Below are 127,753 nucleotides of genomic sequence, written 5' to 3'. Positions count from 1 at the left end.
AACACAATTACTAAAATAACAAATGGAGAACAGAGAGACTAATGCAATTAGAGCAGCCCAAAGGATGCATCTTGGAGACATAGTCACACAATGCGGAAATGAAGATTAATCAGTTGATTTACCAAAAGGAGAGAGAAATTATTTCTATGCAGGGCCCTGAGCTGTATTTTACTTTCTGGCTTCGTGAGCTTGTTCCATCACAAAAATCAACTTTGCTTCCTCCCTTCTGCACAGAGGGAAGACTCCAGTCATTGTTTTGGAAGACTTTTCTTCTGCTTTGCAGCATTTGGAAAGAAATAGAGGGTTTATTTCATTTTGTGGCCATTGCTGCTTAACTTTTTAACTTCCTGGAGTTAAGAAGACAGTACACCTGGTCCTCTTTTCCTTCTTTTAGGGCTCTCCAAGGCAGGAGTTTTCTTCGCCTGAGACACCTTGCTTTCCAGGGATGCCTTCAGGTTAGTATGTTAGGTGCACTCTTCTGTGCTTTCCAGCCAACGCACCAACAGCTGAAATCCTATACGTGCTTACTTGGGAGTCAGCTCCATGGAGCATAAGGGGGGGGGGCTGCTTATGTATAAATGTACGTAGGATCAGAGAGCTCACATCGCTCAGCATTGTTTTATACCCTGCTCTGTCATAGGGACATGTCGGAGTTTCAGGAAAGCAAAGAGAGAAAGTAAAGAGGAGACCACAGGAGATGCCAAACACTACAGGAAAAGGGGTGGCCGTCTCTTTAAGAAAAAGCTTTCTACACTGAATTTCTTTTCTGGACATTCAAGGAATGGCATGTAAGTGTTTGTCGAACTAATCCTTTATTCCTAACAAAAGCTAAGGATAGCATGAATTGGATCAAAATGAGATGTCAAATTATTTTGAATAAAACTGAAAGGCCAGAAAAGGCTAACTGGCAAAATTAAAACATTTGGGACAAGCATCTGGATCTAAGGGCTTCTCTAATGGAAGGGTAAATCTGGTCACTTGGATACATTTTCTAAAGGAAGTTTTTTTCCAATAGGAGGGAAAAGGAAGGGCTGCCAGCTCCTGGGCCTTAGAATGGCAATTTTGCTTTACAGACATTAGCACAGCCTTTCTTGACCTGTTGTCCTCCAGATGTGTTTGACTACATCTCCCATAATCCCCAGCCAGCATGTTCGGAAAAGCTGCATTAGAAAGTAATACTGTTTCTATGCAGTTAAAATTTACTCGGGAAGGCTTAAAAGTGTAAGATGATTTGATATAGCCCCAGATGTATTACCAAAATAAACATATTCCCTCTTCATAACCTATAAATGACTTTAGACATCTCCCATTTAGACTGTTCTTGTTTATAATATTTGCATACTCAGAAATTTGCATAACTCAGGAAGGGAGAACAATGTTCCAGAAATGTTGCTTTTGTTTGGAAGAGTTTGAGACGTGCACGTGAGAACTGTTATCCTGCTATATTCCATCATTATATGCCCATTATGTAATTGTAGGAGCTTGAGCATTTTCCCAGTATTTGCCTATACTAACAAACAAATTACAAGATCTTTGTAAGTATAAAGTTCTTCACTGCATGGTAGTTGAAATGATGATCATGCCTTGCAATTTTCTATGCTTCACTTCTTTTTGCCAAAATTCTTGTACATACTTTTGATTCTGACCACTTATGCTTAAGCTCAGCCTTTGTACAACCTTCTCCCCAACAAGCCTTACTACCTTCTGAATCTGCACAGGTGTTAATTCCATTTCCAAATCTTCTTCTCAATTTAACATATTTATTTTCTTTTTTTACTGTTTCCAGACTATACTAAAAGATAGTAAAGTCACTTTATTTTGCAATACTGTCAAGTGTGTGTATGTGTGTGTGTGTGTGTGTATTCATTCCCATTTATAAATACTGGAAGAAGTTGGTTAAGCCTTACACAATGACTTTTCATACGTGATGACAGCTCTGCTCAATAACCCCTTGAAATGTGTCCAAACTGGAACAGACACAGATCTTCTATGTACTTCTCTCAACTAATGTGAACTGCCCAGAGAGTTCAGCTATGGGGCGGTATATAAATGCAATAAATAAATAAATAAATAAATAATCAACTCAGCATAAAAAAGTAGATGTAGTAACATAACTTGACACCAGACAATTCCGGTCAACAACCTAGACTTCTATTTCCTCCATATTTTGAATATATTAAAACCTTTTAATATATAGGAGCCAAGACTCCCTCCCTTGGGGCTTCCCTGTGCTGCTGCCTGTTGTTGTTGATATTAAAAGGACTTTAAATAACAACACAGCTTTCAAGGAGGGAGTCCTGGCTAAGTCCTCAAGGGGGCTTTCCAAGCAGCTGGAGAGGCTGGGAAGACAGAATGGTGGGGGTGGGGGAGGAGGTAGGAAGAACACCGCTCCTCAGCCCCCTCCTTACAGGAAGGTAAGCACTGAAGCCCTCCACCAAGAGAAATTTATCCAAAATTCTCACCCCTTCCCACAATTTTTGGGTGCGGGTTCTTCTCATCCCGCCCTCTCCCCAACGAATGGTCGAAAAGAAATAGGACGAAAAATTCATGCTGCCCATGCTTCTGAGCCTATTCTGGCTTCCAAGGTGAGATTCTCCCCTCCCTTTGGTGACTGGATGACAAGTAGAGCGAGGAGGGAATAGAGTTGTGGTTAAACTACAGAATTCTCTACCAAGATGTAGTGATGACCACCAATGTGGATAGCTTTAAAAGGGCACATTCATGAAGAGAAAGGCTGTCAATGGGTATTAGTCCTGATTAGTGATGCTGCCAAATTCCATAACTAGTGTGCTTACTGGTCGAACCTCACCCATTGACCATGCTCAGCTTTTTAATGAGTCTGGACTAGTGGTTTATGAATTTGATATTAAGTTTGGAATGGATCGCAAGTTTCTGAGCATGGGAAGTCTGGAATTAAACAATGCCATTTCTGTGCATGTGCTGTGTTGGTTGGATTAACCCTTTCCTTGCCAAATCTGGCATTTCTGCATGGGCACTGCATTGATTTGATTAATCAGATCAAAGGTGCTAGATGGACCCTTGGTCTACTCCAGCATGGCTATTCTTGTGTTGGTCATTCAAGCATTTGAACAGAATACTCAAAGGGCCTGATTCCCCTTCTGGGGTGAGCACAAGACTGTTCACCCATCTCTAAGGTGCTGACTCTCTCCCTGGTGCAGTTTCTCACTTGATGTTGCAATTATCAAGTGATGCAACACTAGTTCATCTAGACCAGCCTGTACTGAGCTTCCTGTGACAGTGGCTATTCAAGGTCTTGGGGAGAATGCTTTCTTTCCCCCATTACCCAAGTCATTTTAACTGGTGATGCCAGGATTTCAACCTCATCGTATAAATGCAATGAAAACAAGTGACACTATATGCCATACACTATATTGTATATAGACATTTGCCATTTATTTATTTATTTATTTATTACACTTATATACCGACCCCATAGCCAGGGCTCTCGGGGCAGGTTACAGAAATTCAAAAATTAAGATAAAAACGAGTATACAAAATTTTAAATTCTAAAACACAGAACATGCACACATAAAGCATTAAAAGCCATTGACTCTTTGGATGACTGTCTTTGTCTTCTGAACTTTCAGCCCCCAAGGAAGGAACTTGCTCTTTGAGGACAAGAAAAAAGGGTTGCCAAGAAAAGAGTCCAAGAAGCTGAAGGCACCAAGGGAAATGGCAGCAGTGTGTTCCTTGGAGAAAGCTCACTCTGGGAAAATGTGCCCCATGTGCGAAATCGTTGTCTGCAGAGCGTGCAACATGCTGCACACTGAGAGCAGCTTCATTGCTCACAGTTTGCTGGACCACTATGACAGGGGAAGGCACGCCTCTTGCTGTTCAGATTCTGGGTTTCCCCAAGACCACCATGTCTGTAAGCATAGTCCAGGGCTGCCTAGAAGTCGGATGTCGGGTCTTGTAATCGCACAACAACATTAGGAAATAAATCTGCACAGCAGCTTTCTCTACCCCAGGGGAGGGGAACGTGTGGCCCTTGAGATGTTGTTGGACTGCAGCTCCTCTAATCCCCCACCATTGGCTAGGAGTGATGGGAGTTGCAGCCCAGCAACATCTGGAGGGCCACATGTTCCCCACCCCTGCTCTCCCTGAAGTGTGCAGAGGCAAAGGCAGGAGTGGAAGATTTGCATGTAGTATATATATGTTTGCCCTATGGCGTAGCTCCTTCATAGCCATATCCTATGCTTCCAGGGGGCTCTGTGACCAGCGGTAGTACGTGGGATTGCCAACAAAGCATAGGGCAGTATATTTCCCCATGCTGCACTTAAATATAACTGATGTTATTTTTCAGCTGAGAAAAGAATAGGGTCATGCAGCACATGCCTTGGCAAGTCAGGCTAGTATATTTATCAATAATCTATGACTTGTTGCTAGAATCGTTTTTGTTGCTAATCTGGGATATTAAAGTTTTATTAAAGTTTTAAACAACCAATAAGCAATGTTTGTCTGTGTGTTGTATGGAAAGGGAAGACTGGAAAACCCAAAGATCTGTCTGACTGGGGCTCATTCTGTATGAGTCATGTATGTACTAGTTCTGCCTTGGATTGGACAGGCCTTCAAATAGAGCAGGCTTCGCCATCCTGGTGCCTCCCAGTTGAGTTGTGCTTCAACTCCCATCAGGCAGCATGACCAAGGGCCAGGGACAGTGGGAGTTGGAGTCCAAAAATGTTGCAAGTCACCAGGTTGGTGAAGCCTGCTCTATTTGAAGGGCTGTCCAATCCAAGTCCACTTCAAAGATAAAGGACCATAATGACAAAGAGTGGGCCTTGAAGCTGCCCATCAGCAGTGCCTGGACAGCAGGCTGAGCAAGACACGCAGGTCATCTGATCACAGGCTTCCCCACTATGTTGAAATGTATTATATTTCTGCTTCAATGATAGCGATCATTTGCCTGAGTTACAGCGTCTCCTGGCTGGAGTTGCTTTTTAAAGAACCTGTTGCCTCCCCTGCTTATTTCTCCATGGCATTCAGATTTTCAGTTGAAAGTTTGAGGTTTCTAATCCAAGTGGTGTTGGTATATTTTGATGGATGTAAATATTAGCAGTTTTTGAGAGGTCCTTAAAAATGCAATAATTATACCTCAAACTTTCTTCACTGCAGACTAAGAAAGGTGGCTCCTCATTCCTGGAAAACACTAGGCAGAAGTAACTCAGGACAAGTCTATAGCTGCAACCCTATGTCCAGTTATGTGGGAGCTAGCCCCATTGGACCCACTGACCGGATTTTCATGATCATATTGTTCACACTTTGGCCTAATCTACACCAAGCAGGATATTGTACTATGAAAATGGTAATTAAAAGGCAAGAGCCACACTACTGCTTTATAGCAGTATTGAAGTATACTGAAAACTGTTGAGTCCCGTTGACACATACTATATACCACTTTCATAGTGCTATATCCTGCTTGGTGCGGCTCCTGCCTTTTATATACCACTTTCATAGTGCTATATCCTGCTTGGTGTAGATTAGGTCTGTGTTTAAGCCATGGTGCACTGTGGTGGATGCTGGGTGATTTTTGAATATTCAAGCAATAGCTTCTTGTGTCTCTGAATCCATGCAGCAGAGCTTGTGCAAAGGTTAAACAACACAGGCTAATGCAAAGGTTGTTTAACCCTCACATAACCCCTCTGCCTGGATTTGGACAACACTGACAAGCTGTGGCTGTGATTTGCAGATTCAAAATGGCTGCCTGCATACACTGGCACCGTAGTTTAAGCCACATGGCTAATTTGATCATGTGAACCAGCCCAGTGAAAGTTACTTCTGAATAGACATGTAAAGGTTGTACTGTAAAGGGGGAGTTTTGCTTTAGCCCATAAGATGTTCTAAATTTAACCTCATGATGGTCAGATTAGTGTGTGTGTGTTGGTATTATCTCAGAATTTAGTTTTCTCTGTGTTGGGTAATGACTCTGTGTGTGTGTGTGTGTGTGTGTGTGTGTGTGTGTGTGTGTGTGTGTGTATGTGAATAAACTTGATTTTAAAGTGTGAAATTCCACACAATAGCTTTACAGGCTTAAAAGTAACAGTCTTTTTTCTAACACCCCTCCACCTCCACCCCACACCCGTCGCCCTAATGAAAGTACTGAGGAAAAATAAATGCAAGGAGAGGGAAAAGTTTTACTGAATTCTTTGAAAAACCATTATTAATATGAAGAAACTTTTAAGACTATGTAGACATATTACTATTACCCCCCAACACTGAATGGAGAAATAAGTCTTCACTGAATATCATCAGAATGAGTCAGCAATGAGGAGAGGAATAATACCAACCACCATCTACTACAAAGTCAACCAGGGTTACTTGTACTGGTGCACTTTACACATTTTAATGCACCTTTAAAAAATGGAGAAAATTTCCCTAAATTTAACAAGTGGTAAGTCACTCTTTATTTAGCCATAGTCTCTGAACTTGGGAGCTTCATTTGGAGGTGGTTGTGGGCCAATCCTAGGATTTATTCCATTATCTATAGGCCCAGTAGTGCTATGAGGAATAGCTACTGAGGTAGCACTTCTACATGAATATAGTACAACTATTAAATGGCTGGAACCCATTCACTTCACCACATATTCTCAGGGCAGCAGGAGCAGCAGTTTTGAATGCCTTCCAAATAATGTTGCTGGGTGCTTTTTGACACAATGACCTCTTGAAGGGAATGTGCATGATATACAGTAGTATGAAAAAGAAAGTACACCCTCTTGGAATTGTATGATTTTACATATCAGGACATAATAACAATCATGTGTTCCTTAGCAGGTCTAAAAATTAGGGAAATACAACCTCAGATGAACAACAACACATGACATATTACACCGTGTCATGATTTATTTAACAGAAATAAAGCCAAAATGGAGAAGCCATGTGTGAAAAAGTAAGTACACCCTTACTGCTTCCATAGGAATTAAGATGCTAAGTAGCAGACAGGTGCTGCTAATCAAATGCCTGTGATTAATTGAACATCAGCAAGTATGACCACCTCTATAAAAGCCAAAGTTTTTTCAGTTTGCTGGTCTGGAGCATTCAGGTGTGTGTTAACACAATGTCAAGGAGGAAAGACATCAGCAATTGCTGCTGCCCATCAATCTGGGAAGGGTTATAAGGCCATTTCCAAACAATCTAAAGTCCACCATTCTACAGTGAGAAAGATGATTCAAAAGTGGAAAACATTCAAGACTGTTGCCAATCTTCCCAGGAGAGGACGTCCCAGCAAAATCACCCCCAAGTTCAGACCGTGCAATGCTCAGAGAAATTGCAAAAAAAAACCAAGGGTTACATTTCAGACTCTACAGGCCTCAGTGAGCATGTTAAATGTTAAAGTTCATGACAGTACAATTAGAAAAAGACTGAAAAAGTATGGTTTGTTTGGAAGGGTTGCCAGGAGAAAGCCTCTTTTCTCTAAAAAGAATGTGGCAGCATGGCTTAGGTTTGCAAAGTTGCATCTGAACAAACCACAAGACTTCTGGAACAATGTCCTTTGGACAGACGAGACCAAAGTGGAGATGTTTGGCCATAATGCACAGCGCCACGTTTGGCGAAAACCAAACACAGCATATCAGCACAAACACCTCATACCAACTGTCAAGCACGGTGGTGGAGGGATGATGATTTGGGCTTTTTTTGCAGCCACAGGACCTGGGAACCCTGCAGTCATTGAGTCGACCATGAACTCCTCTGTATACCAAAGTATTCTAGAGTCAAATGTGAGGGCATCTGTCCGACAGCTAAAGCTTGGCCGAAATTGGGTCATGCAACAGGATAATGTAGATTTGCACACCAGCAAATCTACAACAGAATGGCTGAAAAAGAAAAGAATCAAAGTGTTGCAATGGCCTAGTCAAAGTCCAGACCTCAACCCGATTGAAATGCTGTGGCAGGAACTTAAGAGAGCCATGCATAAACAAATGCCCTCAAACCTCAATGAACTGAAGCAACGTTGTAAAGAGGAGTGGGCCAAAATTCCTCCACAACGATGTGAGAGACTGATAAAGTCATACAGAAAACGATTACTTCAAGTTATTGCTTTTAAAGGTGGTTCTACAAGCTATTGAATCATAAGGTGTACTTACTTTTTCAAACATGGCTTCTCCATTTTGGCTTTATTTCTGTTAAATAAATCATGACACGGTGTAATATGTCATGTGTTGTTGTTCATCTGAGGTTGTATTTACCTAATTTTTAGACCTGCTAAGGAACGGATGATTGTTATTATGTCCTGATATGTAAAATCATACAATTCCAAGAGGGTGTACTTTCTTTTTCACACGACTGTAGAGTCTGCTTTTTTATATTGATGTATTGCATTGCCTAGGTCAAGCTCCTAAAATATGCCAAGAACTCTACATATCCTACAGTAACGAAAGTTTGACAGCGTGGTGCGGTGGTTAGAGTGATGGACTGGGTTCTTAGGAGTTCAGGGTTCTATTCCTCACTCAGCCATGAAGCTCATTGGGTGACTTTGGGTCAATCACTGACTCTCAGCTTAACTACCTCACAGGGTTGTTGTGAGAATAAAAAGAGGGCTACATAAGCTATCTCAGTGGAAAAAGCACGATAGAAATGCAATACACAAATGAAAAGTGAAAAGCACAGAGGTGTTGGTTGGCTTGAAAATCAAGTTGCTGCCTGAATCCTGCATTCATTTACTAGCTCAGGTAAGTAAAGCTCCTGCTTTACAGATTGACCTAGAAGTAGACTCTTGTAAGCAACAGAGCACAAATAGCTGCTTTCTTTCTACCCGCAGATCTTTGGATCCAATGCAATTTTATTTATTTATTGCATTTTATACCGCCCAATAGCCGAAGCTCCCTGTATAGCAGATGTCAGCTAAAAGATCAGTTGACTTTCAAAAGGAATGGACTTCAGGAGAAACCTGTTGTCACAAGCATATTGTGAAAATAGGGGTGTACATTTATTTTAATAACTGAAATAAAAAAAATGAATGAGCCCTATTGGTTGGAAATGGAAATTCAAATGAATCGGATTCCAAATGAAAAGTCCAGATTATTCATTTGGTTGATTTGTATTGCATTAGCTTCTGGTGTAATTAAAAACACACACAGACACAGTGGAACAGCCTGTACAAGTATGTGTGAAATTGGCAGGTATAAAATGCGACTCTTTGGCCTATCTGAAATTTGGTAGGTTGGTTCTTTGGCAGGTATAGTTCTTGAAAATGTCATGCCAATAGAATATAACACAGAGAAATTACAAACAAGAGAAGAGCAGCTGGTTCTGTTATTGATATCAATGGTCAGAGTGTAGGTTGTGTGCACCTTTTAAAAAATTACATATCAAATGGTGACTTTGTCCAATGTGCCTGAAATTTGGCAGGCATGATGCCCAGGGATTTACTTGAGGTGGGGAAATAGAATACCAAAAATGTCCTGCCATTTGGGTATAAAGCTCCAAAGTTAGATAGCAGAAGACTGGCTGGGTCTCCTGTGTAAATGAGTGAGAAAGCAAACAGAAATCAGAGTAATTAAGCAAATTAGTAATGAAAATGAATAAAAAAGCAAATTACTAAAAGCAATTAAATTTTAACTATGAAATTGAATCAACTGAACAAATATTTTTCATCTTCACGCTGAAAGCTTCTCCCTACTACTGTGCATATGAGTGAGGATGTGAGAGAGAATTGAAACTTAGCTTCACATTTATAACCCATCAAGCTTTGACCCTTAACATTTTCACAAATTTTGGATCCCCAACATGATAGTAGTTTAACATTGAGCCAAGACCTACATCCAACCGTTTACAGTATTTATTTTTCGAAAACACACACACACAATCCCTCCTTTTGGCAAAGTAAAATAGTCTTTAATGCAATTACTATTTTAAAAATCATTGTTTTGATCCAAGGTAACTTTATATATAATTAATTTTATTCAATCATCATCAAAATTAAGAGCTACAAGTGTTCTTTGGCGAGCAAGCAGTAGTTAAAAGTTCATCTCGCCAGTGTTTCAAAAAATCTTTAAAACTATTGCACTTTTAATTTGAATTGCTCCTCTATTAAGCACCTTGAAGTATGGTACCTCACTTGATAAATTAAAATAAATCCAGTTTCTCCATCAATCATCTTAGGCTGAACATAAACATCGTGGACAAGACAAGTAGCATCACTGCAGGCTTTAAGAAACACAGTAAAATATAAATTTGACTCCACTTCGAGTTCCTTTTAAAAATGCTGCATTTCAGATTATTTTTTTTAGAAAAACCCCCAAACCATAAATCTCTTGGTGCCGACATACAATTTTCTTATTTTTGGATTTATCTATCTTATAAGCAGGTTTTATTTTATGTTTAAGTATAGCTTTTCCATTTATATATTACACATTGCGTGTGGACAATACAATTGGTACGGATGTTACTGGAAAATTGGGAGGCCAATGATTAATTGAAGCTTCTGTAAAAGCTCAGATACTGCAGGATTTCAAAAGCAAATGTTCAATAAAGTTCAACAGCAGTCAACTCTGAAGTGGAATTTCCCCAGAGCTCATAGTTGCCACAAACATATGCTCTTTACATAAATTCAAACATGTTTACACCAGCTCAGAGCAAAGGAATTCAACTTTTTAAATATTCTTTCCCATTATTAAGTGTAGAAATCGGTCTTCTGGCAGCAGTTCAAGACAATAAGCAGTTTCCTGCTATATAATGATCTGGCAGTTGTTATTTACAGTAGCATGAAAGTTTTTATGCCAGTAAAAAAATATGTATATATACAGAAATGTTCACTTGAAGCAAAATTAAAAGACATCTAATCACCTCTGATATCGTTTAGCAATCAGTTCAAGAAATCTCTAATGATTAGAGCACATTGCCCAACATAAAAACATCCCAAATATTTACAGCTTCTCAATGTATCAAAATAATAATAATAATATAAAAGCTTAGTAGTAGCTTTCAGCGTGCAAAGTCAGCAGAAGTGATTACTGAGGACATCTGCTAAATTGTACAAAATCTTCTTGAAGCATTCCAAAGCCGAGTGCAAAATAATCAGGAATCATTCAGGCAATTTCCTTGGATCTGTTTTACGAAAGGGTCTGCTGTCTCCCTTTTAACACTTTATTGTCAGGGTTATGTTAAGCTTAGTGCAAATTCCTAAACCACCTAGGATCGATAATCCTTCCGAACAGTGTGCGCCATCCAGTTAACTTTAGTAGTCCAGCTTTCTCTGAGCGCTTCATCGAATTTCTGCTTAAACTGCTTTAGTGCATCTTCATCAGTCTTTCCTAAGGCAAGGGAGTCCTAAGAATAAAAAGCAGTGTTGAAAAAAATGGTTATTTCCCTTGCATACACAACATTAACAGACTTTCTTATTTATCTACAACCATCATTGTTTTTCCACAGCTATTTGCCACTGTTTTGCACCAAAACATTGAGAAAGTGGGATAAGGAAAAAAGCTTGTTACTATGGGAAGCACTACCTGCTATAACAAATAGTACAAAGGAAGACTGTGACATTAATCTCCACTTTGTTAGTTGCTATCACTAAGAAAGTATGCTGGAACTTGGGAAGTGTTCCTTAAAAAAGGCAGAAACCAACTGGCTAACAAAATAATTCCTTATGACTTCACTAATTCAAGGTTCTCCTGGTAGGCTCATGTTTGAGAATGAAGGCAAGGGAATTAAGTATTCTACTAACCAGTTTTTGGGTTAAGCACCTTATGCTTGGAGAGGTAGGAGGGCCCTTTATGAAATCCACACGCTCCAATACCTGACTTCCCCAATTTTACCTAAATCATGATCCCCCATTCCTTTATAAAGACAGTAGCTAAAAAGGCTGGCCACCCTCCCCACTGTATCATCAGAAGAGTTCTGAAGATTGAAGCAAAGGACTTGGAAGAAATTTTCAGAACCAAAGATTTTGAAACGTAAACCACTTCATATAAAGCAAAGGCCTGATGGAGCTCTTACACACACACACACCCTCTGATCATCTGTTTAACAAACAGTTCCAAAGACGAGATCCATTGCTTGTAAGAGTTTTATCAAGCCTTCAAACATATACTGTATTCCTCTCTGAAACATGTATTCCAATTTACAAAATTTTCCGACTTTACCAAAATTAGACTTATCCAACGTTCAGATGAAAGACAACAACAAGCAACTTAGTGTACAGCACTACCAACCAACACAAGATCAAACTATCTATGAGCATGGATGCCTGAAAGAGACCATAGAATCTCAGTTAAGGATATTGGAGGAGGGGCATAGCTACATAATGGAGTACATACTTTACATGCAGAAGGTCCCAGTTAAAGGATCTCCAGTTAGAAGATAAAATGGTAGGTCGGGGGAAATCTCTGCTAAAGATCTTGGGAAGCTGCTGCCAGTGGGAACAGGCAATACAGGGCTAGTCAACCCATGGTCTCAATTGGTATAAGGCAGATTCCTGTGCTCATATCATATGAGGAATACTGCAACAACTACATCAGAAACATCTCAGTGGGCAATTAATTAAGAAGGAAAAAAAGCAAAAGCAATCTTGAGATGCTCATCAGAGTTTTACCTTTAGATACTGGATGTCTTTAACAGAGGTTAGCTCTGGAAGCCCAGCTGTTAGCATCAGTGCAAAGAGAGTGATAAACAGGTTCCCATGTTTTCGCAGGATCAAGTATGCTTCTTCACAATATTGACGAAACCTTAACACCCACAAAACACACACACTGTAAGGCAGGGCAACGAAAGGTTGGACCAAAGAACCCAGGTGGCCTGAGTTGGTTCAAGACATATTTGTTTGAACAGAACTGACTCACAACTAGTGTTGTCTCAGATAACTGAACTCTTTAATTTTATTTATTTTTATTTTTTAATTTTATTTATTACATTTTTATACCGCCCAATAGCCGAAGCTCTCTGGGCGGTTCACAAAAATTAAAACCACAGTAAAACACCCAACAGTTTAAAAGACAATTACGAAATACAGTATAAAAAGCGCAACCAGGATAAAACCACACAGCAAAGTTGATATAGGATTAAAATACAGAGTTAAAACAGTAAAATTTAAATTTAAGTTAAAATTAAATGTTAAAATACTGAGTGAATAAAAAGTTCTTCAGCTGGCGACGAAAGCAGTACAGTGTAGGCGCCAAGCGGACCTCTCTGGGGAGCTCGTTCCACAACCGGGGTGCCACAACGGAGAAAGCCCTCCTCCTAGTAGCCACCTGCCTCACTTCCTTTGGCAGGGGCTCATGGAGAAGGCCCCCTGTAGATGATCTTAAGGTCCGGGTAGGTACATATGGGAGGAGGCGTTCCTTCAGATAACCTGGCCCCAAACCGTTTAGGGCTTTAAATGTTAATACCAGCACTTTGAATTGGGCCCGGACCTGGACTGGCAGCCAATGAAGTTGTAAAAGGACTGGCGTAATGTGATCTCGCCGGCCAGTCCCTGTTAATAACCTTGCTGCCCTGTTTTGCACCAGTTGAAGTTTCCGGACCGTTTTCAAAGGCAGCCCCACGTATAACGCATTGCAGTAATCCAAACGAGAGGTTATCAGAGCATGGATAACTGTAGCTAAGCTATCTCTGTCCAGATAAGGGCGCAGCTGGTATATCAGCCTGAGCTGATAAAAGGTGCTCTTTGCCACTGAGTTCACCTGTGCCTCAAGTGACAGTTCTGGATCGAAGAGCAACCCAAACTACGGACCCGATCCTTTAGGGGGAGTGCAATCCTGTCCAGGACAGGGCAAACATCACCTCGCCAGACCATCATTTGCTTCCATTTTACATCTTTTTGCAAATAGACCCGGACAAACCAAAGGTTACAGGCTGTTTATTTTGAAAAAGGACTCAGTTGCAATTTGTTTGTCATTCATTCTACATAGCAACAGATGACACAAGGCATTACAGCTGAAGGCAGTAGAAGGAAGTAAAATATGGTAATCCAAATTAGTACACCAATGATTTCCTGGACAACCTTCTATGCCAAGCAAGTGGATGAAGAATGGTCTCATACATTGCTCCCACCCATGTGAAAGCACAAGACTAGTTATGTAGATTGGGAGATGGTGGTACAGTGCATCAGCACTTGGGTTAGAAGGTAAAGGCTATTCAAGATCATAAATGTGATATAGCAGAAATGTACTTCGCTTAGAGAAAGTCATGACAGGGGTGATTTCATGCAAGGGATCACAGGATTGGACATGGTTGTGTGTACACTGTTATTGGAAACATAAATACCTCAGCTACCTACCCCGCTAATGACAGGATTACGTTACAGAAAAAAAGAGAAATTAAAAACACACAAATTACAATTCAACTAAATGAGTTTATATGTATAAACCACAGTGATAGGTGTGTCATTCAAAACATAGCTCACCAATATGTCTATTACATTTGGTCCCAGTAATAGGTAGGAAAATGTTTATTATTTACCTTAACTATCTTTGGTTGACCTTTCACAATGGAAAGCTGTCTTTTTAAGAAGAAGTGTGTGGAAGTCTTGTCACATATACAAAATATATTTCTAAGATTCTACAAAATTTGGCTGGGACCAATAGTCAACCATTGCTTCTAGTAGTCAGTGAGGTTTAACGTTCTCACCTTCTGCTTCCCAGAGGCAAAAAAAGCATATCACTTTGCACTGAAATGCACACACACACACACACACACACACACACACGTGTATGTGTGTGTGGGGGGGCATGTCTGTGTAAGTGCCAAACATAGGTTAAAGCACGCATAGGAAAGCTATGCATGCTACCTTTCTTTACTCTCTACTGTAAACACTTGTAGTCCCAATTCAAATTGGGACTGTAAAATTCTAGGAGAGGATAATTTAAGCTTCCCCACTCATTTTTCCCCATGAAATCCCAATGGGAGGTGTTTTTTCTTGTTCTCCTTTCATTCCAATGGAGACTATTTTTCCTTTCTTAACCCCTCCTCTGCCCCCATGAGGTGGCTGTAGAATTTCATGAAATAAATGAGGTGGGGGATTAAATCCTCCTCTCTGGAAGTGCCACAGTGTGAATCCAAACTGGGGCTGTGTGGACTTCCAGGAGAGTAGAGAAAGCTTTAACTAATGTTTAGTTTAGCAGAGAGAGAGAGAGAGAGAGAGAGAGAGAGAGAGAGAGAGAGAGAGAGAGAGAGAGAGAGAGAGAGTCTAAAAGCAAGGGGAACTTCCTTTGTTACAGCTCATAGCTGGTGCAAGACCTTCCCACTATTAGGAGCTGTGCACTCTCTCTATGGATCACAGGATGACTCTCTCCTGCCAACGACTGTTGTTCTGTCAGTGCAAGAGGCAAGGGTAGCTCCCATTGCCTCAGCAAAGGGACAGAGTCTTCTTGTGCTGGTGCTAAGATCCTGAAGCTCAGATCTATTCTCTGTGCACTGCTTTAACAAAAGATCAGTACAAAATTGTTTTGGCACTGAGATAACGCTGCAGCAGAGTGATTCTGTTCACAATTATGGCTTTGTTTTATTTTTACCGCATGCAGAATTCCTTTAAAGACTGTGGACCAGAACTAATGGAATTATTTTGACAAGTTTTATACTTACCGGCCAAATTTTTCAGTGTTTCCAGTTTTTCCCTGCTGAATGACATGAATGAAATCATAGGTAAGAATGAAAGGCACTCGCTCCCTTTTAATTCCAAATTTGGATTTGAAGTTTCCAAGAATATGGCCAAAATCTATATGAAAGAGCTGGAAAAAGAATTACAAGAATAAAAGTCAGTGTCACTGAAAAAGTAAATAATTGTTCAATAATTCCATTTGGTGTCAAATCTTCAACATTACTGAACATATTTACCCCAAAATTTGACATGGAGAAGTTTTCTTCCAGCTCCCCCTTTATAACAGCTGCAAGTGTCCATAAAATTAATTGTGACTTTTAAATTTTTGTTATCTTTTATTAGAAGATCAATAAACATAATACCAGGCAGATGGTCAAAGACAGAAGCTACCATTATATATCAGTGATGTGCAAGACAAATCAGTTTTCATACTTCCAAAATACAAGCAAGTTCTTTTGCAAGTTCAAAAGCCTTAAAACAACACAATGAGGCAGTTTAAGGTGTATTATATTTTTCCCCTATATGGAAGGGTTACATTTGTAGGAAAATGTGTTTAGTATTTTAGAATGGTACATGATTTACAGGGGGTGGTATACTATGAATTATATTGACATTATCATAGGCTGAAAAGCTGCATAACAATTAATGTTAGCTGTGGCAATCATTATGCTGATGCTCAAAGGAGTCAATACCACTGCTGCAAGATACCCACCAAAACTGTTCCCCATGAAGATAACATGTGCTTTGCCTACGGTGACCCTTACCTGACCATTCTTCCTAACCATGATATTGTCACTATGTCTGTCTCCTATGCCCAGGACGTAAGTAGCTACACAGTAGCCAGCACAAGATAAAGTGAACTCCTCAATGGCTCGATCCAAGTCATCTCTAAATTAGAAAGAAAAATTAAATTTTGAGAATCACTTAAAAAAGCATTAATGCATTTTATACCAAATATTTCAAAATGTTGCTTGAATTACAGACCAGGCACAGCATCGTGGAAGCATCTGGCTAGATGGAATGGCAAACATAGAAGCTGCGTTAGTGACACATTGGGGGTTTATTATGTGTGTGTACAGGAACTGCCTAGCATGGTGTTCTTCACTGCAAGCCCTCTGGGCCACTAGCGGTTCCTTAACACCCTATTGGTGGCTCCCACACACATTTCCATCCTCTTCCTCTTCTCATTTCCCTCTCAGTGGCCCCAAACAATGCCACAGAAACGGTGAGCAAGGCAGAAGCTAAATGGTGCATTTGCAGCCACCTTTAACTTCAAGGAACAACAGTAGCAACAAGCTCTACCTTTCTAGTCATGCAGCCAATGAGGAACTCTCACAACTTCCATAACTGATATAGTGCTCTCATTGGCTGTGTGACCTGAAAGGTGGGGTCTGACTGGCTAGGTAAGCTGTTACTCTCCCTCTGAGGAAAAGGTTCAAAATTAAAATGGTTTACAGCTGCAATGTTGGAATTGGTGCTGTTTTTTGCTCTCTAGTATGTCACAGCCAACTTTCATCAGAGAGGGGAGCCCAACCTAGCCCAGCCCACGGAAGAGCCGAGCTGAGCCAAGCCCCTCCAAGGCTTAAAAAAAGGGAAGGAAACAGAAAAGCAGGGAACACGAGTATCCACAAGAATTTTTCTGACCACTCAATGTGGCTGTGAGGGCGTGGGGGAGCTGAACAGTGATGAGTGATTGTAATTCACATGCATAGCATGCACTGCTACAACACACCTGCACATTTTCCTTGAATGTCTGCACATGCTTTGTTCCGTAGAGTCATATTTCTACACAGAGTGGCAGAAAATCCTGGGAATTTGACAGCACTAATGCAGAAGAGTATTCTAGTTAGGTGTCATACAAGAGTCATACATCAACATGAGAGTTGGAGTGCCTAGTTTTAAAGGAGAATCTAGATATTAGTACGTAATGGAAACCTGATTGAATGGAGAGAACTAGTGGGACACTGTCATTTTTGGGTATAAACTCTATAGGGAAGACAGGGAAGGGTGTACTGGAGGTAGCATCACTCTTTATGTTAAAGAGGGCAATAGTGTCAAGCAAACTAGAAATCCTAAAAAAGGCAGACTCATCCTCAGAAGTGCTGCAGGTGACAATGCCAGGTTCCAAAAGTAATTTAGTAATTTGTATCAAAACCACAATAATGGAAGCATAGCTAGAATGTCTACTGCAGGTCAGGAAGGATAGGACCAAGTCCAAAAGGTCAGAAGCATAATTAACAAGCAGCGTCAAGGAAGCCATTTGAGAAAAGACAACTTCCTTCAAAAAATGAAAGTCCTGATCAAATGAGGAGAACAAAAAGGAACACAAACTTCAGAAGACATGCAAGCAGACAATAAGAGAAGCAAAAAAAGCATTTTAAGGCGCACATCGTTAATAACATCAAGGCAAACATAAGGAATTCTTTAAAAGAATCAGAAGCAGGAAGCCATCTAGGGAGGCAGTTGGACTGTTGGATGACAACAGAGTTAAAGGAATATTAGAAGAGAAGAGACTGCAGAGGAGATGAATGATTTCTTTTCATCTGTCTTCACAGCAGAAGGCATAGGGCAGATAACAATGCCTGAATGATGTTTTCAGGAAGGAAGTCTGAGGAACTGAGACAAATAGTGATGACAAGAGAAGAAGTTCTTGACCTTATTGACAAATTGAAAGTTAACTAATCCCTGGACCCAGATGGTAGCCATCCTAAAATTCTTAAAGTACTAAAATGGGAAATTTGCTGATCTTCTAACAAAAATATGTAACATATCCCTAAAATCAGCATCTTGTACTAGATGCCTAAAGAATGGCCAATGTAATGCTAATTTTAAAAAGGAATCCTGGCAGGTTCTGGGAAATTACAGGCTGAGTAAATGAGTGGAAAGCATGATTAAAATAAGTAAGCATGGAGAAGAACAAGCCCTGCTGAATCAACATGGCTTTCAACTAGGCAGCACCAATATTATACTGCCCATATAAAAATCTATTCAGTAACCACGCTTGGAACTGCTTGGTGCAGTTCTCATTGCTGCACCTAAAAGGGAATATTGTAGAGTTGGCTGGGACAGATGGAAGTTGTAGGACAAAACATCTGGAAGACTACAAGTTGCCCACTCCTGACATATACCATATCCAAATCTGTGAATTCTCCTGTTTTGGTGTGCCACATGTGGCATCTAAGTCACACAGTAAGCCATGATTGAAAGAGATGCTGAAGGAGACACAAAGACTCAGTGATTGTTGCTGCTATTCTTGGTTCTTGGGAGTAAATCCCAGCAACAAGAAAACATACCACCCAATTAATAAAAGGATTGGGGGCAGGAGAGGTTTCTCATGGGAAGTATTTGCAATGTAACAGACCCTTATACTAGGCCCATCACATTTACCCTTCTCAGGCCAAGCACCACCACTTGAAAACCTGAGGGAGGGTTAATTAAAACCTTTCCCCTAGCTATGAGGGAAACAGGTTTAATACAGGATCTGCTTTAAATATATTGTGGGTATAATATGGTATGGGTGTTTAATAACTATAAGATAGGTAAATAATGCCAAGCTGACATGTGGTATTTGGTAGCTAACAAAATAATAATAAGTTTATTGTTATTTAAAAGCTTTAAATAAAAATATAATACTTTCGATCCTGCCTAATCTAAACTTTTCACACACCAACCACCTCTCTCTCTTTACACCAATCTTAAATCCCTAGAATCCAAACTCTTCTTACTCTACAAATAAACATCTCTCCCACACGCACTCATACTACTTCACAAACTCCCAACCCTCTCCTTATGATACTCCTTCCCCCCACCTATTACATCATAAACCACACCCACAGTTCTAACATTCCATACTTACCAGACATACTAAGTTAGACATATACAATATAATCAATTGTGGGGTAACGCCACAGTAGGGTAATCATTACATTACTCGGAAGGATATCTGTCTCCCCACCCCTACCATTTCAATGTTATGAATGAGCAGAGAAGACTTTATTTCTGGCAGATAGGCTGGATTCTAACAAGTAATTTTGGCTGTGTCAAAGAGTTCCACAAGGACAGTAAGTCAGGAATCCAGCACAGCCTGACACAATGTGAATCTTTTTGTGATATATTTTCTGAAGTGATCGTGGGATGAGGAGTTTCTTCTTAGTAACCAGAAGAGAAGGATAAGAACAGCATAAAGAGGGAGTCTGATTGTACTAGGATTGAGCCAGCAAGCCCATTTGTAAGAGCAATGTAGAATGTCAATGGTTTGCACAAAATCTAAGTTAACAGTACAATAATGACAGAAATCACAGCTTACCCTGAATTGTATTCTTTGAGCCAATTTAAGAGCGCATCTTTGTTGAAGGCAGCAGCAGCAGCAACATTACTACTATTTAGTTGAATGTCGGCAATGGTCTCCGATGTAGAAACAACCTCAATTAAGCCAGAATGATCTCCTGTTGCTAAGCAACCGTAGGGCAACACCCTGGGAAAATAGAGAAATTATAAGTCAGAAACATATGCCGAAAGAGTTTTAGGGGCAAACATATAGGCTAACTTGAAAGATGGGTTTCCAAGAGTTAATAAATCATCCTTTCATAAACAAAGGTTAAAACATTAATGGTCTTGAATTTTGAGTAATCCAACGACAGATGGCGCTATTTCCTTTATTTAGTTCAAGCTGCTATAACCAGCTACACATTAACTAAAGATTTTAAATAGAAAGGATGCACAACATTATTAAAGAGATTTCCTATGATATATGCCTGATCCTTATCCAGTTGCCACCTCTGAATGTTTTGTGGGGGAAATCAGCATTTACATGCATGTCCACCAGTCACAATTGACTTCACCCCTATGGATCTTGTAATTTAAACTCAGGTACTCTTTGTCCTTAAAGCATGAAGCAGCTTCAAGTGTGCTGGCTGTTTGGAGGCCAATTGGGGTGTCAGTGGCTGCTATTCAATAGTTAGGCTGCTAGTTTAGCAAGGAAGAAATTGAGTGACACCGTGGATGGATCAGACATTTGGGTCGGGAAAAAGGAGAGGGAGACTGGGTGAGTTGAAGGAAGATGCTCTCTAGCTTTGGGATCGGGTGTTTTCCATGATATCAGAAAAGGTATTTGTTTGGGACTTTGGGGCATGCATTTTATATGTACTGTACTGTATTTTTATTTGTACTGTACAGTATCCTATTCCTAAAGGAGGACTAGAGAGGGAGGGAATAAAAGATGGCAGGATTGCCTGAAGTTGGAGAAAGTTTTTCAAACTTTCAGCATAAAGAATAAGGTATATGTTGAAATAGATTAAACCAGCTTTTGTGGAGGTTCAAAACACATAAAAGAAAGGAACAGAAAAACAACGCAAAACAAAAATGCCCACATCAGCCTGAAATTCATGAAAACAACCATCTCTTATAGATGTTAAAACACTCATCAAAGTATCCCCTACCCTCACTCCTATACAAGGCCAGTTTCAGTTTAGCTTGTTTGAAAACAATGGTCACTGCAAAGTTAACCACCCAAGAATCTAAGAATCTATGAAGAGCCACACTGGATCAGACTAAGTATCCATCTAGTCCAGTATTCTGTTCGCACACTAGCCAAGCAACTGCCTGTACAAAACCCGCAAGTAAGACAATGAATGGTATACAATGACTCACTGCCTCTGATACTGGAGACAACAGAAAACCATCAGGACTAGTAGCAATTGATAGCCTTATCCTCTATGAATTTATCTAATCCTCTTTTAAAGCTATCCAAATTGGTGGCCATCGCTACATCTTGTGGTAGTAGATTCCATAGTTTTAACTATGTGCTGCATGAAGAAGTGCTTCCTTTTTTCTATCCTGAATCTCCTGGCAATCAGCTTCATGGGGGGATTCCAGGTTCTAGTATTATGAGAGGGGAAGAAAAATATCTCCCTATGCACTTTCTGAATGTAGGTTGGCCAAGCCAGTTTTCATCTGCCAGTTTAGTTTTCAAACAAGCGCAGTACAGATGCCGGTATATCTCTTGTCTATCTTGGGTCTACCTTTCTAAGCTTTCTATACTGCTCAATCCAACATTTTCCTATCCAATTAAAAATGCCAAATCCCACTCCTGAGTCTAGCAGCTACACTTCTGAAATTCCTGCTGTCATGATATTAGGAAGCACTTTCAAGCCCTAATCATGACATGAGGATTTTTGGGCATGTTAGAATCATAGAATAGCAGAGTTGGAAGGGGCCTACAAGGCCATCGAGTCCAACCCCCTGCTCAATGCAGGAATCCACCCTAAAGCATCCCTGACAGATGCTTGTCCAGCTGCCTCTTGAATGCCTCTAGTGTGGGAGAGCCCACAACCTCCCTAGGTAACTGATTCCATTGTCGTACTGCTCTAACAGTCAGGAAGTTTTTCCTGATGTCCAGCTGGAATCTGGTTTCCTTTAACTTGAGCCCGTTATTCCGTGTCCTGCACTCTGGGAGGATCGAGAAGAGATCCTGGCCCTCCTCTGTGTGACAACCTTTTAAGTATTTGAAGAGTGCTATCATGTCTCCCCTCAATCTTCTCTTCTCCAGGCTGAACATGCCCAGTTCTTTCAGTCTCTCTTCATAGGGCTTTGTTGCCAGATCTCTGACCATCCTGGTTGCCCTCCTCTGAACACGCTCCAGCTTGTCTGCATCCTTCTTGAATTGTGGAGCCCAGAAGTGGACGCAATACTCTAGATGAGGCCTAAACAGGGCCGAATAGAAAGGAACCAGTACCTCACGTGATTTGGAAGCTATACTTCTATTAATGCAGCTGCCTTTCTTACAGCCACATCACACTGTTGGCTCATATTCAGCTTGCGATCTACGACAATTCCAAGGACTTTCTTGTTTGTAGTATTGCTGAGCCAAGTATCCCCCATCTTGTAACTGTGCATTTGGTTTCTATTTCCTAAATGTAGAACTTGGCATTTATCCCTATTAAATTTCATTCTGTTGTTTTCAGCCCAGCACTCCAGCCTATCAAGATCACTTTGAAGTTTGTTTCTGTCTTCCAGGGTATTAGCTATCCCATCCAATTTGGTATCATCTGCAAATTTGATCAGCATTCCCTGCACCTCCTCGTCCAAATCATTAATAAAAATGTTTTAGAGCACTGGGCCCAGGACTCAGCCCTGCGGTACCCCACTCGTTGCCTCTCCCCAGTTTGAGAAGGTTCCATTGATAAGTACTCTTTGAGTCCGATTCTGTAGCCAACTGTGAATCCACCTAATAGTTGTTCCATCTAGCCCATTTTTAGCTAGTTTGTTAATCAGAATGTCATGTGGTACTTTGTCAAAAGCTTTGCTGAAGTCAAGATATATGATGTCCACAGCATTCCCACGGTCCACAAGGGAGGTTACCTTATCAAAAAATGAGATCAAATTTGTCTGACAAGACTTGTTCCTGACAAATCCATGTTGGCTTCTAGTGATTACCGCATTGATTTCAAGGTGTTTACAGATTGACTTCTTTATAATCTGCTCCAGAATTTTCCCAGGGATGGATGTCAGACTGACTGGTCTGTAGTTCCCAGGTTCCTCCTTTTTGCCCTTTTTGAAGATAGGGACAACGTTAGCCCTCCTCCAGTCGTCCGGCACCTCACCCGTCTTCCATGATTTTGCAAAGATAATAGACAAAGGTTCTGAGAGTTCTTCCGCTAGCTCCTTCATTACTCTAGGATGCAGTTCATCGGGCCCTGGAGATCTGAACTCATTCAAGGAAATTAGGTGTTCTTTGACCATTTGTTTATCAATCTCAAACTGCAATCCTGCCCCCTCAACTTCTGCTTCACTTTTTCCAGGGGGGTCATAGACCCGCTTTTGGGAGAAGACCGAGGCAAAGTAGGAATTGAGCACTTCAGCCTTTTCTTTGTCGTCTGTTATCAATTTGCCATCCTCATTAAGCAGCTGAACCACCATTTCTTTCCTCTGCCTTTTACTACTCACGTATCTGAAGAAAGCCTTTTTATTGCTTTTAGCATCCCTCGCTAATCTCAGCTCATTCTGAGCTTTAGCCTTCCTGACGCCATTTCGGCACTTCTGCGCCACTTGTCTGTACTCTTCTTTTGTAGCCTGGCCTTCCTTCTACTTCCTATATGTATCCCTTTTTGTTTTCAGGTCATCTCTAAGCTTTTTGTGGAGCCACATTGGTTTCCTCTGTTGTCTTCTATCTTTTCTCCTTGTTGGAATTGTTTGTAACTGTGCCTTTAAAATTTCCTTTTTTAAATACTCCCACCCATCCTGCACTCCTTGTTTAGTTAGGTTTAGTTGCATGTTTAGTTAGGTTGAACTGTGATGCTGCTGCCTGCTGTACTTCCATGACATTTCAACCCACCCTTACTTGCAGTTTTCAGTCGGCACGCTTCCAACAACTTCCCCTTCAAAAGTAGGCAATGATGAAAGCGGTTCAGCCCCCTGAGGACGGGATGCTCACAACTGGAGGAAAAAACATCCCCATCAGAGAGACAGTTTGACAGGAGTCAAGCAAGGGACAAATCCTGAGGGCCCTGTCCACCTCATCCTTGCCTTCAACATCTGTCAGCGGGATTCTTTTGTCCCTATCAAAGAACTATATAAAGACTACTACTGACAGATCTATAAGCCATTCTGAGAAATGCTATTTCCCTGCTGCAATATATTACTGCTGTGATGTCCCTCTAAGCCCACGAAGTTTTCACCTATCAGTTCAAGCTGTGCCTCTTTCAAATAAATGCAATGTGGTCTGGTGCTTTTATGTCAGAATCAATGTCTGGGTGTATAACTCTCCTTTACATATCTCCACAGGCTTAAAATAAACTCAATTGTTTTCATGGCCACAGCTTTTGTTTATTAGTTTCCATAATGCATATATTCATTCTGGCCTTCACAGGAGAAAGAGGCCATTCAGAAGTATACTGCTAATGTCACACAGAACTTAATAACTTTATTATTTGTTTCTCCAAAGAGCCCAGCTCTGATAGCACCAAAGTCCCATTCAAGTCGATGGTATCTGTAACTATTTGTATTGTTTCCACCTGATCCTGTGCCCATGAATTTTGAGTAACTACAGCTCTTTAAAATATATTTGTGTGTTTCCTTACCGTAGTCATGCCCCTTAGAAATAAATGGAAATTCTTGTTCAGTATTATAGTGAATGGTGTAGCTCAATTTGCCACAACGATCATGCGCTTTTTCATAAGCATACCAAATTTATGCCAGTATTGAAATAATACATGGTGATTGTTTTCAGATATGGAGGCATTTGGCTGTGCGTGTGCAATGCCACACACCTTCATATCTGAAAATAATCACTATGTGTTAGTCTACAACCAGTGTAAATGCGGTGCTTTTCTGAAAATGTGCCTGACTGGTCAATATACTGCTGCACTAAGTATTGCTCTCTTTTTCTTTAAAGAGGATCTGGCTTTTTAACGGCTAAAAAGACATGCACAAATTCAATAGGTGATGCTTTACACAGCACCTTCTCCATGCTAAAAGAAGAACACTGCCAGGCAATTGTTGAAGGCAGGGAGCCCATATATAAAAAGAAACAAAGAAATGGCAAATCACTTTATTAGAGCTACTCAGGCCTTAGCTAGACCTAAGGTTTATCCCGGGATCGTCCCGGGGTCATCCCTGTTCATGTAAATGACACACAGGGGATCCCGAGAGCAGGCAGGGACGACCATGGGATGATCCCGGGATAAACCTTAGGTGTAGCTAAGGCCTCAGTTGCCACAAGTCTGGAGTCATTTTATAGCCAATACTATCAAAATTGACTCAAAGAAGACATGGCAATGAAACACCAGTGGACTGAAGGCATGGATTGCCAAGTAGACCATCTTCTGCTCCATTCACCAGATACTGTGCATGGCCTCCTTTACGATCTTCAAATTACTTGTGATATTTAGCTCAAGGCCTCAAGGCTTTGGAGGTATTAGCCAAGTGAGCCTACAATATCAGGAGACTGAGTCACAACAACCAGCAACCTTGTTCCTCATGGGGGTGGGTTATTTTGGGAAGTGCAGCAGGTTACCAATGTTCCTCAGGATGCTAAATGAGACTGAGTGGGTACATTGAGGTGGACATATTTCAGCAGTCTCCTTAGCTTCAATATTTGTCTTTGTTTCAGAAGAATACCCATGCAGCAGATATTCCTCAGAGATTAATCCCTAGGCAGAGAATGCCACTTCCTCAGTAGATTATGAAAATGTTGTTGTTATTTGTATCCCGCCTTTTCCGCAATGCTGGGCCTCAAAATACAAAGTTCCAATCATCGCAGGCTGGTTCACACGTTTTGTTCTCCTTCTCTCCCTGTGGAGAATGAGGGTTCGGATGCAGGCATTGTATTAGACCCACCTTCTTCAATCTGATGCCTTCTAGTTGTGTTGGATTACAATACCCCTCACTCCCCTAACCAGCATGGCCAACGGCTGGGATAAGAGTTGTAGTCCAACACATCTGGAGGGTATCAGGTTGGAGAATACTGTCTTAGACCAAGGGTAGTTTCAATAACACGCAGCCACCCTCATTTTAAGAAAAGCTTGGATAATTATCTTTTCGGGTGGTTAAATGATGAGGAATCCCCTATAGCAAGAGCTAAACTTGAGGCCTTTGGATTCTCTCCTGGCTCTATGGATCAGTAACATCAGCAGGAATAAATCGGAGACGACATTGTTTTCAGCAACCTGGCTAAAAGCCCATCTCGTCACTCCTGCAGGTTTTGGCCAACTTAAATCTTCCTTGTAGATCCTAGCATTGCACTCAAAAGTATGTAAAAAAAAAAAAACATGCACAAAGGTCCCTTCTGGAGTTTTCAGCCCATTTCTTCACTGTGGTCCACTATTTCCTGTGAGATTTTGAAAGTAACCTTTGCACATCCTCATCCTCTTCCATTTCCTAAAGGCAACCTCAGATAAGAGTGACTCAGAGAAAGCATTTCTAAGAAGTATCCCAAACCCACTGCTGATAGCCAAACGAGGTGTGTGGGCTGGGCTGGATTTTTAGGTTCCACCTTTCATAAGGGAGGCAGCAAATCCCAAACTCCTGGATCAACTTTTTTTGACAGCTGCCAGAGTACAAGACCCTGCCCTAGCTCTTGGCATGAGTCAAATAGCTTATTTGTAAAATCAAAAATTGATCTCCAAATATTATTCCTGTTTCCAAAGAGATGGTAAATCAAAATTTGACTTCAGAGCAAATAAGCACACATTTGTTTACTCTGAAGAAATTAATATACTTCCTGAACGAATCTATCTTCTTTAAATTCTTCTGATATCAGAGACATCATTAAAAGAGAACCTTCTCATGCATAGCATATTTGCCTGATAGGTCACTTGTTTTAAAATGTCTCTCTTATCTGTGTGGGCTTTGCTGTGTGCCTGAAATTCATTCTGTTTGTTAACCTCCCACAAAAAATATTTAAGAGATGAGCTCAGGTTTACCATCTGGTGTGTCCGGAATACAATTTCTATCTTTATAAAACAATGTGCACAGTAGCAACCAACATTTCAAGTCTTGTACAATTACCGAGATTAAACAATGACTAAGTAAACAGATTAAAAATAAGAAAAGAATTAAAATTAGAATCCTATTAAGTTATGCCCAACATAAGAACTGTAGGCAAGGAGGCAAAGCACGTGATGCGGAATTTAATAGGATCGGAAGTCATAGTGAATAACAAAATGAACATGAGTCAATGTTGCGAGGCTGAAGACTAACCAATGCCATTTTAGGATTATTACTAAAGGCAACTATAGTAGGCCTTGTATTCTTCCTCTTTCATTTCATTCATATTTCTTTCTTTTCTTTTCTTATTTTTACCATCTTGTGAACTGAGGTGGACAAGCACAAGAGAGCACCAATTATTCCATTGCCCTTTTGGGTGTCCTGTTTGGTGTGAAGCACAAAGCAGTTTCTTCTAAACCATTTTATGCAAGAAAGGTTGCAGGGGGGACATGGGACTGATAGCTACATCTGCAACCTCCAGTACTACTAGGATTACACAATTCTTACTACAATATAATGGGAATATAAGGATCATCTCTTCACATATATTCTTATCTGAACCCTAAGATTGTCTTCAGCAGCCCTTCTCTGGGAGCCCCTGCCAAACGAAGTGAGGCGGGTGGCTGCTAAGAATAGGGCCTTTTCTGTTGTGGCACCCTGGTTGTGGAATAAGCTTCCCAGAAAGGCTCATCTGGCACCTACATTGTGCTCTTTTCAGCACCTTTGTATTTCCCAGGTATTTTAGTCTTTCAGTTTCAGTTGTTTTAAATCTATTAAATGTATTTTAAATATTTGCATAGCTACTTTTATTTTTTATTGTTTTATAAAATGGCTTTAAACTTTTATATTATATCTTATGTTGTATGTTCTGGTTCTCATTGTTGTGAATCACATAGAGAGCTTCAGTTATTGGGTGGTATAGAAATGTAATAAATAAATAAATAAATACATAAAATACAGAGCTCAATAAAAATTCTTCATGCAGATGCACACTATAGCATTTTGGGTGGGTTTTTTAGGTTACAGTGTTTATTGTTCATTATTCTTATCTTTTTTAATTTTTTATATTTTATATGTTTTAATTTTTGTTGTAAGATACCTTGAGTCTTTTTCCTGAGAAAGGCATCTAAACAACAACACAAACTAGAACAAGGGATACCCATCACTATACTATAGTATAGAAAACTCAGTCAGCTTATTTGTTTAAAATTAAAAGATCATCACCAAGACCAAATAGTGGAAGAAATACAGCTGGCAATCCAATCAATCTGGAGATCACATCCTGACAGAAGTTCAGCAATGGAATAAGCAGCTTAAGGCACAATCTATGCATGTTTACACAGGAAAAAATCCTCCAACTCCCAGTATTTCTCACCCAGACATGCTGGCAGGTGAATGCTGGGAATTATCGGAGTCTTTTCAGTGCATAGGATTGCAGCCTTAAGGAGGCAATTCAGAGAGGATTTATACCTACACTTTATGTCTGGCACTCCCCACCGTGCAAGTATTTTCAAAAGTAAAATAGAACGGTTTGGAAGAGGAATGACTTTGTGTGTAGAAAACCAATGAAACAACCCAACTTTAGGAACTGGTAGATGCAGGAATGCATTTTGTTCAAACTTTTTACATAACCTGACATAGCACAGTAAGTACCAAAAAGACTCCATGAAAAGGAATCCAGGGTGGGGTCTTGAGAATCAAGCTGACTTGTATTTGTAATGGCTGGAGATTTATTGGGTGTAGTTCCTGCCTCAATGGTGTCACCGAGTGCTTCCTGTTGTTTACTGCCATATGAATTGTTACCATTCAAGGCCTCCAGCTACTCTCCAACTCTGGCCTAGCCCTCACTTGCAAGCATCCCAGAGAGGATTCCAATATGCACACTCTCCCCAATCAGTTATTGAAAGCACAAATAATGGTGTCACACAAGAACACCTACAAGACATGGTGGGCTAAGGGAGGAGGGAAGGACATGGATAACCCTGTTATATAACAATCAAGCAGCAGTAACCCAGTCAAAGTTTAGTTATTGTTAAAAATGGCATATCTAGCTGTTCATTTTAACAAAATAACATTTAAAAGTCTCTATATACCTTTATAAACACAGGTGTAGGCTAATATACAATGATATGCCAGGAACATATGGCCTGTAAACAAATCAGGGACAGACTATGGACCAGGTATCTATCTGCTTACACCTGTCTTCTGCCATGGACAACAGTACATTGCCATGAGTCGCGTGTGCTCATTGGTAAACCTCAAGATTCAAGTCATCAGTGGACCAGAGCAATGACATTACAGTGGCCACCCTAGAGTTTACACACATTGCATTTGAGGAAGTTTTGTAAAGAGAAAAGATTAACACTTTGAATGTTTCAATAAACACAGTTAGTTAAGTTAAACCTTTCGTAAATTTGATTTTTCTCTGCAAACTGTGTTCGTGGGTAATCAATTGTTTATATATATCTGAAAAGCAACTATATAAATAATAATAATAATAATAATAATAACACTCAGAAAAACTAGCAACTGTAGGCACTCCTACCGAAGATCAAGACCAGCCTCTTTCCAAAGTAAATCCATGAGGCGTAACATCTGGAGTGTCAACATGTCTTGCCGTAGATCTGTAAGAAAGACAGGAAGACATGATTTTATCAAAGAATTGGAACTAAATAATTTGGGTTACAGGGATTTAAAAACAAAGCAGTGTTATATTAACTGTAATAACACAAGGAAAGTTTTTCAAACATCTACTACATTGGAAATGTACATCAGAGATGGAGTGATCAACACCCTGTATTTCCTCCCAGATTGTATTTTGGTACAAACTGGACTGAAATAATGAGAATGCTCCAGTATACTTTTGCTCCTCCAAACTGGGGTATAGTAGGTTATATTGAAATGTTATCAGTAGAAAATAAGATTATTTTTTTTACTTACCATCTCCATTTTTAAAGATTATCCCCACCAGATCTCCACCAAACACCTTGTTATTGTATACTATCCATAAAGGCTTCATTTTGGAGTCCATATATTTACATTTCTCAACACTAGAAAAAAAGGGTATAATAAATAATTTTGGTGAGTTAAATAGGGAGATTAACAAGCCACAAAAATGTAGCAGGATAGAATAACTCTGAAGGTAATTCCATAATAGAATTCTACAACTTGGACCAGTGCCTTTCAAAACTTTCATTTTGCTGCTACAGTATCAGTTACTCTGGCAAATTGGCAAGTTACTCATATAGAACTTGGATCTATATCTGGCAACTACCAATTCCAACACCTGAAATAAAGATCCATATTTATTTAGAAAATATATTTCATTCTTTACATATACACATCACAGCCAAATCTGACTTTGTTTTGTGTTTAAGAGGTTAACCAGACCATGGCATACAGCAAAAGAAAAATGCTGCCACATAGGCTGCTACATATAAGTATCTATATTTTGACAAGACATTCAGACACCGATTGTTAATTTACAGGTGGCTCATTGTTCGTGGAGATATTATGAGAACACATTTAAGTTTTAAAAGTTAATCACAAAAATCTTCAGTCCAAACTTAAAGTGACATTTTAACCTTAGGAAGGCCGAGATTTGCTTACACAGCTACGTTGAACCAAGAGGGAGTGTCAGCCACATGCTGTCTTGTGTGCCAACAGGTCTACTGAGCAATACAGCCAACAGAAGTCAAAGAGCAAGAGCCGTCTGCCTGTCTGTTTCCACATAAGAGCTATAGCATACATGAAAGCAGGAGACCACAGCACTTACTACAGTTCTGAAAGTAAAACAGAAGGATTCAGAGGGGACTGGAGATCGGAAAGGGCTTCTTTGTACGCTCTTTGCTTTAAACAGGTGTGCATTGTGTCTTTTCCTTTAGCTCTGCTTTGCTTCACGGCATTCAGTTTTATTAGATTATTCAAAGTCTTCATCTTATTCAGCGCTTCAACCTGAAATAGTTATTTAAGATATTAATTTCTAAGTCTTTGACTTCTAAGACAAAGTCAATATTAATCAAATGGTAGGTATTCATTTTTTAAATTAAGTTAATTAATATTAATACATGACAAAAAACCAAACATCCCCTAGTAATGGTTCCTGGCCTCTGACAATACTAAAAGATCTTGTAGAAAAAGGATCATTACTGATTTTATTGTGTTTATTGGGGCTTAGTGCTTCCCCCAATATGTTCCTCAGCACCTAAGGGATATGGCCACATACATGTGCAGAAAACCAGGACACATGTTGAACAAAAATACGTTCCTCTTACGCCCAGTAATTTAATTTCCCCAGCAACACAAACATGTATCCTAGACGCCTTCTTGAATTCATAATGTGCAGACTGTCTTTTCAAGTTTAACCACTTAAGCCACCAGAGGAATTGATTCCTTTACTTTTAGTTCAGTCACTATCTGAAACATTAAAATGTCAAGTAAAGGAGTAGTTTCTGAGAGTGCTATAGTGGTGGTTGTCCCAAACATTATAATGCCTTATTTAAGTCTTAAGTTTTGTTTCTCTCCATTTCCTTGTGTATTCCCTTTGTTTTACAATTCAAGTAATTTGCAAGCAGTTCTTTATGTCAAAAAGTAAAAAAGCTTTAGTTAGTCTCCAAGAGGTTAAACAGTATTCATATAGTAAGGTAAGAATGTAGGAGTTATGCTGAATCAGACCAAGGGTCCATCTAATCCAGCATTCTGTCCACACAGTGGCCAATCAGTGGCCTATGGAAAAATCCACAAGCAGGACATGAGTGCTCCATAGCCCATGGACCCTAGCAACTGGGATAAAGAGGCATACAGCCTCTGATACTAGAGGTAGCATATAGCAATCAGAACTAATAGCCATTGATAAGCTTCTCCTCCATGAATTTGTCTAATCCCCTTTTAAAGCCATCCAAATTGATGGCCATCACTTCATCTCTTGGTAGTGAATTTCATCGTTAAACTATGCACTGTGTGAGGAAGTATTTTCTTTTGTATGTCTTGAATCTCCCGCCAATCAGCTTCATGGGATTACCCCATTAGGTTTAGTTCTGTGTCATTCATATCTACAGTGCCCTTTAGATATTATAGCAGCTTTTCCACAGTACTGCTGCAACACTAAAAGGTCTAGTGGCTGAGGCACAACATATTGCGTCTTACTACACAATTGTCAACCTTGATCCTAAACTGGGGAAGAATGACATGATAAGTACTTCCATGAGTGGCACCACCCAGAGAACCGCCCAGAGAGCTTCAGCTATTAGGAGGTATAAAAATGTAATAAATAAATAAATAAATAAATACTTCTGTTCCAGGCCGTTATAATGATGACACTAGCACCACAGGATAAAGCTTCCACATGGGTGTTATTTATTTATTTATTTATTTATTTATTTATTTATTTATTTATTTAATTACTATGCCACCCATTGGCCAAAGCTCCCTGGGTGGGTTTCAACAATTCATAAGATAATAAAATACAGCATAAAAACAAAAATATACAAAATTTAAAACAATTGACACAGCTAAAAACAGTTTCAAAAGAATATCAGACCTGCTTAGATGGCTGACATAAATGTCCCATAATATGCCATTAAATGCCTGAGAGTAGAGGACACTCTTAACCTGGCACCAAAAAAATGATAGCGTTGGTGTTCATTCCACAGTAGGGGGCCACCACTGAAAAGGCCCTCTCCCTTGTAACCACCCCCAGAGCCTCCTTTGGATGTGGCAATCAGAGAGGGGGGGCAGATGTTGATCGTAGTGTCTGGATATGTTCAGGTTGGGAGAGGCGTTCCATCAGGTATTGCAGTCCCAAGCTGTGTAAGGCTTTATAGGTTAAAACCGGCACCTTGATTCCTGCATTGAGCAGGGGGTTGGACTCGCTGGCCTCATAGGTCCCTTCCAACTCTACTATTCTATGATTCTATGAATCGGGCTCAGAAACATGCAGGCAACCAATGCAAGCAGGCCACAATTGGACTTATGTGCTCATAACGTCTAAAAGGCACCTACCAGCTTATCTAGACTGGGTTTTAAAAAGTGCCTGAAGCTAAGAGCTTCTGGTGTTGTATCTGTCATTACTGGCAGATACATACTTTGCTCATTTTAATTTGTTAGACTCATGTCTGGGTGTTTTAATGTGATAAATATTTGCATCTTCAGCTATTCTCCTTGCATCCTTAAAGCTCTGGTGAAGATGACACACTAAATCCAAACAAGAGCAGAATCTTTATTTTGACAAATGTTTGCAACTAAGATGGATCCCAATACAACATTTGCTTTGTTGTTTCTCCCAATTTTGTTACACTGCCATCACTTTATTGTTTGATCTCTAGGAGGAAGAATGCTGAAGCAGCTGGAATGCCCTTACAATCATTTAAGTGTGTTTGCTGCAAAACTACTATTTATCTGTCTTCAGCTCCAATGGTATGTTGATTCTCTTACTATTAAACAAACTAATGATGCCATACTAAGCATGTTTAGACAGAAAAAAAACCCTCTTGTCTAAAAATGCAGGGGATTGTTCCTTAAATTTGCGACTCGGGGCTATCTATATGCCTGGAATATAAAGATTTTAGCCACCAGGATTAATAAACTTGAAGTCTAATTGTGGTTAAATAATGAGAATCCACTTCCATGCTTACAGCCATTTCTGTTTCGTAAAAATTACCGTAATGTAATAAACATGGTTTAAAAGCTCAAATTTTCTTACAGATGAGCTGACTCATGCCAGGCAGGATGCTGTGGAAACTGTATGGACTTTGATTATGGAAAAGAGGCCAGAGGGACTTGTCAGGTCAGCCATCTGTCAAAACCAAAAGCTCCTTGCATTTCCACAATTCCAGGAGCTGTGCAAACATCAGTAACAAGGGAACAAAATGCAACCTGTGCTGGACAAACAGGAACTTTTTGAAGTATTTCTACTTTGAATTTCTTCCGTGTTTGCACAGTTGGGAATTTTTCCACCCTTCTTTGATTGCATTGACATGCACTTCCTTTAAAGTGCACAGAAAATGTCACAGCCCTGAAAAGCCTTTTGCTGAAATACATTTAAGATACCCATTTCTTTATAGGAGTTCAGGCAAGTATTTTAAAAACACATTTGTAAAATAGTTCATCTTTTCATTATCCTAAAGCCAAATAATTATCTTTTACAGTGCAGATTCCATTAGGGCTATTGAATTAAATTAACTGTGATTGAACAGGAAAACAAAAACAATGGCTATGTGATTGCCAGCTTTCAAACCAACTATAAAAGAGCATTTCACAACTGATTTCTGCATATTTGTACTGCAGGCATGCAGACTATCATTGTAATGCTAGGTGCTGCCTAAGCATCACACAAAAGGGTAGTGTCAGTGTGTGGTCTAAAAGTGGCTGAACTCATTCGCCTGGTTGACTGCAGGCATTATGTTGGATATCAACTGCTAGCTGCCATCAGGTTTTAAATTACGATCATCTTAGTTGATCTGTTTCACCAATTCATAAAGATTTGCACAAGTTACCAACTTGTTCCAAGGCACAAATCCAAATCCTAGTTGTTGTTGTTGTTGTGTGTGTGTTTTTAAAAAGTCACCCACTCCCATATCAACCTGCCTGGTTGCTGAGATAAGCCCTACTCTGATTAGCACTACCATCTGAGGCGAGGTGCATATTTACCCAAGAGAAGACATTTTCAGTAGTGGTACCTTGGCTATGGTGCTCCCTTACCATTTCTGTTTAGTTGGCCTCAATCTTTTAGGTGCTAAGTTAAGGCTATTTTAGGTGCCTGGTTATTTAATGATTTTAAGGCAGTTTTAGTGCTGTGTGTTTAACTTCTTTGTCATTGTATTTTTTTCTTCATAATTTTCCCAAACAGAAAGGGTAAACCAAAATCACAGCATTTTTAACAAAGTGAAGAGGATCCACCTGATAAATTTGCATCCCATTCCAAGCTCATTAAGGACTGGATATAAATATTCCCATTTTAAGTGATCAAAAGCCTTTTTTGCATCAAGAAATAATAATCCATATTTTTAATATTCTGATAGAATGAATTATATTGAATATTTTCCTAACATTTATTGATAATTTACAGTCCTTTATGAATCCTGCTTGATCCTCAGCTACATAATTCCTTATAATTTAATTTAATTTCTTTGCCAGAATATTCGTCCATATTTTAAACTCTTGATTTAAGAGGACTATTGGTGTATATGATCCTGGTTTAAGTAAGTCCTTATCTTCTATTATTATTATTATTATTATTATTATTATTATTATTATTATTTCTTCCTACATTACAAGAAACATTTGTTTTCCAATTTTCTCATTTAGCATGTCTAACAATAGTTTAATAAAGTCATAATAATACTCTGGTAAATCTGTCTCTACCTAATATGTTTGGAGCCACATTGGAAGTTTTTAAAACGAAGGCAGGATACAAATATTTTATACAAAACATATGAATAATATCAAGCTACATGTTTGTACAGATGATTCACATTTAAATTACTGCAAATCTGCAATGTTGTGCTAAAGCAGTTATGGTATTTCAGCAGCTTAATAAAGCATTTTGAATTCTCTCTAGTGAAGATACAAAATGTACAGAATAAACTTTTAGGATGAATATAGTATAGGTCAGTCTTTTCTCTCAAGAGAAGTGCACTTTGTTGGAGAATTAAGTGGCTGCCATACATGAACATTTTATGTCATTCACACAAACGCTTGCTTGTGAGCTCTAAACATAGGCCTTTAGAATGCTTCCACAGATTATGCACATGTGCAACACTTTACATATGGACCATGTGCTTGTTTTCCCTATGCGGGTATTATCTGTCTTCCCATCACATGCACTCTGAGCCCTTTCTGCATGGTATTCTTCTTCTACACTCCTGGAGTGCAGGTATGATTAATACAACCATATGACTCAAACCAATGCCACATTAGTCACATATGTGCTTCAGGAATGTGGAGCACATCACGCAGAACTAACCGTTATGCTGTTAGCCATGTTCAAGGAAGGGTCTTGCCTGTGGGAAAAGTGTCATGCATCAAGTGGCCTTCAATAAGCAACTGAATTACAGGAGTAATCGAAATGTAGGGTTTTAAAATAAGAAATACCTGTTTGTAAAGTACTTTCATGTGAGCAATGCTTCCACGGCAGTAAGCTTCAAGTATCACACCAAACTGCATTGAAATGGCAGGTATGTGTACTTCTGATCTACAAGAAAAGATATTCACACATGGGGGAAATTTTATATCTCTTGGAGCCATTCTATATTCAAGGAATTATATGACGGATGCAACTAACTGCTGCATTTATCAAAGACGTCACATCATCAATGCTTTACAAATAAACAAATGCAAAGCCAAATGTGCATGTACCCTTTCATACGGGATGGCACGATACAATTGTGTCCTCAACTCCTTTGCAAAACAGCTGTTGATCCCAGTCCCCAAGTTAAGCACCCTGTCTCTCAAATCATCCACCCTCTAAAAAGGAACAAAATGTGTACACATGAATCTTGTGATCTCTTCATCCAAAAATAGTGGAAACAATGGGCCTGATCATATGACACTTCAGGCTCTGTGGTTAGTGAAATTGTGATTCTCTGGGGTTAGCACTAACCACAAGCCGTGCTGTCCCAAACTACGCTTTAAGCCATGGTTAGAGCCACTAACCCTGCTGCAGACAGTCTGACTGTGATTAGTGAGTGAGCAGGGTTTAGCAAAACCCATTGCACAAGGCACCTTAAACCCTGTGGCTTAGCCAAAAGCCTTCACCAGCAGAGGTTAAGGTGCTTTCAGACCAGGCCCAATGAGAGAAAAGGTAATTCTATTTTATCTGTGAGTTTCTCTTGAAGGCAGCACAAAAAAGTCAGCTTGAGGAGAGTTCCACCAAGGCAAACAGACAAGCTTTAAAAGAAGGCTCCTACTCCCCACCACCATGACTAATTAACTACATAATGAGCAGCAGAAACAGGAGACAAGATGTCTAAACCTATTGACCAGCGTGTCGAAGAAACTAGAAATATGGCCCTTGGAGCTCCGGCCCTTGGAACTGCAGCTGTGAGAATCAAAAAGTGAAGGGAATGATGGCAGGACTGTCCTCCAAATTTTGAGAGGCTCCAATTCACTGCAACTTATATGCCTGCTCTCCGCTGTTTTTGCAGGGAAACAAGGGAAACTATTCTCTTGAAAACATATCCAAGGAGTAGGCAGAAGGTAAATCTCCAGGCGTTTTCGACTTCAACTCTCAGAAACCCTTGCCAGCATGGCCAATTGTCAGGAATGCTAGGAGTTGAAATCCAAAACATCTTGAGATCTACTTTCTGCCTACCCTGATGTATCTACTGCCCACACTAGAGGCATTCAAGAGGCAGCTGGATGGCCATCTGTCAGGTATGCTTTAAGGTAGATTCCTGCAATGAGCAGGGGGTTGGACTCGATGGCCTTTTAGGCCCCTTCCAACTCTACTATTCTATGATTCTAATATGAGGGCTCCTATTCTCCCTCTTCTCTGGATCTATCTTTCCTGGAGACACCCAATTCAGTAGGAAAGGTCAAATCAGACCTAGAAGGATAGTAGAAGAGTTCCCATAGGGCAAAAGGTAACACACAAGCTATCTTCATGGGAGAGCTGTGGTCCCCTTCCTTCCTTCCTTCTTGTGACTGGGGAAGAAGAGAAGCAGACTAGGGAGCACCCGATGGTATGCCCTCTCAGGAACCTATGGGACAGGAACAGACTCAAGAGTCTTGGTTGGTTGCTTTCTGCCTCTGCAGGATGTGATAAGGCTGGTTTGGCAAAAGGGGAAACAAAAATGGTCTACCTGTACTGCCCACTGGTACTGATCTGGAGTTGCTGTGCAGAAGGACCTGGGCCACAAGTTTGAACACCAGTTGGGATTATGGCACAAAGAGCACTTGGTCTGTGGGATGGGGGCCTACTGAATAATAATAACAACAACAACAATAATAATAATACCACCTAGTCTCATAGCTAGGTTTTGTGAACCGCCCAGAGAGCTCCGGCTATTGGGCGGTATAGAAATGTAATAAATAAATAAATGAATAGCTGCTTCATGAGAAGGACCTTGAGGAATGCTACCTGAGTTTGTGAGAAACTGATTGTGGGAGGACTCTGGGTTCAAGGAATTGATGCCCACCTTGTATCTTGGATATAAGGGCTGGGTGGGCAACCCATAGGTATTATTATTATTCACTTCTTTGATCCTGGCCTTCTTGCGGAAATTATCTTTTTCTTTACAACACATACTGCTGCCACTGAATTTGCCTGCAGCCCAGAGCCAGTCTGTGCAGAAGTCCAATCTTTTGGCAGGCATCTGGCCACATGGGAGGGGAAAATTTCCTTCTTCCTACATTGGCTATCTCACCCGTAGTAGCAGGGACAATTCCTGGAATCCAGCCAGAGAGGGCAGAGAGGTGAGTTCCTGATGAGCTACACTGCAAGAGGCCCAATGAGAAATCTTCCAACCTGCCTGAACAGCTTTTCTAAGCCCTTCCTTGCTGCAGATCATAGTGGGAGCAAGGCCCAATGGGGAGAGACATATTTGAAAGGGGAGTTCTGAAATCCTCTTCCTCTAAACTCATCACCCTTCCTCCTTTCCCCATACTGTCTTTTATTTACTGTAGACTGGGAGTGCTTCTCCTTTGAAGGTGATCAAAGGAGACAAGCAGAAACATCATCCAAAGCCAGGATATGATGGAGCTTTCCCCAAGCTGCTTTGCTGCCTTTGAGAGCAGAACTGGGGGATTTAATAAGGCAAGAGACAAAATCAGGGTGGGGGAACTTAAAGAAATGCTTGATAAACAATAGAGAAAGGGCTACAGAGAGTAGACTTCCCCAACCTGGCACCTTCCAGACATTTTGGACTACAGCTCCCAGCATTCCTGACTATGGACCATGCTGGCTAGGGCTGATGTGAGTTGAAGTCCAAAACATCTGGAGGTTGGAGAGGGCTGTCTTAAAGTACCTATTGAGGTTCCACTTCCACAAGTACACTTGAGGGAAATAAAACCATGGAAAAGCCATATCAGCAGAAATTGCAGGTGGCTGAGTTATCCCTATCAACAAATAAGACAGACCACATTCTGTCTGCTCATGCAAGCAGCCCAGCTGGAAGTGGGTTGCAAAGGTGGTTTTTTTTTACCTATGAACACTTTCTGCATGGATTGCAGCCAATGGATACAAGTCTGGATTGAATAATTCTGCAATTTCACCAAGTAATGGGAAAAAATCAGACACGTCATCAGAATGTCATTTGCATTTTTAAAATGATGACTGCTGGACTTTCAGAAAATAATCTTTTAAATAACTGGAGATCATGGAGGCAAGGTTCTCCAGTGTCTACTGCTTATAGACGAGCAGTAACTGGGTAGGGTAGATGGGATAGGAGAAGGCAGGGAGCAGAAGCAAACCCTCAATAGATTCCCTTTGGTATCAGAGCTATTAGAGTTTCTGATCAGGTTTATTAGGGATAGGAAACCTGTTCCTAAAACAAGAGGATTCCTCATGTTACTGGCTTTTTGATATAATGCATAATATAGGAGTAGACAACCGGTTCCCCTCCAGATGATTTGGACTACAACTTTCAGAATCGCTGCCCCAGCTGGGGCTGATGAAAGCAGTAGTTCAAAACATTTGGCAGTCACCAGCCTATTCCTAATATAATAAACTGAGTATTGAACCAGTTGAGCTTTCCCCAACCTGGTACCTCCCAGACATGTAGGACTGCAACTCCCATAATTCCTAGCCAGCATGGTCACTGGGCAGTAGAGGTGTTTCAGTAGGGCACCAGGTTGGCACCAGGCTGAGCAGGTTTGACGGGAACCAAACTCATGGTATCAGTTCTTTGCTACAGGAGTTTTGTGAAACACATAAAGTTTCTAGAGTGGTGGTGGATTAAAATTAGCAAGTGTTACCTCAAATGCCAAAACAGCATCTGTCCTATTCTCCTATTTGCCAGTGCTTTCTCTAGCAGGAACCTGGAAAGGGCACAGTCGAGAAAAGGTTCATATTTCAGTACTTGCACAAGCTGCAGAAGATACTGAGCAAGCTCTTCGTCGCTGAAAGAAGATAAAGAGAACCTGGGTAAACTAGCTTAATTGTGGGAAAATGCATTAAATGAAAGGGAAGAAAACATGCAACATGAAACACATCCAATTAGAAAAGCTCTTGATTTATGAGGCAATGGAAGTCGTACAATTAGTAGAGTATGAGTATGTTCCAAAATCCTTATTAGTGAAATATGTTTACAAAGCCAACTTAATAGGCCACCAACAATGTGCAAGGTTTCAAGATCTCCAAATCTCTTCATCAGGTAAGATACTACAAAAAGCAGGCTGTTACATTTTGCCTGATGAAGAATTCTGGAGATCTTCAAAGCTGGCACAGTTTTTGAGACTTCTGAGGTCTACTAAAAATGTACACTAATACAGACTTTAATTTTTTTCTTATGACTTCTTTTACTTTTAATATGAATAAGAACAAACCTCCTACCAAACACTGGAAGATTTACAAGAAACCACTGCAACGTTCATTGTCATCCAGAGCTGCTATTTCTGATGAAAGCTCAGAAAATATTTGATATCTATCACATGAATTGGCTTAAAGAGAGGAAAGCAACCTCAGTAACTCTGCCTTCCAACTTTCCTGTCTTTAATCACATCTATAAAACAATGTTAGCTTGCAGCTGTTAGGGTTCAAATGGAAGTTACAAATACTGATTATTTCTGAAGAGAAAACTTTGCATGGTGTGGAGAAAGTGACATTTTCTCCATGGAGAAAGAGACATTTTTCTCCCTCTCTCATAATACTAGAACCTGGGGTCATCCCATGAAGCTGGGAGATTCAGGACAAATAAAAGAAAGTACTTCTTCACAAAGTTAAACTACGGAATTCACTACCACAAGATATAGTGATGGCCACCATTTTGGATGGCTTTAAAATAGATTGGACAAATTCACGACGAGAAGGTTATCAATGGCTACTAGTCCTGATGGCTATATGCTACCTCCAGTATCAGAGGCAGTATGCCTGTGTACTGGGGAACATGGGGAACATGGACAGGAGGGTGCTATTGCACTCATGTTCTGTTGGGGGTTTCCTACAGGCAGCTGGTCGGTCACTATGTGAACAGAATGCTAGACTAGATGGACTCTTGGTCTGATCCAGCTTGGCGCTTCTTGCAGGTTGTTAACTTCCTTTGTCTTTAAAAATGAAAAATTATTACAGGTGATAAAGCAAGCCTTGCTGAACTACTATGTAGTCACCATTATTTAAGGCAAGGTGGGCAACACACACAGCCCACAACCCTTTAGTATGTACCCCTACCATTGCTGAAATTCAGAAATTAAAAAACTCAAACCCAGAGAGTTTGCTGCCACAGATGGCAAACTGTGATGGAGCTTAAAAGGAACAAATTTAGCTTAAAAACAAGCTTGAAGTTTAAAGGAACAGTGGGTTATGGAAGGATTGGGGCTTTTTAACTCCCCCGCAGCATCCTCAAAGTTGCCCACCTCTGATTCAAGAATTTTTTCAGTTCTATATACAACTGAGCAAAGAGGATCACAAAAATTAACATGTGGCATGCAAACTAAAAATTGCACTCCTGAAAAGGTGTGTCAAAACAAAGAGATCCAATAACATTATTTAGGCTTTAAGCTACTTTGTCACACATATGCCTAGAATTCATTAATAGAAACAACTCTAACAGAAGAACTAGTTCAGTATTACAAGGCTAGCTCGGGCCTAGCAAAGCAAACCATCTTGTTTACATTTTGAGGAAGTCAAAATATTTTGTTAAGAATCTAGCCTTGAAAATTACAACAAAACAAAACAAAAAACAGTACTCTTGAGAAGTCAAGGACATAAGGAACATAGCAGTGTTATAACTGATAATAACCAAATGGCATTAAACTCATAAATGGATGGTCAAAGAACCAGCAAATTGAAAAAGAGAAGCTTCTTGAAAGCACTCAGAATTCAACACCCCTTATCAAATGGGATATATCCAGTGCAACGTTTACTCAGAACTAAGTCCTACTGTGTTCAATGGGGCTTATTCCCAGGTAAGTTTGCATAGGATCGCAAACTCAGTAGCACATACCATATTCTAGGCAGCTGCTTTGAAACATGAGAGCTTTCTAAGGTTTCCTACACTTATCCTCCACAACACCAAGGCATTTGTCCCACATAGCAAAGGAAGACATCTTCTGTCTTGATTAGATACCACTTTCCAAAGGAGGACCACCCGCTCTGAACCCCTCCCCCTCAATACCAACAGTAAACTGGGATTGTAGCCTGGCCCACAGCTGGACATTGGAGAGGCAGGCCTTTTCCTGATTTCGAGGATTTCACTTAGGGTAAAAGTCATAGGGTCTTGTTGTTGTTGCGTTTTAACTTTTGAGCCAATGACTGGAATGAAGTTACCACAAAACTCACCTCATTTGCCTTAAACAGCTCACTGCATATTCTCTTACATACTGATCAGGATAATTGAAATCCAGTAACTCTAATGCTTCTCTGGGAGGCAGTTTGGACCATATCTGAAGTAGAGCCTGAAGCTGTTTAAAACAAACACATACACAAACTCAGTGACTAAACATTTTAAGTAGAGAATATTCAGAGAATATTCATGGGCACTTTAATCTTTTCCACAGAGAAGCCTGCCACAAGTAGATCCATTTTCTGCCTCCAATATCACTGAAATTTGGAAAAAGAAAAATAGCACAAACTATTCTACGTCTCTTCTAGTATTTCTGTTTCCAGCTAATTGGAGATGACATCATTGTTTTTCCTCTGCTTCTGCTGGTGAAGAAATAGACTTTTGAGAAAACCCTTTATTACTCCTCTAGCTGCAGAAACACAACAACCCACGAGAGGGCAGAGCAAAGCAAGCACACAGGCTTGAATCATGACTGAGGTACCCGATGAGAAATAGGTGAGGGAATGAGAGGTGTTTGGGGCAAGTCAAGCCAGAAGCGGTTTCAGAGACGGCACCTGGGATTACCTGGAGTTCCTTCTAAGAAAGAGGTGATGACACTTGAAGGCCAGAATTAACTTAATATAGCTGCCTGAACTACTTGTATGACATCTGGACACAGACCATTTAGTTCAGCCCTGCAGAATTATAAATTCTAGAACCTTCGGCAATGAGTATCTTGGCAATTAATTTAGCAACAGACTAGCTAGTGTTGTATGGGAATCTCTCTCACACATCTATCTGTTGTCTATCGAAACACTTATGGAAACTGGGGTCAGGTTAGCTACTTCAGGATAATTTACTGTAGCTCCTCCACTCCTGGACATCTGGTCTGAAGCATGTGTACCTTCCTACATATCTTGGGATTTCAATATAAAAAGAAAGGAACTTCATAACACATTTAGCAGACCAAAGGCTGGAGGGCTAGTGGAACAAAACAGATTCAATTTCCCCATGGCTGGACTAACTGCTGACATCATTGACCCCCTTCATGAGATTGCTCCAGTTAGCAGTAGTACAGAGCTATGGAAGGGCAGCAATCGCACTGCTCCTGAAACATATGAACCAGTACCCAGATGAAACTGATGGACTGAAATCCAGACTCTTGATAGACCATGTATACACGTAACATTATTTGAGCAGTAGGGCTGCTCTGGATCCACACCCATCATTTTTTGTTCAAAGTAAATGTTTCTCCAGCTGGGTCAAGCTCGGGGGGGGGGGGGGAGAGATTCCATTTTATCAAAAGGTGAGTGATTGAGTGATGCCTGCGACTATGAACTAAGGATGTACATATTTTGTTAAATTTGTTCCGTCTGTGTTCCGCAGATTGTCAAGTATCTTTTATTCTTCATTGTGAACCACTGAGGGATTTTATTATATTTAGTGGTATATACGTGTTATAAATAAATAAATATAAAATCTGGTCCATTCATTGACAGAACTGGATTTTTTTGTACAATAATTTTGTTCACTTTGGAAATATGTATTTGCACTAATGTGTATTTGCACACATGCGCAGTTGTGCAATTTCCCCCAAAGTTAAAAAAAAAAGTGTGAGAGTCCACAGAAACCATCCAACTTGGGAAAAGACGATCCGCTGCATAATCCACAGGTCAGATTCTGATTTACAGAAATCCAATCTCACTTCAACGCATTGCAGATTTCTCTGACATTTTTACTATAAACCTATCTCACTGGCATTCTTAGTTCATTATTTTTAAGTTGATTCTGCTTTTTAAGAAGAAGTAAGTTGGAAAACAAATTGTTCATGAATACAGTTTAAATGGATACTGTTTTATACTGTTGTTTATATATATTTTTGATGGTTTTAAATTTTGTATACTTTTCAATGTTCACTGTTTTTAACTTTTGTAAACCACCCAGAGAGCTTTGGCTATGGGGCGGTATATAAATTTAATAAATAAATAAATAAATAAATAAATGTACAGCACTTAATTTTTCTTTAAAAAGCAGAGAGAAGGAGGAAAATGCCTAATGCCTAAATCAACATTCACTTTGTTGGTATATATGGCTGTCATTTACACTATGAATGCATGAGTAAATTGGGCTTACTCCATGGGAGTAATCTGCTGCAACTCCTGTTTTAATATTATGTCTTTATGCAATTCAATTTATTGCACCCTAGATTGGGTTTAGACTTTGTGTTTCAGACCATTCTCTGGCTTCAACTGCCTAACGGCTCTGCTGAAAATGGCCCTCTGAAGGAAACACTATGCCTAGCCCTGTAAGAAGCATAGTAAACAACTGTACATATCTCAGATTCCTACGATACCTGGTCATAAAGAACTGTTCTGCTAGTAACAGCAATATGCAGGTCCAAACACTAAGGTGACCACCTGGGGGATCTTTGTCACTTGGATCTGTCACAGGGTTCTGCCTGTAAGAACCCCTGGCATATAGACTTAAGCAGAAATAATGTGACTGCTGCAGCCATAGCACATTGCTGAAGTAACACTTAAATAAGCCACCCTAGGTGCTGAGCACTGGAAAGACCAGCTGCGTGCTGTTCTTGCAGGAAAGCTTGGATATTTGACAGAGTATTTATGGCTTCATCTCATTGCCCAATAGTTGAGAATGAAAATGCTAGTTAAGTATCCAATTGTGTGCTACATATAAAATATTGTCCTGTTGCCACTAGGACTACACCCACTTCAAAAATCTTAAAATTAGAGGCAGAGGTTATTCAGCTAGAAAATGTTAAGTGATATGACCCTTAGAGGAAACCAGAGCTCAATGACCTGAGAAGGAGCCAAGAAGATTCCAAAAATACAGCCAATTCTTGTTTACATTCCTCCTCTGAGCCTGAATTAGGAGGGAAATGCTGACCAGCTAGATCAACATCCCAGGTGGGTACCGACTGATCTAAATGTGATGGTCAGAGGCCAATGAGGGGACTTGTCACATCTGGGCAGAAAGCTTTCCTTTGTTATACCGAAACAACAATACTAAGTCTGCAGAACAATCCAATACAGAGCTTCTCTGCGATTTTAAATCCAGGGAAAACACACAAAGATACTTAATTAAAATTGTGAGAGTAATGTAAATAAATTAATGAATTAACTACCATTCAGCTACCTGAACACACGATGCTGAAAGTTCTTGTGTATCAATGTGCTTTTTTATCATCTTCCAGCCACAACAAAAAAGTGGGAGGGATTTCAAGAGAACTTCCCTGCTCCGGTCATTGACTCATGGAAAAGTTTGTATCGCAAGCAATTGTACATATATAAGGTGGTATCAGATAATGAATGTGGGTTTTTTTTTCTGTATGGGATTCTCTTGGACGACTAGGAAGAAAAGACTCCATAGCCACTACACTTTCAGCAAAGTACATTTCGCAAACTATAGGGCCTTAGAGTTTTAATAAGGATTGTTGATATTGGTGATGAGTATTGCTTATTCTGCATAATTTTTCCATAGAGGTTTTATGATGGGAAAGCCTCCAAGATAATGAGGGACTTTACATTAGAACTAGGCTACAACTAAGTCCTGTTAAACTCACTGGGATTTACTTCTAAGAAAATATGGATAGCATTGGGCTTTACGTCAGAAAATGTTTTGGCAATGTGCCAAATTTTGGTATGTTTTTTTCTTTTCAATTTTCACTGTAGAAGTTGTTGTTCTGAAGGACAAGAAAATGAAGCTAATAGTGAATCCAATTTGCTACATGATAATGTATGTGCATGTTGATTCACATTCAAATGTGCATGTGAATAATATTCTATTGAAAGTAATATAATACAGTGTGGATGAATTGGATCTGGACTGGATACACATCTAGTTGTGGATATCATTCATGTGCACTGTTATTTCTTTCAATAGGGTGTGTATTCAAATGTGCATCTGATTATTCATCCTCACCCACGTTCTGTCACAACTTGTCACAAATGGATCAGGGAGAGGCAGCATTATCTTGATGGACCCAGCAATAAATATACATCACCCACTTACCCACACTACCCTTTTTGCAATGGAGTGCAAAAACTGCTGAAGATGGAGCTGGCACACTTCGTAGGGGAAAACTTATTAATAAAATATTCAACCCCACTTAAAACCAAATAAAAGGAATTTAAATTAGAACTCGGTTTGTAAAGCTACAGTTCTAAACAAGACTTCCCAGTTTCAGCTGAAGTCTAAAGAGTCAGTGATCATAATTAATTAGCTCTTTAGAAAATAGGCAAGATCCCCAATCAGTCATCTTGTTTGGTGTCAGAAAGATGCTGGTTCTCCTGGATTTCAGAAGCGGAGCTAGAAAGAGCAGTTTGCATATGCTCTGATGTGTGCAGCACTATTATATAGGAATGCTAAACATGTGCTACTGACCCATACAATGCTTTTTTGTTTGGAAATATGAGCACGAGTAATCTTTTCATAACAGGCAAAATACAAACATTATTAGCTAGAGGCTTGTTCAGATTGGGTTGACTCCTATCTTAAACAGTTGCACCATGTGAAGAGACCAAACAAAGCTGAACAGAGCTCTCGTCCTGTTCATATCGAAGAGTGCTGAAAAACAGGACCCAGAGGGTCCTGTTAGTTTGTTAAAGCAAAATTAAGAGTTTTTATGGCACCTTAAAGACTATGCACATCCTTGGCATCCTTGGTCTGTTGCTGAAGGGGATTTCACTGGGTTGGGTTCTGCTTGTTTCTTTTATTTTTGTGTTTTTAATTGTGCTTTACATTTATTTGTTTTTATGATTTCTTTAATCAATTTTTTGTTTTAATTTTGGTTTTATTATTGTTAGCCGCTTTGAGCATCCTTCCATCTTGGTGAAAAGGCAGGATATAAATCAAATAAGCAACAACAACAAACAGGATGTTCTCAGGGGCAGTTTGTTTCACAGATAACGAGTGACGTCCATTTAAATCACAACGTCACACATTCTTAGGCAAACAAAACTGGTCACATTTTACCCCTGGTATTAGCATTGAGCTCACCTGAGCAACATCTTCAAGTTTGTTCCATTTCACCGAGAGCAACAATTTTGGCAGGGATTGTGGGAAGTTTTCACGACAGTCATACCGTAACGTCCATATGAGATCCATCTCATTTTCACACAGCTGAGATAAGGGATCCCTTTCCATGATCTCCTTTAGCTCAATGTAGAATTTTTTGCCACCACGGCCCTAAAAAGACATCAGTTGATAAAGGGTCAAGAATCACCATTTGCAAATTTCACAGATGCATGGAGACAATTTTGTCCTGTTCCTATACTGCAATCCCCAAATGCTGTGAGGCTAGAACTGGGTGAACGCCTTGATACATATTTCAAATGGCTAGCGAATGATGTGTATTTTACTAGCTATATACACCTTACATACTAAACTTTAAGGAATATACACTTCAGACTAAATACCACTAGGGGGCAATATTGTTGTTTTCCCATTTAATCAGGGTAATATTTCTGCTGAGAGAGACATGATGAAGGCTTGTATTTGCTTCACAGGGATCCATTTAAACCCACAGCACTGGTGGAAACTAATCTGTGTATAATTTAAAGGCTAAATGTACAGATTATGAAAAGGAACAGCAGCATGTGAAGTCAAAACCTAACAGAATTTTGATTGCTGGAGAGCAATTTAGAAATACAAATGTAAAACTAAAACTAAACATCACAGGTGATGTTTACACTTTTTTGTATGTCCAGGCTCTGTAATCCAAATGCAACCCTCTACTCCCAAACACACCACTGATCATGTTTGGATGTCACACTAAACTATGGTTTAGTGAGACATCAAAAAGCCTATCCCTTCCCCTCCATTCTCCTCTTCCCATGCAAACCAAAAGAGGAATTTAGAAGCTTTGGGTTCTGCATTTTCTGTGTGATTTGGAGTGGCAAACTGTGGTTAGCATGGCCAGCATTAGACAACCCAACATTAAACCATGATTTCAGAAGCTGGCTTGTTGAAATCAACCATAGCTAATGTTAATCATCCCAGTCTGGATGATGTGTGAAGCTATGGTTAACAAAAAGCAGAAGCAGAAGCTTACAAACCTTCCTCTCAGCCTTGATAGGTGGCGGAGGGGGAGGGGAAATGTAAGCCCTTGAGGAGGCTAAGCTTATTTATATCTAACTCAATTATATTTTAATATGACGTTCAACACAGCCATTGTCTATCATGTATATTCAACTTAAAATAGTTTACCTTCTGGTTTACTATCCCACATTAAAACATGTACAGAACACGTTTCAGTGAGACTCAAAAAGAACTTCATATATCCTGAGTGGCAATATCCTTTGTTGATAAAGTCTCTTCACCCAAAAGTATGTAAATTTACTATTTTATTTATTTATTTATTACATTTCTATACCACCCAATAGCCGGAGCTCTCTGGGCGGTTCACAAGAATTAAAACCATTCAAAGTATAAAACAACAGTATAAAACCATAATATAAAATACAATATAAAAGCTCAACCAGATAAAAACAGCAGCAATGCAAAATTACAAATTTAAAACACCATGTTAAAATGTATTTATAGATTGTTAAAATGTTGGGAGAATAAAAAGGTCTTCACCTGGCGTCTAAAAGCATATAATGTAGGTGCCAAGCGAACCTCCTTAGGGAGCTCATTCCACATATCCATATACAAGTTTAATATAATAGAAATAACTGCTTCTAAAACAGCGAGTATTGAGGTCAAACACTCTATTGACATGCTGGTTATCTTACACTTCTGTATGGAATCATTTGTCCACTATGCTGAAGGATACATGATTTGACTTTTCAACAGAGCAATTCCACCATGTGATGTGGAGAGCTCCAATGTCAGGGCCTCCAAAGAATCCAAAGCCCAGGAAGAGAAGGAGGAGTGTTTTTTGTTTTAATCTTTAAGCTTTGGCTTTTTATTAACCATAGCTTCACACATTATCCAAACTGGGAGTTATGGTTAACGTTAACTGGGAATCATGGTTAACATTAACATTAATATCCCCCACTCCTCTTTCTTAAATTGTTTCCCTCCCATTGAGATCAAAGGAAGGAAAATTAAAATAAAAAAGGTCTCCACTGGCACCAATGTTCAAAGGATGTCATGGGCATGGAAGGGCAGTAAATCCCAGCACACCTAGAAATATGCCTCCCATGGGCTGTTTCTTCTTTTGCCTTTCTCAATGTTGGAGATCTGATTTTGAAGATGTAAGTTCTGCAGAGGCTTCTGTGGGGGCTGGGAAGGAGTATCCAAGGTCAGGTTTCCCCCTCTGAGAATGGACCTCTCTCTCTACCCTTAGAGGGGGATTTCCCCCCCTCCAAAAAAAAATATTCCCTCCCTGGTCCAACAGAATTGTAGCCTTAAAATAATAATCTCTAAAAGTTAAAATTATAGGCCATTACAAACAAACTATTCACACATATGATAACAAGTTTTACACTCATTTTTAAAATACAGCCACTGTTTATGCTGTCCTTCACAATATTTGGTGGGATGCAAGAGTAGGCAGGGAGGTAGGAAAATGGAGTAAGTTTCTTCCCCCCCCCCCTTTTAATTGAATGATAGTAGTAAAAGATAAAATAATTATGTTAGGGTGTAAGTACATGATTGCTCAATAAAAGCACTCAGCACTGCACCAACAATAATTAAGAGGCTAAACAAGTAAAGTATTTTCCCCTAGGTTTAAAATGGGGGAAAGATAATTGTTTCACCTTTGAGACTTACCGGCATACCAGAGCATTCACTGTTTCTTGCAATTTCAGCTGCCTTTTCAAGTATCTGCAAAAATAATAACAAATGTTGAAATATCAGACATTAATTTCTCTTACACTTTACAGTTTGATAGAACCTTAATCTAAAACCCTTCATGAGTTCAACATCCTTAATAGACTTGTTGTTCCATGAGCAGCAGAAATAGGAGAATGAACATGGGTGTCAGTTTAGTCCAAATTCCATACTGGTCTCCAAACCGGGTGATTTTTTTGTCTATTCTTCAATCAGGAGTCAATCTGGTACCCTCCAGATGGTTTGGACTACAACTCCCATCAACCCAAACCAACATGACCAGATATTACAGGAGTTGTAGTCCAAAACATCCAGAAGGCACCAGGTTGAGGGAAAGCTGCTCTAAAGGTGATTTAGAATCTGTCTTTTTCATTCTAAGCAAGGTAGATATTGTTTGAGCACAAATTATCTGCCCTGGAAAGAAGCAGATGTTCAAACTACTTCCACCACATTTTACCAGGCAACCCAGTGCCCTCCAGATGTTTTGGATACAATCCCCAAAATCCCCAACTATTTGCCATGCTGGATGGGGCTGATGGGAATTGTAGTTCAACACATCTAAAATTCACCAGTTTGCCTAGCCCTGCTTTAGACTAAATCAGTAAGGGGGTACAGATGAACCCCCTTATACAATGAAAGCACACAGGAGGGAATGATACTGGCCAGCCCTATCCTCCCTCCATTGACATGCAGGGAGCTTCGGCTATTGGGCGGTATAAAAATGCAATAAATAAATAAATAAAAAATAATACCAGCAATACAGGCCACAACACTGGAAGCAGCATGAAGCAGACAGATGTGCTACTCCATGCAACGGGGGGGGGGGAGTTTCCTAGGACAATGACATTTCCTCCTCATGTTAGGGCTGGCAGGGTATGTGGCTGACACAAGGTATTGTATGGGTGACCCCCCATGACCCCCGTAGTGTGCTTTCAAGGTGCGAGGAGGTTTGTGTTAAACCCCCACAATCGGTCTGTCTTCCACTCTTATATGTGTTGAACTGAATCCTGACCCAAGAAGACTTTGATCACAGTAAACTTATATCGAGCTTTCCAAATCAGCAACTATAAAGCGCGTACCATTTCAGAACCACTTTACAGAAAAATAAATAAATAAATAAATAAAAGGAGGGGGAACATCAATATAAGCCTAAAGAAAGGGACCTCAAAGCTGCAGTAGGAGAGCCTTACTTGGTCCAAGATATTCCAAGTCGTGCGACTCTTCCTCTTGCTGTTTTAAATCTAATCCATTGTCTTCAAACAGTTGCCCAGAAAGAAAAGTCTCAGCAACACCTGAAATGTGCTGGCCCAAGTAAACCTTTCTAGTGCTCCTTTGAAGTATCCTCTCTCTTCATTTCCACTTCACACAAAAACATATGAACACATTATGGGTTGGATCTAGGGACAGGGAAGCAAAACTCTGCTTGTGCAAAGGAACTTTCCTGGCTCATTCCCACCACTAAAACCACCTACACGCCACCAAAAGCTACTCCATAGAGTCAAGGGACCCTCTACAATGGTGGCCAATGGGGCGCAAGGGCTGCAGCAGGAGAAGGAAACTGGAAGAATCCAGTGGGCTTCCTTGTACAGACAGAAGTGCCTTTCCACTAGTGCTGTGTTGAAAATTTTGACCATTCCATTTTCAGCATTCTGTTGGGGGTGGGGGAATAATGAAAACTCAGGTGAAAGAGGCTGGGAGTGGTGAGAATTTTGGAGATTTTTCTCCTTGGGGATGGGGACAGGGTTTCCACATGCCTTTTTAAATGTAGCCAGTTGTTGAGGAGTCTTCTTTCTTTTTATATATTTTAAAACACCCCCTGCATTTTCAGGAGCCCAGGAATTCTTCCTGAATGCTTATTGAAGAGGGTGGGGTCACATGGTCTCCAATAGGCATTCACTAAGAACTACTGGGCTCCTCCAAATGCAGAGGGAAGGGGGGTTTGAAAAACTGAAAAATAGAAAGAAAGAAAAAACCCTTAGCAACTGGCTACACTTAAAAAAGGTTTGTGGAAACCCTGTTCCCCTTCCCAAGAAGAAAATTCTCTGAATCCCCACCCCCACCCCGGTGAAAGAGGCAGGAAAAAAAGAATGCCTCTTTCTCAGGGAGAGAGAAAGTTCCCAAAAATAGGGGGCAGGATTCAGCCCAGCACTACTTTCTACGTCTGCAACATATCTTTGAATCCAAGCCTATGTGAGAAGAACACGAATGAGAGAGAGAGAGAGAGATTAACACTTCAGACTGTTTCCAAATTTAGTTGACATTCCGTGGACATTTAGTTGACATTCATATATTACAAGTATCAAAGGCTTTACAAGAAATGAACAACTTTACTCATAAAGTTAAAAGGGGACGTTTCAGGAGAAAACATAGATAACAAGTAAATGCAAGTACTCCTAGTTATCTTACCTTGTCAAAGGGAGGGTAATAAATAGGGAATTTTGAATATTCTTGAAATCTTATCTGCAGCTCTGTTGCATTTTCAGTGAATGGATTTGTTTGTACTGTTCCCATTGGATTCAACATTTCTTCAAGTTCATCTAGTTAAATCAGAATATAAATGTCGTATTTATATTTAAGAACTTTCAATTGATAGCTTAAATAAACAAAGTTCAGGACTCATCTTGCTATGCTCTCCATGTTAAACATATACTATAAAAATAGGTGTGCCACTTGAACAGAAATGCCTTCAGAGGGACCAAGAGAAACATCATAATTTTGTAAACCACCCAGAGAGCTTCAGCTATTGGGGGGTATAGAAATGCAATAAATAAATAAATAAATCATAGCAAAAGCCCTGAATAAATAGGCTTCACCTTGTTTACCGTATGATTCTAATTTAAGAGGTTCAATGAAAGAATCACAACTGCAAACAAGCCAAGCCAGCAGGTTTTATATATTTCCATTTTCTTAGCATGTTTCTTGCATCGACATTTGCTCTATGCAGAAATAACTGCTTTGTCTCATGATTACTTACATGTTAGACACCTCAGGGAAGGAATTAGTATCAGAAGGAAGAGCCATTTAGGTAATCTGATATTGCACAGTTCTAGCATGTCTTAATCCTGAGTTTGCTCAGTAGTCTCTCTCTCTCCCTCCCCCCCTCTTTCTCTCTCTCACACACCCCACTCATCTATCACCACTCTCAAATAAATATTTGGCAATATTTGATGTAAAACATTTGTCATATTGTGATGGAGGCTTAGCCTTCAAGTGTTTTTGTGGTTTTTTTTAACATTGTTTCTTCCCCTTTACCTTAACTGGGAATACCAAATATGTATGTACTGTAGCCTGTATGTACCGGGGTGGTTGTTGTTGTTGTACAACTTTTCCCTGATTTCTATTTTGAATCCATAATAAAGTATAACAGATTTACTGCAACAGAAGTGACAACAGCACTAATTGGACTCCATCAAGGATTGTCCTCACTATGTTTGATTTCAAATTCTGATGCTGGATGTATCATGATCAAACAGAGTGATGGGCATGGTAATACAGCTATTGTCAAGTATGTGGTAGGAATGAATATATACTTAAATGGGAAAGGACTAAAGCCCTTGGCAGGCATTATGAAATTGTAAGTGTGGAGGGACACACATGCTGCCCCTGCTCCTCCAACCCTGACTTTCCCCCATGTTGACTGGGAAAGACTGAAGAGAGACTATAGCTCAGTTCAGACAACACATTACTCAACAATGGTTTTAGAACTCCATGGTAGAGTTTTTATACCACCGTTGAGAAATGTGCTGTCTGACAGGAAAACACCATCCCATGAAAAACACTCCACGCTGAATATTCGCACTTTGCAGAGGAGAGTTCCTGCACAACCATTGTGTGGCGTGTTGTGTGGAGGGCTCCGAGGAGTTTTCTGTTGCGTTGAGTTGACTTTTCCCATGGGCTACAGGGTTCCCTGGCAAGAGCAGCGAAAGCAACAAGTGCCGCTCTAGGAGAGCCAGTGGAATTGGTTTTTGCAGCAATGGCTGATGGGATATCATCGGGAGGATGGAGGAGGAAAGAGGGTGGAGGAACAGTCAATCAAACATCATGATGGATTTTACTCAACTCCACGGTACTCCACAGTCACACAACGGTGGAGTTAGAACATGTGTGGGGAGTACAACCTAAAAATTCAACTGTTGAGTGGACTTTTTACACTGCATTGACAAACGTGTTGTCTGAACTGAGCCTATATCTGTGTTTGTCTGAATGCAGTTATAGTAATCCGAGCGATCTGGAACCCTGCACAAACAGGGTTTGCAATTGCTTTCAGCTAAACACTGTTATAGAATATTCAGACCTTCTAGTTTAACCCGGGAAGCTCAAGGGTGGAAGGGGCAGGCATGTGCACATGTCTCTGTGTTCTCTTCACACATACTGTTCTATAACACCTGAATAAAACTTATGACATTTAGTGGACTTGAGAACTTGGGAGGTTTAGAATAATGAATTGGCAGGCATATGGATAACTTTCCCCTTTGAAACCAAGTAGTAAGCACAGGTCAATAATGTGGTTTGGCACAATTTTACCAGCAATTTGTGGTAAAGATTTGCAATAATTTGTGTCTATTTTTTCTCTTTTTTCTAAAGAGAGAAAGCATGCATTTCAGTTCTAGAGATGATGAGAAATCCTAGCTATATGAGCATAAAACAGATTATTATTTTATACATTCTGAACAGAATAATGCATTTTAAAAGGACTCAGAAGTTGCCAAAAAAGGGAAAATGGCCAGTCAGTGAATTAATAAAGACAGTTTAGACTGCCATCATTCAATGATTTCCCTACAGTTAGTTCCAAAGGCTACTAAAGGTCTATTCTAATGCAAGTTATTTCATGCATCCAGCCAAAACTGCACCTTAATTTAGTTGATCAGATACTATTTTGCCCAATGCCAAGACAGATGAGTCAGTGAAAAATACAGGGCTTCAAATTTATGATAATAAACTTTTCCAACACTGAGAAATTTAAAATGCTTAGTAAAACAATATAAAATACAGGTGGTATTCTTTATTCTGCCTTGAACTATCAACTGATTTAGTACGAGGAAAGAATGTGACATTAATATTGGCAATAAAAACAATGGGTGGTATCCAAACTCAGGCACTAATACTAATGTAACTTAGCTTGTGTTGTTATAAGGGACCTCTAGCACAACAGGTTTCCAAGGAACCCTGGAGTACCAGGTAATGTTATTGGTGTTGTGCTAGAGGTCCCTCATACTAACGCACTATAATTTATATTAGAGCTAGTATCAGATTGGATATTGCTTAATGGCTCCTAAAAGATGCAAGGAAGTAGTATGAAATTTGAATTTTAAACCACTCTTGTTTTGAGTCAAAACACTTGTAATTTGGAAATGCCTCCGTATGGTGGTAGCTTCCTGTGCTAAGCCACTATATAAGTTAACTTCAAAAATTCTATCATATGTACACTAAAAGCATGGAAGGAGGCCAGACTGTGCCTTTCAGCCCCACCCTGATCATCACATGACTTGCTGGAACTCCTCCACAGACATCCTCCTACTTCCACAAGTTAAATGCACACCTGGAGGGAATGTGTGAAGAGGGTCACCACAGATTACATGTCAGCCAAGATTGCCAGCCAAGAAGGGGTTTTGTTAGCCTGGAAAGAGATCTCATGATTTGGGTCTCTGCCTTTGTTTTGGCTTTTCTGGGGTGTGTGGGGTGGTACTTCATGATTTGGGAGAATGAAGTAGAAAGTGAAGTCACTCCCATCGATATTCTATTATCAACATTCTACCTGCATTTTACAACCATAATTTACAAATCCTTATCTCTTCATCTGCTCAGAGTACATTACATTGACTGGGTTCAGACAATCAGTGGAGGGAAAGAAGCCACCATGTTTGGATGCCATGTCGTTTGCGCGCCTGCCATTTCTCGCCGCGGCACAGGTTGTCATGTCATCCAAACTTGGTGATGTGCATGATAGGGGTGGCTTCCAAACCAACCCATAACATGGGTTGCAGGGTGGTTTGGAAGCCGCCCCCATTGCATACTTCACCAGGTTCAGATGACATGGCAACCCGCCATGTCGTCCAAACCGACAAACATGGTTTCTTTTCCCTGCTGGTCATCCGAACCTGGCCATTACGTAACAGATGAAACATACTGGACTGATTGTAGTTTAATGCTGCACAACTTTCTTTCATTTTAGAAAGGCTATTGTGGGGAACTCAAGCAGGCCAGCCCCTCTCGAATGAACGTAATGCTGCCTGGTAGATGGCACAAGTTGTCTCTGAATCACAAGTTAAACCTTACCAGGAAAAGATGACCAGCTGTGCAGCACGAGGTCTCCAGTTTTCAACTGTCCTTTAAAATCAAACACCATAGTATTGACCCATGCTACAGGATAGTGCTGCAATGAAAAGACTTTGTGTTTGTTGATGTATTGAAAAACTTAAGATGACAAAACAATACACGTACATACACATTGGTATAGCAGAGAGGAAAAAAGTCATTGCTAACTAAGATGCTGATTTAGAATAATTCTAGAAAGCCATTATGGTGTAGAGAGTCAGGTGGTTTAGTGGTTAAGATGTTGGACAGGACTGGGAAGGCCCTGGTTCAAATATCTATCGAACCCTGCTACTCACTTGGTGACCTCGGGCCAGTCATACTCCCCCAGCCTCCCTCCCTCATTGGTTGCTGTGGAGACAAAGGTGAGGGGAGAACCATATATATGATGGTTTGAGACCCCTTGGAGGATAGGAGGGATACAAAAATAATAAAATAAATTTTAAAATATACACAAAAGTGGGTTTTTTCACAGTAAGAAATTACTAGCTTGAACTATTCCTAAAGCTGAATGTTCACAAGAGTAAAGAAATAAATGTATTCAAACCAAACATGGTTAAATAGTATAACTATTAATCTACCAGATCTGCTTTATGGATGAAATGTGCACAATTAGATGTATTTTCCCCCCATTTGGGTCGCTGAAAATACTTTAAGCACACACAACGCTCACTTTATACAGTTCAGACTTTCAGTTTGGAGATCAGATTTTTTTTTAAAAAAAGTATGGAAATGAAAAGTATGCAAACACACACAGTAACTTTCCAGTACAACGAACTGGAATGTAAAGAAGAAATTAAATGAATCCATTACCACTTTCCCAGCTTTCCTAATAGTCTGGTATTTGGATGGATTAAGTGTCTTGGCTGACTTTTTAGTTTTCATTTTATCCATCACAGCATAAACCACAAAGCACAGCCTGGCCATTCTTGGCAAATCACAGGCGTTGATATCAAATTCCAAGGTTTCATTCCAAACATGGTCATTTCTCCCAGATATTTCTGAGCTTACGATAGGCTTACAAAGGAGCTCAGTTCCATGGAAGAGACCAGCCCTGACATGAACCTGCAAGAGAGACATGACAGGAAAGTATCCAAACACATTCCACAGAATTAACAAATACGAATAAGGATTATTAACCTTGAAACATTTCCTGGTTAAAGAAAGAAAGAAAAAGACAGATTTGGTACTCTTAGACTAGTATGTGCTGGTATATTAACTACATTAAACATATAAGCCATCAGTGTCGTTAAGAAAAGCTATGGATAGTTACTTTTGCTGTCCAGAATTAGACATGAAGTTCGGCAATTAGAAGAGATGATGCTGACATGAAGCATAACTAATTCTGCTGTAAAAAAGCAGATCTCTTTTACCCATCTTTCAGTTTATATTTCTGAAACAGGGATGATGATTCAGGGTGCCCTTTGAATCTTTGGAAGCCACTTATCACAACTAGGAAATAGCTTAGTTGTGGATTGTAAATGAATATGCATGCAATTATTCTCATATGCTTAGTATATTTAGTATGTCTTACTGATATATACTGCACCCTAATGGAGTGATACTTTGACACGTTCTACAAATTATGTTTTTAAAACAATCATACTTCTAAAATTATTCCCCCCCCCCACACACACACACTTTCAATGAACTAGTGAACTCTGGGGAATCTGCAGTAATTTTTCTGAAAAGCAGCTTTCAAAACAGTAACACAAGCAAAAACATTAGTCTCAACCAAAGCTCACTGAATCCTACGGAATAGGTTTTAGAACTAACGTTAAGTGCCCCTGATTTTAATGAGGCTTAGTTATGACAAATCTTTGTGTATTATGCACAGGAAAGTTTAAATAGCAGCTTGCAATGCAGTGTTGAGTCCTGGTATTTGGAAAATGTAAACTTGTTGCATATGTTATTGTCCCACTTCTTCATAGGAGGCGCTATAGTTTTTTTCAACACTCCCCCCCTTTTTTAGAATCACAGTGCCAGTCTCTCTTTTTTTCTTCTTTCAAGAAAAATTCATTGGGTTTTATCCAATGTAATGCTAGCAGTAAAAGTGGTGTTCTGTTATTGTTACATGTGCCGTTATCAGTTGCACAAGTACTAATAGAACGACTAACACAAACAACACTTAACATGATGAAGTTGTAATGAGTTGAGAAAGTGCATGGCAAGCCATTACACAAGCAGAATCACAGTACTGGACCTGATATTTTCGTATGGATGAAAACGAGTTTCTTCGAGCAGTAGGAGCTTTGCACTAGTGGAATGACACCACTGAATGCAACCCATTGTTAGGATCAGAGAGATTCATACTTTCTATAATGCCCACTCAAACAATTAACAGGTTCACAATAAACATGTTTCTTAAGTACAGCTTCATCGCATTGCAAATAAAAGAAATCATTTCAGCTATTGATGGTATAAAAATGTAATAAATAAATAAATATAAATAAATCATTTCTACTTAGCAATTACTATCATTTTCAGGATATAGAAAATAGATTTTTGTTTGAAGCAATTTGTCTCTAAAGTCACTGAATTTTAACATCTTACCAGTAAATACTATGAAACAATGCACTTTTTGTCTTCTCCACCATGAAAGTTAATTCATTCACTTAATTGTATGTCAGACAAAATGCATGCTTCTGTTTCAGAGGCAAAATGCCTACTAAGGGTTTTGTGTGATTGAGCAGTAAGTTCTTATATATTAAAACTGAGTTCTAAAATCTTGTTTCTATGTTCAGCATCTTTTGTAAACTCAATGCAAAACAGAATGCTTAAGGAAGACCAGACCTGGGGTCAAAGTCTTTTCTAAGCTGAAAATTCATCAGAACATTAACAAAAATGTATTTATTTATTACATTTTTATACTGCCCAACAGCTGAAGCTCTCATGTACTGATGTCTCAAAGTAAGAATAACTTATTGAATTTCAGTTGAATTTGCAAATCTGTAGAAACATTTCACCTATCAGATTTATATGGTAGGGCTTTAAATTATAGTTCAGCCAGAGATTTCTGAAAATTACCAACTGTAATCATTACAGGTACTCAGAAGAAATCAAGGTGACTATTCTCATTTAAGTTAGGCACTTCTTTAAATAACCAAATCGAATGGGCCCAGGACATGCAAAAGGCATTGGGGAAATGGTTAAGTTGACCAGTGGGAGTATTTCTTAAGTTTGAGAGAAATTTACTTACTTTCGCAGTTTCATCTGTGTTCATCTTATTGCCATTTACCAGCACAACTTTAAAAGGAAGGCTTATGTCCCATACACTTTGAGTCACCTGTAGGTCAAAGGAAATAGCATTGTGAAATTTTTAAACTCCTTGTGCTATTTGAAAAATCTTATATTGTACTAACAGTAACCTGCAGATCTGCTGGCTGGGGTTTGTGGAGGGCGGGGAGGTTTGGATGGGACAGAAATAGACAGGCGCTTCCCCAGGATGGGGGAGCAGCATACAAGTCTTTTGCAAAGGCCCCCAGTATACCCATAGCAACTCTGTGGGTGTAGATATACTACCAGCAATAGACCATGACACAGGGCATTCTGGGGTGTGTGTTAGGGTGGTCTTCAATCTGGGGTGTGTGTTAGGGTGGTCCCAAAGCCCCTTCGTTCTCCCAAAACAACGAAGGCCCTGTTGATGGGCCTGTTCCTAAAAAAAATTGTGCCACTCTTTTGCAAAGAATAGCAATAAACATTAATCAGAAGAGAAGACCAGTTTAAGCTGCATTTTCAGGTAACCGGTTTATACCTTCTACTTATGGTGCAACTATTCTATAAACAAATAATCTCTCCCAAATAATTCTAGACAACTGCTTCCCCCGGAACTCACACGTGATTTTTTGGGGGGTAGAGGAAGAGGAAGGTTGTATGATTTTCGATTTATGGCAGCTTCTATAGCGACCATTTCCTGGTCACACATTTTTTTTATGGTGTTGCATTCAACAAGTGTCAGCTGAGGAAGAGTTCTGCTCATCACACAACGATGAATATACTGAAAAAAAAGAAGTGGTGACAATTCTGTTATTTGCATGCTGAAAATTAAACATGGGAGTCCTTAAAACATGTTTTAATTAGGGGAAGGAAAAATAATTTAGTACAGTTTAATTCATACAATTTTTAAAAGCAATTAATCAGATAAGTAACATACATAACAGACACTTAAAAATGTTTCCAATCTGCAACTCTCCAGATTCAGTTTGAAAAGTGATGGGCAGGGCATGTTTAATGCTTCATATTTCTTAACGTTTGAGCAACTTGGTATCTAGGATTCTTAAAGGGTTGGATGGACAGATTCAAATGTGTGTGTGTGTAGGAGGGTTACTGCTGCACTCATGTTCTGCTTGTGCTCTTCCCACAATTAGCCAGTTAGCCACTATATAAACAGGATGTTGGGACTAGCTAGGCCTTCGGTTTGATTCAGCTTGGCTCTTCTTATGTTCTTAGGGTCTCCTTTTTTTACTAGAACCCCAAGATCCATCAACCAGAACCTCGTGCCAAAGACATGAAGTAGAATTCAAGAACAGAGTGCCTCTGAGGTAGGGATGTATGGAATTTGGTAAATCTGTTCCATCTGTGTTCAGCCAATTGACAGGCATCCGTCATCCTGTCGCCCGCTTGTTGATGGAATTGGATTTTTTTCAGGAATGTACAAGAAATGCATTCTACTTGCGCAAATGCACATTAGTGCAGCTGCACATTATCGCTAATTGCAGTAATTGAATTGCGGAAGTGCAAATTTGGCAAAAACCCCAAAAGTAAAAAAATAAAACAAAACAGGTCTGCAAATCCACAGAATCCAAACAACTTGGAAAAAGCCAGTCCTCTGCAGATTCCGCAGGTCAGATTCATTGAAATCCAAACCCATTTGAATCTGTCACAGTTTTCTCCAACATCCCTTCTCTGAGCACATTCTCAATCTAGGGATTTAATTTTAGTACCAGAAGTGAACTGAGCTCATAGTTGTTTCATACAAAAGTCAGAAACTCTTGCCTATCTATTGCAAATCACCAACAGACCTACTAGCAGATCCTAATCTATCTTCTGCCCATCCCTGGTACAGTATGTGATGACACTACTAAAGAAGATAGTTAATAAAAATAAAGAAATATCCTTGGGACAAGAGCATTGTTCTTGGGATAATTATTATTTTTTATTCCCATTTAAAATTGCTTCATAGCTTTGAGATAGTCAAATTGCTTTAAAAGAGGTTGAATACCTGGAACTGAATTAATGGATGGTCCCCAAAGACATATTCCAGTCTTCCACTAACTTGCAATACATAGTCATAGGGATCAAATTCTTCATCTTCTCTTCCATGGATAGTCAAACGTTTCCGAATTGCCAGTTCATTTAATTTGATAGGATTAATATTAGGAGACACCTGAAAACTAAATACGTCCTATTAAAAAGAAGAAGTAATGTCAAGTATTAAAAGTGATTGATTTGCTTGCCAAGTCAAGATAATTTCCAAGGCTCCATTTTTGAGTAAGTGAGAAAGAGGTTTTGGATGATCAATATCATCAAAACAATGGGCTTCAATTTATAATCATTTTTATTAAATAGGCACTTTATTTTAAATAGAAATATTATTTAAAAAGATGTTCTACCGATGATATAGGTCAATATAGGTTATATCAGATGCATTATTCAACACAATGTTCCACTGTGCTTGCAGGTTGCTTTCATATCTTCTGGGATTATCCTATTATTTCTGCATTTTGGATAGCAATATTAAGAGCCATAACAAGATACAATGTTGCTAAGAATGAAAAAAAATCTTGTCCTATTATTTAAAAGATGATGTAGATGTAACTGACTTAGATATGGGCTGGGTTCACACAACACGCTAAACAATGTTGGTTTATTTTCTGGAACAACCCATGATGGGTAAATGTGTTGTCTGTGAGATGCCCCCCCCACAGCTACTGTGGGTTATTTCCCCCAAATAAGCCACCCTGAGAACCCACGATCTGCAATAAGAGTTATTTTACTTATGGCGGTTTACCATGGTGTCTGTCGCACAGCATGGGTTATGGAGATCACCAAAAGAAACACAGGAGGAAGAGGGGAGAGGGAGTGTGTGAAATAAACTACTCTGTGTAGCTTGTTTTCCTGATTGTTTGATGGGAGCACAGTAGGTTTTTTGCATAAACACCTACCCAGAAGGGCTTACCACCCACCATGGGTTAGCATTATATGTGAACCCAGCTGTCATGTCTAACCCTACTGCCCCTGTTTTGGGAGAAGACGTTTCAGGTATTCAGATTCAGAACTAGAAGGCGCAGCGCCAAACACCAGCCAGACCGTACCAGTGGGGGAGGAAGCTCTCACAGGCGATTCCCCAGCTGGGAGTCAGCCCTCTTCGGAGCTTATCTCCTCAAGGCCAAATCCTACACACTCAGTGGGAAGTGAGGTTTCTTTCGGAGGTGAGTATCTCGACAAACTAGCTGATGCTAGGGTCCACTGGAAGCTGAAACGCATGGCGCAGAATGAAGGCGTGAAAAATTTGGTTAAATTATGCCAGAACCTGCCTCCGCACCAGGCGCTTCCTATTCTTCTTGAACGGACAATTGTCTTGCTTAGTTTGCATAGTTTTGCCTAGGGGGACATTTCCAAGAGGTTAGACTCTATTCAGGAAGAAGAGACATTTGTTGCTTAATAAAAGCTTTGTGGATTACTTAGCAAGCCTCGTCATTTGCCTCCCATTGAAAGTAGAAGTGTTCTGAGAAACACGACACCAGCCATGGTGTTAGCCTTATTAAGAATGGCAGGAGTTAGTATTGCAACAAATTGGGGAAGAATCTCTACTGCTTCCAAATGGCTTAAGAAAGTTTGGGATACAGCATTAACTAACACTGCAATTCTATATTCACTTATCTGGAGGTAAGTTTGATTGAACTCAATGGGACTTATGTGTAAGTAGAGATGCATAGGATTGGGCTGTAAACTGACTTATTTTTCAAGATCCTATTTTAGAAACCAAACAGATGAGTGGAAAGATGGACTTATTTCATAATGTACTGAAATATTATCAAGATAATATTCAACCTTTTTATATTCTTTTTAAAGAATGGATTCTTTATTTGGTTATTTGCTTTCTCTTTTTGTTAGAAGGAAAAAAAACTTTTGCTATCTGTTAGTGCTGATGTACTACTGTTGCAAGGAAACCTTGCCACTTTTTAATATTAATTGGCATTAAGGACAATATGTAAAAACACACATTTCAATAAAAATATTTCAGAGTTCACATGCAGATTGTCCTTACACCTCAAAACCAGCAAATGTTATTAAGTTTTTAATTACATATAAAATATTACTATTTAATATGTAATATGCAAGGTAAAAAAAAATTCTTTGCATGAATCTTTCTAACTTTGTCTATTCTGTTGAGTACAAACACTTTTGTAAGAGCACATATGCAACTTTCATTTTTCAAACACTCCATGATTCAATTGCAATGATTCAAAAGCAATTATTGACAAATGTAAATCATGGCCTAGCTTTCATTTCATTTTATGATGATGATTATTTTTTGTCTAGAAGCTTATTTACAAAGCAGTCTTCTGGTAACAGGCCAAACCTTGCAATGGAAAATCATAACCATAATGAAGAAGTCAGTCAAAATCAATTCAATATTTTCTTAGTTTCAAAACGTATTTATCTCAAAACAGCTACTTTCCCTGAAGTTACTGCCAAACACTGAGGCCCTCATAGGAAAAAGCAAATCTTCACTTCTTTAAAGTCACAAACTTATGGTTTATTTTCCTTGAGATACATATGTTTGCATAAACCCCAGAAACATTTTTTAAACATTTCAAACACTGCTGTATAAGGGTCTCATTAGACATTAATGTCATACTTAAATCCTATGCTTTAGATTCCCTTGGGGTAATATAAACTGGGGGGGCAATAAAGATCAACTCCATGTTTCTTTAGCCCAGGTGTGGGGCACCTCAGGCCCAGGAGCCAAATCCGGCCCAGCCTGGGGTTCCCCACATTTGCCCCTCCTGGGGTTTCCCGTCTCCCCAACCATGGATTGTTTTTGTGCAGTTTTCCCTCATTCTAAAAGCTTGAAATGCTTTTCTTAATTACTGGCAGCAAGAGATTTAAGCTAAAATATGTTGATATTTTTGTTTAGGCCAGGCTTTCGATAGGCATATGTATTACTTTGTTTGTAAAGCACACAACTAAGTTTTCTCTCGCCCCACTTCTATTCTTTACAACTGCTTCTACATTCCTAATATGTTAGAACCAATAAATAAACACCTGTTTATCAACCCTGATTAAAAAAAGAATACTCTGTGTATGAGCAGTTTCTCATTTTGAACTCACTTAAATCATAGCACCATGATGGGGCTGTCTATACGCCTTATTTGCCCTGCAGTGGCTGCAAGGTGACATTGTGTTGATTATATGAAGCAGCCACCACCTCGCAGCCAATACAGGGCTTTCCCCTGAAGCTGTGAATTTAAAAAGTCAGGGACTTACCCCCAACTTTTGCTTTCAAGTGAGGTCACCACATTCCTTTCACCATGTGACCTCACTTTGGCATTGGATGGTGACCGCTGACAGGTCACTGGAAGAACAGAAAGGCCGGGCAGAGGGCAGGGAGCAGGCCTGACAAGCTGAATTGCCTTCGGAAAGCCCATGCCCCCTCCTGGCAGGGGGATTTCGTGCCCGTGCCCCCACCCCGCAGCAGTGATATTGCAGGGTTTTGAGAGGAAGGAGCAGCAAGGCGGTACCATGACTATGGAAATGAAACTAGGGTTTTGCTTTTGCTGTGCCGACGCTAAACATGTTTACATAGGAAGAAAGATCCTTTTGGTGAAAAAAGGCCAATGTAAAAATAAAAATAAAATGAGCATTAAAATAATAAAAATTGGCATGCCCAGCCATCTGCTTCTCACTAAACATTGTTTATTTAAAAATAATAATAATAAAGAAAGGATGTCGTGACAAGCAATATCAGCCCTGGTTGGCCCAGGTGTTCATGCCAGACCTGCTTGCCACTGCCCCAAAACCTGTCACCCTCTGGGTAGTCATTGGGTTGTGGGGGCCTGGATCTCAACCCTAAGAACCACTGGTTGCATGCCTCCATGGGAAGTATTTTCATGTATTTCCTCTTTGCCATATCACAAACAGCTTTTGAAATTTCTCTTGGTTCCCAAAACATCTTGTTCTGGAGCATGGTGAGGGTGGGGGAGCCAGTATTTAAGAAACAGGATGTCCAAGGTTCCTTGGCCATGCTTCTTTGAAACCTGACCAGGCATTGGCCAGTAATGGGTGAAGGCTGGAAATTGAGCCCATGGCTGGAAATTGAGCCCATGAAAGGCAGGGCTGCACAACTTTTTCAGCCCTGATAGCTCTATTAGGCAAGGCCAGGTGACTGCATGAACAGACACACACAAACATGTACACAATCCTGAGGATTCACTTGCTAGTACGAACAAGGGAATCCAAGGTTTCTCTAGCTAGCACTAGCAATGGAATCTCTTGCTTAGCTCTGATCTCTCATAGGATAGGCAGTGTTGCCACCATGGGAGATACAGAAGAGGAGATCCACTGGGTTGCCAAAAATGGCTTGCATGTGGCCCACAGTTTTTGTACCCTTTCCATTCAGAGGATCCTCACATGAAAAGACTGCACACATATACCCAAAGAAGAAACCAAACCAAATAATCCTACCTGACAGTTATCAAAATGAACAGCCACAACTAAATTGCCGCCATAAAGTTTATCTTGGAGGTTGTCCTGAATTGCTGGTTCTAATTCTGGTGGATAAGTGTATTTTAACCAGTCCATCCAAGATAGCCCCACAAGTGACTGCAACTTCTCTTCACTGATTCGCCGCATCTTAATCCGGAATTCTTTGACTTCTGGGTCTTGTAGGGCATCAAACTCAGGGAGGCCTGAAAAGGTTTGATTAATTAAAAGGGAGTTTCTTTAGAAATAGAAAGCATAATATTGCACCACATAAAATGTTGTTACTATTTGCAGGTTTTAATATTACAAGAATGTAATATTAAAACCATGCCATGCTATGCATTCCATAAAAATGAAGACCACTTAAGAATATATGATGAGCATTCAAGGGCCCTCACACCAGGAATTTTCCCCATTCCATGGACAAGAACTCTGCCAAGGAAGTTTAAGAGATGCAAATCACAACGATAGAATTATGCTGCCTTCCTTGTAGAACATAACATTTTATTTTAATGCATATTTTAACTTTTGCAGGAAAAGGACATGACAACAAAATTCATGAAAAATATTTCTTAAAAACGTTTTGCATTGCAACTTATATATGCAAAATACTGGGGTGGACAGACATAGTGTTTTTGATTTCTTTTAACACTTTGGCAAGTATAACTGAAATTAGTTCCAATGGAGGTCTTATCTAAGGCATTTATTTTAATGTTCATTGAGAGACATGTGGTACAAAGTGTGAGTCAAGCAGATACTAAGAGACAAGATTTTTTCTACCCTGAAAAGTACAAAGAACCAAAGTCTTGCTTTGTTTAAAAGGGAAATTGCCCAGTCATTCTTTTTGAAATAATCAGTTGCAAAAATCTAAAAAAGAACTGCTTGCGTCAGTAGAAGCCATTGTCAGTATAGACAAGTTAGCGTTCAGTTTTCTGTTGAAATCTAAACAGAACTTGCAGCTTCTGTGCCAGGACTAACAACTGGCCATTGTTTTGATGAGAAGCATGGCCTTCCTAGTGACTATTTTTCATTTCAATATACAATTGCAAGGGAGTAATACATTTAAGCATTAAAAATACATTTTTAAACATCCTACAGTTTCTGTCTTCTACAAACACACACACGCCTGTATAAATGATATCTATTAGGGAACCTGCACTAAGACAGTAGAATCAGAAAAATATACCTTAAAAAAAAAAAAAAACCACACACAAACCATATCATTAGATGCCTAAGTTCACAATTGCAAACCATGCAATTGCCATCAAGTGCCCCCCACCCCAATCTGTCACAGGTGATGACAGTTGCAGAGAAATACCCTTTGATTTGTTTCCCCTACTAAAAAGTAAATAAATGCACGCACAGAGGGATCAAAGGCTGCCACAATTAAGATGGAATGTGGGTGTGAGGGCATATGTTGGTTGCAAGGAATTACTCCCTGCAGAGAACTGTATACGCAGAACTACCACCTCCACCATGTGACAGGACTTACAAACCACTGTAAAGATGAAGAAGTAGCAGAGGCTCAGTGCTACATTCCACAGCTGTAGATGGGAAGGCATCAATAACACTTTGTGCTGTTGTTTTTTAATGTTATGTTATAATATCAGCCAACCTGAGGGCTCTGGTAGCTGGAAATAATTTCAAAAACAAACAAAAGCACACCTCCTCTTGGGAGAAAAACAATATATTGCAACAGTATACTGCAACAGCTTCTGGAATTTACATATTTCTGAAAAGCATATTTTAAAAACCCAATCTTTCCATGCTATGCTGAGAAGTAGTCAGGGGTTTACATTTTACTCATCGCGGCCTGTGTGATTTCCAGCCTTCCCCTCAAGCTTGTTGCTGCTGAAGAGGGCAGGAACCATCATCCCTATAGTTCTGCAGGGATCCCCAAACCCTCTTCCCCAGCCCCAAGGATTGGGAAAAGGCTGGGGTTATTTTGCAGTTGCATTGCTGAGGGGCTCAGAATGCCTCAGCAGCACGGGGACATACTAACAAGCCTCTGTCACCCTTCTAAGTTCTGAAGGTGGAAGGTGTTTCTTTGTTTGTTGTGTTGCCAAAGTGGCCAGAGCACCTAGACAGTGCAGGGCCATACATACAGGCCCCTTGCCCACTCCCCATCTACTACAGCTTCTAAAGCTAAAAATGGAGCTGTGGACGGGAGGGGAGCAGAAGACTGTCCCTGACCTTGTGAGGAGTTCAAACAACTAGATGGAGACATCTATGAGCATAACAGGCTAGTCAAACATAACATGGATTTCTGAAAGCATGTTTATTAAAGTTAAGGGGTGTGTGTGTGTGTGTGTGTGTGTGTATATATATATATATTTATGCTTTTGATTAGAAAAATGAAATATACATACAAAAAACAGAAAATGCCCCGACTAACTGCACCAAGAAGGATGAATCCAAAATAAAATTATGCCCAATCTCTTTAAGAAAAATGTCCATCGGCTAGTTTCAATTCACCTCAAGTTAATACTCTTTTAGTGCCATCTCTTCCACACCAAACCCCAAGAACATTGACATTTACCTTTTCCTATGAGGACGCCTATTTTAGAGTCAAATTTTTCCCCTGGATCACAGCTTCTTGTAATTAGTTGAAGGACAGGAAGAAATGGTCTAACATCACAGAGCCTTCGTGTCTCATCCTCCAGTTCTTCACGTACAGCTGTTTGGTTCACACAGGAGAACATATAGGAGTCGATCTCCATAAGAAGATGGAAGAGGGGGTAGCTGTGTGCTTGCTTCCATAATAGCTGTAAATAATTACAGACTGTGACAGTAGAAGGCTTTGTTCATAAAACCTACTCTTTGGAACGTAAGATCTCTGTCAACTTCACACACACACACACACACACACACACACACACACACACACTAAAATAGGTATTTTAGTATCACTCTTCCAGTCCTTACTCCAGCATAAACAAACGTGCTTAAAACAAATACAGTGGACTCAAACCTCCAGATAACAGTGGTAGGTCATGCATCTAATATAAAGACTGTTCTACTAGAACAACTTGTCAAAAATAAAAAGGTACAAACTTGTCAGGGTCTTTATTTATGTTCTAGTGAAAATTTCTAAAGGAGGCCTCCTTTCCTGAGTTGGTTCTTTCATGTTCTCTTTAACTACAAGTTTGCTAAGGTTGTCGTAGGGCAGCCTTCCCAACCAGGCACCCTCCAGATATTTTGGACTTCACCATCAACTCCAGCCAGCATAGACAACAATCAGGAATGCCGGAGGCTATAGTCCAAAAGGGCTACAAGTTGGGGAATACTGCCATAGGGCTCCGGAAATCAATTTCGGGCAGGTATAGTATTCTGCGTCTATCAGCTAATCAGCTGGGAGTAACTGTCATCTCACTAGAAGAGAATCTGCTTGACTATCTTCCATGTTCACTACAAATGGGAACATCGGATTTCTTCATAATTGCAAGATGAGGAGGGATCTTACTGAGTAGGGACACTCCTAAGGTTCCTAGTAGGTAGCCCTGTAATATCCTGCTCATGAATCCTTCCTGAAAAGTCCATAGGAATGACCTGCTCCAATATATTGTTGTTTATACTGCTTCTCTGCTGTGGGTCAATGCAATCAAGAGAATATAAGTCTTTCACACAGTTCCATGAAAACAATGAGATGATGCTACCAAGAAGCAAAGATTTCATAGGAAACTGCCCTTAAAGCAAGGCCCTTAAGTGCTTCCAATAGGAAATTCAGTTGCATAGTCCAAAACACTATACAAAATAGTGAAGTTATATGAAAACTATGTCAGGAAAAAGACAGGGGGGTTGACTTAGTTGATTCTCCTTGATCTCTCAGTGGTTTTCGATACCATTGACCATGGCATCCTTCTGGGATGACTGTCTGAGTTGGGAGTAGGAAGTACTGCATTACAGTGGTTTTGTTCCTACTTGGAGGGACTAGAAGCTTGGGGAACATTGCTCAGCTGCATGGGTTCTCCAGTATGGGGTTCCGCAGTGGTCAGTTCTGTCCCCCATTCTCTTCAACATGTACATGGAACCGCTGAGTGCAGTCATCCGGAGTTTGGAGTGTGTTGTCATCAGTATGCTGATAACATGCAGCTCTACTTCTCCTTTTCATCAGGTGAGGCTGTGGATATACTAGATCAGTTTCTGGCTGTGACAATAGTCTGGATGAGGGCTGATAAACTGAAGCTCAATCCAGACAATCAAGATGCTGTTAGTGGGTGGGTCTTCTGACTGGATGAGGGTACTCAACCTTCTCTGGATGGGATTGCACTCCCTCTGAAAGAACAGGTTTGTAGCTTGGGGTTTCTTCTGGAGCCATCTTTGTCACTTGAGGCTCAGGTGTCCCAGCTTCAGTTGTCTACACTCTGGTAACCTCCAAGTTAGATTACTGCAATACGCTCTATGTAGGACTGCCTTTGAAGATGGTTCAGAAGCTACAGCTTGTGCAAAACGTGGCAGCCAGATTGATACCAGGGACTACAAGATCTCAATATATATGGCCGATTCTAGCCCGCTTGCACTGGCTGCCTATATGCTTCTGAGCTTGTTTCAAGGTGCTGGTTTTAACCTATAAAGCCCTACATGGCTTGGAACCACAATACCTGACAGAGCATCTCTCCCAACATGAACATACCCATACTCTATACTCAGATGTAAGATCCTCCTCCAGGTACCTCCTCCAAGGGAGGTTCAGGAGGCAGCAATAAAGGAGAGGGCCTTCTCAGTGGTGGCCCCACAACTGTGGAATGATTTCTGCAACATGGCCTGCCTGATGCCAACATTGTAATCTTTTCAGTGCCAGGTTAAAACCTCTCTCTTTTCTCAGGCGTTTGGCAGAATATTATGAGTTTTACATCTGTCTTGGATTTGTCTTCTGTTTATTCAAAGTAGTTCTTAGATATATGTTAATCTCCATGTATACTGCTTGTTTGTGTGTACTGTATACTATTTTTTAATGTTTTAAAGTAGAAGCAGCAGCACTTCAATGAAAAGTCAACAATAGATAATTTAATAACATGCCAGTTTTACCTGTTTGATATAACTGATAGTGGCATCACGAGGGACATCTAGACTGATGTAAATTCCAGTGGGAAGCAGGCAGTCCACAGAGATTGAGCCATCCGCTGCTATCTGTGAATCTACTGCCCAGATGTCCAGGGCATCTGCCATGGCAGGAGGCATTATAGATTTTAAGTATCATAACCATGTGGTCCTAGGAAGAAAGAAAAAAATAAGATTGAATAAACTGGAAAATTGTCAAGTCTGCTTCTGGATGGTAAAACAGGATTCTGGCAAATCCTGGCTTACTGTGAAGGAGGTGGGTGCTTGTGCCCACAGCCTGTTTGTTCTCACTTGGCTTCTCCTGCTAGGGGAACCATGGAACAAATAAGGACTGAAAGGATTGCAAAGGAGCAACAGACTGAAAGACGTCTTTTTCATTGCTGTTAAAACTTCCAGTCTAGTAGGCGTTTTGAAACCAGGAATCCCAGAAGGCAAAAACACACACGTGTACAATATATTGCTGTGTGACTTTAAAGTTGTGATTAGAAATCTTTAAAATGGAGAGACTGTCCGACTGTGAAATTGAGAGCAAATGCAAATTACAGAATATTTTCCTCAAAGGAACAGAAGTTAAAAGGAAATAGAGCTATAAAACTACTTGATGCAAATTTAAAAACTTATTAAACTGAAAAAGCATAAAAATGTGATTATGAGATGCAGAAATAGTAATCAATAATCCTAGAAGGCCATATGTCTGTTTTGACCTATTTTCATAAGACAACCAATAGCTTAAACAAGAAAACCCGTTGGCTTGTATCATAAGATGGAGCTATAAAGTCAGAGGCAGCATGAATGAAAACACAAATGTGTCCACTTTGCAATGAAGTCTGGTTTCATAGTATACCTCATATAAGCTCTCTGTATAATTCAGGTTATAGCTACACAAATCCATCCTTATCCACTAATAACTGACGAATGCAGGTAATATAAATTATATCAAGTTGCAGTTAGTAGAACACATTTAGAAGCCCTGATATTATAGAAAAATCATTATTTGAAAATTAATCTGTATTGTTTTGTTGCAGCTCTGAGTTTGTTGCCTTTACATGGTATATTATTTAATTAGTTTCCTGGGCATGGTGCATTACTTACTTAGAGAAATGTGGTATTTTTGTTAAGTGTTAATATGTTATTGAAATGTTTCATATTGTTGATTTGTCATTATTAACTTGATATGGTATTCAGCTGCTTTGTTTGTTTAGATCAGTGGTTCCCAAAGTGGGCGGCCTTTGGGGGTGGTGGGATTGCATGGGGGGTGTTAAGAGGCAAGAAGGCAGCAGGGGGGCACTCAAGGTGGTCTTTTCCGAGAAGCGCCTCTCCAGAAGGTCTTAAAACCCAGGGACATTTTTATGGGAGAAGGTAGTTTGGTCCCAAGCCATATAGAGGAAGAATCCACACATGTATTAATACCATTTAAGAAGAGTCTTTTTAATAGTGAATTGAAATGTTTCAAAAGCACATTGAAGATACATTTCCTACTTGGTGTGCCCCGCCACGCCGGCTGCAAAACAGAGACTTTGCTCTCTTTTCCCTCCCTCCCTCGGTGTTTCCCATTTAAAGGGGCCGTGCGCAGTACGGCCCCTTTTTCATTCTCAGCTCAGCTCCTCTGCCTGGCTCCGCTGCTGCTCAGCCCGGGCACCCAGACCAGCAGGATCCAGCAGGCCCCTTTAAATGGGAAGTACCCACCCAGGCTTGCTGAGGGAAAGAGGGAAAAGAGAGCAAACACCTCTGTTTGTAGCCGGCGTGGCGGGGCACACCAAGCAGAATATTCTCTTTATTAGCGTTTTGGTGCTTTCGAAACATTTCAATTCACCATTAAAAGGACTCTTCTTAAATGGTATTAATACATGTGTGAATTGAGGAGGGTCTTGCTGGCAGCACAGCTCCGGACAACTTAGGCTGATGGAGCACCTCTCCCGGCATGACCCTACCCAAATATACTACACTCATCATCTAAAGCCCTCCTCAGAGTGCCTCCTCCTAGCAGAGGTTTGCAAAAAATGGAGTGTTTTGTTTTGTTTTTAAAAAAATCAAGTTAGGATACTGCTGTGATTGACCTGATTTTTAAGCACATGCGTTCTCTTGCAGCAGCATTTTGGCCCTGCCGGGCGCTCCTTGGTGCAGAGCTCGCTACTGCTAAGGAGGTTCGCTTGGCACCTACATTATATGCTTTTAGACACCAGGTGAAGACCTTTTTATTCTCCCAACATTTTAACAATCTATAAATTTTAAATAACATGGTTTTAAATTTGTAATTTTGCATTGCTGCTGTTTTTATCTGGTTGAGCTTTTATATTGTATTTTATATTATGGTTTTATACTGTTGTTTTATACTTTGAATGGTTTTAATTTTTGTGAACCGCCCAGAGAGCTCCGGCTATTGGGCGGTATAGAAATGAAATAAATAAATAAATAAATAAATAAATAAATAAATAAATAACGTAGGTGCCAAGCAAACCTCCTTAGGGAGCTCATTCCACAGCTGGGGTGCCACAGCAGAGAAGGCCCTCCTCCTGATAGCCACCTGCCTCACTTCCTTTGGCAGGGGCTCGCGGAGAAGGACCCCTGAGGATGACCTTAGGGTCCAGGCAGGTACATAGGGGAGGAGGCGTTCTTTCAGATAGCCTGGCCCCAAGCCGTTTAGGGCTTTAAATGTTAATACCAACACTTTGAATCAGGCCCGGACCTGGACTGGCAGCCAGTGAAGCTGGAAAAGGACTTGCGTGATGTGGTCTCGTTGGCCAGTCCCTGTTAGTAACCGGGCTGCCCTGTTTTGTACCAGTTGAAGTTTCCGGACCATTTTCAAAGGCAGCCCCACATATAACACATTGCAGTAATCCAAACGAGAGGTTATCAGAGCATGGATAACTGTAGCTAGGCTACCTCTGTCCAGATAAGGGCACAGTTGGTATATCAGCCTAAGCTGGTAAAAGGTGCTCTTTGCCACTGAGTTCACCTGTGCCTCAAGTGACAGTTCTGGATCCAAGAGCACCCCCAAACTACGGACCCGATCCTTTAGGGAGAGTGCAACCCCGTCCAGGACAGGGCAAACATCACCTCGCCGGACAGATGAACCACCCGCTAACAGTACCTCCGTCTTGTCTGGATTGAGTCTCAGTTTATTAGCCCTCATCCAGTCCATTGCCGTGCCCAGGCCCAGGCACCGTGCCCAGGCTTTCAAATAACTAAACAGCTAGTGTTTCGTTTTTTTCTAAAGGGGGAAAATAAGCAATAGATGGACTGATGTTTCAGGAACACTGAAAGGAGAAAGAAAGCAAAATGCCGAGAATCAAGGGAAAACAAAGCAAGAACCATTTAGCAGTGCATCTCAGGGACATTTTAAGGCCCAGTTCACATCATCAAAGGGAGGAAAGCAGATTCAAAATGCCAGAATATAAGCTGCCTTACCTAGCAAGCCATTTATGTGAACAACTTTCCACATAAACCAAGCAGTTTCACCATATGTTACAATAATATAGTATAAAGTACTCTGAAATAACATGGAGGAATTACCATCACCTCCAACATGCCACATGAGTCCTCTGTGCAATTTTCCTAGTGGCAATCATGTCCAACGGTATGTGTGAATTTGACAGAATCCTATAAACAATCCTGCTCTTACCAGGTGACATCGGATGCCTGTTTAATTAGGCAATATTATGACTTGAGAGTGGTTTCTAAGGTTAAAGTTTTTTTTTAAATGCCAGGAACACTGAGCTGGCTCCCCATTACCCCAAAATGATATCTCTGGAAATTAGTGGGATCATTGTGGGTGAGCAGCAGAGAGCAGGAAAGAGCAGGAAATTCTCATAAAATGCATACCTCTTTTTAGTGGGAACTGCTTTCTACACTTCTGATTTATTATTTAATCACACAACCAACAGTGCAGGAAGCTGCCAGAAGGGAGAGTGTCCCAAGCGAAGATCAATTTGCAAGTGCTTAGATCAATCAGCATTTGGGGAGCATTTCAAGTAGTAAAGATGCAAATACAACAGCACAGCAGAAACTGAGTTAGCATTTCATTCATAAATGAAACAGATTAGCTCCTTTCAGAAATGGCATCCAATTGCAATTCTAGTTCCTGCCACTTGCTGACAACATAAAGGCCAGGGAAGTGCAAGTGTTTATACAGAAAATGGCACTTGTCATAGCCATGAGATTGCTGTGAGAATGAATCACAGGCCAAACTGTATAATGCAAGGCGATGTTGGTGTGTGACTAACCCAACACCTTCACATCCAGCAACTGAAGCAGTGCCAAGAAGCCATTTATGGCAAATAGTTACATGAGGGGAATTTTAAACAGCACCCAGCAATAGGGAGGAAAGTCTGCTTGCAAGACAATGAGCTGATTTGGATAGCATGATAAACCATTTTGCAAGAGGTAGTATCATTTGGGAGGGTGAGGGAAAGAAAATACAATTTTTAAATAACTTTGTTTTATTCAATTATTGTACATAGTACGAGCTTAAAGTCAACAATTACAATATTCCCATTCTTGTTTGAGTTATGTGAACAGTAGAATTCAGCTCCCTCATTTAATTAGTTCCCTCTAGAATGATGTTTGGGGTATTGGAGCAATGAAGGGAAACCTGATTACCATGAAATAGTTATGTTTGGAGACCCTTTTTCAGAACTCTGCTAAGGCGGGCTCATCTCTCTGAAAATACAATTTCCTAGATACTGGTGAACCAGCCCTACATCGTACAGCAAGCAGAAAGTGGAAGACAGCATCTCTTGACAGGCAGCTTTGTTGTGATCCAGCATTAGTCCATCTTTAAGTGTTAGCCCACCTTTGTAAGATAAAATAAATGCACACAGCCCTAGGATGCAAGTAAATTGTTGTTGTCTTTCAATTCTTATTTTGGCGCCAAATTAAAACATGGCTTTTTAACAAAGCCTTTGATGGCTAAATTCACCAAGGCTGCACTTAGTTTTAATTGTTTCTATTGCTTTTAAATTCTATACTGGTTTTAGCTTGATTAATAGTTTAATTTGTTTTTAGCTGTGTATATTGTTTTTTACTGTTTGTATGATTTTATCTGTATGCCACTCTGAGATCCTAGTGATGAAAAAACACCGCTGTTTTCCAACTGAGAAACTACCAAATATTTGCATTAAATTAAGTATCTCTATCTGAAAAGATCTAGTAGTAATGAATAATAAACATATTTTGTACAAATGTTATGCTTGTGAATCAAGATGTTTATGGTTAACTTTGGGAAAAAGCTGACATAGACTGAACACTAACCAACAATATCATGCCGTTCAAGATAGACAACTGGAACTGATAATCTTTGGTCCTTTCCAGTTCCAAGGTTTAAATCTGCAGTACTATGCATACTTATCTCACATACCTCTGAGTAAATTATGCACAAGATTGTGCTACACATATCTCCTAGGTAGCGAACGCCTCCTGAATTCAGCGGGACTCATTTCCAAGCAGCCATGTGATTAGGCTCTCAGAGACTTTGAGTCCAGCATGGCCCATCAAAGCACTGGGTTTACCGGAAGGCATTATGAGTTTTATACTGGAACAAACATATACGGTCTTTCTTTAAAGGGGTCTATAAATAATTAAAAACAAAATGGCTTAACACTGAGTGGAAGCTCCTGCGTTTGTTCTTTCTACCCCTTTTAAGTCGTCCTGAATTTGCTGCCTAATTATCCTATTAAGTGTATTCATTATGTGTTCAGTACTAAGAACAGCTTCTCATTTGCTCCAACATAACTGAAAAGGCAGGGGGTGGGAGCTGTGAGCATGAGGGACAGTTTGCCTCTTCATGGTCAGCTACAGTTTAGAGGGTCGGTAAAGAATTATTTTTATTAGGCTTAAGTTCCCAATGTTTTAATGTTCACACTGCAGCTTGCAGTCACAGTACAGTATCTTAGCAGGGATCATGGATCAGTCTATTTCCAGGCTGTGCCAGTTTTGCATGTGTGTTCCATTCCATTTCCACATTAACCTGCAAATATATTTCAAATCCCCATGCACATTTGGATTTAAATACACATTTGAGGTACATAGATCACAACATGTTAACTCAAATATAGCATACTGCATTGTAAATATGGGTGGTACTATTTCTAGCCCTTTGGCAATTGTTACAACAGGGTTACCATATTTCAAATGACATGCAAACACAGCCAGTGTTCAAATCTCTCATTTGAAATATGGTTCCTAAACCATGGTTTAGTGTAACCTGCATGAGCTACAGTGAGCCTCAGTTTGGCACTTCTTCCCACTTGGCGAGGAGATGTTTGAGGTTAAGCTTTCCCTTAACTGCAGTTAGTTTAAAACAAGCAAACTTCAGTGTGGTCTGTTGTTATGGTCGGATCACTTTCTGTGTAGTTTTAGACTGACTGCTGTCTTAAATTTCTGCACGAATGGTGGACTGGATAAAATGGTCCACACCAGGTGCTTGGTGGATCCTAATGGAGAGTTTGTTGCTTCATCTGTTGGTGATACTGTCAAAGGTTTGGCTGATCTGCAGAATGCGGAAATGGCCCAGGGGGTTGACACTCTCGTTCTTAAGTGCACTCTCCCCACTGGGAGAGCTAGGTCAGCTCCCTAGTTTGGCAGGGAACTAAGGGCAATGAAGCAGGAAGGACGAAGGCCATTGGAGGAAAACTTGGGATGAATCTGATCAAACAAACTAGAATTCAACTGTAGTCCTACTCTGTGGCAGTATGAGCAGCAATGAAAGCCTACATCTCTGCCACCATTGTGTCCACACAGAATAGACCAGCAATGCTTTTCTGTACTGTGCAAGGCCTTTTTCACCAGGTTTCTGGGGAAGGGGAGCCGGAGCCGTCAGGGGGTCAATTGTGAACAATTTTCCTCATTCTTTGTGGATAAAGTTGCTCAGATTCACCTTGATTTGTACTCCAACATTGTGGCAGTTGGATGTAACCTTGACAACAGCTTGTCCAATTGGTTTGGATTCTTTTCAGCTTGCAGATCTTGAGTTAGTGAACAAGGTGTATGAAAAGGTAAGGGCTATTACTGTCTCCTTGACCTTTGCCTTTCCTGGTAGTCAAATCAGCCTGAATGGGACTGGCCACAAGGAAGTGATTAATGACTCCTTGAAGGAGGGACATGTTCCCTCTTGATTAAAGGAGGCTCCAATACGAACTTTATTAAAAGACACCTTCTCTTAACTCAACAGATTTGGGAAGCTACAGGTCAGTCTCAAATATGCCTTTCTTGGCAAAGGTGATTGAGTTATACATATATAACTCTATATGTACTTGGATTATTCTGATTATGTCGACCCATTTCAATCAAGCTTTCAGCCAGGTAATGGGAATGAGACTGCTTTGGTCACCCTGGTGGATGACTTATGCTGGAACTGGATGGGGGTGTACAGCCCTATTAGTTTTCCTGGACCTCTCGCCAGCTTCTGACACCATCAACCATGGTGGGTCTTGGGGGGCACTATATTGTAGTGGTTTTGGTACTTCCTGTAAAGTCACATCCAGAAGGTGGTGTTGGGGAACTAATGTTTAGCACTGTGGCCACTGCCTGTGGTGTTTCTCAAGGTTCTGTCTTGTCCCCTATGTTATTTAGCATCCACATGAAACCACTGGGAGAGGACATCTGGAGCTCTGGAGTGAGGTGTCATTAATATGCTGATGACACTGAGCACGATTGCTCTTTATTACCTGACTCCAAGAAAGTTGTGAAGGTAAGTCCCGGTGGTGGCAGTTCCAGATTTGGGGAGAGGGGAGGGGAGAGGGGAGGGCATCGGAAGTTCAAGGGACTCCTGGCCATCACTGCCCACAGCTTTCCTGAGTTGCAGCTGCAGCTGGGACCCAGGAACCCAGCAAAGGACGAATTGCCTCGGGAGCTGGGAATCTCATTTCTGCACCAAAGTGAGGCAGGTGGTTGTGCACTGCCCTACTTTAAATCAGATAGTTAGGCTCAGGGCCTAACTATCTGAGGGACAGTCTGGCCACATTCAGACGACACAGTAGTCAACCCTGTGTTAATCCTCAACTCCACGGTTGACTATTTAGGGGGCACTCCCAATACGACATGATAACAGTCAATGGTAGAGTTGAGTACTAACACATGGTTGACTATTGATGATCCCCTGCCCACCCCCACCCCCTTTCTGCCCTCTTCACCAAATAATAGCGCTGATTGCCATGAGAATCTTGCTTCGTACTGGGTACTGATAGCAGGGACAACTGGCACAAAGGGGGATTCACATGGGACATGCCATCCTTGGGTGGGGCGCTATGATCGTGGCGCCCCATGGGTTCCCTATGTTCCCCAGGATGTGTACGTCCCGTCCCTGGGTGGGGCGACACATGCATGTTCCATCCTGACAACCGCAGGAGAAATGCATCCACCTCCACAACCAATTCACCACCACTTTGTGGAGAATGGGGACGGGGGCAGATACATCTCTCCTGCAGCTGTCACGAGCATGAGAAATCCTTGCGCCACCGCCCACCCATCTTTTAGCACCATGTGCAAACACTCCCTCTCCCGTTCCCCCATTCCTATCTCTAAAAGCTTTTAAAACTTAATGGAAACAGGGAATAATAATGGAGTGCAACTCACAGGTGAGCTCATCCTTACTGAAAAGAGAAGGCTCAATTATTAATAACTCTTCATAGGTCTAAGACTATAACAGCAGGGATATATTTTAGTTATTTAAAGCCTATTTTCTTTTGTATCATCAAAAAGGATTTTTTTTTAAAAAAAAAATCCAGACTTTTGGTTCTAATTTTAGTAAGTTTTCTCCTTTGTTTCTGCTATGATGTATTGTTAACATTTTATTTCAAATCTTAATAAACTACTGAAATAAAACATCTAACTCCTAACCTATAGGCACAGTACTTATGAAATGCCTCTCAGGCTGCAAAATTCCAAATCCTCATTTAATCCCTGCCATGATAGGGTGTTTAATCTTAAATCCATTCTATTTTTTTTTCTCAGCAGGATCTTATCTTTCTTGGTGTTAGGCTTCACCAGTGCTCAAAATGTTAAGTTTTACTTTCAACAAAATGATTAACTAACAGAGCACCTGGTTTTTGTTGTTGTTGTTGTTTCTACTATTACATAGTTGCTCCCCTATCAAGTATTTTAAAGGTCTAATTATTTTGCCTACATAGATCTTTTGGCACTTGTACTGGATAGCATAAATAACAAAATTACTGCTGCAGGTGGTAAAATGCCATAAAGAATAGGTTACTATAAATGTAGTAACTTTAGACATGTATCTTCAATAGCTACAGCATCCACATGGGTGATTATCTAGAAAATTGACATCTAAGGTGTTGTGATGAATGGCAAATTTGATGTTCTCACCCTTAGAATGTGACTATTATTTCAGGTCATTGAGCCAGTTCATACAATACTTAAAAAGTGGATATGGTACAAGATCCCTAGAAATTGACCAGGAAATGATATGCCCAAATATGGCTGTACATGTGGGCCAATACTGCCCAATTGATTTCCAGATTTTTATCCCCCCTGTTGAGAAAGGGCACATTCTTACTAGGCATCATTTCATGCCTATTAAAATAAAAGGACTGGCAGTTCTCAAGCACCAAACCAGACATGACAGGGCAGGCATCCATCTCTCTGCCATGCTCACATTAAGAGGATGCAAGTGGAGGGAGCAAAATCTACCTCTCTCACCACTTCGCCTTGCTGCAAAGTGCACTACTTTCATTTATTTATGAGAGGTTTTATCAACCATCTTTCTGGTCCACAAACTGGACCACCAAAGATTGCTTAACAATAACATAATCCACAATTTCAGGGACTTTCCGAGCCAGGTACACTGACATTTTGAGCAGTTGTCACTCTTTTCCCCCAGGTTACCTTTTATGGGGGAGGGCCACATCTCTGTAGTAGAGCTTTAAATACTGAAAGCACCTGGTTCGGTCCATGCCACCTCCAGTTAATAGGATCTGGTAGCAGCTGGTGAGAAAGACTTTCCTTAGCATGAGACCTTGGAGAACCAACATCAGCAGACAATAATGGGCTTTTAGGACCATGATCTGATCTCCCTCGTTGTATTTCCTAGTTCTGGCATGTTGGTCTTGCCAGTGTTTGTCTCATCTGTGCCCCCTTTAAATTACCTGTGGCTAGATTCAAAGCCTGCTTAAGACTAATTTGGGAGTTCTCCACATATTCTAACACACTGCCAGATTTTGATGGTCCACCTCTTTTCCATCCAACCCAGAACTCCAGCACCTTTCTCTGTGCTGCATGGTGTTGCTGGCTTTAATGGCATCTTATTTTGAAAAGCCCTGTGGAAGCTACCATACATGCCTATATTATAAACACCTACTTTATCAATGAAACAATAATGACTGGCTACTTCCTTCAAGACCCTAAGGGAGCAATCTTAAGGCCCCTAGACAATGTCTGAAGAGCCTAGAATAATGGTGATTCCCCCCTCCAAGACTGAAGACAACGCTCTGACATCAGAAGGGGGAGTTGGAGACCTGACGTTTCCATGGGTGGTGGTGGGTTTATAGAGGAGGCCATAGAAGCCAGGATATGAGCTATCCTGAGGCCTCTCCAGCATCCTGCCTTTCCCATTTGAAGAGCTATCATGAGACAGGCAAAAAAGCTCATCTAGTAAAAAGTGTAGGGTGGGAGGATAGGAGGCGAAGATTGCCTCAGACGCTCCTCCCCACCCTGTATTGGATTATTAGACACCTCCGAGTTTGGGGCTACCAATCATCAAGGGTGCAATCCTATCGATTGCACCCTTGATGAAGCAGTTTTGTTGTGCTACTTTAATAGATGGGGTGATGAAACTTAGAACTCGTAATAAATCTGATCACCATTGCCAAATTGTTAAAACAGTTGGTTGGGAAAACTTTATAGCCCCTTTGATCTCCGAGCTGTAGCTTAGTATCTAGACTATTGCATTTGGGGCTAACTAACAACACAAAAAGACCCAAGCCAGGTTGGTCACCAGTACACCTAGGGGTGACCATATAACACCAACTTTAAAATCATTTCACTGACTGCCACTTAGTTTCTGGGTGAAGTATAAAGTGTTGGTTATTACCTTTAAAGCCCTATATGGTTTGAGTTCAGGTTACCTGCAGGATCACTTTCTCCCATACAATCTGCCCCATACACTCAGTTCCTCTGAGAAGAATTTACTTCATTCAGCCAAAACTAGGCTGACAACCATTACCCAGAGGACCTTCTCTTCTGCCGCTCCCAGACTATGGAATGGCCTGTCAGGAGAGATTCGCCATCTTAATAGTCTTTCTGAATTTAAAAAAGTTATAAAGACGGATCTCTTCCAGCAGGCCTATGCAGTTGAATTTTAAAATGTCTTAAAGATTTTCATAATGTATTAGTTTTATGTTTTTAATCCGTTTTATGTATTTTATATTTTTGTATTCAATATTGTTCCCTGCCTCGATCCAGAGGGAGAGGCAGGTAAGAAATAAATATTACTACTACTACAAGCAAGTTTAGGATTAAGCACATTTATTGAAGATGGTCATTGGTTAAGCTTTGGAATAAAAAATTCAGAACAGGTGCACCTTTATTATTTCTTGTTAATACACCACTGTAGTTTTTACTATGTAGTCTCTCTTATATTTCAATATTTAAAAAAATCACATTCACACTCCTTCTGTAAGCAAACACGAATGAAAAAGAGCAGCAGTATGGAAATGCAATACTTTTTAATGAAATATTTTCATTCTTACTGCATTTCATAAACATTATACAGCTGCTTAGAACAATGACTTAGGTGCAACGTTTGTGGCAAGAGCTTGAATTCTGCCAGGCAATTTGATCCTTTACTCAAAAGTTAATTCCCCATGAGTTCAACGGGATTTACTCTCAAGTAAGTGTGCACAGAAGACTGCAGCCTCAATGTGACCACTGAATTGTGCAATATTAACAAAGCTGCTATAGTCAAGATAAGGAAATATTTGCTTTTCTGAGCTATGAAAGGCAGCCATTCACAGGTCCTTCTACGTCATGCTACAGAATGGCTCAATATCCCCTTCCTGGCTAACAGCAAAGCTAACTGGCAAGAAATCATTGTTTGGATGTCTGTGGCTGCTCTCTCTGATTCCCCCCTTTACTTGAAGCTTCTGTGATATATGAATCCTGGCTTGGGAGCAAAACACAGTAGAAACTGTACCACAAGTATATTTTTTCAAGACTTTTAACATTTGGATGGAGTAATTCTTAGTGAAGAACATATTTATTACAGTGAAGAACTGTTAAAGTACAATGTTTGGAGATGTCATAACAACTACTAAGAGTATTTTTTATCTTATTCAGAAACTAGGTGTCGCACTAACCATCACTAAAGTACTTATGTGTGCCATTATTTCTTTTGGCTCTTTTCATTATTTGAAGGGGTGGGTTTATCTTTGACCACAAACATTTATGGGATGTATTAAATGAACCAGGGTGCAGGACCTCAAGTCCAGAGCCCCCCACACAGCCATGCCACCTTCCCCTGGCCCCATCCCCTTTTCTCAGCCACCAATACCGTAGTTCAGTAGCTTCCTGGTCTTGTCCAGTTTCCTCCCCTCATCTTAAAAGGTTGGAATGCCTGTCCTAAGGCATAGTTATTTATTGTCAGTAAGAGATTTAAGCTAAAATATGCTGGTGTTTGGGGAATTTTGGCAACACCAAGCACTGGAATGCAGCCCCAGAAAACTTCTCAGAAATAGCGTTCTATGACATAGAACATTATCTTCCATAACAAAATTTAATCTGCAGTACAACTGGGAGAGCATAGCAGTCAAGAGTGTAAGCTGGGTCATTCTCTGTCAAATCTCACCTTAACCATGTGACATTTCCCATCAGCCTCCACCACCACTACCATCATTATCATTACTACTAGGATCTCCCCCCCCCCCCCCAGTATTCCTAGTTCTGGCATGTTGGTCTTGCCATGTCCCATATGTAAAATCTTTATAGGACTGTTGTAAGGATTTCTGAAAAAATACCATTCAAATGACATATAAAATATTGTCAATTGACAAACTGTTAAAAGAATGCTGGTGTGTCAATGGCACCTTACCTTTTTAAATTTTATTCTGTTATTGTTTGTTACCAAGGCAAGAATGAGGGCAGTTTGCCCCTTAGCCCCATATGTGTGAGGGGGAAATCTGACAGCATAGCAAAGCTTTCCCAGTGACTACCTGCTATTACTGTGGGCATCTTCAAAGAGCAACACAAGCACATATTGTTGGCAAAGACTACTGCTTAGTACAGCCTTGCTCAATGGCCATGCTGGCTGGGGGTGATGGAAGTTGCAGTCATCTGGAAAGCACCCAGTTCGGGAAAGTTATCCTAGTGCTGGGATCTCCAAGGTGGTGCCTGCAGGTATCAATGTACCCACAGATACCTCCCTTGGTGCCTGCGAGGCTCTCTGCTCCTCCTGATTTTTATTCCTTAAGATTGTTAAATTCATTTTTAAAAAAACTGGGAGACTGGCATGCTGCAAAGAAAAGGGATGTCCTCCAGCACCATATTTATTTGAATTCAAAAGAGTGGGTTTGCTTTGCAGCTCAGACCCCACCTCTGCTTTGTACTTTGGTTGTTGGACAAGTTACTTTTCTTTTTGTCTCACCAGTTTGCCTTCTGGGACTTGTTTTGTGACTGCTGATGGCGGCTGTTTTATGAACAGGCAAGCCCCTACCATGGCAGCCATTTTGCAAGAGTGCCCGCACCATTAGCAAAATTCCAAATGCTCCCACTGACCCAGAAAGGTTGGGGATCCTGTGGGTCAAATGCTATGAAGACACAGCTTCAAATCCTCACTCTGCCACAAAGCCTTCTTGGCCCTCTCACTTGGGTTGTTGAATGGAAAGGAAAGCAGAACTATTTATGTCACCTCAAGTTCCTTGTGGTACAGACAGACCAAAACAAAATAATTCTTTCAAAAGTTAATGTAATTGTTTCATAGGTAGTTTTTTCCTAAAGTACTTGGAGACTTTTACCATGTAACACCTAGTTTGGGCAAATCACTAAACCTGGTACAGTCAAATGCTTAACTGTGATTAACACTGACAATGAATTGTTGCCTTAATCCTGGTTAAGTTTCCAAACATACAATGAAACCATGGTTTAATTTGGCAGGTTAAGCCCTGTCTCTATGGGAGTGAAGAGTAAGACACAAGCAAGACCTGCAGGTCACACAGAAAGCAGAGAGCCTGGAGAGTCAAGGAGATTGCCTTAACCATGGTTTTTACAGTACAGTAGTAACTCTTAATGCAAATCATGGTTTGCAAATCCATTTCAGAACACCGTTCCACATTGTGGTTTATGCATTGCCTGCACAAGACCCCATATCTTACCTAAGCAAATCTCACAGGGTTCTTGCAATGCTAAAAGTCCATGTTGGTCTCTTTGGAAGGGAGACAGGATACAACATACAACCAATAAATATACACAATATCCAAAGTATAAGTTTATAAAATAATAAGATACAAAATAAGATTCACCTCTGTTCCATAAGGCAAGCAAATGTATGGAGGAAAGAAAACCAAAACTGTACACTGGCTGGCCCTGCCCCAAATCTCTCTGTGTCCTTTGGCCCCATTTCCCATGCACTGGGGTGAAGGCAAGAATGAGGCTCAATGGGTGTATAGCTATTAGGCACAAAGACCGTCCCACATGATCAGGGTTTTGGATCATGAAGAAGGGTCTATATGTGAGAGCTGTATGTGCTGGACACATTATTCTCACCTTCATCCCACCCTGAAATAGGGTGTGAGCAGGAAGCAGCCAATGAAATCTTGCTCCCCGCAACATATTTGCTCTTTACCTTGAGGAAACACAAAAGTACTACTCTTACCAGTAGTGTGTGCATAAACAGCTGGCCTGTTCCCCCCCTCTAAACAATAAATGTAGTATAAAAATAATCATATGGAATTGCATCTTTAAAAAGGGAAGAGTGCTTACATTTTTGTTTTTCATCAGAAAGCTCTTCTAATTTTATTCTGGCTGCATAAGCTTATTTGTGCAAACCATTTTTTCTCCTGGTTTTCTTTGAAGGCTTTACCAAATGATCCAATTGGCCTAAAAAAAAGAGAAAATAGCAAAATGACATGATTTAACAGAAGGTAATAAAATAAATAAAATAAAATAAATTGTACAATTCTTGTGCACACTTCCAATTAGACATCAATTGGCTATCCAGACCACATCATTTTGTTTCACATTCCACACCACACTATTATGTCAAATCCACATAATCTAGAAAATATTTGGCAGTTGCATTGATCTGAGGTTCTGATTCTACCAGGTTCCAATCAAATTATATTCGTTTGATTACCAGGATGAAACAAAGCCACTTGTGCAAAAGGATGACAGTTTATTGACAGAAAAAGGATGCAGAATATTTATGCAAAGGAAGCTCACATCTCCTCTCAGCGAAGGAAGCTGTCAAAGCTGAATGCCTGAGTCTCCAAGATAAATGAAAGCTGTTCCTACAAAAGTTCTCCAACCTGGTTCAGCTACAAGGAGCACATTGCTCCTTGGAGCAAAACCAAAGTGCAAACCTGCGAATTGGATCTTAAAAGCTTCTCTGCTAGATGCCTCCCTCCAGCTCAAGAGTTGACAGGCAATGCCACTCCCCCTTCTCAGATGCCTACAGGTGAACACACACATCCAGGAGAAGGGAGGCTACTCTTTTCCAAAGGGGTTCAAAGCATCGCAGTCTGGGAAATCACCCGTTCTCTGAGACCAGGACTTCAACATTCCAGCATGGGTGGGGGAGTTTCTCAGCTCTTCAGTGAAAATCAAGGCACAGTCTCTTTCACTTCATGAGGCAATTGGGCAAAGGCTTAATGATGTCCAATTTTAGCTGAACTTGGAACCAATTAAGAAGTGTGAAAGGCCTACTTAATTAACTAGAAAGCTGCCAGCTCGACCAAGTTGCACAGGTCTTTAGGTGGCTACCCACCAACATTTAAGACTGCTGTGAAGTCCATCTGGAGGGAACCAGCTTGGGGAACAGCTGCTCCAACCGCTACACCACACTGCCTCTCTCTAGCCACATTCCTGATTTGGATGTTTTGGCTGGGGAATAAAAAGGTGTAGTTAAAGCAGGTTGCTCATGTCTAGGACAGAATAATATTCAAGGCAAGCTCTGTTTTCTCTGAATTCATTTTTAGATACTGCTTACTAGGGGTGTGCTGTCCACCCCGGAATTATCTGGTAACCGCAAACATCCGCAGAGCCTTTGATCTTCCAGACCAGAAATTGGCTGCTTCCAAACCCACTGATTAATATCAGAGCAGAGAAGTGCCCAATCGGAGCTTCTAACGTCTCCGGAATTATCTAACTATTTTTCAGGCATCAATGCTATCTGGTGTGTGTGTGTGTTTGTGTGTGTGTGTGAATTGAATATATCCATATTTGGAAGATGCTGAGTGGGTGAGTGGTAGCTTTGATATTGACATCTGTGGCTAACCAATTAGGAATTGCCACAGCGCTGTCCATGATCATGTTCTCCTCCAATCTCATTGTTTGGGGGAGTGGGAAATACTAACTGGCTGCTGGTTCTGGCCTTTGTGGAGGGGAGAGGGAGTGTATTTCTGCTCAGACTCATAGAAGTCAATTATCCACAGTGTGAAAGTGCTGCTGGGCTGGCTGGCATCATGAGTGAGTAAGCTTCTGTACCTGAGCCAGACAGGCTCTTTATTTCAGTTAAACTATTACTCCTATTGGCTGGGCTTCCAGTGCAAGGGGGGAGGGGCAGCTCTGTCCAATAAATCTGGAGGGCACCAGGTTGGAGAAGGCTGGAGTAGAAACTTCCACCAGCAGCAGTGGAGCTCTGCATCAGCAAAATAAAGGATAAAAGCTCCCTCCATAAATAACACAGGGGTGGATTAACGTTTGTGTGTTAATGGTTTGAAGGGGGGATTTAAAAATTCCTTAAAAATCAAGGAATGAATAGATCTGCTACAAACTTGGCATGCCTAAAGCCCTACTTAGGAGCTATCATTGTGCCAAGTTTCATCTCTTTATCATTAAAAATGATAGCGTTTTTTTAAAAATAATAATTTTAAAACCACAAACTTTAAAAAAATCCCCAAAAGGCTTGAAGGGATCTGCTCCAAACTTGGCATGTCTAAAGACCTACTTAAGACCTATCACTGTGTCAAGTTTCATCATTTTATCTTTAAAAATGAGGGAGCTGTAGGCATTTGATTAATTTCCCTTGACTAGAGTGGTTATCAAAAACAGGCGGTTCTCCAATGGGTAATCTGACAGGGGAACCACTCCAAAATAAAGGCAGAGAATTGCCTCAATGGAGCTCTGGCTCAAATTTTGTGATGGAGAAGATCCACTTTGCATACCCCTACTGCTTACTACTCAACATCTGACAAAAGATTCAATAAATAACCCATGGAAATACAAATTCTTAAGTATAGAGAATGCTTCATTATGGGGCAAGAGATGTTTGAATTTTGTCACTACTGCTGCTAACTTCCTTGCTCCTCAGATTGTTTACAGCAATGACTTTATCATGCTGGTGTGTGAAACAGGAAGTAGAACCAACCACAGAGTTATCATCAGTCTGACCAAGTAGATTTGGTGGGTCTTAAAACAAAAATACCAAAGAAATTTTGTCAAATAATGGTGAAATATTTTGAAGGCACTAACTTTACTAGAACAAAATGTATACTTTATAATCAGCAACAGATTAGATACTAATTAAGTTGTTTGTTTTTTAATTACCAGAATTGATATTGTACAACAATGAGTTCTACTTAGTACAAGTAGAACAATTTTAGTTCTACTTAGAGTCAATCTATTGAAATGAATGGGACCTAAGTTAGTAATGACTAATCGAAGTCCCATTCATTTCAATGGATGTACTCAAAGTAGGGCTAATATGGGATACTTTCCAATGAGATTAACTTTTAAAATATAATGAATGATTACAACTTAACAATTGAACAGTTTTTTGCTTCACTTTTATCCTAGAATACCAGGGTCAATTTACAGTTACAGAAAAAATTAAAGCTGAAATAGAGCAAAACATCATAAACTATTAAAATCAAAAGGGAGTTTTTAAATGTAAGTAGGGAACAGGTGAATTCTTCAGGCATTAGCAGTATCATGGCTTTGTGAACTACTTGACTATATTTGATTATGGTCAAGTAACAAGCATTCAACTGACTGTATTTCGAATAACAAATGTCAATGGCATTTGGCATAGATATACTGCCACTTAAACCAGTTATCCATCTGACTCATTTTGCAGTTAACAACTACCCAGGGGTTGTTTAAACTATGGATAGTTGGAAGTGAACTTTCTGACCCAGTTTGCACTTAATGACTACCCAGGGGTTGTTTAAACCAACCATCACTTCATTTCCAGTTTGTTAAACAATGCAGCAACATCCCGATCTTGAGTTGTTTGCTGTCATGTCTCAACCCGGTACTCTCGGCTGTTGAGGGAGAAACCATACAGAGTTTTAACCCAACAACAAACCATGGATTAAAACTCTTGTGTTGCTTCCTCCGCAACAACTCAAAGTGCCAGATTTGCACTTCGCAGCCAAGAACGGGATATTACTGGGTTATTTGCTAAACTGGTTGCAAAGCAGAAGCAGTAAATGGGCCAGAGGCACAGTACTCAATTGATCATGTGAATTGGGTCTCTGTATGTCTTTCATTTCACGTAATGCAAGACCTAACTTCTTACTAAATGCATGGAAATTTATCTGACCACAGATAAATTAAGGAAGAACAAAATTAAAGGTTACATAGAAGTTTGATTTCAAGAATGAAATGTTTTAACATGAATTTTAAGTCTGGCCTTGATTCTTATTGCATAATTGTACAAATATATACACTGAATATTTAACTTCAATAGGAAACAAATCTCCATATTCAGAGATGGTCAAAAGTATTGCTGTTCTACAGCAGAAGTGGCATTAAGAATCTCAACACCACTAATTATAAATGCACCAAATGTGTTTTTACATTTTCATGAAAGTAAATTGTAAAAGCAAAACCATAATAAAATGGAAGAAGAGTATGTATGGAGGAGGAAAGAGTCCTGTGTTTCCAATAGTAATAAAGTTCCATATTCAGATCATTTATTGTTTGGATAAATAATAATATAATACAAAGAGAATTTAAATCTCATATGGAGTTTTTAAGCTTTACACTCAGAAGCTCAAGAGCTCCTGAGAACTGTTCCTCACATTTCAATGAAAAACCACAGGCATGTAAGTACAAGTTCTTTTGATGAAGCACGTTATGCTCATATAGTCAAAAGCAGGTCAAGACAAATATCTATAGATCACTGCGCTCAGAGGAACAAAAATCCCTGGAGCTTAATTCCAAACAAAATCTAATAGTTAAAGAAATCTCTGTGCTTCATAGAACTCATATATCTTTTCCTATCTGAAAGTTAGAGAGGCAAATGTTGTCTTACCTATTTGCACTTCAGCAAGAAAGTGGTTTTTTTTAATAAAAAAAAAGTAACAAGGTTTGAGTTTACTCTGAAGCAGATGATGGCCTGGCAGTTAGCTACTCCTCACATAGACCTCCACCTTACGTGTGTGTTGCAAAACAGCCCGAGTGGTGGATCTATCTGGCAGGCTATGCACCTGAAGGGAAAGGGTTGCAACGGTCTTGTCTAGAGTCTTTTCCTATACCTTTCTTAGAATCAACCACATTGCCTTTTGCCCTGCCAGATCATTAACCCTTTCATTCACCTGTTAGAGTTGGCAGAATTCAGTTTTTGCACTCCAGATGAGGGGATCAGTGGCAGAACACAGCAAGAGATTTGTCTTTAGCCCTGTTATAACATTTCAAAGTAGAAAGGCACTACACCGGGGCAAGGCCCTGGCAATCCCCAAAAGGGTGACAGCTGGTGACAACCCTTTGCCTTAGGGTAGTGGCCAGCTGCCACCCTGATACAATTATTGAAAACCAGCTTCAAATAACTTGTGTACACAAATGATGGATCAATAAACATTAGAAGAAAAATGCCAGATGTTGGAACTTGCCAGTGACCTTGCAATCCATGCTAATCAACAGCTCAGGCTATATATTTTGCAGGATTAATAACAGGGAAGGAAAGACATTAGCCCCTATTTTTAGACTCTCAAAAAATGGTCTGAAGTTTGAGGGGGTAGTAACCAAATTCACAAGAACTAGTGTATGAATTGCTGGCCCTGCTGCAATCCAATTATTCTGGTTCCTCCTTTTACTTACACCACCAGAAGCTCTGCTAATAAGAACACTAATTAGGAGGTAATTTACAGTGCAATCCTTTACATGACAATGCAGAATTCTCATTGAGTTTATTGGGGCTTACTCCCAGCTAATTCGGTGTAGGGCTGCAATCTTTTTGTCTCTAGAACTCCTGCCTAGCCACTATCCCTTGCATAACAGATGCTAAGATTGCATACACACTTGCTGCTGAGGGGTCTGTGTAGTTGTAAAACAAGCTATTCTACAACAAATCACACCTGTATCAAGAGGAATTTCATAGCATCAGACCATCCATACAGGGAATAATTCCTTCAATAATGACATAACATCTGACCAACAGCACTCCTAATATAATGCAGACACAGAGAGTAAATTTATATGGGTGGCTGTACCTTTTTGCAATACAGATTATATGGGTTAGTTTTGCAATGACCTGCAGTGCTACGCAGATTGCACAGGCTTTGCAATATGCATCCAAGCAACCGCATGGATTTGTGCTAGTGTAGAAAGAATCACCTAACAGGCAGTAGCCTTCACCGATTAATTACGGGCTGCAGAATATGGTCTGGAATTCCCAACTCCACTACTTCCAAGTGCCGCTGCTAAAACAAGCCCAATATTTTACATGAGTCATAAGATTTGAAACACAGGTGCGGTGAACTAAGAATAGCTAATGATCCCTTAGAAATCTTCTCTGTAGTAATGTGTTTAGAAATCCACATTGTTGTGGCTATTCTCCACCACACTCACATGCTTCCGTGTGTGTGTGTGTGTGTGTGTGTGTGTGTGCACACACACACAAGCGTACACACACATACAGTTTTGTTCACTTAAAACGTTCTTCTCTCTGTAAACTGGTCAAAACATGACAGCTGAGCAAGCTGGAAATATTTCAAGTACGAAAGAGGAAATACACACCTACTGTATAAATTGGTTCTCAGTTTACCAGATGCCTTTCCAAAGGAAAAACAGAACCATACATAAACACACAAATACCATGCTATTATTTTTACCCTGTACTACAGGATAAAAAGCGAACATTGCTGAAATCTAGCAAAACCAGTATTACTTTGCATTACCTTTCATAGGGCCCAAGATCTGCCAGTCCATAAAACCCCTTTCAGACTAGTACAGCAAAGCTTTTGCAAATAGGTTCTGCTGCAATCCAACAGAGCAGATGAATTCACAGCCAGCATCCTTGCCAAAGGAGCAAGCACTGCAGTCTTTCTTTTGCCTTACGAAACCATCCTGAAAGTTAAAATGAAAATAAATCTAAAAGGACCAGTGGGAAATGAGGAGCTAAGCACTAAGGGATGCAATTCTAACCCTCAGCACAAGACTCACCAATTTCCATGCTGCTTACATAACAACTCAAAGTCTAGTGAAGATAAGGGTCTGAAACTCAAGCTATTTAGCAACAGATTTTTTTTAAAAAAAAAAAACTTCATGTTCCAGGAACTGTATATCTTTACCAGTCAAAGAGCTCATGTAATGAGAACTTAAAGGGTTTGCTTCTATAAGTGATAATAAACGTTTCACAAGTATATAAAAAATGATATTACATAATGTGAGGACATTTGGAAACCATTTCATATATCTAGAATGTTATGTACTTAAAAAAAAAACCCACAAGATCTTTTTATCTCACTGCAGTACATGTTTGAAATGCACTGGGAAAGTTTACATTCACCAATGGAGAGAAAACATATTTCACTTGATTGTAGCATTAGTTAACTAACTTTCAACATTCATTTATTGACTGTATGAAGTATCCATCAAAAAGTCCACAAAACCAAAACCATGTGCAACTACAGCTAAAAAGGACAAGACAATGGAAGCCCCAATCCTAGGGCCAGAATTCATTTACTGTTTTCATGCACAGTTCTGCAAAGGTTATTAATTCTAACAATATGTTCAGTTTGTAACATCTACTTTCTGTTGTCTGCAAGATCTCTCAAACAGCCTTAATTCCCTGCTGCTAAGTTTCTGTTAACATTTTGAAATAATTTGTGGGCAACGTAATTTCTCCAGTTCCCTTTTTCTTCCCTGTACTAGTTTGGTTTGTAAGCAGCCATGGAGGGTCATACATTCAGTTCTGCGTTTCTAGCTATAGGGTCACATATTTACACAAATATGAAGCTGCACAGCACTGGCCAATGAGAGACCATCAAAGGGATAATACTTCCAGCATCCTCATTTGTAGCATCATGTCTCTGGGATGGTTGGGTGGCCATGTTGTCTGAGGTTATAGAGGGAGGTGCTATGCCTGAGGAGCTATGCCACTTGGCACATTTTTGGGGTGTTCTCTTGGCAGTGGTCTGGAATGCACTAAACTACATGTACTTGTTGGTTAAGTGGGCCATTCCCTCTGTGTGCCAGGAAGAAGCAACTCTCCACTCTTCTCTCCCTGATGGGAGAGAAAACCTTTTAAAAAACCCAGCATTGGGCTCACACAAGGGGGAGTTCTGATGGAATCCGCCTGCCTTCAACAAAGGCAGGGAGTTGTCTGGGAAAGTTGTTTTCCTTTAGAAATAGGATCCATGCTAGTTGTTCTCCCCAACTCAAAGAGAAAATTCAAAACTGTCTCTAAACAAACTGATGGAGATGCTTCCTTCATCCATTGGCAGAATAGGACAACTTCAATGGGTGCAGAATGCACACAGAATTGAGGCTAGAGGGCCGCTTAATTGTGTGTTTCTCAACCATTTGAAACTTGCTTTGATTTCTAACCTCATTTCTGGTAACAAACAGTCATTTTTCTCAAGAAATACATTTCTTGTTTTTCAGTTAGGACAATCAGAGTTTAACTAGTGCAGATAAACTGCAAGTTTAGTGCCAGGTTTCCCCTTCAATATTCTTTCTGTTTGGAAAGAAAATGAACAGAGAGCAAGAATTTACTGGAGAATCTAAAACCAAGCCAAGGGTGATAAACACACTGTTCCTTACCAGTAAGCTGAATAATAGATGTCAAGGAAATTTACACTACTTACTTCTGTGGTGCTGAAACAGTATTGTGAAATGGAATGAAAAAAAGAAAAAAGAAAAAAACTAAGCAGACAATTGAACCTAGAAGGTCTGCAGGGTATTTTTTATGATGACCACAGAAATAGTTTAATCTTTTCAAGTCTTAACCCCTTGTGCAAAATCGAAATGAGAAAAGGTAGGGCTTCAAAGCTAAAGGCCTCAAACATGTTAAATAAAATTCCTTTAAATCCAACACACCAAGCATCAAATGCAGCCCAACTCTCATCATGTTCCACTTTTCTGGGCTCAAATGGAGTAATACATGAGGCTACTCACCAAAACTGACTCACCATTATCATCACATCACTTCTATCTGTTCTTTATTCACTGGCTCATGGCTTCATTTTGTATTCAGAACAACAGAACTATCCAGTAGGTGTCGGGTGGAAGGTAGGGAGGATTTATGGCAGATGAAATCCTACTTGCTATTCCCTGCCTGGCACAGGCAGGGTAGAAGGTCAGAGGATCTGCACCCTGCATTTTCATTTCCTCCCAGTGATCCCAACAGGAGGGAAAATAAATACACCATCTCCAGGGCTGGCAAACTTTCCTCCCATTCTAAAACCTCCCCTGATCTGGCCCTGATATGCTCCCAGAATGCCTCCTTTTTGCCCCTTTCACTGTTGGAATAGGGGGAAAAAGCAGAGGACTTTTCTGAGGCATCCAAGGGTGGACCACCCTCTCTGACTATGTAGAAAGTTAGAGCAGCTAAATCTTATGGCATTCAGGACATCCTCCTAGGGGCCAGAAGATTGCAACTATGACAATCCTATGGTGTCCTTCAAACCGTCTTAGCTGTCATAACCTGGATCCCTTCTTAGCTGTCATTACCTGGCCCCCAGTGGGTTTTTTTTTTACTAAACACTAGGGGTGTGAGTTCCGCATCGAAAATCCAGGGGTCCGACGGACCTCTGAAATCATGGTGCAGTTAAGAGGCGGTTTTAAAACTGTCGGAAACCCATGGTGCAGTTAGAAGATCCTATGATACCGAATGGATCCTAGGTATCCTAAGGATTTTTAGGCGATGTGAGGGCTCGTTTTATGTTGATGAACAACTAACTGAACACTTCCATATTAGGAAGACGCTGTCACTGGGGGAGAAGGGGGAGAAATTTTGAGATTGACATCTGTGGCTAACCAGTAGCCATAGTCTCCTCCCTGTTCCCCCTCCTCCAATCACAGTGCTTAGGGGGAGGGATTGCAAATTTTTTCCACCCTGGAATTTTTTTCCCCCACCCTGGAACTCATTTGTTTGCTAGCTCGTGGTGCGAGAAAGAATCCAAGTTCCTCTCCCTGCAAGAGAGCTTGCAGAACTTTCAGAACAAAAGTCTTTTGTTCCTACAAAAACTTTCCAACAAAAATGGAAGTCCCCCAAGTGTGTCAACTTGGTACCATATATCATATGTTTAAATTATGGGAGCTGTGTCTGAATTAGAATGAAACTACAACCAATTTTCTTCACTTCTTGAAAAATTGATGTTGGCTGAAAAAAAGGATTTAGGAAAAATGGCTCACATTATGAAAATAATGAAAACCATTCCATGTAAATGAGCTGTCCCAGGAAGTGATGATGACTGGCAGGCAGTGTAGAGCCATACAGTCTCAAGCCAATATTAGGATGCGGAAAATAATCTCATGCAAAAGGTTGATCTGTGTACCGCAAGTATGGACACAACTTGGCTGGGCGTAAAGTCAAGAGAAGAAGGGGCAGTGAGAGAACAGTTTGCTATTGCTAGTACTAGTATCTATGTCCTGTTTTGAAGACAGGACTCAAGTTTATGTGCTTTGAAAAAATAAATAAAGGTATTGTATTTATGTTTGTTCTTGTCTGACCTCTCATAGCGAGAGAGCACACACACACCATTTCACCTCATTAGAGCAAAAAGTCAGGGAACAGATCTCTATTTTTATAAACTGAAGCAGATCTCTATTTTTATAAACTGAAGATGCATCAGCAAAGTAAAGCATAAAGGGTCCTGTGCAGTTTCGGGGTGTGGGGGGGGGTGGATGAAGGGAACTGGTTTAAATACGGCATGGCTAAATCACTACTTAAGAACTATCATGTGCCAAGATTAATCTCTTTACCTTTAAAAATGACAAAGTTGTAAGCATTTTGGTTTCCCATAGGCTATAACAGGGCTGTTACCCGAAAACAGAATGGTTCTCCGACAAGTAATCTGACAGACAGAGAGAAAGAGCCACTCTGGAAATCAGAGCAGAGAATCGCCTCACCAGAGCGCCGGTCCAATTTTAGGAGCAGAGCAGACCCGCTCTGCACACCCCTATTAAACACTGTCTATAGGGTCATAGCATTGTTCAGGTCTGGAAAAAGGGGTCTGAGTTAGGATTCTGACCTCAGTTCCCACAAACTGTGCTCCCCTCCCCCTCATAGCCAGCATGGTTCTCACCACAGCAGCTATGTCTCACGCCTTGAAAACAGGGTGTGGAAAGGGTGAAAAAGAAGTGGACCTGGGGGCAGAGAGGAGACTGCGGAAGCTGCTTTATGCAGCTTCTTATCAGGTCTCCAGGCCCCTTCCTCACTCTCATGAAAGCCATGCCAAGATGGGCAAAATCACCCATCTAGGCAAAAATTCAGGGTAGCAGGAGCATGGAGGAGAGGATCCCCTCCATCTGCCAGCTGCCCTGTATAGGATACTCAGCAGCCTCCAATTTCAGAGGCTGGCAACTATCCAGGAGGGAAAGTGCCATTAACTGCTTTTGCCAACCCATATTTGAGAGTAATATGACTGAACATTCTAGCATGCCATTCCCTTTTTGATCTTCATTTTTATACAGTTTGGGAAGGAACAATTCCCCACCATGGTGGCTACATAACCACGGTTTAAACACACTCACAAATCACTTGCTGAAAAAGGGCTAGTGGTTTAACCATGGCTTAGTGTGTTGTCTGATCAGGCCCATTCTGGTTCTATATGAATTCTGATTCTGGTTTGCCAACCAAATGCAAAGCATGGCTTCCTTAACCATAAATTGGCACAATGTCTGAAGGCTGTCCTCACCCTCTCCCGGAAAGCTGTATCACCAAGAGTGTACAAACAACTGACATCTACGAAGACTAAACAGATAATTACTCCATCCACAAAAATGATTCAGCTGTTACATAAATAATGAAACTAACCCTGAAACTAACCTGATGGACTGGAGGAGTTCTTGACATCCAATCCTTGACCTGTCAGACAGGAGAGGCATTCAAAGTTCCTGTGGCCTGGTCACCCATGGCAACTCAGTAAATAGTAGTGCTGCTGCCAAACTTCAAGAGTAGCAGAATTTTGGTTGAATAGTACAGTTGTCATCTCCCAAAAAATACTTCAAGTTGCATGTTTATTGAAAGCTGCAATGTTTTAATCAGGTCCACTGCATGGTAATCCAGGACATGAGTCTGGAAACTTTTTCTCGGCGAAGTGCTAGATTTCCACCTAGGGAACCCCCGGGACCACATGGCAGCAGTCAAGAATGGCCAGTGCCCAAAGTGGCTGTGGTCACCCTCCCCCACCTCTTTTTTACACACACACACACACACCAGCTTCATCCTCTGCTGATCCATGCAGATCAGCTGGAGGGAGAATTTTCCCTGCTTAGCAAGGAGAGAGACTCATGAAAAAGGTCTTACTTATTTTTCAGGAGACAGAAGTTTTTAAATCTTATTTGAAAACAGTTTTCTCAAAAACTTATAATCTGTAGTGTGACAATACTAGTTTTTATTATTATTATTTTTATTGTCCCCCATGCTGGTTGGCCTTTTCCCTCCCTGTTTGTTTGTTACTGTGATTTTAAAATGTAAGCCATATGGCAGGGTGTTTTGTATTTTGTTTTATTTTGTTCTGTACAGCACCATGAAAACCTGATGGTGCTATATCAATAAATATTATTATTATTATTAATAATAATAAAAAAAAATCTTCTGATCAGCTGCTGATCGAAGATAAGACCTTTCTTCTAGGAGAAGGGGTGGGGCCTGGGAGAGAAGCTGGTGGGCTGAATGGCAAAACCCAGGCGCTGTATCCAGCCCTGATCCAGAACAATTTCCAGTATTTTCATGCTACAGCCACAAACATTCCACATTAAAACTGCCTAGGGAGCTTTGGCTATTGGCGGTATAAAAATGCAATAAATAAATAAATAAATAAATAAATAAAATCATCTTTCAGTATCATCTTTCATGCAAAAAACAATGACAACATTAGTAAGTACAACTATACATTCTAGAAATCCCTTGTTGTGAGGCAATGATCCAAGGTTTACACATTGCCACAAATCTGATAATATTTATTTATTTATTACAGTTATATACCGCCCCATAGCTGAAACTCTCTGGACAGTTTACAAAAGTTAAAAACAGTAAACATTTAAAAAAGTATACAAAATTTTATTTTATTTTTTAAAAAATAAATGGCCAGGGTTTGCAACCAGGATTGCAAATTAGGAGACTGAGAGGAGGAAGAAGAGTGTGTGTGATCACAACACTATTTCCCCGGCCAATTAAACACTGATTTATTAGAATGAAATCTGAACCAAGCCACTGTGTGCAAGAATGTATGTGCAATAATTAAATCAACTTATCTTGAAACAAACAAACAAAATCTACTACTTTAGATACGGATTTGCAGCTAAATAAAGGTAAATGTGGCAATTCTCTCTTGATACAATGACCAAAGAATATGTTGTGCCCTGTGTATCCATGATGATTTCTATTGCAACTATCAACTTTGTACCCAAATTTAGTACCCAAATACTACAACTCCCAGCCTAAGGAATCAGGAAGGACTATGAATGGCAGAAGGAAGAGTGCCATGGTCAGGACTGCTGGAACAGAGGAGGCAGGTACCAGTGACATTTATAAAAATGAATTAGGAGGCGAGCAGACAGGAGAAGCAGAGGAAGAGATATAATTACAACTCTTTGATGACAGATTTTGCTGCTTTGCTTTAAAAGTAAACCTCCCAAATCAGATCCGTTTTTCTCTTTCACCTTCAACAGGAGGCATCATCTAAAACAATGTACTCAGATAATGCCTAAAGTAAATGTAGTAGAGCAGGACAAGACTTTTGGCAATAGTTGCTACTGAAGAGATCATGCTACTAGAAAGCAGAAAAGGCTGTAAAGGGCAGAGCGAAATTGATGTGGAAAGCTATTATACCCCTGGTCAGCCTCCTGTTCTACACTTGGGATTGGGCTGCAGCATTGAGGAGTGGTCAGGAAGACATCTATCCTGGCAACTGTTCACACCTTCCTAGATAAAGCATATGCATTTTTGTAATATGTTTTTAAACAATTTACTACTCCTATATTAAAAAAAATCCCCAAAGATGAATAAAAAAATATTCAAGTGTTTTTAAAAGTACACTGAACAAAGTCTTATTGCTGTACCAAAGACAAAGAAAGAACAGATTATTTTGATGCTAACTTGTAGAGAACAGGTAGTGACTAACTTAGCCAAGAGATCTGGGGTGTGGTGGAGAGCTCAATGAAAATACCTGCCCCGATCCGATACCGGGCTTCAGAGGTCCGGATTGGCCCGCTCCACTTCAAATCCGTGGATCTGTAATGGAGTGGAGCACACCCCTAATTTTAAGCTACTTGTATTTAACGTATAAGTATTCAGGTACTAATTTGAAAAAATCAAACTATTATTTTTGCTATACTTGAGCACCATGAGCTCTTTTTAAATGCCATCTCTCTTTAAATTGCATCGAATTTTGAGATACAATGTTTATCTCAAACTGAATTTCTCTTTTTTTTAATATATAGATTAAGTCCCATGAAACTTTCAGAGAAGTTCAGTACTGTACATTCACAATCTCTTTGCTAATCTATACGAAAACTACATTTTCAGAGACACTGAATGCTCTTTTCATATATGAACAACAAACTGTTGCATTTGCAAAAGTTCAATATCCCTTTTTTCCCCTTAGCAGTTCAGATATTTGTGACCTCACCCTAGCTTAGCTAGATGTGGTTCACTGTAAGGGACTGTTTCATAATGCCCTTAGGCCCCAGAAAGCAACAAAACCAAGCCCCGTGGAGCTGTTTTTATAAATACTGGTGCTGATGTATGAAGAATTCATTCACTACATACAAGCTAAAAACCCTCGCTCTGAAATTGCCCCCAACTATAATTATGTTACATATAATTTGAGTTTGTGAACTATTTTGTAATGAGTAATTCCAATCACCTGAAGGGTTTTGTCTGAAATGTGTTGTAATTTTAATATACTACAATAAAGCTTTTCATGTTTTCCGGCACTATTTTGAGGCTTTGTGTATTTTTTGTTCACAGCAAGAAAATACTTTTTTTTATTTTCTAGTTTTTGATTAATATTATAATCATCTGCATCAATTTGGTACGCATATGAATGTTAAGATATACCAAAGGAAGAGAAAAGCATAACTTCAATACTATTCCATATGCCAATTATCATAATCCTAAACTTCAGGAAATTTTACAGTCATCATTTCATAATGTCGCCCTCCACCTCTATATCGGGTCTCTCTGGGAATTCATGGGACTCTGTTCTTGGTATCCTGCTATTCACACCCTGCATACTGTCACTGGTGAACTCATATGACCCTGTGGTTTTCACAACCACTTCTATTCTGATGATTCCCAGCTACACCTCCCTACCCAAGATCTTCCCCACCTTCCAATGCTGTAGTGTAAACAACTTGACATTTCTGCTTGGTTACCATCACAAGCTAAATATTATACAACACTGAGGTCTTCATCTTTCAAGCCAGGCCACTTTATTTTTTGATGATTTTCGGTGCCACTGACAAAAACCACCATTCACCCTATTGATCAGGCACAAATTTTACCATTCTTTCTGACCCCTCTCTATAATCAATTGTCACTAAATCACATTACTTCCTTCTACACAACAGTGCAAAGATTTGGACCTTCCTCTCAGTTTCCTTGGCTAAAACTCTGGTTCATATTGTGGTCATCTCCTACCTTGAGCCTTTGCTCATCAAACACAAAGTCTTTCACATCTATCCAATGGGCCAAATTGCAATAATAACAACAACAACAACAACTCTCTTGTTGTTCAGCCCATATAACCCTACTCAAATCTTAACACTGGATCCCAATCCCCTTCCATTCCGTCCTCTCCACAATGTGTGTGAATGAATGTATGTATTGTGAGATGTGTGACTGGATAGATGGTGTGTGTGAAAGAGATAGGATTACACATGCACAGTCACAAAAGGAATATCTTTTCAAAGAGCTGATCTGGCTGGATCCATGCTTTCAAAGCACTCAGCAGGGAGGAGACTGCCTTTCAAAAGCTGGATCTGCACTTTCAACTGCTTTTATCTTCCCTGGTCTCTGGGATGCTTTGCATGGCCTCTGCCTTTCACCTCTCATTGGGAACAGCTCAGGATGGAAGTGAAGAACCACCAGACACTGCAGGCTGCATGTAGCCCACGGACCTCTGGTTGCCCACCTATGGCTTAAAGATACAAAATTACTTCAGCCGTTGAATCCATACCTAGAAGCACACAGGACTCCTTATAATCTGCATTACGTTATTACCCAAAGTAATATTTGGCTAGAGCTACTTCAATAGGGCTGCAGTAGTTTGTTCAGAACTCAAAATTAGAATTGAGACTGCCAGTGCCAGTCAGATCCACAACCCAGAATATTTTGATTTTTTTTTAGGATCACAGCCTGAGTCTGTATAACGAATGAATTCTCCATACATCATCACCAATATTTATAAACCAGCGCTACTGCTTTTGTTTGTTTGTGCGACCATTATGAGTTACTGAGCAACTAGTATACTCACACTGAAGTCATTACAGACATCCAAAATATTGTTGCTAATCATTTGGGAGGACACAGGCTATAAATAAGATTTTATTTTCAGATGAGTCATATTAAAGATTGGAATCATAATTAAGAAACTATCAAATGTAACGCAATTAATGCACAGGAAATTCACAATTGTACCTCCTTACAGGTTGCACTCTTATTGACTACTCATGCTAGCACTACAGAGTATGCAAGAGACTGACCTGGTTCACATTACATGGTGGGTTATCAATAACCTGCTAGAACTGTGGTGTATGCAGCTGTCATTTTGGATATGTAACCCCCAATTGGGACAATCAGGGGTTGTGTTGTGTCATGCAAACCCAGACACCATGGGTTAAACGAGAGTTAAACAACCCTTGCATGACCTTCGATTAATAATAGGGTCATGCAAGGGTGGTTTAATCCTCAAATAACCCATGAGTTAGCATGGCACAATGCCCAATCACTCCAATTAGGAGTTCCATATTCAAAATGGCAGCCACACACGCCAGACACTCACAGCAGGTTAAATAACCAAAGATGACCCAACCATGTTGTACAAACCAGTCCAACATGTGTAAATGTTGCTAAGCTGGCAAATGCTGTCTGCCTCAGTCCAGAACTTCTTGTTCATTGTAAGGCTTTGAAAAACAGCATTTGCACCAAGCCCAAGCTGGAGGCATTCAAAATCTCATTGCCTATTTTGTAAACAATGAAATAATTTTAAAAATTGCTCCCCTGTTTACCTTAGCAGCACACAACTGCCTTGTCCTAAACAGCCCAACCTCTGCAAATGTTGCAGTGAATGTCTGAACTATTCTGTCACAATAGAGCTGGACAGGTGAGGGGAGTGTTGTAGCCTGCTCTGGCTGCCTTTGGTTAGCAGTTCTGACCTCACATAACCCAAGCTTAAGCAGTCAACTAATAAGGGAGACTGTGGATAGATTTTGGATTCCAAGGTCAGTGAGTAACTTTTTAAAAGTTTAGCCCCATTAAGGGGTGCACACAGACTTTTGAATGACATGTTCTTGATGCAAACTGATTGAACAGTTCTGGAAGCTTGTATCAATCATTCACTGGATGCAGAGATAAAGACAACGCTTGCTTTGAAATAATCACACAAAAGCAGCAATGTCCTGATTTAGCAATTTCATGGTTTTGAATATCTGGAGTTGAAAATACCAGTTACAATGGACTTCAAAGCATATACTTTGTATAACAAAATATTAATTCTCTGGGCCAAAAGTGCTGTTTTTATTTTGCAAATATTAGGCATGAATGTAAGTGCCTAATAAGTTTTTTCTTAAACAGCTTTGCCAATTCTTAAGGAATTACTCCTATCATCTGCCAAGAAATGGTAAAGGGAGAGGTACCTTCTTATGACCCATAATGTATCTTCAAATAATCCCCACTGAACACAGTGGAACTTCTTTCTAAATAAGGAGCAATTCTAAAAGATCAGGTTGCTGGTGGACCAATGGTGCTTTGCATAGCTTAGAGGCTTCATCAGTTCCTGGAGGATAGAGCTCTTTTATGCAATGGCATCCATTTTATAGAACCCCTTAAACCTGAAGTCCCAGCTGGCCTCTCTCCTTATATGCCATTCAGTGGCAAGTTAATTTATTTAAGTAAGCGTTTCATCAGATAATTTTAACATATGACATTCATCTTATTCCTTGCTATCACTAGCCTGTTGCTGGCTATAGTGTAGTTTTAATGCCTTATTTTTTAAAAGAAGTTAATTTGCTTTTCAATTATGGCTTTTACTTGTCAACTTGGAAGAGTCTTCCTTTGGGACAGAAATGTGAGATAAAAATGTTTTAGCTAACGTGCGTAGGATTGGGCTACAACCAGCCGTAACCAAGCCATTGGCTCCATTCCCACACAATAATAAGCCAGAATACCAGAAAATTCTAGTTTATTGTGAATGGGCTTTGTGTTAGTATATGCAGCCTGATTGTGTCTGCTTGGCTTCTCCCATGAAGTTTGTTCTTGGCTTATGAAACCAGTATGTTGTGGGAGCAACAAGTCAGAAGCCCTGGTTCAGATGTAATGTTGAGCTTTTAAATCCTGCCAGTGGGAGGAGCCAAGTAGGAGTGATCAGGCTGCATGCACTATCATGCAGCCCATTTACAGTAAAACAAAATTCTCCAGGATTCTGGCTCATTATTGTACGCAAATGCAGCCTTCACCCTTCCCTTGATTGCAATATGGGGATAGTATTATGGAAGTAATATATGTAAAGCACTATAAAACACTTGGAATGTGTCACAAAAATGTTAAGTATTATTATAGTTCCAGATTAGCTCTTCACAACAAAAATTTAGTCAGCACAAAAAAAATATAGACAAAGTTTATAGACCAATCCAAAACTCAATTAAACTAAATTACTTGGATTTCAGTCAATTTGCTCCCAATAGCCACAATATAGCAAGCACATTAACCACACACTAATGCGCACAGCAGGGCTTAAACGCCATACACTTTAAACAGCAGTTTGTGATGTGGTCTGCGTGGAATTTGTTGTCCAGAAGGGGAGAAAAGCCTGCTATGTCTAGACAGATTTACTAGCACTGACAACAACTTCAGTAGAATTCAAGAAGATTCAATCCAAAGACTCAGATTTAACTGGCTTGTATCATTGCTGTGGATGTTTCTTGGTTGATTGTTTTCTTTTACAAATCACAAATAGAATTCTTCTCCTCACAGCCTACTAAAATTTATCAAAAGCTGGATTAATAGTTCTTTTTCTTTTCCCCATAATTCCATGAATACCTGTTCAAAAAGGACCCTCTAGTGTCTTTCTTTTTTATGATCATATGCTGTAGTTCAGATTATTTCACTTCCACCCATGCTGGGTTCAATGACAATGGAGAAGAATAACTCCAGGGCTGCCTCCTGCCTACAAAATTGCATTGTTCAATAGAATTCATTCAATAATTATATACACACCTGCACCAATACATGTTTACCCAAGTAGGAAAAAGATACTGCAACAAAACAAAACAAAACTGAAGGCATTCTTTTCCAATAAGCTATGCAATACTCTTTTGTCCGCTACTGACTGTACACCCTGATTTTTTTAAAGTCACATTTAACTACTTTTAAAGCAATATACTTTATCACACCTCCAGCTGAAGTTACCAGTGCTACTAAACACTGATTTAGAACCACTGCAATTCAGAAAAGAGATCAGATTGTTCCTTCCCAGAAGTCAACCTTGACCTTCCAAGAATCGTTTTGAAAAATAAGCTATGTCTTCAATGAAATCCAATATTGTCACCCTTGCTCCAAATTTCAGTTAGCAGAGTAGAAAAGGAAGAAAGTATGAAAAAGATGGGAGTGGTGTAATTAGAAAGCAATTCAAGGCAGTTTTAAACAGAACTTGAAAATATTACTGCATATTTCAAAAGATGCAAACAGCAACCTACCCAAACAGCCTCTGTCTCTATAACATAAAAGAAGTCCTCCTTTCTCCACTCTAAGACACACCACATGCCTAACAGGTAACTTAAAACTGTCACTTAGCAAACAAAATATAACCCAACCACCTCACAGATACAATACTTTCTCTTTGGTATGGTACAGTTACTGGCATACTGCTCCAAGATATGCAAAATAGGTAACACACAGCAAAATCCACCCACAGTCTCTTTAGACATACTTCCGTTGGTATAGGAATACAAAAGATCCAAGTCAGATAGAATACTTCACCTAGAGAAACAGAAAGTTAGCCAACAACTACATTAAAACTGAATATTTAGGAACACAGGAAGCTGCTTTATTTCAGACCGTTCGTCCATCTGGCTTAGCATTGTCTGCACTGGCCAGCAGAAGTTCGCCAAGATTTCATGGAGGTGTCTCTGGCTGTGTGCAGAAGACACCTTAAACCACGGCTTTAACCATGGTGGTTAAGTCACAAAGCCTTATTCACTGTGGTTAAAGCCATGCTTTAAGGTGTCTTCTGAACATGGCCTCTCTTAGCATTATCTTGAGATGCTTGAGACAGAACCTGGGACCTTTTGCATGTAAAGCATATGCTCTACCACAGAGCTGGGCAACACATGGCCCCTGCCACAGCAAATAAATAAATAAATAAATAGTTGCATTAGCACTGTAGAGCACCAAACTGGCCAAATTTAGCTGATTCTGAAGCTTAGTTTGGCCCATTTAACATTTCGTAGAGCTACCACAATCATTTTTTGTTTTGCTTTCTAAAAGAATCCTGCTTCCCCATGGAACACTGTACCCAGACGCCCACCAAACTTCCCCTTTTCTGCTCTATTATCTGCCCACTCCTAGAATGAGGTGACCCCTTTGTGAACGGGGGTTCATTGTATTTATCTAAACTGGGACCAAGGAAGGGGATTTCAAACTCACAGGCATAAGTGTAGGTATGGAAGAAGAGAAAGGAGAGAAACAACACTTTATTTTAACACTTGTCTAATTTTATTCTGGTTTCTATTGTATATTGACAAATGTATTGTAATTGCTCAGAACTTTCAAAGTTGAACAATCCAAATAAACACAAAGTTTACAGGAGTGTCTATCCAACTGCTTTCAACACAATTACCTTTCACTGAAATTGCTCTGGTGCCAGGTATATCTAGAACAAGACTGATTTCTATTAAAAACACTTTGGACACATTGCATAGTAACCAATAACAATTTATGGTGGCATTTCCTATCCTGTTTCCCTCAGGCATTTTGGACTGTAACTCCCAGGATTTTCAACCATTTGCCATACTAACTGGGGCTGGTGGGAGTTGAAGTCCAAAACATCTGGAGGGCACTGCATTGGGGAAGGCTGGTTGACAGACTTATTTCAGCATGCCATACTGAGCATGTGAATCTAGCACTAACTTGCTATTGATCATTTGTAGTTCAACTGAGATAACTGGTACTTAGAACACTATCTGAAAAATTACTAATATATATATCTGATACACACATACAGTTATGGACTCCCCACTACACCAAGCAGTGAGAAGTTCCAGGGGCAGCACAGCTCAGGTTGGGGTTCTTTTTGAGGGGAGAGCTTAGGAGACTTCTATATTTATAAATATTATAAAAATGGCACAAGTACAGCAGAAGTGGACACACACCCTTTGACAAGGTAGCAGATCTGCTGCCTCATATTAATTCTCCAGAATGGCACCACAAAGTGTTCCTAACCTTCACCTAGTTCTCTCTCTTTTTCTCCTCCACTTCTGCTTTTCCCTGTGGTAGGGCTCAATGTAACACTAAATCGTGATTTTGTGCTAGATGTATGAGAAGAATGAAGTCTAGGTGAAGTCTTAAGTAAAGCTCACTCCCCCTACGTGGCCAACAAGAGGAATTAACCCAGGATTCTGTTTCACTTTGCCCAATTGGTGGTTTGTTGTTAGGTATGAAGCAAGATTCATAGTCTAGTCAATTGCTGAACAAGCCAACTACAAACCCTGGCTTGTTTAGCAATTGAATGGAGTTTATTTTAAACCATGATTCCTGATTTATACAAACCACGAATCAGCTAAAGCAAATGGGATCCCGGTTTATTCCACCTTCCAGTTCTGCAGGAAGAGAAAAGGGGATGGAGGAGTGTTTTAGCCTAGTGCTTAGCTCATGCACATACCCCTGAACTATGGTCTAGTGTTACATGCCAATGTAGTTGATGTCACACCAAAATGGCTTCTTTTATTACTTTACTCACACAAGGACACACACATACTTTTTCCAAACCCTGAAGACTTGTCCATCCCAAGCATTCCAAAGCAACCTTTATTCCAAAGAAACCATCTCCTAACAATTAGCTCCATAAAATACACATCCACTGGCCCCCTGAACCATTATAAAATATTAACATTATTTTAATGAACAGCATACTCATGATCAATCTTTGCTTTAAAACAAACCTATAATGACAGTCATACAGTAATCAGACAGAAATCTCACAACAGTATGTTGGTAACTGCACTTCCATCGAAACTCAGTTCACACAATCCGTCAGAAATCTGTAGCAGCTTCAGTTGCCAGCCTGTGCAGACTTTCAAGCCATGTTCCTAACAAGTCAAGACAGCAGTGTGCATGTCAATGCCACACAATGAACTCAGCTTTAAAATTATGAGTCCCCAAATTTAAATCGATATCTCTATGTTAAAGAAGCTTGACCAAGAAATAGTGATTATATTCATTCTTAGTTGTAGTTCTTAAAAGCCCAACCTTTACCTGTTGCTATCATAACTTTCATCTTCAACTGTCTCTGCATAGTAATGGAACACACCTCTTTCTTGCATTACTGATTCTATCACTCTAAGGTAACACCCCTCTCCTTCAGTCTGCACATATCAGACTTCCAGAGAGAAGCATGCTGCACCTCACGGTGTTTCCAGCCTTCAGATAAGCTAACACTACACCTCTTTCCCTGCTTCTGACTCTCCCTCTGTCACACCAAAACAACTTCTTTGGTTATTTCACATATACACACATATGTACACACATATATGTATGCGTGTACATATAATCTATCAACTAAGAATAACCATGCATCTTGCAAGGTGGGTTCTGATCCACAAGCGCTTATGCCACCATGAATTTTTAAGGTGCATGTTTAGAATGAAAAATCTCCTACAGCTACCAGCATTCCCCAGCCAGCATGGCCAGGGAATGATGGAAGTTATAAGACTTTTTCTGTCTAGACATACATAGGATTGGACATACCTTAGTCTTTTAACAGTGCTACAAACAGTTCTTCTTGTTGGTTTTGCTGCAACTGACTATCATGGCTACCTTTCTGGAATCTTCAAATGTGATGTTTTCTAGATCCACACAAATGGATCAACATGTAGGTGTAATTTTTCAGGGCTATAAAATTCCTAACCATCAGACTTGTGTTTGTTTATTTATTTATTACATTTCTATACCATCCAATAGCCGAAGCTTTCTGGGTGGTTCACAAAAGCTTCATGCTACAAAAATCCAGCTCCTGTGGTAACTGACTTTCAAAGCAACAGTATGTGTGAAGATTCAGGAAGAACTACCATTATTCTTTATGATATGTTTCTGCAATCAGTTATCTCACTATCTTCCAAGCCACTGGACAGACATTCCCCACGATAGCTGGCAATTACCTGCTAAATTTGTATCAGTTTGTCTCCTATTAACCCATTAAGAGAAAATTATTTCCTCCTTACCAATTTACACCAAGTGTTTACCAACTGAAACACATGATCAGGCAATGTCCAAAATTGGTCACTTTTAGCAATTTCCATGCAAGGTTAGTATGTTTACTGAAATTCAGGCAGTTGACTAAAATGTAGGCATGTCTGCTGCTTACATTCTATTAAACCAGAGGCAGACCAATTCTAAATGCCCTCTGCAACAATCAGTTTTAACCTGTCCCTCACCCATAAGCCCACTGAGAGGAGGAAAAAGGGGGTGACAGAAAGAAAGAAAAAGAAAGGCATGTGACTCTGGTCCCTCCCATCACTGGTTTCAAATTTGCCCACTGCTGGCATGCAGCCCCCTGGTACAGATTACCCCCATGGGCCCCACATAAATGTGGAAAGAAATGTATCAATCAAAATAAGTTGGCACAATCAACACTCTGCCTTTCACACATACATTTCAGAATATAAATACTATAAAAAATTACTTTGCTAAGCAGCTATATAAGACTATTCAACAGTAATCAGAGATTACTATGAATGCAGCATACTGGTAAACTTCAGCCCACTAAGATATCAAAGTCATTGACAGCATATAAAAGCTTTAGAACAGGGCTAATTTATTTGAAGCTGTGGTCTTGTTATGAAAGCTCATAACATAATGAACTCTTAGGACACTTCAGAACAGAGAAGATAGTTGACCCAAGCAACTTCCCCTTCCTGATTTAAGAGTCTGAAACGGATTATGTTTGCTTAGAAATACAAATCCAATGTGAAGAAAGATCCCACGTGTCAGTCAACAGGAAGGGACAGGTGGTTAAGTGTATTTGTACAGTTCAACATAGCAATGATTCTAAAAGACCTTAAACTTTAACTATACAACACTGTGAATGAACATCCAACTCCAGTAAAGGGCACAAATACACATTTTTAGTCTAGTAAGATTTTGGCAGAACTGAGTATTACAAGTGGAGTGGAGTATTTAAAAAGACCCAGGAAGCTGTTGTCACCTTTTCCTGGGCCAAGTGAGGGATAGAAAGAAAGAATTATAAACAGCTAAAGGAGAATGGAGTTTGGCCAGAGCAATTCAGGGCACCCGAGAAGTCAATACAGAACAAAATAAAAGCTTTTAAAAAAGAGACCCAATGCTAAACAGAGCTTTAAACTAAGCAAATTCTTACTCTCAGTTCCTAATACTTTAAATGGGAGTAGTAGGGATCAACCCTCCACCCACCCACCCTGGGCTGTGTTAAAGTCAAACAAGATTAGCCTTATACAGTTCTTTGCGTGTAAGAAGAGAATGGTGGAAATGTTTTGATAATTTCGCCTTTGTAAACATTCACAGCTCAAGTTGTTATCATTTGTTTTAGTAAGCATCCACAGTCTCTCTCTTCACAGCCTTCTCACTCATCCTAAATGATAAAACAGTGAGAGGTGACTAAACTTCACATGATCACTTAAAGGAAGACGGCAGACGTCTGACTCTGGTGCCTGTTGAGCAAGCCAGTATTGCATTGGTGGTTTGGTTTTTTGGGTGTTTTTTTTTTTTTTTTAAGAAAAAGAAATCAGATAACTGCCTTTATCTTCTCACAACCTCCCCTGTGATCAAAGGGGAGGGGAGGGGAGGGGGGGTTGGAAAGAAAACAAGTCACTGCCAGAAAACATGCCAGGTCCCACGCAAGGGTGAAACAACAATTCCCTTTCTGGGAAAGCGAACGAGAAGAAAACCACAAAGGAACCTATAGCTCGGATGCCCTCAAAGCCAAGTTAAGGCTACAGCCCTTAACAGCCACTTAAGAAGTGAGCCCCGCTGAATTCTGAGAGACCTACTATCGCGGAAACATGGCAAAACTCTGCCAGAGGAAGGTTTTCAGAGCCGGACCCGCGTGCGCACAGGCGCCGCTATGACAAGGGGGCTGCTGAAAAGCCACGCCAGCGGCTTCCTCGCCCCCCAGCCCGGGCGAGCCACCCACCCAGCACCAGGTGCCACAGCACGGCGACGAGCTGCCTCCACTGCAGCAGCGGCGCTCCGCGACCTCTCAGGCCGACGGCGGCCGCGCGCAAGCTCTCTCGTCCTCCTTTCGCTCTCTAGCCAACCTCAGACGACGCCGGCGGCTGCTCTCCTCGTCAAAGCGCATCCGGGTTTCATACACTCACCTGCCCGGGCAGGGGCGGCGGAGACAGTAGTGGCGGCGCCTTGTATCTTGCTAAGGAGGAGTCTCCTCGGCGGCGGCGGTGGCGGCTCGGTGCAGTCCACGCAGCGGCCGGGCGGCTTTTCCTGCTGTGCCCCGTCACGCGTTACCTGCCGGGTCCCCAGGTCGCGTCTCCGCCGGCTGCGAGTGCGTCTGGCCAAAGAGGACGCGGACTTTCCCTCCCAAACGCGTGGGGGGGGGGGGGACGGAGGGAGGGACGGACGGAGGGAGAGTGTCGCCTAGGCAACAGCTTCCCTCCCTCTTCTCCTCTCCGCCCTCTGATTCGTTCGGCCAATCCCTTGGGAGCGCGTGACAGGAGGACCAATTAAGAAAAGCGGTGGTGGGTGGGGGAGAGAAGAAGAAGGTCCCTGCAACAATACTTTCGTTTTCTTCCTTCCCGTCTCCGGAATTGGCCAAAGGAGTGTGGCGTCTCCTTTGGTTGGTACGAGCCGCCGCAAAGCGGAGGTGGCGGCATCGTGGTACGCAGCTTGGTGAGAGGAAAGACTGCTGCCCTGCCAGGAAAAGGGCATTAACGGGTCCCAGGTTTCTGCCCTGCAGGGAAGGGGCATTAACGGATCCCAGGCAAGAGGGATCGCTGAAGCCTTCGGGGCTTGTACCGTGGAGTGGCGAGGAGGAAGGGGAGAGGTTCAGGCGGGGCAGCCAGCCTTGGAAGGTTCGGCGTGCATCTCTCAGCGTAGATTTGTCGTCCCGCCCATGCTAAGCCGGATCGCCATCGTGTCTGCGCGAACTTTGTCCCGCTCTGTTCAGGGTGTTATGAACTACTTTCGCATCGGAGAAAGCTACGGTGTTGTAGTGCAAGCCTAGGCATGTCTACTCAGAAGTAAGCCTCACGGAGTCCAAGGGGGCTTGCTCCTAGGAAAGGCCGAATAGGATTTTCCCCCACCCCTAACCGTAATGGTAAAAGGTCCAATTTGGTGTTCGCTGCTACAGAAAGGCTGTTTTGGTGGTGGCCCCCATTAATAGAACCAGCTGCCTGCTGAAGTTTGCCGAATTTGAGACCGCGTTCCCTGTTTAAATGGGCCACCCATCTGTTTAGCCAGGTTTCTGGTGTTTTAAGTGTGCTTTAAAAACAAACAAGAAAACGCCCTGCTGTTTAATCTTTCTCAGCTCACCGTTCCATTTGATGGCCTGTTGTGTTTTGTTGTACTTGCTGTTCTTTGCCTTGATAGTTTTGTATTGATAGGCGGGTTGTATAATAAACAAACAGTGGTTTTCCTTTAGCCAATGTCTGCTTTACCGTGGCCTGATTAGGATCAGATTGTGAGAACAGAGTTAGGGGGTGGTGTTTACATCGGTTAAAGCGGAGACTACGCAATCTTATCTTATCAGCTATCGATAATACTACTTGCAACACAATTCTACACATACTTAAGAAGACCCAAATAAATCCTAGTAGGTGTGTTGAGCAAAAACTATTTGAAGTAAAAACAGAGAGAAGGGATACTTTGTTTTTAGATGATATACATGTGTATCTTAGCTGTTATCCTCTTCAAAGCCAGGCATTCCCTCCTGTGTGAGCAAGAAGAGGGAATGCCTGTTGAGATAGCACTTGTAGTTTATTTTTTAAACCAAATTGGGCAGCTTTTATTCCATCAGAAATTGTTAAATCATGTAATCAGTTCATTGTTTTAATGCCTGCATTTAACCAATAAAAGATTATTGATGTTTCATAAAATTGTTTCAAGTCTATAGTACATTTCAGACCTCTGATCAAACGTATTGTTCCTACTGCCTGCTTCTGTTTCTCCCATTTCCCATTATTATGTCATGGAAAACTGGAAGCAAGCTTGGTATACCTCTCACACAGTTCTTTCCTGGAAAGGCTAGGCTAGATGCCAGACCCAGCTTTGAGGAAGTTTAATGCCATTTTCAGGCAGTAACCTAACTGTAACCTACTCTTGATAGGCTATCTCTGTCTAACTACCGACCTGTCTCTTTGTTGCCGTTTGTTTCAAAGATCCTGGAGCGTGCGGTCTACTCTCGCTGTCTTGACTTTCTTTCTAGTAACTCTCCTTTGGATCCATTTCAATCTGGATTCCGTCCTCTGCATTCCACCGAAACAGCCCTTACTAAGATCACCAATGATCTCCTTACTGCCAAGTCTAAAGGCCATTATTCCGTTCTTATTCTCCTTGATCTAACTGCAGCCTTTGACACGGTTGATCATGATCTTCTCTTAGATTCCCTTCATGACCTTGGATTTTGTGGCTCTGTCTATAACTGGTTTGCCTCCTATCTAGCGGGTCGCTCTTTCAGCGTGTTGACTAATGGCAGCTCGTCTTCCTCCTTTCCCCTTTCAGTAGGGGTTCCGCAAGGCTCGGTGCTTGGCCCGTTGTTGTTTTCCTTATACATGTTGCCCTTGGGCAAGCTTATTCAATCTCATGGCCTCCAATATCATCTGTACGCCGATGATACACAACTATATCTGTCATCTCCGGAACTTTCTCCTGATGTTCACGATCGTATCTCGGCATGTCTTTCAGATATCTCAGCTTGGCTGCTTCATCGTCGCTTGAAGCTTAACATGGCAAAGACTGAATTGCTTGTTTTTCCTCCTAAACCTTCTCCTCATCTCTCATTCTCTCTTACTGTCAATGATGTTACGCTTACTCCGGTCAAGGAAGCTCGTAGCCTTGGCTTTATCTTCGACTCCTCGCTCTCCTTTATTCCTCATATTGAGGCAGTAGCTAAATCTTGTCGATTTTTCCTGTATAATATTGCCAGGATTCGATCATTTTTGTCTGTCTCTTCTGCCAAGACGCTTGTTCATGCACTGGTTATTTCACGGTTGGACTACTGCAACCTTCTTCTCTCTGGCCTTCCTTCTTCTCACATCAGTCCGTTGGTTTCTGTTCACCACTCTGCCGCAAAGATCATCTTCTTGGCTCGCCGCTCCGACCATGTTACTCCGCTTCTGAAATCTCTTCATTGGCTTCCAATTCACTTCAGAATCCAATATAAACTTCTCCTGTTAACCTTCAAAGCTTTTCACGGTCTAGCTCCTTCCTATCTCTCCTCTCTCATCTCACACTATTGCCCTGCTCGTGCTCTTCGCTCCTCTGATGCCATGTTTCTCGCCTGCCCAAGGGCCTCTACTTCCCTTGCTCGGCTTCGTCCATTTTCGTCTGCTGCCCCTTACGCCTGGAACGCTCTTCCAGAACATTTGAGAACTACAAGTTCAACCGCAGCTTTTAAAGCTCAGCTAAAAACTTTTCTTTTTCCTAAAGCTTTTAAAACTTGATGTTGTGCAGACTTCTACTGTTACTTTCTACTGTTAGTTTTTCCCTACCCTGTGCCTGCTTACCCTTCCCTGTACCTGTTTGCATTCTCTTCCCCTCCTTATTGTTTTACTATGATTTTATTAGATTGTAAGCCTATGCGGCAGGGTCTTGCTATTTACTGTTTTACTCTGTACAGCACCATGTACATTGATGGTGCTATATAAATAAATAATAATAATAATAATAATAATAACTGGAACTTCATACTTTTTTTTTTTTAATCAGAATGTACACTACTTCAAAAGAAAAAAAAAAGAATAAAAATGCAAAGTTCTCTACAGAATGTCTTTATTCAATGGGATTTGAAACCTGCATCCTGAACTGTATGTGTAATGTACGGCCACATCACCAGATGTTTTGGACTTCAGCTCCCACCATCCCTAGCTAGCACGGCCAATGCTCAGGAATGCTGGGAATTGTAGTCCAAAATATTTGGAAGGCACCAGGTTGGAGAAGGCTTATCTAAATGAATTATGCAGCCCTGTGATTCTTGGCTCTCTTCTTGATGTTGGGAATGCTGCGCACAGTGGCCCAAGGTGCAGCACCACCACATTGATGCTCCTTCCGACCATCTACATCAGAAGGAGTGCAGTTGAGGGCTTTCTGGGTGCCATTGCTGCTGTACCCGCCCACCCAAGCACTCACGTGGCAGGCCCGGGGTGCCTGGGAGCATCCGTGCCCCCTCTTTTATGGTTAGTGGTTTGTTTGTTTTTTAAAAAATGGACTGACGTGTGTGCGTGTTTTAAGCTGTAAATGTGAAGGATCGCATTTACAGGTAAATGGGGGGAACAAGGGGAAAGGAATGGGATGCTCCCTCCCTGATGGGATTTCCAGCCCCCCCCCCCAATTTTCTTAACAAGTCTCCACAGAGGCACAGAGCCTCATTCCAAGCTAAAAAAAAGTCTGGGTAAATACCTGACTTTTTTAGTGTGGAGCTTTGGGGCTTCACACCTGGATCCCTTCAGAGTGGCGGCTGCATCATGTAGATCACCTGCCGCCACTCTGAAGTTACCACAGGGGAAAGTGCCCATGTAGACGAGCCCTTGGTTGTCTCATCCACTAGCACTGTGTGAAGAAATACTTCCTTTTTCTGTCCTGAATCTCCCACTGTTGGGATAAAAGTGGGGTGTGATCAGGAGACAGAATAACCCCTTTAAAGCAGCCTATTAATGGTTTTAGATTAAAGAGGGCTGATGGAACTAGCAGGACTGCTAGAGTAGTCAAATTCCTTGCTTTGCTAAGGAGATGCTTCTCTGTATTGGGCTCTTCTGGAAGGAGAGAGCCATTTGGGGAATTAGGGTTTACCTTTCCCCTCCCTATGAAATGTGCTAATTTGACCTCTGTAAGTCATGGACAAAGGCAGCAGATTGACTGAGTGGCAGTTTTGGGGAAGACTGAGTTTGAGTTCTGTCTGCATCAACATTGTTGGGTGCTATCTTGTCTCCCTAGGGATCTTATGTGGGAACAGTGAATTTTGGAACATCTGTTGGGGGGGGAATCACACCTAAACACCCCACCTATGTGCAACTTGTGTAGGTGTAAATAAACCATATATCACAAAAACACCATAAACCTCCAGTGACTGGATTCTAAAGAAGCCAAACTCCATGTAAAATATTACCACTTATTGCGATGGGATGCAGGGAACAGAATGCTGCCCTTAAGGCCTTGTGTTGAGATTTCTGTGGCCTCCTTTCTTTCCGGTACTACATCTGAACTCCTTGCATCTTCTGCCTCTCCTTCTTTCAAGTCTCTGCCTTCAGCTGTTCTCTCTTCAGTTTCTTGGTCAGGAGGAAAGAAAGGAAAAAAGGATGCTTTTCTCCATTCCTACGCTCCAGACCAGTCTTCCCCACCCTGGTGCCTTCCAGAGTTGTTGGACTGCAATTCCAATTGTGCTCAGCCAACATGATGCAGCCACTGTGTGTAGCAATAAAGATTCAAGACTGGAGGTCAAACCTAAACCTGATCCCTTTATGCAAAGGCTGCAGTAGAGTAAGAAAGGATAGTTTTTCCTCCCATCCCTTCCCCACTTTGAGAGGCCTAGAAGGCTCCTGTTCCAGGTTAGCTGGAGCCTAGATCAGGACCACTTTTCTTCTGCCAGGGTGTTGTACCTCCTTCAGTCTGAGGGCCAAATTCCATTTTGGAGAAGCTTTTGGGGACCTCATGACAAAGGGATGGGCCCAAGGTGAAAGGGGTGGGGCCAAACACCAGCATATTTTAGCTTAAAGTTTTTATTGTTGATAACTAAGCCTTAGGAGAGGCATTTCAACTCTTTTCAATGGGAGAAACCGCCAAATAATTGCAGGGGGGGGAGTGGGCAGGGCCATCTTGTGAACTGGGGGGTGGATTTAGCCCCCTTCCAGCCTGAAATCTGTACCCCATCTTGCAAGATGAGGATATACTGCAGCATTTTGTTACAAGGCGTTTATACAATAAAATTAACCATTAGTGACCCCCTCAAATTAGCTCATATCTCTTATTCACCACTCTGGCATCTGTTTAGATATGGAGTTGTATATAAATGTTGTAAATAATAAACAAATAAGGAGAGAAAGGGCAGCAGGCAAATGCAACCCCAGACTTGCCCCAACCCCACAGGGCCATCATCAATTGCTCTGTGAGAAGGAGCAGAGGAGAGAAAGGCAAGCCAAGACATCAGTGCCCTGCTGCAGCTGGGCTGCCTTTGCTTTGCTTTAAATGTAATACTTTGCAGTTGTGAGCCAGACCTTCCATTGAAAAGCAGGATATTAATTGATTAGTTAAATAAATAAACTTATTATTTCTAAATGAATACCTAAATAAGTTCTGATTTCCATAATCACATATTTTCAATGGGTTTTTAAGTTGAAACACTTTCCCCCCTAAAGGAGCTTTCTATTATAGTTGTACTGCTAAACTGCATGCTTTACATAGCAGCTTTGGGGAATTGGCCATTGGAAAACAAGCTTATTGTGGTAACCCTTTCTCTCAGAAGAGCCCATTAGTTCAGCAAAAAATGAGTCTTGAGTCAATTGTTAAAAAAACACACATACACCATGATGTTTTTTTTTTTAACAAGGCAGTTGTCAATTTCAGCACAAGGGCTTTAAAAATCAATGTCTATTTTTAAATCACCAGCAAGCAAATACAGGAAGGCTGCCAATTTCCTGCTTCCAGTGAAGTAATTTTTTTATTTAATTGTTTCAAAAAACAAAGCACTATTGACTTCAATAGATGCAAATGGTTACTTTGTTCCATAAATTCCATATGTGAGCATAGCAATCTGTTACAACTTAAAAATACTCCCTAAAAGTATTAATATATCCTCCCCCTTTTTATAGTTACAGAACATTTTAATTATACTGTGTTCTGCCACTATCTAAAAAGCATTGAAATTGTGAATACCTGCAACTGTTTACTACTTTTACTACATAGCTTATGTAAAAATGAATCTATAAATACACCATGAAAATCAGGATGTGCAAGTTAGCTATGGATTACATTTGAAAGTCAGAAACTAGTTTATTATTATTATTTAAGCCAAGGTGGGCATAGATGATTGTATGAACCAGCCCAGTGTGTCAATTGTTGGACTAGCCCGTAAAGGTCTACAGTACAGACTTCTAATGCAATCCCAAGCATGTTTACTCATAGGTAAGTTCCACTGTGTTTAGTTGTACTTACTCACAGGTCAGTGTGCATTAGGTTGCAGTTTAAAGATGCAATCCTATGTACACTAACCTGAGAGTAATCCCCTTTGACTTCAGTGGAGCTTACTTCTGAGTAAACATGCCTGAGATGGCGCTGTTAAAATTGGGTTTACAATCAATCCCTTTTTCCAAGGAACGCTGGGAACTGTAGTTCTCTGATGAGGATCTAGAGATCTCTTAACAGGCTAATCTCTGAATTTTCCCAAACTATGTATTAGCAAAATCTATGAAGCCAGATAAGACATACTCAGTTATTATATTTCCTGATTAAGTGAACATGTTGCTAACTGGAAGTTGGGTTGTGCTAGATAGCTCTATCCCCAATGTTGCACACATCACATAGCCTCTCCTATCATCCGTGCATGTAACACAAAGATCTGCAGAGAGAGGGGCTCAACTTGCATAGTTGTACATGTGGGGGCCTTCATGTGAGCCAGAACCCTAAGCTTCTGGAGTTCTGGATTGTGTAGAGGCTTCTCTGTACAGCTGTACATGCAGAGGCCCTTTTTCTGCAGACATTCACACTGAATGCATGGATGTAAGCAGACGGGACTATGTGATTTGCAAACATCAGGGGTGGAGCTCCTTGGCATAGCTCCATTGTGTGTTCACTTAAACAGTAAGTGTAACACCTGAATAAGGCTGTAGAATGGAATCACTCTGGTTTCCTAGGCCGTATCTTGATGGTGGCGCATTGGCCCCGCGAGCCCTGAAACCCCTGCATTTGTGTCCCTTCTGCAAGTGGGCAGAAAGCCAGGGAGAGTCTGCATATGTGAGAAAGAGCAGGGTTCCACCTCATTCATACATTTTGGTCTGGGTTTCCCCTTGGTCTTGAGAAGGAAAGCAAGTAGCTGGATTTGCTTGCCCTGTGCCTCAGTGGACAGTTCAGCCTTTTACACATGTTTTCATCTTTGTTGCCATTGCTATGGCGTTGCCAAATGCATTGCTACCAAGCACGTTTGTGCTTTCAAAGAAAAAGAAAAACTGGGTTCTATTTTGGACTACAGTTTCCATCAGCTCCAGCCAGTGTGGCCTATAGTGAGTGATTATGAGAGTTGTAGTCCAAGGCATCTGGAGGGTACGAAGTTGTGGAAGGCTGCTCTTGGTCCTGAAATGTCTATGGCACTTCCTGAAGGAACTTCATTGGTTGTGACACAGGCCCAGTTTGCACAATCACAGCAGGGGGAATAAGCCATGGTGGCTTATTTCTCCCACTGCACATGCTGGGTATGTGTGTGTGTTGTATAATTACCCTCACCAGCATGGCTTGCTCTGTCGTGCGAACCTGGAGAGGTGGCTTGTTGCTCTTTTCTTAATGGATTTTCTGCAGTAGGAAATAAGATGGAAGATGTGGTGGGAAAACACAGGAAGTCATAAGAGTGGAAGGTATCGTCATCTGGACTGGACCCCCTGAAAGTTTCATGAATGACGTAGGGCAATGGCATGATAATTTTCTTGTTTGAAAGCATACTTAGATTAGCTTCTGAAAGGCAGGTCTGGGTTTCATGGAGAGCCAATTGGATAAAGAAACAAAAACAGCCAATTCTCCTGTTTTTGAAAATATAATATCTAGCAGATACTCAAGATCTGTCTACAACCCTAATCAGAATATGTAGGTACCTTGAGAAGCAGAGAACAGAAGGAAAAAGGAATGTGGTGTTTAGAGATTAATTTTAGGTAGTAGTCACTAAGTAAGAAAGCCAACAGAAGCTAAATTCGATATATAACCTAATGGTCGGAGGAGGAGGATCTTGTCACTGGTTCTAGTGGTTGTGAGGGTCAGGAGCATTCAGAGGATGCGGGTAATTCTCCCAAGTTAGTCTTTTAAGGACCAATGCATGCCGAGACAGAAAAAAGCCCTACAACTCCTAGCATGGCTGGCTGGGGAATGCTGGTAGCTGTAGGGCATTTTCCTGTCTAAACATGCACAGAATTATGTCCAAAGACATCATAGGAAAATCTCCTGTTTTCCCTTGCAACAGAATAATGTGATTGTACTTCTGTAACATAGATAGATCTAGGCATGCTCAGTTGGCTCTTATTTTAGGGATTAGCGATACTGTTTCATGCTCCTAATTCCTGCCGCCTATATGTGGGTGCTTCAGTCAATAACTGAATCTTAGTGGATCACGTAATTGGCAGGTACTTGCATGCAAATAGCCTGGAAGTAGCATAGTCTTCAAGTTTTACTTGGTTTTATTTTGAAGACGCTGTTTGGGGGTTTCAAGTTTTTTGTATTTTGTGGTTTAGCTTTATTTTGTGAGCTTTGGCTTATTGGACAGTATAGAAATGTAAAGAATTAATTAAGGGTAGTTTTCTGCAGTGACCATATTGTAGGGTGACTATATGAAGAGGAGGACAGGGCTCCTGTATCTTTAACAGTTGCATAGAAAAGGGAATTTCAGCAAGTGTCAGTTGTACATATGGAGAACCTGGTGAAATTTCCTCTTCATCACAACAGTTAAAGCTGCAGGTGCCCTACCCTCTTTTAAATCTGGTCACAGTATAGCTGCAGTATAGCTCCTAGAGCTTTAACTGTTGTGATAAAGAGGGAATTTTACCAGGTACTGCATGCATACAAATGACACCTGCTGAAATTCCCCTTTCTATGCAACTGTTAAAGATACAGAGGCCTGTCCTCCTTTTCATATGGTCACTCTACCGTATTGGGAAAAGAGTACCCTGCTGTGGACATTTCTCATTGTCCTGATGGTCATGTGCTGCTGGGTTGAACAATGAACATTGGAAGAAGCTGCTGTTGAGACATGTTCTGGATAGCCGTTTGCAAGTTCAGAACATATTGGCCCCGTTCAGAAGACACCTTTAACCATGGTGGTTAAGCCAGAAAGCCAGGCTGTGTTCAGAAGATACCTTAAACCATGCCTTTAACCATGGTGAATAAAGCTTTTTGCCTTAGTCACTGTGGTTAAAGCCATGGTTTAAGATGTCTTCTGAACATGGCCTGGCTTTCTGGCTTAACCACCATGGTTAAAGCCATGGTTTAAGGTGTCTTCGAAACAGGGCCGCTGTGGTGCTACTTAACAATCTCTGAACTCTATAGTTAGGATCAGTATCCGATGCTGCCTGTGCACAAGCAGGATCTACCGCCCAGAGAGCTTGGGCTATAGGGTGGTACAGAAATGTAATAAATAAATAAAATAAATAGTGCAATGGAAAGCCAGGGGATCCTGAAGAAGGGGGAAACAAGCTGCAACAATTGTTTCTAGAGCAGGTCAGGTCAGTGGAGCTTGCAAAAGGGAGCTCTGTTGATCTGTCCCATTCCGGAAACAACTATTTCCACTCATTTCCAGGGCTGCTTTAGGAAGCATCAGCTTCTGCTTGCACTAGCTGTGGGTCCTGTTAGTACAACATAGTGAGCAAAAGTGCAGAAGAAGAATTGGATACTGCCCAGGGCCTTCAGAATTCAGTCTCCCTGTTGTGAGGTTTTAAAGCTTGGGGGGGTGGGGCAGCACAATCTAGTTCTTGAATAATTGTTAACTCTTCTACAAATAGGAGTTCTATGCCTTTTAAAAGCTACATGCCAGACAGAAAACAGGGTTTTGTCAGCATGGGGGCACACTGACAACAAAAGTTCCACCTGAGACAGAAAGAGAAGGTCCAGTAGTAATATATGTGGGGAAGGGGAACATGTTACCAAATTTTTAGAAACTGGAACTTTACAAGAAATGCATTTGGAAGTTCTCCTTTTGAGTAAAGGCATTAGTCATCAGCCTGCATTGCTCATTTTATCCTCCCGTCATATAAATATCTCAGTATTTTCAGCCTGTCTAGTGTGCAACTGTACTTCAAAAAAAATGTTCTAATTTCCCTTGTAATAACCTGGGAAGAGACAATAACAGCCCATTAGGGAAACACCTGAAACAAAATTATTAATCTGCAGCAATAAGCATTACTCATGGAACTCCACATCTAATGAACAGAAAATGTCTCATGTCCCTATGGGACTAACTAGATTATTATAGGAGTCATGTGAGCCCAGTCATACACTCATGGTAGTTCCCACACAGCAAAGACAATTAATACATTGTGCACCACTTCAGCCCAAAAATCTGAGCAACAGAGCATAGAATTTACTATATACGTAGAATTACATGTGATGTGGTTTTGTGCAAATTGGTTGCATAAATAGCTTAAAAGAAACACTTTACAAACAGGATTGCTGCTGATAGCATTCCTGGATTGCATGACATGATAGTCTACTATGGCTTAATTTACTCATGAGGGCTGTTGTGTCATGTCGAGTATGTCCAGAGAGTTTGCCAAGACAACCTACAAGGAGATGCCTACAAAAAAAAAGGGGGGGAGCTGTAAAGATGTGAGTGGATCAAGAGAAAAAGTATGTTGGTAGTGCGGATACATGAAATGTGAGGATAGGATAATATGGGGAGGGCTGACTTTGAAAAGTTAATTTTGAGGAGGGTCAGAGGAGAGGAGAGTGGTAGAGCCCATCTTTGCATAGAGAAGGTCCCAAGTTCCCAGGTTCAATCCCAGGCACCTCCAGGTAGGGTGAGGAAGGAATCCTGTTTGAAATCCTGGAGAGCTGCTTCCACTCTACACTTGGCTAGATAAACCAAGGGTCTGACTACTGAGTCAGCTTCCTATATTTCTAGTGTAGTATATTAATCGTATTATAATAAATAAATAAATATGGACGAGAACTTTATGATATATCACAGCCCTAGAAACTCTTCCCTTAAACCTTCACCTCACCTCATGGGAGGGCTGGCCCTGCCTTATTAACCATGTGGGCAGCTGTGCCAATGAGGGGAGGTAGCTAGGGAAGGGAAGGAAGGGGAGAAAGAGGTGGGAGAGGGGGTGGGTGGGAGAGAAAAAGTGTGAAGAGGCTCCAGACCTGCCCATTTTTGATTATGACCTCACAATTACTGGTTCCCCACCCCCGCCCTGATTGATTCCCTACCCCTGCCTTAAAGCACAGACGCACAATTATTTTCACACTCCAAAAGTCAACCAATTCCTCTCCTCTTGTTTTTCTAGGAGTTGTTTTGTTCCTTATCTTAAAAATGTCAGGAATGGCACTTTGGAAGGCTCATGGATGCCTCGGGAGGAGCACATAATTCTCACACCCTACTTGCATTTACTATCAACTGAGGCAATCCTTCTAAAAATATGCATGCTGCCCAATCTACAATCTTGTTAACCTAATTTAACAGCACCACTTCTGAGGTTTACCATCATGTAGACAGTGCTTTTACATTTGTTGAAGCTTCCAATTTGTAATTTCTTCTAGGCATTTTTTTTTTAATCATCCAGAGATGACAGCCCATTCCTTCATTGTAATACTTAGTTAAAATGTTTCGCAGCCAGATACAAGCTGTGACCCCTTGTTATTGTATTCTACTTTTGACGCTGATTCATTATTTCTCCTAGGTGCAGTTTTCCATCCAATTTATAGGAATGCAGTTTAGTCCATATTCCAGGAATTTATGCAAGAGGCCCTTACATGAAACAACTTAATCAAGTATAGCTATATACTGTAGCTGTCTCTACCATATTGCCCATATTTACACAGCTAGGAAATTTTCCCAAATGGATTGGTGGGATTTGTTCATGTTGGATGCTAGTTACTGCATGTTTTGTTTTCATAGATGGTTACAAGATAGCAAAGCCGGGGAGGGGGGGGGCAGTGTATTGTCAGTCTTTAAGAATCCCAGCTGTCTTCCAAGGTTTCACCAACATGGATTGCTGCTGGCTGTGAAATTTTTACAGCTGATCCCATCAGTACCTAAGGGTATTGTGTTAGTTGAAGTAATCTCTCTTTCCTCAAGTTTTGTGCTGAATGTGTTCTTATTTTTCTATAGTCCAAGGACCTTTTGGCTTGTATTTAAGTTAGTCAGATATTATTTGATGGGCTTATTCTGCTTTTAGCCTAAGAGTGTCATCAGACGAACATTTTATCACATGCTTGTTACTGCTCACTCACTTTTTTTGCCGGTCCTTTTGACAGCGATGCCATCCACCTCCCATGTGTCTACTGCTCCTCCTTCTTTCTGCCACAAATAAGACCCCGGTAAATCCAATTTTTTTTGTGGTGGGGGGGAGAAAAATGTGCTGCCATTTCCTGCAGTGTGCAGGAAAAGCAGTGTGATAAAAATGCCACATGGTCATTGTTTGCTTCCTCTTTCTTCCCCTGTGTGAAGAAAGAGGAAGTATCATGGGACAGAAACGGGGTGTTGAGTGACGGTAAGGACACATGATCCCCTCCCGTCTGGTGACACTCTAATTGGCAAAGTAACCTCACACCCTCCGTCATTTGGTGACATGCATTTTTTTTAAGAAACAAACACCTGAAGGCAAGAATGTTGTAGGATAGTAGTGAGAGTAGGGTTCCAACTAAGCTCTGCTACTCTCCTACCATAACCCTGGGTCTGCCCAATGTTTCCTTTGCAGTACTGGAGTTCTGCAAAGCAGCTTTCCATAGCCTAGTGCTCTCCTGATCTTCTGGACTACAATTCCCACAATCCCCATCTAGCACATCCAAGGGGTGCTTTGACTGAGGATGATGGGAGTTGTAGTCCAACAACTCTCGAGGGGCCCAAGTTGGAGTGAGCTGTTGTAGAGGGCAAGGATTCCAATGGTTACAGAGCTTTCCCAATTATGACAAAACTGAGTTTTGCTTTGTGATCTCCATAGGATGAAAAGGCCTTGTTGGATGCCTGTTACAACCTTGCCTGGGCACTGGGAGCTTACTGCTTTGTCCTACAATGTAGGAACCTAGCATCTGATCCTCTTGTGATATCAGAGCTGAACACAAACCATTCTCTCCCAAGATGGAGAGCTAAAATTATCATGCAGCCAGTACACTGAGCACTTTGTTGTTGCTGGAGCAGTGAGAGGAATTGCCTATTGAGAAGGTGTTCTATGCAGCTGTTCTTTTGTTTTGGCCTTTTCCTGCCTTTGCTTCTGTGTGATAAACTTCCCTTTGTTTCTCGTGATAGGCGGGACAGAGGGAAGAGGAACAGTGGCAAAGAATGGTCCAACTAACATTGGTACCAGACTATAAATGCAGGTCTCAGACAAAGAGGTTGCAGACTTTGATTACAGAGCTCAGATAATGTCTGTAGGGAGTAGCAGTCATTAGCAGTTCTCTGGTAAGTAATTGCAGAATTCAGTACAAACATCACAGTGCAAAATCATAACCCCTGGGTAAGAACAAATTGATTTCAAATGAGAAATCAAATAAGTAAAGATGGAAACCTTCATCTCTTGGTCCATTTGAGATGTCTCTTTCGACATCGCAGGTAAGAATACTGATGGTACAGACATGCCCTAAGCAAGACCTGTGTGCTCTGTGGTTGCGTGAATTGACCATTAGTGGTTACAGTGTTGGACTAGGAATTGAGAGATTCGGAGTTCTAGTCCCCACTCAGCCATGGGAATTCACTGGATGACTTGGGGCTAGTCACAGACTCTCAGTCCAACCTACTTCACAGGGTTGTTGTTGTTAGGATAAAATGGAGAGGAGGAGGATTATGTACACCATCTTGGATTATTTAAGGAGGAAAAAAGGTGGGATATAAATGTGATAAGTAAATAAATAAAATATGAAGGGTTACTGGAAGCCCATAAGAACTGATTGCTTGTACATAGAATCATAGAATAGCAGAGTTGGAAGGGGCCTACAAGGCCATCGAGTCCAACCCCCTGCTCAATGCAGGAATCCACCCTAAAGCATCCCTGACAGATGCTTGTCCAGCTGCCTCTTGAATGCCTCTAGTGTGGGAGAGCCCACAACCTCCCTAGGTAACTGATTCCATTGTCATACTGCTCTAACAGTCAGGAAGTTTTTCCTGATGTCTAGCTGGAATCTGGCTTCCTTTAACTTGAGCCCGTTATTCCGTGTCCTGCACTCTGGGAGGATCGAGAAGAGATCCTGGCCCTCCTCTGTGTGACAACCTTTTAAGTATTTGAAGAGTGCTATCATGCCTCCCCTCAATCTTCTCTTCTCCAGGCTAAACATGCCCAGTTCTTTCAGTCTCTCTTCATAGGGCTTTGTTTCCAGACCCCTGATCATCCTGGTTGCCCTCCTCTGAACACGCTCCAGCTTGTCTGCGTCCTTCTTGAATTGTGGAGCCCAGAACTGGACACAATACTCTAGATGAGGCCTAACCAGGTCCGAATAGAGAGGAACCAGTACCTCACGTGATTTGGAAGCTAAACTTCTATTAATGCAGCCCAAAATAGCATTTGCCTTTCTTGCAGCCACATCACACTGTTGGCTCATATTCAGCTTGTGATCTACAACAATTCCAAGATCCTTCTCATTTGTAGTATTGCTGAGCCAAGTATCCCCCATCTTGTAACTGTGCATTTGGTTTCTATTTCCTAAAGTGACTGATAAAAAGTGTCGAGGGGTAACCTGTCTGCTTTTGGTGATCTTGGAGAAATTCTTGTGAAACGGTGGGTGTGTCCTATTTTACAGAGGACAGTCCTCTATTTGAAGGAGTCCTATGTTTGAAGAGCTATCTAGTCCAAGTCTGGTTTAATGATAAAGAAAGGAGAGCTGGAGCCCTGAATTTGCCTACCAACAGCAGACTGAGTAAGCACACTGGTCCCTTGGTCACAGTCTTCCTCTCTATGGCGAGAGGTTTTTCTATTACATTCATTTCTAAATTTTTATCTATACATATAAATTGGCACTTACACGTTTCCATACATATCTGTGTCCTTGTCTGTCCTCTGTTTTTGGTGACACATTTACTCTTTTTTGGTAATGTGTATGTCTCCACCCTAAGAACCGAGTTGTCAATACAACTTTCAAGAATGGAATTGGTCTTCATAGAGTTTTGATCTGAAGCCCTGATGTTGCTTGAGAAGCAGGTTTGATGACTAGCTAATTTACTGCTTAATATTGGGCAATCCTGCTGGTTGATCCATATTCATGTGTCTATGCCTATTTTAATAAATGACTGGCATGGGGAAGTTCAGGCAAAATGCCATGAGAGCGCAGGAGGAATATAGAACAAGGCGCAGGGTCTGGATGGCGAGAGGGAAACATGGACCGATCACTGTTTTC

The 127,753-nt window shown here is 40.7% G+C and overlaps 1 protein-coding gene across 2 annotated transcripts; it reads right to left on the bottom strand.

The window, feature by feature from the left end:
* Nucleotides 1–9,778: 9,778 nt before the first annotated feature.
* PIK3CB (phosphatidylinositol-4,5-bisphosphate 3-kinase catalytic subunit beta) lies at nt 9,779–111,764 on the bottom strand. Of its 2 annotated transcripts, none has more exons than XM_063132250.1 (24): nt 111,673–111,764; nt 86,254–86,370; nt 71,296–71,479; nt 68,807–69,032; nt 66,250–66,473; nt 61,781–61,963; nt 60,395–60,556; nt 59,759–59,845; nt 57,373–57,624; nt 56,524–56,620; nt 52,654–52,784; nt 50,188–50,241; nt 47,470–47,658; nt 42,468–42,589; nt 39,947–40,090; nt 36,125–36,224; nt 30,810–30,988; nt 29,975–30,084; nt 29,580–29,658; nt 19,857–20,024; nt 16,315–16,438; nt 15,535–15,680; nt 12,548–12,680; nt 9,779–11,283 (listed from the first exon to the last, which is right to left on the bottom strand). In XM_063132250.1, exons 3-24 carry the CDS (start codon nt 71,446–71,448, stop codon nt 11,146–11,148), a joined length of 3,201 nt encoding a protein of 1,066 aa, XP_062988320.1. In that variant the 5' UTR covers nt 71,449–71,479; nt 86,254–86,370; nt 111,673–111,764; the 3' UTR covers nt 9,779–11,145. The 2 variants fall into 2 exon arrangements, with proteins under 2 accessions (XP_062988320.1, XP_062988319.1); XM_063132249.1 differs by lacking the exon at nt 111,673–111,764 and adding an exon at nt 92,613–92,894.
* Between the last annotated feature and the right edge of the window lie 15,989 nt (nt 111,765–127,753).

This window comes from Elgaria multicarinata, chromosome 8 (assembly GCF_023053635.1).
Source record: "Elgaria multicarinata webbii isolate HBS135686 ecotype San Diego chromosome 8, rElgMul1.1.pri, whole genome shotgun sequence".
Classification (NCBI taxonomy): Eukaryota; Metazoa; Chordata; class Lepidosauria; order Squamata; family Anguidae; genus Elgaria; species Elgaria multicarinata.
This window is presented reverse-complemented; position numbering and strand designations above follow the sequence as displayed.

Coding starts and splice junctions, on each gene's coding strand:
- PIK3CB (XM_063132250.1), bottom strand. CDS start 71,448: ATGCCTCCTGCCATGGCAGATGCCCTGGACATCTGGGCAGTAGATTCA. Junction 57,625..59,758: donor ACACAGATGAAACTGCGAAA/GTAAGTAAATTT, acceptor TCTCTCTTGCAG/GTTCATGTCAGGGCTGGTCT. Junction 20,025..29,579: donor GAGGCTGGTCTTGATCTTCG/GTAGGAGTGCCT, acceptor CTATTTTCCCAG/GGTGTTGCCCTACGGTTGCT.